General features: G+C 43.9%; 10 protein-coding genes across 22 annotated transcripts; 4 read left to right on the top strand and 6 right to left on the bottom strand.

Annotated features, from left to right (window-relative positions):
* Positions 1 to 2187: 2187 nt before the first annotated feature.
* rau (RA domain-containing protein rau) lies at positions 2188 to 36570 on the bottom strand. Of its 2 annotated transcripts, none has more exons than XM_011148811.3 (6): positions 36081 to 36570; positions 34494 to 34713; positions 5390 to 5646; positions 4782 to 4845; positions 3980 to 4228; positions 2188 to 3551 (listed from the first exon to the last, which is right to left on the bottom strand). In XM_011148811.3, the coding sequence occupies exons 2-6, from the start codon at positions 34695 to 34697 to the stop codon at positions 3132 to 3134; spliced, it is 1194 nt and encodes a 397-aa protein (XP_011147113.2). In that variant the 5' UTR covers positions 34698 to 34713; positions 36081 to 36570; the 3' UTR covers positions 2188 to 3131. The 2 variants fall into 2 exon arrangements, with proteins under 2 accessions (XP_011147113.2, XP_025161484.1); XM_025305699.1 differs by lacking the exon at positions 36081 to 36570 and adding an exon at positions 34776 to 34924 and having other exon boundaries at positions 3132 to 3551.
* Positions 36571 to 57356: 20786 nt separating this feature from the next.
* jub (LIM domain-containing protein jub) lies at positions 57357 to 65102 on the top strand. Its single transcript, XM_011148810.3, has 6 exons — positions 57357 to 59819; positions 61075 to 61165; positions 63372 to 63541; positions 63621 to 63683; positions 63760 to 63942; positions 64019 to 65102. Exons 1-6 carry the CDS (start codon positions 57882 to 57884, stop codon positions 64238 to 64240), a joined length of 2667 nt encoding a protein of 888 aa, XP_011147112.1. The 5' UTR covers positions 57357 to 57881; the 3' UTR covers positions 64241 to 65102.
* An 803-nt stretch (positions 65103 to 65905) lies between these two features.
* Positions 65906 to 67567, bottom strand: LOC105187795 (protein FAM210A). Of its 3 annotated transcripts, XM_011148807.3 has the most exons (5): positions 66816 to 67565; positions 66591 to 66736; positions 66424 to 66503; positions 66291 to 66309; positions 65906 to 66129 (listed from the first exon to the last, which is right to left on the bottom strand). In XM_011148807.3, exons 1-5 carry the CDS (start codon positions 67298 to 67300, stop codon positions 66071 to 66073), a joined length of 789 nt encoding a protein of 262 aa, XP_011147109.1. In that variant the 5' UTR covers positions 67301 to 67565; the 3' UTR covers positions 65906 to 66070. The 3 variants fall into 3 exon arrangements, with proteins under 3 accessions (XP_011147109.1, XP_011147108.1, XP_019699019.1); XM_011148806.3 differs by lacking the exon at positions 66291 to 66309; XM_019843460.2 differs by having other exon boundaries at positions 66032 to 66309; positions 66816 to 67567.
* A 10014-nt stretch (positions 67568 to 77581) lies between these two features.
* Positions 77582 to 81198, bottom strand: LOC105187836 (angiotensin-converting enzyme). Of its 4 annotated transcripts, XM_011148888.3 has the most exons (14): positions 81127 to 81198; positions 80779 to 81011; positions 80530 to 80667; positions 80277 to 80435; positions 80078 to 80177; positions 79862 to 80005; positions 79443 to 79746; positions 79194 to 79346; positions 78939 to 79063; positions 78702 to 78877; positions 78427 to 78587; positions 78221 to 78343; positions 77924 to 78108; positions 77582 to 77848 (listed from the first exon to the last, which is right to left on the bottom strand). In XM_011148888.3, exons 2-14 carry the CDS (start codon positions 80878 to 80880, stop codon positions 77727 to 77729), a joined length of 1992 nt encoding a protein of 663 aa, XP_011147190.1. In that variant the 5' UTR covers positions 80881 to 81011; positions 81127 to 81198; the 3' UTR covers positions 77582 to 77726. The 4 variants fall into 4 exon arrangements, with proteins under 4 accessions (XP_011147190.1, XP_011147189.1, XP_011147193.1 ...); XM_011148887.3 differs by having other exon boundaries at positions 80779 to 81198; XM_011148891.3 differs by having other exon boundaries at positions 77582 to 77824; positions 80779 to 81198.
* Positions 81199 to 84540: 3342 nt separating this feature from the next.
* LOC105187835 (fas apoptotic inhibitory molecule 1) lies at positions 84541 to 86278 on the bottom strand. The gene is given in 6 exon segments (XM_011148886.3): positions 84541 to 84935; positions 85073 to 85122; positions 85207 to 85332; positions 85402 to 85634; positions 86168 to 86188; positions 86190 to 86278. Coding segments are annotated over 6 exon segments (681 nt in total). The 3' UTR covers positions 84541 to 84773.
* Positions 86279 to 86650: 372 nt separating this feature from the next.
* Faa (fumarylacetoacetate hydrolase) lies at positions 86651 to 89317 on the bottom strand. 2 transcript variants are annotated; one of them, XM_011148883.3, is made up of 8 exons: positions 89134 to 89317; positions 88169 to 88398; positions 87944 to 88084; positions 87608 to 87861; positions 87307 to 87513; positions 87076 to 87224; positions 86818 to 86935; positions 86651 to 86735 (listed from the first exon to the last, which is right to left on the bottom strand). In XM_011148883.3, exons 1-8 carry the CDS (start codon positions 89215 to 89217, stop codon positions 86659 to 86661), a joined length of 1260 nt encoding a protein of 419 aa, XP_011147185.1. In that variant the 5' UTR covers positions 89218 to 89317; the 3' UTR covers positions 86651 to 86658. The 2 variants fall into 2 exon arrangements, with proteins under 2 accessions (XP_011147185.1, XP_011147186.1); XM_011148884.3 differs by having other exon boundaries at positions 87076 to 87221.
* Positions 89318 to 92902: 3585 nt separating this feature from the next.
* On the bottom strand, positions 92903 to 112495 carry Gad1 (glutamate decarboxylase). 2 transcript variants are annotated; one of them, XM_011148881.2, is made up of 11 exons: positions 112253 to 112495; positions 110220 to 110308; positions 109738 to 109828; positions 106633 to 106869; positions 101123 to 101439; positions 100781 to 101032; positions 100160 to 100227; positions 96362 to 96440; positions 94879 to 95028; positions 94525 to 94719; positions 92903 to 94333 (listed from the first exon to the last, which is right to left on the bottom strand). In XM_011148881.2, the coding sequence occupies exons 2-11, from the start codon at positions 110274 to 110276 to the stop codon at positions 94160 to 94162; spliced, it is 1620 nt and encodes a 539-aa protein (XP_011147183.1). In that variant the 5' UTR covers positions 110277 to 110308; positions 112253 to 112495; the 3' UTR covers positions 92903 to 94159. The 2 variants fall into 2 exon arrangements, with proteins under 2 accessions (XP_011147183.1, XP_011147184.1); XM_011148882.2 differs by lacking the exon at positions 110220 to 110308.
* A 3860-nt stretch (positions 112496 to 116355) lies between these two features.
* LOC105187831 (uncharacterized) lies at positions 116356 to 120077 on the top strand. Its single transcript, XM_011148880.3, has 2 exons — positions 116356 to 116503; positions 117294 to 120077. The coding sequence occupies exon 2, from the start codon at positions 117294 to 117296 to the stop codon at positions 117999 to 118001; it is 708 nt and encodes a 235-aa protein (XP_011147182.1). The 5' UTR covers positions 116356 to 116503; the 3' UTR covers positions 118002 to 120077.
* Positions 120078 to 121376: 1299 nt separating this feature from the next.
* Positions 121377 to 122932, top strand: SIFa (neuropeptide SIFamide). Of its 2 annotated transcripts, none has more exons than XM_011148878.2 (3): positions 121377 to 121414; positions 122039 to 122192; positions 122665 to 122932. In XM_011148878.2, exons 2-3 carry the CDS (start codon positions 122063 to 122065, stop codon positions 122754 to 122756), a joined length of 222 nt encoding a protein of 73 aa, XP_011147180.1. In that variant the 5' UTR covers positions 121377 to 121414; positions 122039 to 122062; the 3' UTR covers positions 122757 to 122932. The 2 variants fall into 2 exon arrangements, with proteins under 2 accessions (XP_011147180.1, XP_011147181.1); XM_011148879.2 differs by lacking the exon at positions 121377 to 121414 and adding an exon at positions 121776 to 121847.
* Positions 122933 to 123886: 954 nt separating this feature from the next.
* Eth (ecdysis triggering hormone) lies at positions 123887 to 126468 on the top strand. Of its 4 annotated transcripts, none has more exons than XM_011148875.2 (6): positions 123887 to 123898; positions 124965 to 125035; positions 125383 to 125567; positions 125641 to 125722; positions 125795 to 125897; positions 126060 to 126465. In XM_011148875.2, the coding sequence occupies exons 2-6, from the start codon at positions 124984 to 124986 to the stop codon at positions 126127 to 126129; spliced, it is 492 nt and encodes a 163-aa protein (XP_011147177.1). In that variant the 5' UTR covers positions 123887 to 123898; positions 124965 to 124983; the 3' UTR covers positions 126130 to 126465. The 4 variants fall into 4 exon arrangements, with proteins under 4 accessions (XP_011147177.1, XP_025161455.1, XP_025161454.1 ...); XM_025305670.1 differs by lacking the exon at positions 123887 to 123898 and adding an exon at positions 124662 to 124889 and having other exon boundaries at positions 125422 to 125567; positions 126060 to 126468; XM_025305669.1 differs by lacking the exon at positions 123887 to 123898 and adding an exon at positions 124665 to 124889 and having other exon boundaries at positions 125798 to 125897; positions 126060 to 126467.
* Positions 126469 to 142885: the final 16417 nt, after the last annotated feature.

Below are 142885 nucleotides of genomic sequence, written 5' to 3'. Positions count from 1 at the left end.
GTGTACGCGCGCGAGCGTCCTCGATCATTTCCTTTCGTGGCTGGTTCGTCGGATCAAAGATTTTCTCTGTATATTGTCTATATTCCTGTGTCGCGAACGCGCGCGATCGGTGTCGCCCACTGATAAGCACGCAGAAAATAATTTAGCACGTGACAAGGCGCGCCACGTGATCTGTCCGCGACCCATTCGTTTCCCTCGAGAAGAGAACTTATTATTATTTCACTGTTGATGCACCATTAACGGAAGATGCAACAAAGAGCGAGAGAGAGAGAGAGAGAGAGAGAAAGAGAGAGAGAGAGAGAATGAACGAGAAAAAGCATATTTGTGAGCTATTGAGGTTGATTGTGTCAGTCCCACTGCTACTATTCGATTATCTAATTGTTATGATCACGTAAAACAAAGCGAGGTGGATTGAGGGGGAAAAGAAAAGAGTGCGAGAGAGAGAGAGAGAGAGAGAGAGAGAGAGAGAGAGAGAGTATACGTGTGTGCGTGAGCGAGCGAACGAGCGAGTGAAAGAGGCCGATTATAGAGGAACACAGTTTGCGTATAATGCGTGCAGTTGTTCGAAGACGGAATTGAGACGTCTAATTAATGAGATGTTGTAAATTGTTCTATAGCAAACGAAAAGTGCTACGGCCGTTGCAGCGCGGCCCTCCAAAGCCGGCGAGCAACAAGCCAGCGAGGACCTCTCGCTCCCCGCTTCTTAGATCGAGTCGGGCTCGGTGGCTTTCGCGGGGCGCGATGCACTGATCGTTTCGATGTTGATATGTCAATGCTGTGATGTTATCCTTTTGAAACTTAAACAAAAAAAAGAAGTATATTCCCAGTCCCCCCCGACACACGTCCCACCACCCGCCTCTCCCCCGGAAAAAATCCTGCGACAGGAACCTCCCCCCTCTCGAGAAACCAAATATTTCTATTACTGTAATTCCGCATAGCCCTTAAAATAGCTAAACTTTAATCGTATTTAATGTAAAGATTATGATTGTTACATCTCAGTGATTCTCTCCTTCGCCAGTGATGTCTCGGAGAGATAAGAGCGGGAAGTAAGAGAGAGAGGAGAGTGCGAGGGGGATCTCGATTACTTTGTCGCGGCGGACGACGGTCGATCGGTCGATCGGCCGGTCGTGTCGATTCTCTCCCGCATGTCACTGGTGCCCGAATTCCTACATTTATCGCATTTGTAAATAAAATTTTTATCACATCACATGAGACACCGGCGTTGTGTTGTTCCTCGCGGCAGACTGTCCCCGCGATCGACCAGAAAGAAAAGATTCACCACGCAACACACAATCACACAGCGCGAAGGGATTCCATCGCGGAAATCAAGGTGGAGCAATTATCGATACTTCACGCGCGGGCAAAATAAACAAACACGAGAGGCGCGATATGTTCAGGACACGTAAATCATTATTCGATATTTTTCCTCTTATAAAATATGAACGGAGATAATACAAAAATGGTATTTACACTCTACGTAGGTACATTAACTCGAGACAGAAGTGCGACATGAAGCCACGTCCCATCGACGCGCGTCGCCATTGACGAGACACGCATGCGGACATGTTCGCAGGTAAATGCACATTCGGCTGCCGAAATAATCGACGCGCGTGATCACTCGACGTATACTTTTACATACGTATCGTACCGACTCTTTGGCAAAGGAAAGCAATGTAAAAAACACTCGCTGGCGAGAAGACACGGCTGAACTTCGTTCATTTCCATCGTGCGGAGATGACGAAGTCAAATGACGCCATTACCGCGTAGTAACTCTCAAAGTCTTTCGCGCAATCTCGAATATCGCGTTGTCACTCGCACGATCGATCAGCTTAACGCGACGCGACAAAACTGCTTGTTCCCACGACGGCGAAAGAAGTTGAACCGCAGTCGGCAAACGTGAGGCTAGGAAGTTTAACGTTTTGCAAATCGTTTTTTTCCATAATCACACATGCGATTAGAAGGAACGATATGTATATACATACACTGTCGACAGCGATTATTCCCCGGGAGCGAGAGCTCCGATCAACGTCCGACAACGGCGAGTGTTGCCCAGACACTTGCTTCACCCTTGTTGATTGATATTTACACGGTGCGGGAGATGTCCGGGATGACCCCCTGTCGGGTCGGATTGCACGAAATTTCGGGCAGAAGGGGGAGCGTTAGCAATAACTTAAATCGCTTCCGAACTTTACGAGCTTAACTAGACGCTTTACCTTTTACATAAATAAATAACAATACATCCTTTCCCCACATTGTGCACACACTTTAGATAAGTCGCTCCGCTCGAGCGAGTCTTACTTTTGAATTATGCGCTTATATTTTCGCCGTTGAAGTTACCTAGGACTTGACAGTTTATATATAGTAGAAGACGCACAAGACGATTTATTTTTTCGACGAAGTCGATCTACCGCGCGACCGACGTTCCGTCGGATATACATCAGACGAGAAGACAAAAGGCGAGTTTATAAAAAATTATAGAAATTTTAAATCAGGCTTCATACAAGCGCCGCGTAATCGAAAATGCGGCGTATACTTCATATATGTATATATATGTGTGTGTGTGTGTGTGTGTGTGTGTATATATATATATATATATATAATATATATATATATTACGTACGTCTACCTTTGGTACAATTTCCCTCATTACTAACTAATATCGTAAATTCTCTTTGTTCGGTGTTATCGGCACTGCATTGCGGCCGAGACGCAGGAGGCAAGTGAGCGTTTCAATACATTCAGCGGATCGTGCCTCGACTCATCGAGTTGCCTTTAAAATACCACACTATTGCGACGGATACGACGAGATTTTACGCGTTTCACGCGTTCGTTGAATTGTTAATCAAATATCTCGACATATTCGATCGAGCATTGTTCCTCTTCGACGTGAGAATCGGGGAAATCTTAACAAGCGCGTTTCGTCGAGTTTCCTCGATCGCGAACGAGGCGAGGATTACATGAAACCGGCATCAAACCGACCGACTTTTCTGTCATCCGTCTGGAGGATCCGCGGTGCGAATCGCAAAACACGCGTTGCATCGCCGACGAGTCTCTGGTAACTCTGACCGTCTTGCGCGAGGTGAACCTCCGCGATCGATTTCGTTCCCACCTTCGGCCGAGAGAGGCTGTCCCTATATAAAGAGATAATTCTCGTAGTCGGCGTAGGAGGAGACAGTCACGTGCTTCGACGAGAGCGGCGTCGACGGGACGCTCTGCGGCAGTTGCTGCACCCGCGGCACTTGCACCTGCGGGTGTTCGCCCGCGTGGGGCAGGACGATTCGCGGCGCCTGATTGATGGAGCCTAGCGACAGGTGATGCTGATCTCGATGGATGATGATGTTGTTGTTGTTGTTGTTGTTGTTGTTGCTGCTGCTACTGTTATTGTTATTATTGTTGTTCTTGCTTATAGCGGTGACGCTGACTTTGCCGGCGAGGTGATGCAGACTCAGGTGATTGTTATTGTCGAGCCTCGGGTTGTAGCCGGCGAGACCATCGTGGAGATCCAGTCTCGACATCGCCATGGTGATGCTCGAATCCGACGCCCACATGCTCTGAAACGACGCCAGGTTGTGTAACGGATTTGACTTTCTATCAAGCCCTTATGAATAATTCCGATGGCAGCGTAATTATACGGAATGGACTCGATGATTACGTTCTCTTTGTTTGGATGCGCTTCGCGCATCCTCTCTCTCTCTCTCTCTCTCTCTCTCTCTCTCTCTCGCCGAAAGATCAATGGCGGAAGAAACGTCGCGGATGAGTCACTCACAGTGGGACAGACGCTTCTTTATAAACCAAATGTCACAATTTATGCAAATTACGAATTTGTTCGCACGTGTGCTTCGATAAATCTCGAATTTCATTTATTAAATTGTAAGGTTGAGAGACGTTTCTCTGTAAATGCATGAAGTTCGTAACAGAGAAATAGGCTCGCGATTGAAACGGATTTGTTAATTACAAGTACAGCGAGTACGCGCAATACCTTCCGCCTGTGTGGATTGTAATCTGGATTGCGTCTGATACGAAGGTGCCGGTCTACACTGGTCCACCGTTGCGTAACCTTGAGCGGCGAGTCATCGGGGTGCAATTTCCTTTGGTACTCTTCGCCTTCGCAGACCTCGTAGAGAGAGAACTGCTCCACCGGCTCCTTGGAGCTGTAGCAGCTCAGCAGCATCTGGATCAACTCGTCTACGGTGGTCTGCTCCGAGACCAGAAGGCTCTTGTACTTGGACTGCGGACCATAAGAAATTGCGTTTGCTCTCAATTACTGCGGTAAAGGGTGAAGACTCTCGGAAGAAGAATTTTATTATCGCGGAAGAAGAATTTTATTATGCGCTTGGTGTAATCGTCAATCTTGGCCGGCGCAATCAGTATGAAATACGCGAGGATGGGGGAGATAAATTTTTTAGCTTCATCATCATTTGCGCGGTGTGTGTTTCATTAAGAAAAAAAAAAAAAGAAAAAAAAAGAAAGAAAAAAGAAAAGTTACATCGTGCAAAGTCATTTACGATTTAATATAATTTAATATAAATACGAGAATTGTGCGCGCATGTTCACATGCATATATCTTATATATATTGTTTATTTTTACGTCTTTTTACCCTAATTTCTATATTCTTATATTTTACATTCATATTACATGTATGTTTAGTCGGTTTGTATTACACAAGTATAATACTTTGTATTTGCATGTAATTTAATCTTCTTTCTTAACGTATCAAGAGCGTCGGCGTTACAGCACAGTCCACGGCTGTGAGTTTACACAAGAGCGAAAATTTACTTACCCCGGACATAAGTGCGCTGTCGTATATTTTGACGAGTCCGCCGCGGCGCGTCTGCAACGAGAACCTGCGAACGAGAGGAGACATATGTAAGCACACAAGTTTATGCGCCGAGGGATTCTGCGACGCGCTGGCAGGAGAGCCGGTGAGTTCAAAGCACAGCAACGAGCCTTATTCCAGTGTAAAAGAGTAAAAGTTGCCGGGAGACTAACGTTCTCATCCTGTGCGCGCGTGTAGCCGCGCCGGAAGTTTCGACCTACCGAGGAAACATCGCGCGCGCGCGTTACAATTCCTTCGCGGACGAACCGTCTCCTCGACCATCAACGTCGCGCGATTCTTTTCATAAAACGGTGCGTATTGCAGGCTCTACTACGATCGCGGCATTCCGCTCGGTTCCTTCGCGAGCCGTGAGGTAAAAATCGCGGGGACCCACGCGACCGCTCTTGTGGCCGAGGATTATATCGGTGAGCGACGTTCGCCATTGTTGGCTCGTGCTCGGCGATCCGCGGGACGTGCTTACGGTCGCGAGCCCTGAAATTACGTCACGAAGCCGACCGAAACCGGCAGGAAGGGAGACGGCCGGTCATCAAGTACAAAGGCAGCAAACGTACTTGGAATCGCCGCGAGGGTGGCAGGATTGCAGGACGGCCGGCCGTGCGTCCTCGTCGAGCGGCAGGATAGTGCGCACATTGGCCCTTCTCACGGTCACCTCCATCGTTAGGTAAAACAATCGAGGGTCGCGGTGCCTCATGCGGTATTTGTTCAGAAGATTTTGCACCACTTCGCGACAGGTCGTCTCGTAGGTGATGGACAAGGTCTTGTACTCGATGTCCGGCCGCAAGCAGTTGGCGTAGACCTTGATGGTGGTCTGCAATGAAAATTCAAAGTCTTCTGTGATCTTCTTGTCATTTCTCATCCTCATTATAATTCATTTAAAATATCGTGCATCCCCTTTTCGCCCAAAACGAGCACATTAATAACGCAACGCTGATTGCTTGTCTGAACGTAAGGCATTTCTTTATTTTCAATACTGTGATATAGAGAAGTCGTCTGAAGGTTGCACGACGTTACAGAGGAGCAGGAGATGATCCTGCTCGGGTTAAGTTAGGCTCGGTAGCGACAGGAAGGAAGACGGGGCGGTAAAAAAGCCCAACGAGATGCGAGTCTTGACAATTAGTCCATAATTAACTCGGAGACAGTTGGCCACGCGCGCGGCATAAAACGCTATCAACCCTTCAGATGCAGATCCGGTTATGGAGGGATGCGGGCACCGAAAATAAACCAGACGCCAGATCACCCCGTTCGCAGATGCCGCTGCACGCATACGCCAACAATCACAATGATACATCCGCTTTCTGCTGGCACCGTCTTCGGGGTATGATAGAGAAGTGAAAAATTTAAATAATAGATTCGTGCAAATGAAATTTATCAGCGACTGTGGCTGAAAGAATAAAAGGACATTTTGTTTTGCTAATAAATTTACGTTTCCTTGAGAAACCCAGAGAAGCTGTTGCACTCGTGCGATAATTTCACGATAACGCTCTTATGAAAAAAATCACACATATGTTCGCACTTGTACGTTACACTGGAATCATTCTGCAGTTCACACCGGCTCCCTCGGCCACAAAATATGTCAGTGTTTAGGCACCAGAGCTACAAATCAGTCGAGTGTCAGTTCCGATACCGCGGACATGTGTTTGCGACGTGTTTACACACAAAGAATCTTCGAATCTTGACTTTTCGTCGGCGAGGTTTTACGAGCCGATCGCGCGCTTTTATCGCCCTGTCGAAAGCCCTTCAACACGCAGCGCGTCTTTCGCGATCATACACTCACACACACACACACACGCACACACGCCATCCGGACGTGCCTGTACATTCGCCCGGGAGAGATATTGCCAAAGCGCGCGAGAAACCGGAACCTGGATTACGAAATTCAGCTGGCTCCGTCCGGATCCGGTTAAGCCTCCGCTGTGTGAAATAAACACGTTTCGACGCGACAGTCGTGGGATTATGCTTTCAATGCGCTTATTGCAACGTCGACAATAGCGTTCATCGCGCGCTGACATTAAATTGAACACGAGTCGAGGTTACATTTCGCCTTATTGTGCAACACCGCGGTGGGTCTTGGAGAATGAAAAGATTCACCCAAACGTAGACTTCAATTATTATTTCTTTTCTCCACACGCTTCTGCGTCGCCAGACGAAGTTTACGCGCGAGAGAATTATGGGTCTCGGAATTTCGTCAAACCGCCGCGCGAAATTCCCGCTAGAGTTTTACGGCCACTCGGAATCGAGGAAGGAGCTTGGAACCGCGCGTATCAAGTGGCACTTTAGCGGAGCCGAGAAAGTACGCAGTATCAGCGTAAATATACAACGAGAGCCGGCGGCTGCGAGAGAAGATTGTCATCCCGCGCGGCGGTTTGCCTTCGCGGAAATCCCGCGTGCGCAAACACGCGGTGAAATTTCTGATTCAGCGGCTCGAATTCCAACGCGCTTACGTTAATACCGTTTACGCGGAACGCATGTGCACCGATCTTCGAGCGGATTTCTTTCTCAAGTGTGTCGCGAAGCCGGACCGAGGTGCAAAGAACGTTATGAATCACCGACCGACCGCACTCGCTCGCGGTGAGGCGATTTTTTTCGCTTATCGCTTAACTGCATGGCATTTAAAACCGCCGACGACGGAAGAAAGGCGCTCTTATCCGGAACTGCGAGAGAAATTATTTATTACAGATCGGAGATCTCGCGGGAGATCGACGCTCGACGCTCGAGAGATATCCGCGATCTTTCGATTATTTCAACGTCATAATGTTGGGCAAACCACCCCGCTAAAAATCACGCCGAGGACCACCCCGTGAAAGCGGTCGATCGAGCGCGCCCTCACCCCAACAGCGGCGGCTAATGAAAGGGAAAATAATGCGGGGCCGAGAGGCATGCGGGTGTCAAAGCAGCGCCCGCGTCTCGTCAAGATACGAAAAGAAGGGACGACAGCCCGTTACGAAGCTCCAATATCTCGCAGCCGGTTGCGCGGAGCGGACAGAAATATGTCTCGGGGTATTTCGGTGCGGCCGTCCTCCTCGAGTTGGCGCGCGCGCGGGGGGGGGGTATCTCGTTCGGCTCGTGCGAGCGCGATTGACACTGCCGTTAAAAGCGCCGCCTTAATGACTTTATCGTCGTAAGTATGATGAAGCGAGCGTTGAACACCAACACCGGCGGAGCAACTGGAGCAGCCAGTAGTCGGTAATCCCACATTTCTCGGGCTGTTTTATTATGCCCCGCTCGCCGCTCGTAGCGAGCGACTTCTTCTGCGAAGGGTATTTATATCCCCGATAATTATCGCCGCACAATTCACCTGACACCGGCGTGATATCACCGTCGCTATTCATAAAGACGCGCACGAAGGGGTTTCTAATCGCGCGCGGATTGCCTCTCGCGCCCTTGATCTTGCGTTACAGCCAGCAACACAATAATACGCTCGCCGAGTCCTTTGCCGAGTCGAGCGATGAGCCGCCTGTTGCTGCGTTGCTCTACGCTGAAATAAGCAACGATGAGAAGTAACGAAAAGAGGAGTTTCAACGATTTTCACCAACGACTCAAACATCTCCTCGTGTGCATTTTAACACCGTGGGGCACAATGCGCAAGGTGTACCGTATCGCGATAACCGTCGTGGCCATATAAATATACTTCTCGGAAGAAATTGCTAACTACACTACAGGTGAGAAGCTCACACGCGAGAGAGTTGAGGTAGAACAAAATAGCTCGTCAAGGGTAAGGCTGTTGATTCGCGACTTACGGCAATCCAATATCGATGTCATTTTCAAAGACCGTACGGTCGACGCGTGTAGAGAACATGAGAGGTGCAATTGGAGGAAGATGAAGCGTTCTTTTCTGATGACATTTTTCGAAGATCCGGCGGTCAGATTATTTATGATTATTGATTATGACTGACCGTTTGGCAAAGATAATAATTACACATCGCGGACGGAAAAAGTCGCCCGGCCACTTCGCTCTTTGAGCGAACCTCTTTGTTGCACAAGTCCCGGCGGAATCCCCACGAGGAAAATGGCTGCGCTTCTGCGTCGCACCCAATAAAGTCGTTCGGTAAGTTCGAGGCTCTAATGGGGAAACCACGAGGCGAGGAGGGAATTCGAAGAAGCGCAGGAAGTTCCGAAATCTTGCCGTTAATACAGCATATCGAGCACACGGCGTGACAAAAAGCGGGCCGCAAAAAGGAGGAAACTGTGGGCGCCATATGTCACGGGATGCTCCCGTAATGAGGGGGTCCAATTTAGCTGGAATCCATAAAAATCCCGAATGCCTCCGGCTCTTCGCGAGGCGGGAATGCGCGCGCGCGCGCGCACGGTTTCCTAACTGCACCTTCTCAACTAGTAAATTAGCCATCGCTCTTTTTTATTTATGCGTCCCACCGTCGCGCGCCTGCTCGTTCCGTCCGGCCGACCATATTGCCGTTCTAAATATAGCGCTCTTTATCACGTGCTTATCCTTATCGGCGACTCGGTTCGCAATGGTCGCTCGGAAACGTCACCGAGCATACGTCTGCCAGTTTCAGAGCAAGGTAAACGACACCTTTCAACGGAAACGCTCTTTTAAACGAGTTAGCCATTTTTGCGATTGGTAAACAGTTCCATTCCTGCGCAGTGAGTTCACGCGCAGTTGAGACACTTATACTTTTGAGAATGTTGTGAGAGAAAAAGGGAGTAAACCTGAACGTTTCTTGATGAGTGCACAACGAAGCTACTTGATGAGAACAAATAAGGCACCGATAAGAGAGCCGCTAAGTCGAAAGTAAATATCGGCGGAGCCGATTCACATCACATATCTTATCGAGCAAGTACAAGTTCGAGGCAAGTAGATGTGTGTTGTTTGAGACACGCGCGAAAAAGTGGCGCTCGAGTCGATTCGTTCGATCTTATTGTCCGGCATGGCGCCGTCTATTTTTACTTGGCTCTCTCTCTCTCTCTCTCTGCCTGATAAGATGGCCATCGTCGACATGACATTCCGACCAAGTGTGACAATGGAATTAAACGACGAGATAGAACCTCCGCTCGAAGATAGCGGATTCGTCGTTGAGCGAAACAGTGTCGAGGAATTGATCGATGAGTTACAGAGGGTGGACGTCGCGCCAACTGAATCGCCAACGATAATCCCCGCCGACGATGGCCCAGAGTAATCTGAGGTCGCGCTCAATTGCTCGAGTTACGATAGCGTCGAGGAAAAAGCAAATTACGCGGCTGCTCGCCTTCGCGCGGAACAATGCAGAAATCCATGCGACCCTCTGGCAATCCCACCTTAATTATTAAGCCTCGCTGAAATTCGCACAGGCCACCTCGTTCCATTTCCGGGCTCCTAATGAGACAACTTGCACGCTACCGCAGGAATTTTGGAATTACTGTTATATCGTGACTATTCATGAGCGCGACTTCACATACTTCGAGAGTACATTTCAAGAGCGTGCAAACGGCTTTATAAACTGTACTCTTGAGGGAACTTCCTTCGCCGAAATCTCATGCTGTTCCGCGCAACTGCACGGAGCACAGGAACGGTGGGTCAACAGACGCTCATTAGGGCGCAACGAAAAATTTGTCAATAGTTTGTTAGTTCGGACGAGTATGAAAATATCACGAGCACCCTGTAGACTCGGCGTATTCAAGATGGGATGATGCCCGTTCATTTCCATGCGACCCCACGTAACCTGTGAACAGCGATTTCAATGGCTACTACCTTGTATTGGTGTATCCCAGGCACGACCCCCCTGCATAATAAATTTCTTATCCCGCCACTCTATAGAATCCTGCGTCTCTTCTTTCATGCGTGGCACGTGCTTTTCGGCCCTCAGCTGCCATTTTTCCTCGCGGAGCCTTCGGGTACTCGTCGTCACTACGACGAGCACGTGTCCCTCTCATTTCCTCCTCCGCGCGGTTTCCGACCGGAGGACTCTGAGTTTAAGACAAAAGCTCACTCCTCTGAACGAAAAGAAAGAGGAAGAGAGAGGCAGGAGAGAGAAGGAGTTTTTCCTGTGCCTCCTTTAAAGGGTCCCTCAATGCCGCGGGTATGACTACTCGCAGGAGCTGATCCAGTAAGCATCACGTTGCCGTTTCAGAGCGTGAAGCCATCGCTTGAAATCACCGAGACGTTTCATTATTTTATTGTGACATTGTTATCCCGCAAAGTCGCATGGAGATGAACTGAACATCATGAATCATCCCGTCTTGAAGATGCCGAATCTACGAGGTGTGCTCGTGATGTTTTCATATTCATCACGGCCTTCTAGAATGTTTTATAATTATATCTTGTTATTCTGAATGACACGAACGATTTAACGGAACTTGACGTAAGAGCGCGCAATAAAGAGGACGTTGCTGGTATCCAACTATGATATTCTTCCTTGTTTTCTTCTTATCGCAATGTACTTAGTCGGCGTTATCGTTGACATCAATTTAATTTTTCGAGGTAATAAGTATGTTTGTAGGGCTTAAAAAATTACATCTAATAATTCGTGTCGGCGCATAGTTGGAATGTCCACCCATCGGAGACTTATCAGCTTATCAGCCAACCAAGCGGATATTCCGCTGCACCTGCGGCACGTGACAACAAAGACTTCGCTGATCGTGTGTAATTCGACCGGCGAATCACGCGGTATCGTCGATGGCCACCCTGAACGCTGTCAGCAGATAATATAGAATTTCAAGTGTCATCACAGCAGCGTTAATTAATTCGCCGATCACACCAGCCGTCACATCATCGTGACAGAAGGCGGCTGATATTATTCGCATGTAACGCCGGAGGGGTTATCAACGACGCTTTTCCGGGAGTCGACGTCCCCTCCTCCATTGTGAGCGAACTACGAGCGAAATTACTGCCTCGTGGATAATTGTCGCCGCGTATTCAATTAAGCGACCGACTGCACTCAAGCCCCGCGCGATCTCTGTGTAATTTCTCGCAATTACAGCGTCCCGACAACCTGCTCGTCACATTCGTTAATGTCTCGCGCGGAGCCGTTAGATCCAGGACCTCGTCGGATCGAGCCGCGCACAATCGCCACTCTCTCCGTTTCCTCCGTAATAAACCGTCCCACGTAAATCGTCCTTTCAGGATCACCCGCTGATCCGGCGATCCGATCTATCGCATACCGCGAGTCCGCTGAGAAAGCTCTCTCGCGGCGCGGATGTATCTCCCGCGGGTTCTTACTTTCGCTCCCACTTTCCCGCCGCGAGACAATGCTCGCCACGAAAGAGCCATGGGAGACTTAATTGTTACCGAGCGAAACACTCTTCGCACGTTCGGTGGAAGAAAAGCATGTGACTGGCAACCACCGCGGGGCGAGGACGCGCCGCCGACGGCGGCTGGCAGGACGTCGATCGTGCGACTCCTTCGTCTCCCGTGCGACGCGCAATGCGCGTCGCACGACCCGGTTTACATAACACCGATCTATAACACGAATAACTGTCATGGATTGAGTAACGAGCTCGTTTCTGCGAATATGCGGATGTTCTGCCTGGGAAGTCGCGACGTCTCGCTGGAAGGAGCTCGCTTGGAGGATTGCGGAAAATCATTTCTGTCATGGCTGGCTGTCACCGTCGTCGGGTAAGAGGCTTTTAAAGCGATTACGTCTGCCTGAACGAGAAAGCGTTAAATTAGCGCACTTGGAAAGATAATTGCCCCGCAGTGACGTAGTATCGTCGTTGCAGACGATCCGTTCAAGGTGGCAGAGGTTGTGTCCGTCTTACACTGAGAGAAAAGTATATGATATTTGGAACTGTAATGATATAGTAACTAAATTATCGTCCGAAATATCATATTTACAGCAAGTATTACCGTAATATCGGTAATGATGATGACGATATAGGCATAGTATGACCAACCATATAATATTTTTACCAAGAATTATAGTAGGTTAAACTAAAATTATTGTACGGATGCGGATATAAAATGGCAGGTTAAGTAACTCTTTTATATAGTCAATATTACCAGAATATTTGCTGAATGATGACAAATGTAACTATACGAATATTAAATCTCACTATATTTGTGAATGAGAAATTACCATATATGTGGCAAAAGTAACTAGACAATTATTTAAGACAATCATTGACTATATATTTGTGTTTATTCTGCTATATCTTGCAGATTTCCACGAACTATAAAAATATGATTGACGCCAAAATGAACTGTAAAATATAGCAGCATATGAGATTATAGTTGATTCAACTATATTCTTCTATCGGTGTATATCGCACAGAACGCGAGATCCTCTACATTTATTCGGAGGATTATCTGTACGTTTTTTATTGAGGATTTATATTCGGTTCCATCGTCGAGCGATCCGCGCGCCCGCGGGATGATGAGATTAATTAAAAATGATATTTCTTCCTGCACTGCGCCGTGATCTCAATTGGTGCACACAATTTAAGCTTCGCGCATAACGAACCGCTATTTTTTGTGCCGAAAGCCCCCTATCTGCTGATAGCGTGAAGGCGCCGGTTTTCACGGTCCCTCACGGTCGGGAAGAGAGCGATGTTAAATCGAGCGTGCCGCGAGTTCAGCCACGGAGTCTCTGAACCCGACACCCCGGGGTCAGGAATTCCACGAGAGGGTCAATCACTGTGTCGCTTACACCGGCCGAGTGAAACATTTCGAATAGGCCGGTCGCGCGACACCGCTTCGCCGTTAATTGCCGTCCGCCGCGTTTTCCGCGGCTGGCTTTCTTCAGCGCCAGCCGAGGCGCGCAGCAGTGTTCCGTGAAAACTGAAAGATCTCTCATTAAAGGCAGGAACTTATTGCCTCGGTTTACAGCCCGACATCCTCCGTTCGGCCGAGACGGAACCGGCAAGACCGGGATATTGCTGCAACATTGTGCGCGCATTTATGTTCTATTTCCACGGAACAGTAAACCTAAACGTTGCATTTGGGTCGTAAAATCGAGGATGCCACATCGCATGCAGTTGATGGCGGTAATCATGGTGACGAGGCAGTGCCATGCAGTGTGGGTCAAGATTATCCTTGCGGATTACCGTTGTAACGGCAGACTCGTTCACTTCCATTTGATCGACAATGCTTTCACCGTTTCATCGATCTGGATCAAAGGGTATTGTCAAAGCGAGTCGTGCGCAGAGACCATATGACGACTGACTGTTTCCACGCAAGTGTCATGTTCCCATTAATTGGCCCGTGGCAGATGCGCGATGATGCGTCCAACAATGTTGACATTAACTAACGAACGACGTAATGAACGCAATATGTACAGACACGTTGCATTGCACGCTGCGTAGCAAGCTTTTCTTCAACAATTCTCTAGCTGAACCATCTTTACCATATCTGAAGAGATATGGAAAAGAGCAACTTTTCTCGACAATTCTCTACTTGAACCATCTTGTCCATATCTGAAACGAGACTCGCGCAATGTTCCCCCGGTATCGTGTATTCGCAACCGAAATAGACGCCGAGGATGATTCGATCTTGGCGTACTTGGCCGTGAATCATAGCGCTGAGAGAGCAAACGCCACGAGTCCGAAGCGCAACGAGTGCAAAGTCGCAGACGCAGAAGTCGTCGGTCTCGAATAACCAGCTAAGACACGCTCGCGGATAGGGAGCCGTCAGTCGATAGCGTGTTTACGCACACCCGACGACACGCACCGCGTCTTCTAACGCTGCGCTCGCACGTTCCGATAAGAAGCCGCTCGCGAAGGACCACACACGCGGGAACGTGCCGTTCGTCTCGAATTCATCCGGAGGACCGTGTCCGGCCGGGGATGTTCGAGTAGCTGACAATCGACACCCGTTTCCGGTCCTCCTGGCGAGCACAAAGGCGACGTCCGATGTCGTGAAGGAGAAAGAGGGGCACGTGCCCTCATCGCGTGCCCCGCTTTTACAGGGCCCCGGGCCCGTGTTCGTCGCAATGTGTTCTCGGTATACAGAACATAATACGGTCATGCTGGGGAGCTTCCTTCCTGCGAACGCGTCGTCGCTCGTAAGCTTCTTCTGGAGCCATATGGCATCGGGGCTTCTTCCTCTTCGCGCGCGAGATGAAAGCGAAACCGCACGTTACTCGTTGCACGGCCGAGTGCGCGCGCGTGCCGTCACGAGGATGCAGTTCGCGTGATAGACGTGTCAGGAATAAACAGCCGACGCGACGTAGCCGGAAGCGCTCCGGCGCGCTCGCACTTTTCGCCGATCGGTCTCGTCGCCACCCGGCCCGAGGTGTCCTCGCATCCTGGCTACTTCAGTTTCACCTCTTTCCCCTGTAACTACCCGAGACGCGAGACACTTTTTCGCCAATTGATCGTGTGACTAGCCAAAAGCGCCTTCGAATTCTCTGTCCTAGCTGTACTTCTTTCTTCTGATCTTGACCTCCTTCTCCCTCATCGTTTCAACATGCAAATTCGATCGATACGTTTTGCGCACTTCTGACGCACTTCTCTCGACACATTACTCAACATAATAATAATAGATGAAAGAAAATTTTTTTCCCTCTTCCTCTATTTTTTTTTCTTTCCTTTTCCTTTCTTTCTTTCCTGCTTCTTTTTTCTTTTTCTTACTCTCTTCTCCCTTCTTATTGCAGAGAATTTTCTCTACAATCTCCCTTTTATTGTTGAGAATTTTCTTACTCGTTATACTATTGTATCAATCTCTGTGTGCACCAAAGGGGTCAGACCCGTATATTATTAATAAATTATAATAAATAAACGCATCCCATCCGCATAAACGCCAAAAAATAAGTTGACGAGTAAGAAGAAAGCTTAATCGGACTTTTCGAGCACAACACGTCCATTTTCGTAATGACGCGCTCATTGTCTCCATCGAGTCGGTGACGCAATGGCGCAGTGTGCGCTCTGCATTATGCAGCGGATAAATCGGATAAGTGCGTTATGTCATAAATTACACGGAAGTACGAGCAGCGGTCGAATTGACTGCGAAGATTACCGCGCGCTGTTTCTCAAAGTGTGTGGGAAATTACCGGCCGCAGTTACCGGCTCATTGTGTCTCATTTTTGCTGATCCCGCCTTCGTTGAATGTTCGCGATAATCTTCCCAACGTGCGAAAAGATATTGATGGAGGGTGTCGATCGAATGACGCTTGTCGCAAATTATTGAGAACCATCCGGCACTGCCGAACTCATCCATGGCCGATGGAACTGCCAGATAATTTTACTTCCACCATTTTTTGTAGCGGGCCGACGAAGCACGGGTCGTTTTCGAGTTTACATCCTGCCGCTCCTTCAAAGGCGGGATGAACGGCCTCTTGCGCTCTTAACCCTTTCACTGCTGAATTAACTTCGCTTGAGAAAATTATTAAAATATTTGGTAATCCTACGTTGGTTCTTTGGGTCGTTGATTACGAATCTAAAGTCAGATTTGCAAAATTCAAAATGGCGATCATGATGTACAAAATTCATGAAAGTTCCAATTATTATTGATGGTGTATGGGTTTTTCGGATCGCTGATTACGAATCTGAAGTCAGATTTACCGAATTCAAAATGGCGGAATTTATATGGGAAAATGTTCAATACTGCATATTTATGTTTACTAGAGATTAAATATTCATTTTTGAGTAGAATAATATTGATAATATGGATAAGATGGAGATACAGAATGAAAAAACTAGGAAAATGGAGCTAAAAAGTAATAAAAAAAAATCAAATCTCGGCCGTTTTTGTAGAAATATTTGTTTATAAAAAAAATCTAACCTGCAAAAACATACTGAAAAAAATATATGTTTTTGTACAACATCAGAAAAATATTTGGTGAAAATTTCAGACCTCTACGTTCAATATACATTCTCCGAGGAATCGATTTTTCCCTAAATAAAGCATTTTTTTTCAACTTTGATTTGTTATAAATAATCACAAGTGAATAATTGGGTATAAAAACCTATTGGAGTATGTTGAACAGCTATTCAGTTATCTGGAAAACTCAAATCCCCGATTAGTTCTTCAAAATTACGTGATTTACAACGCATAATTGAATCAAGAAAAGGTATACTTCCCACTAACAATGAAAGGGACAGACAGCTGACAAAGTTACGATGAACGCGACAATGTAAAATTTGCTCGCGAGTCACGAAGAGATCGTAACAATAGAAAACACCGTGAGGCACTGACGAGAAACGCGCACCGCGAAGAATTCTGCGACTTTGGGCAATCTGTATTTTATCGTGCGCGAATTTCAGCGCCATCGTGTTCTCGATCTCCGATTCATTTACCCGGCAATGAAAACTACGATCACACGTGCGTGGCGGAATAATTTCTTTTCGCAGGATGCGCGAAAGCGACGCTTCTCCCCAGAGAAACGCCGCATCGCCAGCGGCGAGCAATTATGCTGATGTGTAATGTTGCTTTGTATACGCTCAATGTGGCAATTTAGCAACTTTCATAGAACGAACGTCGGGCGAGTTTATGACGCGCTTATCCACGACGCGGGACTTCGTTCGCGCGATTGACGAGAGAGACAGATGAGGAAGATCATTTACGGTACACGTGTTGTTTATGCAAATCAGCCGCTATAATCATCGTCATTGTAGATGCCAATCGCAGGAAGATCGCGGCTCTTTTAAAATAAAACAAAGACTCGGGCGCGGGGAATGTGGAGCAAACTTCCTACTGTTTCCACGCTTCTCGCTGCGGAAGCGAAGCGACACAACGTCGCGCCGTCGGCATCTTTGCTCGATTTTCAATCTCACGCATCCCGAGAATGCGGATTAACGGATTATTTACATGCGCGCGCGCGCGCGCGCTGTTTTGATTCCCCGTGCTTGGCATTTTGACCTGGTGCGGTACGCCGAGGCAACAGGAGGTCGCTGACAGACGGTCGCAGGTCCGTATAATTGGTCCTTCCTCTCCTGCTGATTGTTTTAAACGAGAACAACTCGAGCAACTTTAAGTCCCCTGTTACCACCAACACGCGCGCGATTATTAGCGACACACTGCCGCCATGCGTGCTGGAACGCTCGCATCCGGTTCGTAGAGTGTGGAAGAGAGCGACAAAAGCGCCTCTCCTATGCCGGCCCGGCCGTAGATACGCGGCTCTAATCTCATCGAGCGTGTCACGCTAGCGATCTCTCGAAATAGGAAAACACAAGCATAGTTGCTCGCGTCTCCTCGGAACATCCGCCTCTCAAGCGGAAGGCAAATTAAAGCGTAATTGCGATCTCGTTTCATGCGTCTGTACCGTTTTTTCTACCGCGCTTGACCTCTGACCGAACCAACCGCACGCGGCAGATATGCTCATGAGGAGGGAAGACACGGTGATGTTGCATTGTAAAACCCTACTTTGCAATAATATAATTAGGTTGGTGCAAAAATAATTGCGGTTTTTATAGTTTTAAGTTTGGCGCCGATTTTTCCACACTGAGAAAGAATTGTATCGAAATTAAATAAATATTTGTTCGAATACGACTGTGAATACACTTATTCAAGTTACTACGACTAATTTTTAAAATGAAATACAGAGATTCTCGGAATGTAAACTTTTTTCTTGAATTTCAGAAAATAATTGCTTAATTTAAATAAATGTATTCACAGTCGTGTTCGAATAAATATTTGTTTAATTTTAATACAATTTTTTCTCAGTGCAGTTACCGTTATCTTTTCCAGAATTCTAGTAGGAACAAACAAACTTGCTTCCCGTTGAGAAAAATGTGTGTAGGCCAATGGTCTTTATTCTGATTAATATAATATTATTATTATTTGATTAATATAATATTATAATTATCTTGATTAATATATTATTTTGATAAATATAATTTTCAACTGATATATGCGTCTTTATACTCGATATGTATAAACCGCAATTATTTTTGCACCGACCTAATATATTTTAAGACGCACGATCGCGGATTTCTCGTTACGTCGAGGTCGCGAATTCTCCTTGAGAAAACAAACCCGTTTGTAATTAGAAGGAAAGAAAAGGTGATAATAGGATTATCATCGTCGGTAATGTGTGCCTTTCAGTCCAATAAGAATGTCGGTCACCGGCCATAACTCGGCGGTGTAAATGCTAGCGTCGTTTGAATTGAATGATACTCGCGCGCTTACACGCATCAATTCAGTGACTTAAATTTAGATTCGTGATTAGTCATGGTTTATAAGCGGAAGTATTAAATTCGAGTTCAATTAAATGCGTCTCTGCTCGAAGCGCCCGTCGGCGGAGCGCCGACGTAAATATCGAGACTCGCGATTGTGCAAGCGCGTTTTTAATCGTCGTCGCTGATCCCAGGCGACTTTTTCTCGCGCGAATCAATCGCTTCGAAACGTCCGGCCCTCTCGGCAACAGCTGATCGACCGATGAGAGAGCCGACGCTCGGAAGTGATCTGCATGACTCGTGTCGCGAGATCGCGTCGCGTGATTTATCCACGTAAAGGCTGTTATTTATAAATTCCGCCTGGATGGGATGTTGTTCTTTCCTCCTCCATCTAGCTTATCTGGCGCCGGCGACTAAGTGATAATATATCTGCCACTTCTAAAGTGTTTAATGTAGTGCAATAACGTGCAGGCCGGCGCGGCGGCAGCGGTCGCAGCCGGACAGTGCGCGTTCTTCATGTACGCGACACGCGTGCCGAAACATCCATTAAAGCCATTCGCCTGCTCTCAAGTGTCGGAGACACGGAGTGGTAGCGGTTAGTTTATGCCCGACGTGGACAACCTTCCGTGATTTATTGCTGCGCGCGCTACGCCCTACCGAATATCGCGGTCCGACGTAACGTGTAAATGTCCCTCGTAATCTCATTTAACGTTATCTCCCCGGCGGTCGCGTTTTCCCCGTGAAAATCATCGTCGGGGAAAAGGGCGACTTCAGTCTCACGTAGGTGGGTCCGCCGCTTGAAATCCGGTGAAAGTCTTCATGGCATTTTTTTTCTTCTTCGCCGCGCAAATCGACGCGCTTATTTTCTTATTCCTCGCGGTGATATCCCGGCCTCGCGGGATAATTCGCGGGAGTCACGAAAGGGCTGACGAAGGGAACGCGGTCGTGCATCCGCGCTCACAATCACGGCCGCCGCTTTTCTTTGTCCTGTTCCTTTCGTCCAATCACGTCGCCACGCTCCGTATCTTGGCGGCCAACTCGCCCTTGTTTCCAGTCAATGCACCGACCGAGTCTTCCGCTGGACGCACACACCTGACTGCGGCCGGCATGACCGCGACGATAACGCCGGGAAGGGCGGGTTATCTCGAGACCCCAAGTCTCCATGAATAATGCAAAGTCGAGCGCGCCGGAGGAGCCGCACGCCATGAGATTTGCACAGAGAAGGGTCAGGCTCATCGATTTCCCGACAGTAATAAATCGCCCGCCTTGATTTCTCCACGTAACGTAATATTTCGCGCGCGCAGTATGCAACATGTCCGGCGTACTTGCAGAGAGAGAGAGACTGAAGCCGTATCTGAAGCGTCGCGTTATCCTCGGATCACGGATCGCAGATACGGATTCCTCCGCGCGAAAAGCCGTTGTGATTCGAGATTATTGTCCGCGAGTCGAAGCGAGGCAAGCGAGACGAGACGCGATGACGTTCCGTTTCATTTAACCCGTCCTCTTGACTTCACTTGACCAAGTGTCAATAAGTCGTGCGCCACCGCGGGAGACTGAAATCCGCCGCAAGAAATTTAACCTTGAGTCGTAATTTCCAGCCGGTGAATTCCGAATAAGCAGAAGAAAAGGAAAAAGAATGCATACGTGCCTCCGCGGTGTTTAGCGCGACTGCGGATTCACTTTCGCGGACGAGGCGAGGCACGTATCGGACGCAGCGAAAGCGTTATTTCTCGATAAGCCGCTTATCCGCCGATCGCCGGGGGTTCGGGAAACGCAGGTGCAACGTGCACCTGCACTCGACCTGCTCCTTTTTGTGCAGTCGTAACCGCGCGCTTATATATAGGCCGTCGAACGCCGCGAGAGACGCTCGGATGAAGTATATCTTGCTTAACTATTTCCAGAGGTTCGCAGTAAAACTAATATTGGTGTCGTAACAGGCCGCGAGGGTGTTCGACGGGTTCGTTGCACCGGAAGTGTCGTGTTCGTGCTTTAACTCTTTCGTCGCGGTCGTGAGGAACTTCGGAATTGAGGCAGTTTGTCTGTCGACGATCAAAAAGCCGCGCGCGCGCGTTACGCTCGTGAGGGAGTCGTTTACCCGAATGCGATAGTTATCGCCGGTATCGCGCGTCCAGTCATGAATGACAAGGAGAAGCTTTCTCGAGAAGGAGAAGGCGTAAGAAATCCTCCGTGTCACGCTGCACGCTGCGAGCGATAAAAGCGCTTGAGAGATGACGCGCCGAAAACTTGCTTGGAACGGAGACTCGCGCTTCACTCTTCGTCTATTCTGTTGTGAACTCTCTCTCTCTCTCTCTCTCTCTCTCTCTCTCTGCATACAATTCAGTGAAATATAACATATTTTTCGCGTCACACCCGTTACACACCGTATCGAAGAGATACCCGATATCGCTGGCGCCACATAAGTCATTACGTTATTTAAGCGACCGTTGATCGCGATGCTCAACGAATGCACTTCCCATTCATCCGTATAACTCCCTGAGATTGCACTAATTAATTCCGAGCGTCCTTTTCGCAGCTATTAAAAGGAACGGCCGCGATACTGACCGGCCACGCACATAACTGGAATATCAATTTACGCCCCGCCGTTCGTCGCGCTCGTATCGATTCCGTTTGCACTTCGACCGTACGCCGGCGCGTCTTGAGGATGAAATCAACAAAACCGGGTAACGGGACGAGAGGAAGCGAGAGACGCAAGCAGCTCCCGGTCGAACGTAATTTCAGAAAAGTATCACCACCGCGAGGTAATTAGTAAGAGCCTTATCGGATAGGGAGGCGCAGGATGTTCCCCTTGACACCCGATACATGGACTGCAGACGCAGATACGTCGCGTTGCTGGCGCCGCGGCTATCATTACGTTGTTTAACTCATAATACGGCGTAACATGTACGCTACTGCGCCATGTATTACAGCCGTTTACGCGTTTCAACGACCCGACGCACACGTGTGCGTGCACAAAGCCACACGCGCACGAGACATGGCGCGCTCACGTCGACGTTCCGTGTGCGTTACGCACTTGTGGCGCTCGCTCGCTCGCTCGCTCCGATTGTTCCGAGCGGCGGAACATGAGCGCCGAGAGTGCTCCAATTGCCTCGCGAGATCCGATCGAAGGTTACTTCCTCTCAATTAAATTTTCGGCAGTCTATCTTTCTCTCTCTCTCTCTCTCTCTCGCTCTTGTCCATTAATACTTCTTCCAGTCATTTTCTTCGCGCGGTTCCGAGCAGTCAAAGAAAGCACCCAAAAAAAGGGTATTCTATTTGTAACGTGATTTTTGCCATATTTTTAAACGAAGCCTTTTACAGAAAAAGAATTGCTCCTTCCGCAAAGCGATTAAACTGAGCCATTCGTTTAAAATTTACTAGATATTATTCCAACTGTTTTCCTCTTACTTCAAGAGGATTTCCTCTTATATCAATTAATTTTCCTCTTATATGAGGAAGAATATGTTGACTTGAATGTCGGCTTCTTTTGTTCAGTCATGCTCTACCTGCAGACATAAACGAAAAAATATGCTCATGGGTCAGAATATTTGGAACGCTTTTTAAAAAAGATATACGTGTTGCTGTAACATATAACGAAGATGATTGCCATAGATTTGGTCAAACACAGTTTATAATATATTGCAAGAAGTTGAATAATATATTCTTTCTTTCAACTATGTTTCATACAATTGATTATAATGAACATCTCTGTAACTATAAAGTCCATGACAAAACTGATTGGAAATTTATTCGTTATGATGATCTTATTTCATTTATGCCTACTTATTGTAGAACTGAAGCCAGAAGTACATCCATATATATATATATATATATATATTACTTTTCGCTATATATAATACATTATAATAATATTTTTTAAATTAACTACACAGTTAAAAACATTTCGTACTTTTGTTAAAATTATTTGTGTGTAGAAAGTTTTGTGTCAAATTTTTTACACAGTCATGTGTTAATTTAACATATCGTTGTGTTACCTAGACTTTCTTGTGTTAAATTAAGATTATCTATTTTCAAGTGTTAAATTACATTTCCAAATATTAAAATAACACAATTTATATGTAAATGCATTCTGCATGAATTCTTGCTATGACATTTTTTATATGTTGAAGTCAACAATTAAAATGTGTTCCTTTCCTCATTATAATAGTTATCATTAGTTCCTCATTATAATAGTTATGTGTTAAATGTATAATGTTAACATTTCTGGTATGTGAAGATTGGATTTTTAACACATAGATTATGTCAATCTAACATTTTCATTTCATTAAATCATAGGTCATTACTTTTCCTAAATGTTGAAGTAACATTCATTGTATGTCAATTTAACACAAACTGTGATTCTCGACGGTATTCAAATGTTAAATTTTTGTGTTAATATTTTACATATTATGTGTGTTATTTTTTAACATATTTGCTGTATGTTAAATTAACACATAAATGAGAATGGATGATTTGAGACACATGAAATATATTAAATTTAACACATCATTTCTTACAGTGTAGTATAACCAGTAAGAATAAATAATAATCCTCTTGAAAAAAGATTAAATAATCTGTGTAAGGAAATTTATACTAAAATCAATAAGATTTGCATTATACAATAATATATAATCCCTTTAACTTTAAGAATAATATATTTATAATATTTTCCTCTTAATCTTAGAGAAATCTTCTTGAGGCCATATATAAGAATAAAATCTTCTAAAATTAAAATGATTCTGCTTGTCCTGAAATTACTTTTTTTTTACGTATCAATATGAATCGATCCATCCTGGTTGGATTTGGCAGTCCAAACTCGTAGGTATTACCTTGCTGTCGCTACCTGAGTACACCCGGCCGTCTGAACTCGCGGGTGTCTAACATCACCTGGAATTTTCACCAGTACTCTCCTTCATCATCGAATAATCACTGTTCTGCTGGTCAAACCGAGTCACGTTTCATTTAACTTCAGTCTGGTCGATCAACTTTGAAAGGATGTACACCTTATTGCATATAATCCTGCTCAAGCTTGTAAGTTCCTATTCCGCCTACGTGTGTGCCGTTAGGCGCGCAACATACCTTTTCCGTTTTCCCGAAGGCGATTGAGACATTTTGTAATTATATTATTATAATTATACATTTTGTAATCTTACATTATTTGTCTCTTTTGCGTTATCGCTCATAACATCGACACCACCTGGCCGCGAGGTAGAAATTTTTCTCTTTGTCGCGGCTGTTCCCGCGGCTCAAGGCTCCTGCTGCTGTCCTCGTTCTGCCCAAGCTCCTCCGCCATCCGTTGTCCTCAAGAGAGGACTCCGTCGCAGCTCGGAACTTTTCTTCATCGCCGCGGAATAAACGGCGCCCACGCTCTTTACGATTCCCTCCGGATTCGTGGAAGTCTCGCGGCGATAAGCCGGCCGGGGGCCTTATAAAACGCCATGGATTGCCAAAGGTCAGTCGTGTGACAGTTATCGTCGCGACGACTCGCCCTGCGCCATGCGCGATCGTGGATCTTTATTATACAATAATGGGATCGAGCGAGATACGCGCGACCGCAGAGGGCGGCGCGACGCCGCGCCGCGCCGCGCCGCGCCGCGACGAGCCATCTGGCGCACAGTGCTCCCATTCACTCTTTCTTTCGACGCTCGCCGTACCCCTGCCGCTCTTCTCTCCGCCGTTGTAGTAAGTTTCTTCATTCGACTTCCCCTTTCTCGTCCGCCGACGCGCCGCGTCGCGCTTCGGCCCGAGCGCGTATATCAGCGCGCGATATCAACGCTCACGGAGCCGCCGCGATAACTGTGTTTGCGCTCGCTCGCTCGCTCGCACTGAATTACCGCGGCCAGACAAACATCGTATTCCTGTATTCCACGGTGGACTTTGTCGCGCGCGCGAGCCGCAGAAGGTGCCGGGGTCGCAGGCAGGGACGAGAGATCGTGTATCCGCTCGCGCTTCCGTTTGTCCGAGATTAGCGACGAAACGCCGCGCCGGTTAATTCTCGATACGCATTGCTTAGGTAGAAGTGTGGGCAGAGAGGGCGCGCCGTATTAGCGAGGGGAAAAGGTCTCCCGCGGCACCTGGCTTCCTCCTCGATCGCACGTGCGGGAACCGCGCAGCGGAGAACAAAGGATCGCCGATATATACCGTGTACGTACGTGAACGGGTAGGGAACGAAAACGTCTCGCGCTTGAGCCAACGCGTCGCGAATCAGCGGTGTTGTGTTTTGTCGGCGGTGCGGAGCGACGATAACGGGAAGGCGATTTTTTTAACGTGAACGTGGTAAGTCGCGGGACCAAGTAAACGAGACGACGTCGGTGACGGTGGTGTCTCTCTCTCTCTCTCTCTCTCTCTTTCGAGACCGGAGGTCCTCTCAGCCCAGAATTCAACACCTTTGCCGATTGTCATCGGCTCCGATCAATGGCGACCCTTCACGCGTTCCCGCCGGCCGCACAATTCGGCATTCACAATTGGTACAATGGCTCGCTTTCACTGCGACATTATCCGCGCGTATCGTCCGCAGAGAAAGGACGGTGCGCCTCTGCGGTTTCGCGCCGCGGCCAAGATGCACGCGCGCGCGCGCGCGCGCGCACGTCCGCCGGTCCCGAGCGTTAAACTTCCCAGAGTCGCGACGAGGAGCGGCGAGTGGAACCTGTTCGCACATCATTATGCTTTTGGCCGAAGCGGCAGAGGATCCGATCCCGGGATCTCGCGTTACTTCCTCGACCGCAGGAATTAATCATCTCGTCTTGCAACTCGTCGCCGGCGTCGCGTCATTTTTCTGTCGCCGATGTGCTGCCCGCGGTTGCGAGTTTACATCCTCGCCGCGAGGAAAGACGTACCGTTACGAAAGCGGACTCTTAAAAGGCCCACTTTTTCGCCGTAAACGGAGTGAACGCGATTCGATCCTTGGGATACCTGAAGAGGAAACGACGACGTCTCGGGAATTTGTCTCAGAGAAGTGATCAAGCGCTTCCTCTCTTCAGCATCGCGAACGCAACGCGCTGATTGCGCTAGTTGCGACAATGGCGGCGATAAAATAATCGAACGCTCAACACCTCGCGTGCGCAGCGCTGCTCGAAGGGGGAGAGAGGCGTTTGAGATGTGAAAAGTAAAACTTGAACGGCTTTTAACTCCTTCGAGATCACCTCGGGATCTCTGCGCCACCCTTTTCCGCCCATGCAGCATTGCGGCGCGATGTTGGGCCATTATTATGCGACGTTCATAAAGGCCGGCGGGGCCATAAGCGAGGAATGTTAAATGTAACAATCATCATTGTTCGGCCCGTCGTACGAACGAGAAGCGCGACGACCATCTGTACCGGAGGCCCGAACCGCAATTGTCGATCGGCCAGATGTTGAATGTACGTTGAACAGGAGACGCGGCCGAGAAAGGATTCTTAATAGTCGTAGAAACAAAGACCCCGACACGATTGTGACTCACGGCTCGTTGCATAATGCGCGTTGCGAAGGGACCACCTGTTTGGGAGACGATTCCGATCTTATCGGTGGAAACACGGCGAAAGGGAGATAAGAGCGAACGAAATTACAAGCTTCAATTAATGATACTAATGACATTGGCAACGTGATGATTGGCAAATGAAATATCTGCACAAGTAATGAAGCGCATTAATGTGTACCAGTGACCGGACAGTTGAAATAGATTATGGCCCATGTTCGGATATATTTTTCCCAGTGTCTGACGGCAATTAGAAAATTAGTATGTGCTAATGGGAAATAATAAAAATATAGATGCTGTCTCTTGATGAATTTATTAACGATTGACCGTTATTTTGCCAAACCATAGGTGCATACTTATTTAATTAATTTTTATTTTAACACAAAAGTATCAAGTTGGGCATGTTTGTTTCCAACTAATTGCTAAATATTGGAGTTTTTTTGTTACAATAATTATTACTTTCATTCATTATTGTTAAAATAAATAATAAATATTTTCTTTTTTTTAAGTGGTCGGATACTGGGACGTGTCCGGCCATTGGAACGTTTACCTTACTCGGATATTTTCGGGGAAATTTGTCGAGAGTTTGGGAAATGGCGAGAATATTTTCGCACAACTGCACGGGACGACATCGCCAGGTGCGCAAAGATTCGCCGAGGTGTGCGACGAGTTCCGATACTTTCTCGCAATGAGCATCAGGAATCAAGGACATTCAAGCGGATTCCCAGAATGCAATTTCTCGTCCCACACGGTGACACAATCGAATACTTCGTGGACTTGTGATGACATAAGGTGTCTTTTGACGCCCGGCAAGTAACCAACACATATATTGCAAACGCATTAGCACGCGCTCGCATGCAATCGTATGCGAGACTAGAAACGCCAACGTTACGCGCGTTTAAACGCTCCTCGAAGAATTTTCTCCCGTCTGTATCCGCCTCCGACTGCGGTTGTCGTATTGCAACAGCTGATTCCAGAAACTGACGAACCCGCCGGTACAGAAGCCTCTTAGCGTGAACCGATGAATACGATTACGAATGTTAATTATCGTTGATTAGAGCCGAGCCTGATCGACAGAGCAGGAAGAATAAAAAGAAGAGAAGAGAAATCGACGCCGAAGATTCGAGCCAGACCGAAGAAGACTGGATTTCACGTAAAGATTTTCTCACGGGGTTTTAATTTTCGGTCACACAAGTCGAAACACTTTTATACGCTGCGTCTCTTTTACGTAATTTATGACCGTGATTTACATGTCTCGCCAGCGCTTGCTTCGTCCTTGCGTATTACCGAAGCTTCGTAAGATCGTTCATTTTATGAGCGTGTAAAGCATCGACTCCAACGGCTCGCTTGGACCGCGTTTTCGGATCGTCCAAGTTTAACTGGCCAATAATTCCCGCTGGCATGAGTACACTCGCGAAGGAACAACACTTTCGAGTACGGTGAGCGGCCGACTACGCGGGTGCTTTCACCGGTAGCCCAAGACCGGACCTCGGCGACATTCACAGCTGAGGAATTCTCACGATAAACCTCATGAATGAAATCCGCTCGCCGTTCGATTCGCGAGCTCGCCTCGGAATTTTCTCCTTGAGAAGCCGGCCAGAAGATCAAGCTTCGTCGCAGCATTTGGATGACAATGGGAAAATCAGAGTTTTCATTTAAACGCGACATCAATATTCCTCTTTTGTCCCTCCTTCTCTTCTTGCACGCGCCAGGACGTTTTCCTGCATGACGATGACTTCACCCGCAAATGATCGCACGGTGAATCACCGGGCGCCGATTTGCGAAATCGATCGCGATTAGCATTTTCATATTTTCACTTCTCGATCTCCACGGTTTTTACCATGACTGTGCAGGATTGCGTACACAAGCCGATCGTGCAAAACGCCGCGCGATCGGCGAAACGCACTTGGGCGGCGAGTAGACGTCATATTACGTAATACGCCGATTATCATGGCCGTTAAGCAACGGATTCCGGTTCACCGCCGAGGCTCGAGTGTTAAATCGCGGATGTAGCAGCGCGCCATTCCCGCGTGATAATGGTCAAGCATTTCAATTAGGAATTATCATCCGGTGACATTGAGCAGAACGAGAATGCTCAATCGGGTGAGCCGGATTAGTTTCGCCGGGCGGAAGAAAAGTGCTTGCTTTTATCAATCAGCTATCAAGCTATCAGTTATCTTGCTGTGACGCGATAGCGCGTAAAAATAGTCGTCTGTCATCTTCCTCTCTGCGCCGTTTCCGGTTCTAAACGATAAACAAGATTTTTCGCTCGGCGCAATGAAGCGTCACATTATTGTGTACACATTTATGTTCTCATAATGCTTCGCTGTTTTCCCTTTATCTATTTTATTTTATTTAATTGTCTCCTCGTGAAAAAGACGCTCAGGCAGCTGCCTTAATCTCGTTAAACCGTTTGTTTTCCAGGCCGCTGCTTCCGGTCGTGCGACGAGCGTGTACATTCGGAAATTGTTTTTGGTCTTCCGACGAGATTCTTTCTCCGTGGTCATCAATTAGCCCGTAGAATTTGTAGAAGTCCGACTTCCGCCACTATTAAGCCGGACACATCGATCTTGCCTCTATCTATAAATAAAATCGTAAAACGTCCTCTTCTTCTTTTCGTTTATCTACTTCGCCAGCATCCGACCCCATCGAGACGCTTTTCTTCGCTCTTATCTGTGCCGTTTACCCGTTTTTCCGCGAACCGCCTTCGTATCCGTAAAGAAATAAAAGCAACGACTGGCGTCCCTCATAAGAATAGAACGCGAGACTCACGTGTCGGTGCAGATAACGGCGCGGGCTTCGTGCGATCTCTCTCCCATTCACAGATATTCGCCGCGAAACATGAATGAAACGATTGATGAACTCGCGCGGAATATAAAATCGCCATCGCTAATTCCAGAAAATGGAAGAGCGCTGTTATTTACCCTACGATAGACGCGATTATTCAGACTTCTTTATGGACGATCGCGACGGCAAACAAAACCTCCACGTACCTTCTCTCGATACACTCTGCTGGCACATACAATATGCAACACACCATTATTTTAATAAACAATATATTTATGAGCACATCTCTCTTCATCAAATTACGATATTCTATGCATCCCTTCGGTGCAATTGCATAAATAGACAGGAAGAACAAAAGAAATCTTATCGAAATCTCTTCGTGCGATACTCGAACGAACGTCACAGTTGTAGCCCGAACGAAAATACACGCCGCGATAATCTCCAAGTATCGAAAGTCGAAAGATAAAAAGTAACGAGTCAAATTTTACTCTAGCCGTTCAAGCTGTTATAGCCGAGCCGTCTCGAGTTCGCGTCGACTGGTCTCATCGTGATTAGTCTTATCGTACGCGTCACTACTGCAGCTAAGCTGTTGTTTCCACCCGTTAATGTGCCACGCTTCCGCTCGTAATCTTGAACTTAACACGCGCGGCTATCCACAGCTTCGCCCGGCGTGTGCGATAAAAAATCGCGATAGCAACCTGCATACACGCGTATAGGTATACGTAATATTCTTTGCGGAACCAAGGGACTTGCGCTCTTCAACAATGACGCATCCGCAACCTCTCTTCCGCGAGAGTCCCCCCGCGTATCTCTCGCCGTCGTTCACAGTCGCCTCGGCGATGCGCGTTTTTCCGCGTGTAAACTAGGCTGGTCTCGACCCGGCGAGATTAAGGAACACCGTCGCCTCCGGGTGTACGTCGGCGATGAGGAATTCCACGCCGCCAACGATGAAAAACGGGGTGGCTGCAGTTCCTACTTTTTACCGCGACCGAAGTGTTTTCGTACGGCGGCGGTGTGTTTGCTTAAGATCGTCCATTCGGTGAAGCTTGCCGGCAACATCGGACTCGTCCCAGCGAAGGAGTTCATCCCGTTCCTCCCGAAACGTACAAGCGGATAATAATCTATAATTATCTCCGCGGCATAAGAGAGGCAAGAGGAAGAGAAGGAACGTCGCGTTCGATACTTCCGTAACAGTCGTTTAATATGGCGTGCTGGAACCGGATTGACGAGTCGACGTGCGAGTGCCTCGATGCGCAATCGATGAGGTCCGTCGATATTTTTTCGAGAGATTCTCATTTTCTATTCGGACGGGCAACCCCGTCCTCGACTATTCCGCCTCTACTATCGTGCAATCTGTTTCGCGTTATGATCAAAGATATCCTTGGATCTGGACGAAGACCTCAGCTCGGGTCGCGTCCTGATCATACGCCATTGTGATCGGCCGTTCGTCATCATACGGGGCCTCCAGCAGGGTGAAGAGCCTTCACGAGGATAGCGCTTCGTTGCCCGCTCTTTTTCCATCTCTCTTCCCTGCGCGTTTTTTTTCTCCTCTTGGCCTCCTCCACTCGTTCCCCCTCTCGTCGTGGTGTCGCCGTCATGCGGGCCGAAGCGGCACGTAATAATTAAAGCGATACACAATTTATCGCGCGTTCTTCGTCTCGTCTCGTCTGGTTTCATCTCGTCTGCCGCGAACGGTGGAATCGGAGCAGGAAAAGAAAAGGCAGGGGGTTTGTCGTGGATACACGCTCTCGTGGAAACGTGTGTCGAATGGATCTCCTGATCCCCACACGTGCGAGCATGCGGCTGTGCGAGTGGTGTTAACTTGACCGTGAGCTGCGGGGTAATGGCCAATGATTCCTGAGTAAATATCTGTGTAATTGCCAGTTTACGGGGGAAGGAGAGAGATCCTCCCTTTTAACCTCGGGGTGGTGCAATGTTAATCAGAGTGTACCATCGTATCGTCAGAAAAAATTATTGCAGATCGTATACATATAATGCCGATTTTATGATAAAAGATTGCAAGATATTCTGTATTCCTAAGCGGAAAAGTGAAGAAGAAGAAACCGAAGTTTTCCAAGATGTTGATTTGTTCCTTTGTTTAACAGAGAGAGAGATATTTATCGCATGAGATATTTATATATATGAATATATGATGTTACAAATGGAGAATAAAAAGTGCACAGTAAACATAGGCCGAAAAATCAAAACCCTTTTTGAGTTAGGAATTTTTCGATTTTGATACCGTAAATTATTTACATGCTTTCATTGTTCTCCTACGCACGGTGGGTGAACGAACGAGTATTTTACTATATTATTATTAATTATTGCTTTGTTAGTAATAATAAGCGTTGCGCGTGTTCTCCTGCCGTTTCCACGCTTAACATCTTCGAATTGCAAAATTGCAAACTCTCTCGGAAAAATTGGCTTCAGTTTCTTCTTCCGTTTAGAGACAATCTCACGATTCTTTTGTCGTCAGCCAGTACCAACGTAAGTCTACTACAAAAAGCAGCACGAAGCGATGCCGATGACACGCAGCGATCTCGCAGTAATGTGACCTTGGATTACGAACATCTCGACAGTAGTGAGAGAAATCCGCTGCGTCGTAAATTCGACCTTCCTCGAGTCACCGATGCGAGGAATGCCTCCGCTCCGAGGGAACCGCAGGACAATGAACGTTTTCGAAATGTACGCACGATTACGATTTCGTCACTTCCGATTATCGTCCTCGTAGCGACTCACCTGCCGAAGAAACTCGATCGAGCGATAAAGCGTGCAAGGATTTTTTCAGCTCGCTCCTGAGCACCGCGATTCTCATCATCGTAGCGATGAACAACAACAGCCGACTGCTGGCGGATCCGCGATCTGAACCGCGATGGTGCGGTACAGTTCATCAAGAGTCACACAGTCCACAGCGGAATCGACTCGACGGAGAGCGCTGTGGAACCGCGAGGCAACCGGAAACACGGCCTGCCGCGTCGAGTATTGCAAGGGCCAGGACAAGTCCGGGACCAGAGGCGTGACGAAGCGTGCAAGTCGATTTCGCGTGCGCGAAATAGCCAATTGGATGCAAGATCCAGTCGCTTCATTAACGCACGGCGATACTTATTGATGCTGGGGAAAAGCGGGAGGAAGGAGGCTGAGGAGAGAGAACGAGAGAGATCGGGCATCGGGCGAGGGCGTCAAACGACGCCGCGTCTCCCACGTGTCTGATATTTCAGCGTTAATTGCGCAAAATGTACCATTCGCGCGCGAATTAGCGCGCACCGGCAATTGTTCCAAGGTTCCTCTGAAAACGCGCTGCCTAATCGCGAGCGAGCGAGCGAGCGAGCGAGCGAGCGGCAAAAAGTCAACGCAGACCGGCAGCGAGCGCGATTAAATGGCTCTCCGCCATGCTCACACCATCGCTCGCACTCGCTTTTTCACTGCTCATTGTGAACTCTGCTGCAATGTGTGACATCTCGGTATGCGGGGTTCTCACAGAGAATCCAGGACCCAGTCGGCAAAAAGTGCGGAGCACACGTCTCTTGCGCCTTCGGAAACGGGAGCCCGTCCCTGCTCTCTCTCTCTCTCTCTCTCTCTCTCTCTCTCTCTCTCTCTCTCTCTCTCTCTTACAGCCCCATAATAAAAAGACGGGACTTCTTGTCGCGATGCTTTCAGAGTTTCAGGGCCGAAACGCGGCACGAAAATCTCTCGTGCCTCTCTCTCTCTCTCTCTCTCTCTTTCACTCTCTTTCTTAAAGTTCATCCCGCGCGCGCGCGCGCGCGCGACACGATCGCGCGCAACGGGATTCGTCGCAGACGGGAGGAGGTCATCGTTCGATATAGGAAAATTCAAGACAGATCGAGAAGCCCGATTAGACCGTTTAGGAGTCGTTACGTTATCGCGCGTGAGATCGAGTTACAGTTGCGGGACGGATTGGCCGGTGTTAATTGAACATTCGCGTCGCCTACAGTCTTCATTATGGAAATACTTATCACGTGTGATACGCGCGCGGCCAGTATCCCGGACGAGCTAACGGAAGGCGCTCGCGCGTTTTGCGACAATCTTTGCAACCGCGTGCGAAACGGGTCAGACGAGAGCGCGGACGCACAATGAAAGGTCTCCGCAGCGTGCGCATCGAGGAGAATCGCACGCGCGAGTAATATCTGGAGCTCGGGTGGAAACGGGGATAGTGACGTTTGCGTTTTAGCGCGGCTACATTTTTTTTAATGCGCCGACCCTGATCGTAATCGGCCGTGCGAAATTGCAGGAACACTTAGAAGCCGCTCTAAGAAACGCTCGTCGCTTACAATCGGCTGTTATTATTCCAACGGCGACGCCGAAGGTATATAATACGTGTGGACTTATCATCGAACTTGAAGTTGAACTTGAAGATCGTTATTTTCGGGTGATCATTCGATCGAGCTGCTCCTGCGGAGAAGACGAAATCTCAAATAGCGGCCAACATGTGTCCCCTTCCTCCCCTACCCCGCTGTCTGCGCAGATGGCGAAGAAAAATATGCCCTGGCTGAACGTCTTCCTGGGACGAAGCCCTCTGAAGAGAGAGAGAGAGAGAGAGAGAGAGAGAGAGAAAGAGGGGGAGAGAGAGAGAGAGAGAGAGAGCCGTGTCTATGTATCTGTTCGCGCAAAAAAGGACGCGTAACCGCACGATATGCGGTCGCGCTGCAGAAGAAGGCTCTAGAAGCTGTGAGAGGAATTATGCGACCTGCGCTGAAAATTGCTGCCGATCAAAAGACATTTTAAATATTCGGCCCTCCCCACGTATGCGGCTCCCGCTTTGTGATACAAATTTTCTTCGCAAAATCCTGTGATGAATTTTAATTTAGAAAAAATTGCTAGAGTACTCCGCGGCTGCAAGATCGAAAGGATCTCGTTGCCGTCACCGTCGACTCGTCGCTCTGCGTGACGCTCGCTCCACGATTGTGTTTCAAGGGAAGACGCGAATTAAGAGTAATCGCGGATTAGACGACGTAAATAAATGTGGATTAAGCCGCGCTACTGGCTGACGAATTCATCAACGTACGACCGTCACATGCCTGGTCCAGCTGTTAATAAGCGTACGGGAATTGTGTCGCTCCCGTTTGCGCCAAACCGCTCTACGTCACACGCGCGCTCAAACGACCGCTTGTGCTGTTCGTTTGCTCTGTCAGACGCAGCGTCGTGCTTTTTGCACCCTCCCGCGTTGTTCTTGACCGTCTCCCGCAAATGTCCTCGCGCGTCGCCTAGCTCGTTCTCACTCGTGTCGCGTTTATCGGGGTGGCGTGTTGATTTACCACCTAACGCGAAGGATACTTGAAGATCAATCAGACATCATCATCGGATAAATTTGCCGCTCGTTCAGAGCGTCCACGAGCGCGTTGAGAATCGAGGAGCAACCTTTCGCGATTCGAACGTCAAGATGTTCCAACGTGTGAGAAAATCATCGCGGAATACTCACCTGTTGGGGTGCGGTGTCGGCCGGCGAGAAGCTCGACAGGGCGGTTAGGGGTGCCAGGGAAGCGCATGAGGACGCTCTCGAGGGCGGTGGTGTGTGACCGGGGGTAGGACTTCCGCTTCCGCAGCTACTCGCACCGCCGCTCGAGGAGAGACTCACGCTGTCCGACCGCCCTCTCCACGGCGAGACCGACACGTGCTTCAACATTCCTCCTGGTTCTTATCTGCAATCAGGATCCACGGGTCGTTTAACGTTAAATCGCGAGTATTCGGCTAGTGAGCGAACCTGATGGGTCGTCCGCTTCAATGAATCGAGCACGACGATGATAAGTGACTTTCGATTCTACCTCGCGGGCATGCACGCTTTGCTTCCATCTACGGTTCTACCGTGAAGCGGTCGATTTGCACTGAGAGATGAGTCAGAGACGCGCTTCTGGCGCGTGATAAATGATGGAGATCGACGCGGGCAATGAGTCGCGGAAATTCGCGGCGGCGGCGGCGGCGGCGGCAGCGAGTAATTTCGCGACCCACCGCGTGGGCGACGAGTGTAAGAACACCACGAGTACTTTCGATTGCCGCTCTCGTCGCGAGGAATACGACGTGAAATGGTCACGTCGAGTTTCACTCATTGTGAATTTCCGCAGGAGTATCCTGCCGACAGGAGCGGCCGGCGCAGCGCGACTTGCGTTTCAATTAATCTCCTGGTGCGTTTCCTCTCGCAAGGTCGACGAAAAACCGTAATTACCCCGGCGGCCTTCCGATATACGTAGTGTCCAGCGACTTGTGTGGTTGCTAGCTTCCACAAACGTGGAAAGTGGCGGGAAACCTGCTCGCGGAAAAACCGGACGCGTGCAACGGTACACTTTAAGCGCGGCTGTGTAATTTGACGTCGGAGTGAAACCAGACCGGTGTGCTGCACATCTCGAACGCACGCACGCACGCACGCAGGCAGGCACGCACGCAGGCAGGCACGCAGGCACGCACGCACGTCTACCCTGTGGAAAGCGGGAAAGAGACCGTCCTCTCGCGCTCTCTGAAATATTAGGGTCCGGCCATCGGTCACGCACGTGCGAAAAACATATTTTCCACGAGCCGCACGAGCCGCATGAGACAATGAGAGGAACTCGAGGAAAAACGACTTCTATCCTTGCGTCATACGCAAAAAGTTCTCTCTTATATACACCTCTTCAGGGATTCTCAACATCTCAAGAAGCGAAGCAACTCCGGATCTCTCCGTGAGAAATCTTCCGGCACGGACAACCTCGAGAGATGAGGAGACTCCCGAAGCGGACATTACGTTTTAGTTCTGAGCCGTGCAATTTCGCCATCACGCATACGATAAGGCCACCATGTGAAACCGCACACGTCAACAGCACATCTCGCGTGTGTTATCAGCGGACCGACGCAGCGCGAGCTGCGGGCACGTGCACCCGGAGGATGCGCCGATATGATATCAGGAGCAACCTCGCGAGAGGAGAACGCAAGGAGACGCAAGCGAGCTTCCGGGCTACTTCGAGGAAAAAGTAACTAGACTTCGCCGTTGAAAGTCGAACAGACGAGTCAACGAGACGCTCGAACGTTGCATACTCACTTTTACTGATTCGCAGTCGAGCAGCCCGCGGTGATCGCAACAGCGCACACGTCAGCGCGCGGGAATCATGTTCGCGTCAAGTTAACGCACAAGTGGCATCGAAAGGATCCAAGTTCACTGTCTGAGACCGAGGAGGCACCTGGCAGGCTTAGCCGTCGCTTGATCGATTCACCCGATGGCCACAACACACCAACGGACTCACCACCTCACCGCGACTTTGAGGGGACTTCCGGCGCGCATTTCGTGAACGAGACGTCCCCCGCGCGATCGGCCCGCGAGAACACGAAAGGACCTCGGAGGAGTATCCAAGGAATCACTGAGACCGGCCGGAGGAGCGACAGAGCTGCGAGCCTCGCAGAAGAGCAGTCGAGCGGAAGGCGACTCGAGCTGTCTGAGTTTGAAACGCGCGCCGATGGATACGCCACGGTGTGCGCTCCGCGAGCGCTCCGTTACAACTGGCGAGAACGCGCGAGTAAGCCAACATAGTAAGCCCCGCGCCGGCGGGCAGGCCGGGCGGAGGAAAGAGAACGACCTTCCTGTGTGATACACGCAGCCGAGCGTGTGTCGGTGTGCACGCACGCACGCACGCCAGCGAGCTGCGGGGGCGACATTGCTCGGCCTGCTCGGAGCTGCCGAGCTCGCGAAAGGCGTAAGTCCGCGGAACCAGCCGCGAATAGGGAGACGGGTCCTACCCTTGATGCAGGAGCCCTCCTTGTCGCGACGATGAGAATGTGAAATGTCTGCGGGCACACGGAGAAAGGCGGACGGCTGTTGTACCTGTTGTTGGGTACTCGCTCGCGGAATAGAGAGATCGCGGTTTTTAAATATCAACCATTGTGTCGGCTGTCGGTGTGTTTGTAGCACGTGTGTGTGTGTGTGTGTGTGTGTGTGTGTGTGTGTACGTGTGCGTCTGTGCGTGCGTTCTTAGAGTTCTGGAGATCGTTGGTGTCGCCGTGGCTATCTCGCTGATTCCATCGACATTGATGTTCTTCGATTGGGTCTTTTTCTAACATCTGAAAATCTAAAATCTTTTTCTAAAAAAAAGTGTTTTCAATTATGTTATGCGTCGTACGATAGAGGAAAAAAAAGGCGACTGTTTTCGTGCTTATAATCGATGGCATTTTGCGCGTAAGGCGGCATTTATTACGGTGACGAGTAACCGTTGAAGTCGGCTGAGCTGGAGGAAGCGAGCGCAGGCTCGCGTTATCGGAGGGGAATAAATTTCACGGCGCACGAATAAAATACGAAGATTCAGGTATTACACGCGCGGTGCTCGCTCAGGTTCCGCGTTGTATTGTTGGAGGAGAGCTGTGCTACACGCAAACACACATATGTTGCACATATCACGACTCGGTCTCGCACCGTGGGGAAAAAGTCCGACAGGCCCCGCAGTCGTTACGGACAAGCACGTCCGGCAATTTTATTTTCTATTAGTTATTCCGCACGCGGGATTCTCCTCGGGCTGGAAGCCCGAGGTAAGCGACGTGTATAAGAAGATATTACGTGATGGCGGTGAACGCGGTGCGCTCGTTATGGTGATCATCACCAGAGGACCCGAAGTGTGTGCATCGCGACTTGTGGTAACTCAACAATGCATCCCCGGCATATGAATCGCTAATGTGAGTCTCTCAAGAAGATCAATGTTCGAGCGTAGCCTCGCGATAAGTTGGCAACCTGCTTGTCCGTAATCGCGAGAAAAACTCGAGAAGCGAGCGTGAATGACGAAACGACAAAATCCGGCTTGCCGTTCGGTATTTCGACATTTTCCGACATTTATTAATTTTTAATTATTATTATTATTGATTATTAATCTCTCTGACTGGACGATCGGAGATATTTCGCTCCGTTTCAAGCCGGTGATGCAGTCGGCGAGAGGCAAGGGGGTTTGCGCGCACTCGTATAATTTCTTATCGGCATGAAAGTTCATCGAGATCCCGTGACAAGGACGACCAGCTGATATCCGATCGGACCATTCATGGGTCTACGGACCGCGCTTATCTAATTCGCGCCCGGCCAACAAATCTCCCCGTTCCTTCCTCCTCGCGGCGATATTTTACATACGCGCCTGTACCTGCCACATTCGACAAAAAGAAGATGAAAAAAGTGAGACGCGAGAGAGGCGCGTCCTACGTGATCGTTCGGCTGCATGGGCGTCGTCGCGGAGAGAAGGGCCTCGCGTCTCCGCGAGGGAAAATGCGAGAGATGCACGTGGGAGTCGGCACGATTCGCTCAATGACGTTGCGCGCGCGCGCGAACGCACGCGTTTCTCCTTCCGATTCCTTTAATAAACTCGTTAGAGCGCGTTAGATACGCAGCCGCCGGGATAAACAATTACAGCTCTCCGCCGCTGAGAAATCCGCAGATACGTGGAAAGCGCGCGCTACGTTTCTAGCGCGTGCGATACGGCCGCCATTATGGCCCGCAGATCCAGATCGACCCGTGTATATTTGCACTTGCGTTCGTGTAGATGCAATCTCGTGCCTATTCGCGTCCCGGAAGCGCGAATGAGTCCCTGCCCCCTCGCTCCCCTTCCGGTATGCGATGACTGTTCGAGGCTGAATTTTCCGATCGATCGTTGCAACTGCGTCGTCGCGCTTTCCAGTAGTTGCGTTGAAGCGATTCTGCAATGGAGTCGCTCGAAAGAAGCACTACGGGTCGGTCCTCAGGTATTCGGGAAGGTGTAGGTTTCAGGTGTAGGGCAGCGGAGAGCGGCGGAGGGAAGAACGATTAGATACTTGGGTGGCATTTCACGGTGCCGCCAAGTGCAACGCGGGGTGGTCGCGCGCGTGTAATTCGAGGCCAATCTCGGACGTATAGGCGTGTCGAAAATGAGGGTTATCTTCGGCAAAGATGCTTCGGCGCATCATAACCTGCCTTCGAGAGAATCGAGCGCAGGTCATAACAAAATATCCATCGCGGACAAGTGGAGTTTCCTGTTCTATGATGGTCTATCGTAAACTCGCGGATACCGAAACGAAAACATTATCTTAGCAAATACTCTTCCTTTTCCCGTCTTTTCAGAGAGGTGGGAAAATTGGTCATTCGTCGTACAATTTATTATTTTGATGAAGAATTCTGGAAGAAGCGAGATATGTCGATTGTGGCCTATCGCGGATTTGGCATTCACGGATGCCAGAATTATTTGCGCGAATAACTGTTGATTTTTTCTTCCTCTTTGCAGAGATAAGGGAGATTATTCTTTGCCGTACAATCCGCCAAAGTTACTTCGACAATTGAAGATCCTTTGAGGCACGTATTTTTCAGAAAATCCGAATCACATGAAAATTTATGTACGGGGATTTCTGAGGTCGCTGATGACGAATCCGTCATCAGATTTTCGAAATTCAAGATGGCGGATCCGAGATGGCGGACGCAAAAATGAAAGTCGCGATAATTTCGGTGACAGTGGGTATTGTGGGGTTTTTGAAGTCGTTGATTACGAATCCGTTATCAGATTTTCGAAATTCAAGATGGCGGATTCAATATGACGGTCATAAATATGAAAAATTAACTACCCGGAAGGCAATGTCAGGTAAATATAGTAGAATTCCATGATCCGCCAACTCGAATCTGCAATCTTGAACAATGAGTTTTGGACCTCGGATTCGTAATCAGCGAGCTCAAAAACTAACTAGAGTACAATTTTAGCGAATTTTATGTACATTCTGTGATCCGCCATCTTGGAAAATTAATTTTGAAATTTGCACCTCAGATTCAGCGACCTAAACAACTCTCAAATCTTGATTTTGAACAAAAACTTCACTCATAATTCGTGGAAAACGATTTCTTTCTGTAAAAATATGTATTTTTCACACTTTGTTTATTTATATAAGTGGACAACTTATGCAAAACACTTCTCAACCTTTCATGTATGTTCCCATACCATATAAGAGGCTAAAAACGCAAAAAACCCGACAAGAATCCCTCAAATATGAAATATTTCATGAAAATGTGAGAATAAATAGGTGGTAAGTATACTTACCACTATATGCCTCAAAGGGTTAAGAAGATCACTCAGCGTTCGGTCGAAGGCTGCGTACCGCGTGCTCAGTGTCCCCAATATTTTCCACCGATCCCGGGGCGGGGTCGAGAACCGCCAGTCATGGCAAAACGTCGCTGATCTAACGGCGGCATGCCCGTAAGAAGAGCGCGGGCGACTTTGCCTCCCGAGTCTGCACGAGATTGCGGCGCGCGAGAGTGCCGTGCAGCCGCGCGTACTATCGCAGAGTTTCGCCGCGCAACACGCGCGCCTTTTGTCGCGGGCACAAGGGGCTTCACTGTGAAAGGTCCTTCTTCTTCCATCGGCTCCGGCTGCGCCCACGGGGATCCCGGGGAGAAAATTCAATTAGCTCCGCGAGACTAGATCACCGTCCACGCCGCGGCTTGCAGCTGCAATCGGCAGATAAGCTTCGCGAATGCCCGCCGCCTGCCTGTGCGCGTAACGACGGCCGACAGTGCGAAATGTGCGTGCACGTACGCGCATTCAAGTCTCGTGAAGCAGCACCGGCTTATCTCCGACGCGCACAGGTACGAGCCGGCCCTACGCGAGAGAGTCCATCTGTTGCGCGACGGACGTTTTCGTGCGAGATTGTTCGAAGGCGATAGCCTCCTGTTTACGACAGCAGAGATCGAAGATTTACGTCATGTTGTGGGGTATAATGCCGGGAATCACCGGCTGTCTGTTCGACGGAGAAAAATCCGTAACAGTAGATGGGGTGTGAAGATCGTCTGGCGATGGCGGAGTCTCCTCTGACAGGCGGATCTAAGGACACTCTCGGGTGTCGCATTTAGGATCTGGACCGAGAATCTGGAAAGCGTCGCGTCGATTGTACTTGCGTCTTCGATCGCTGATTCCTTCTCGGAATCGGAATTTTTCGGAACTTTCTTTCCCTCAGCCTTTCACATCCGTTCACATCCGCGTGAACTCAAGTTCAAAAACGAGGTTCAAACGATACTGTCGCGGGGCAACGTTGAAACGTTGAGCAATCGTATTTTTCATCATTTTCAACTTAAGCGACGTAACAGACTCGAATGAATTGCATAGCATTACCGCCAAGTGCCTGGTAGTTTAGCAGTTTAGCCTGTGGAACCTGCTGAGGTGTACTCGCCGATAATACCATGTCATTTGGCTGCGTTACGTCACTTAAAGTGAAAATGATCGAAAACACCATCGCTCTGTCGGTGAGGATTATTCGCATTTCCGCGATTTCCTACGTCTAAGCCATCCTCCGCAGCGTCCCGCGTAATTACCGTCCGACGAATTTCAATCTACGGAATTATGCTAGCGTCGAGGGAGATGGAGAGATGAAGATATCGGTACACTTGTCCTCGCGCGAATTCCTCCGCGCCAAGTCGATTGACCACTTGAGAACCGCTCGAGCCGACGACGGGAGGAAGTGCGGGGAAGGGGGTGAGGGGAGGGGGGGCGACGGGAGGGACGGGGAAATCGGAACCATGGTGGTCAGTTACTTCAGCCGTGTACGACGAGCACGACGAGGCGTGGTATGCGCAGGATACTATGGGACTTTGGCAGAGCAGCGGTCCAGCCCGGTGGGTCCCATGGTGTAGCGTTACTTTCCCACAGGCGAGGTTCCTCCTCCGTGCGATTCTCGCCGGGCGTGCATCTATCATGCACCTGCACACGCCGATCCGTTCGTGTATGCGTACACGAGATGGGAGGTGAGGGGGGAGGGGGGTGCGACGAAAGGGGCATGTATCTCGCTTTGCAAGGCGAACCTGTTGTTCGTCAGCGCCGAAACCGAAGATCGACGTAACCGAGTGTTATCGTCCGCAAGTAAAATCATTTTCACCGTGGCAGCCGCCAATTTCGTACGAACTTGCAGCGGCGTGTCTCACGGAGGAAAATGCACATCCCGGAAGAGAAGAGAACGAAATTTGCGAGAACTGCATATTTCTTTTTCTTTTTTTTTTCCCGATGAACGCGGCGACGGTGGAATTCACACATTGCCATCCGTTTCGGTCAACTTTCAACATTGCGCTCCAAATTCAGGCAACGGGAAAATTATTCGCGCAGGACAGAAAGACAATCAAAATGGATCCATTCGGACGGCTTAAGAAACAAGATTCGTAATATCTGACAGTTTGATTGTTATCGGTGTTGCTTGTCGAAATAATGATCACCTTGATATTTTGGAAGGAAACCTCATTACTAAATTAATTAAATTATTACTGGCGTCAGAAATCCAAGAAATATTTGTTGTAGCAAATGTAAACGCCCCTTTGCGCGAATACTATTATCTGAAACACGTGTACCGCCTCAGCCGGACGTAAACAACGCACCCGTAGGAAATGGTGGTCAGAGTCGTCAATGACCATAGAGGGGAGAGATAGAATACCCGTGGGGTTCCCTCCGAATGCATGGGGCATGGAACCGTCCCGGAAATGAGGCTTGTCACGCAGAGCGGAAGCTGGATCTTGCCGCATCATGGAATGGCTGTTAAAGTACGTCGATCGCGGTCAGTGTGTCCTCGATTCCTGAAGGAAGAAAGAACAGCTGTCCTGTACAAATAGCGCATCTCATTTACCTGCCACCTCCGGTGTAATTTTCTTCCTCTGGACTTTACTAGGACACACAAAGTCCTTTTGTGCGCGGATAGTTTGCGTGTCGTACTACGCTACACACTTTTAACGCCGAAACCAGCATATACCGCGTTTTCAAGATAGCATCATCATGAGGAGAAAACGTGCACTATATTCTGTATCTGTAAGATTATTGGGAATAAAGTGTTCATATAACGCAATAATATAACATAACATTATATTTTGATCTCGTATATTTTACTCATAAACCATTTTTCCCACTTGCGTATTTTCTTAAAGAGAGATCCGGAAGGAAGAGCGAAGTTATTCATCATGAGTCAGGTGTGCGTTATTAGCATCATCTTCATCTTGTATCTGGCACGTAGAAGTGATTAAGACAGGAAACTTCCGCATCTGGGATAAAAATAGCGCAGTCATCTTTCAAATTATGATACCTTTTATTAATCATAGATATCCGACGGTGCAACTTTTTTTTATCTCGGAGAAAATACAAAGCGCAAGTATATAAAATACGTGGAGATATGCCGCGGTAATAGTCGATAATTATATCACATGTTCTCCCAGAAGAAACTCACGCGAGGCTGTCGATGCTAGCAACTGCTTAGCAGCAGTCTCACGCGATTAGCCTGCAATCGATTCTGCATTAATTGATTTAACACGTCTCGCAGAGGATGAAAAATTTTCTCGTCATTAGGAAGATTCTGGATTATTATGGTTAATTGGCCATTGTTTTACGCTGAATAATTTCTGGCAGAAATTTTCACCCTGACGTTCTGAAATTATCCCGCGCTAATCTAATTGTTTTCCTATTTTTCCAACAAAAATTCACTTCACGTAACACAATTGTTCGCTCGAAAAAATTTTGTCAAATGTAATATTTCATATTACATATAAATGTAAAATCCGCATAAATACATTAATACATTTTCGTGCACAAAAATTTCTAACCCGATGTTAAATCTTAAAATAATAATATTCAGCCGTGATGCCTTTCTTTCCCTGTACAATTGATTAATTATTTCCTATCTCGCATAGGCTCGTATGTAGGGGTCAACTCCTGTAATTTCCAAGATAATTAACTTACATTATACGCTCCGTGAACTTTCGGATTTCTTAGGGCGATTGACGGAGGGCAAGAAGGGAGAAACTAACGAGCAGATGACGCGCTCGTCTTCAGCGGAGCAGAAAAATTTGAGCCCGAGAAAAAACGACAGGCGCGATTTGAGCCTTAAAAACGACCTCCTATTAGCGAGACAAAATTTTATACATCTTGTCGTTGTTAATCGGAGCTTGCTAAATTGCAGTTCTTAGCCATAATCAAACGGTTATGGCTGTGCAGTTCATGTTAGTATTGCGTGTTACGCAACCGCAAATAACACACATCGCGACCGCGTCCAGCAATAACGAGGAATTATAAAAATGCGCAAAGGTGATAAAATCATTTCGCGTGGAAACGCAGGGCGTTCGTGACGAATGACAAGTAAGTTATGACTAGCGGCGCGAACTCATACTGTAAACAGTCTAGAGCGCCTGCCGAGAAGTGTTCTCAGACAATGGACGCTGCGGAACATAAATCGTCTTCGTGTAGACGTCTATCACGGCCAAGAGTCGTATATCACAGCGCCGCTTATAAATTTCGCAACATACATATTTTATCACGGCATTATCGACCTGGACTATTCTGCTCGCTTCATGCGACACCGTAATGTGAGCGCGTGATAAAATAAAGCGCGATAAAAAGAACTTAATACCGAACGACCCACCCATTAAATTTCCCCGAATAAAGGAATGAACAAAGTGGACGCATCACGTGTTTCGTATCGTTGTTAGCGTAAGCAGATTTGTATTAATTTCGCCTTTATGAGCCTTTATGATTAGGGGTGGATGATTAGAGGAAACCGGGCGTTTCAGGAGCTCCAAAACTGATGAAGCGGGCTTTCGGTAAATGAGGGATCCCACTGTCGGAATATTTTCGCTCGGCGGTTATTAAGGAAATGACTTAAATTAAATAGCTCCGCCGTGCGCTGTCACGGGGATGAAGAATAAGGGGATACGTACTACATGTGCGCTCGACGTGTAGCAAACACCGCACCCTCGAAAGCCGCGCCCTTATCCGGGCGCGGCCGCGCGAGCATTGCACTTTCTACCCTTAAAAAGGACGCGTGCAGACACGAACCATTAGCTCATGTTTTCACGTGATAAAGCACTTCGATATGATTATAGCAGAGCGGGCCGCGATGAAAGACGAAACGATGTATTGATAGTCACGTTCGTGGAAAAAAGTTCGTGAGGCAGGGGGAGCTTAATGGCGGAATCGCATTACGGTATTATGGAAGCCGCGTGCGGAGTCATAGTGGCGTGTCGTACTTCTCTCTGGCATAATCAACCGTAAAGTTAATTATACATTACGCTGTATTACTGTTTATGTCGTCTCTGACGCGCATTACGGCAAGAACGGTGAATGGGATTGGAATTCAGCTTGGACCTTCGCTTGAAACTCGTTCGCTGACACGCTCCCGTTTATTTCAAGTCATATCGATTAGACATCCTGGTTATATCAAGATCCGGTTATTTTCCTGTGACCAGGAAGAAGATGTCTTGTGCATATATTTTGAAGACGTTCTTGCGACTCTTCAAGCCGAGACTTTCGCCTCGTCTCAAGTTTATCCACTTGTCGTTACTGCAGAGTTACAAATTTTATTTTTTCGCACTTGTGACTAATACACGCCTTTGCCTTCTGCTGCACTTATTATTGTTCAGTTGTGCGGCTAATTAGTTCCTGGGGGAAGAAAATCTGGTATCAAATGTAGAATAGATGAAACGACCGGGCTGGAACCCAATTAGCGTCTTAATTTTAATCAATGATTTCGCGAAGTTACTTTCTACCTCGTTAAGACTGGATCCTCCTTGCCAAACATTTTCACTTGTTTCCGGAAACGAGTCGGTATTTCCGGGACAACGCGGTCGCGATTTCGTGGCGAACAATGGCAGCCTGATCTGTTTCACGTGGTCTTTCCGTGCATTTCCGGCATGACGGTGCTTAATTCACTTCCACTTCCGGCGGAACCACACCTATCAAAGCATAACGAAATAAATGGCAATTCGCTATTTTCTCAAACTACTTCGATCTAGTTTCGTAGCGTGCAATTACGTAGCCCACATCGTCGTGTACTTACATCTCTTTCAAGTCAGCTCGTGTTATTCAAATAATTCAATCATTAGGAAGCGAGAGAGAGAGAGAGGAATAATATACACATTTTGAATAATCTCATATAACACCTCAAGAGAATATTCTTATGAGCATATCCTTATTTTTGAAATATTATTTTCTAATTTTATTTTCAAATTTTTATTATTTTTAATTTTATTATCTCACTTACACTGAGAGAAAAGTATATGATATTTGGAACTATAATGATATAGTAACTAAATTACATCATCATATTTACAGTAAGTATTACCATAATATCGGTAATAATTACGATATAGGCATAGTATAACCAACTATATAATATTTTTACTAAGAAGAAATATAGTAAGTTAAACTAAAATTATTGTACGGATGCAAATATAAAATGGTAGGTAAAGTAACTCTTTTATATAGTCAATATTACCAGAATATTTGTTAAATGATGACAGATGTAACTATATGAACATTAAATCTCACTATATTTGTGAATGAGAAATTACCATATATGTGGTAAAAGTAACTAAACAATTATTTAAGACAATCATTGATTATATATTTGTGTTTATTCCGCTATATTTTGCAGGTTTCCACGAACTATAAAAATATGGTTGACGCCAAAATGAACTATAAAATATAGTGAGGTTATAGTTGATTCAACTATATTTTTCTATCAGTGTAATATATATATATATATATATCATTTTACTTTTTCACCATTGCTATTTTGTTCTTTTATTTAATATAATTGGATGTTACATTCTCTGCTATGAATATATTTAATTATATTTTAAAAGATGTACTACTTATTATTGTATATTATTATTATAATTATGAATATCTTATGTAATTATTATTATGTAACATATTCCATCATTTGTGATAGTGTAAACAATTTATCGCGCCGCAATGAAGTTAAAATATTTACGATGTTTAATATTCCTCGAAAACATCTTCCGCATCCTCCCGAAGCAGTTTCCCCGCACTCGCTAGTTAGATGCTCGAAGGCGCAAATCTCAGTACCTCGCCCAAAGTTGGCGCAACTTCCTACTGTCGTTTCGTACCCCGCATCGGGAAACTGTGCTAGCGACTGTCGGCCTGAGTTGCGTCTACGCACTTGCGTACCCACGCGCGGTCGTAGAAGCCCGCATTAAACGACACGGCTGCGTCGAGATAGGTACGAAATATTATGCAACGACGAGGCGAGGCAAGGCGAGACGAGGCGGGACGGGGCGAGGCCGTCGTGAGCCGAGGAACGGGAGCGGAATTTCCGCCGAACGGAAAGGAAAGAGAGAGAGAGAGAGACAGAGAGAGACAGAGAGAGACAGAGAGAGACAGAGAGAGACAGAGAGAGAGACAGAGAGAGACAGAGAGAGACAGAGAGAGACAGAGAGAGAGAGAGAGAGAGAGAGAGAGAGAGAGAGAGAGAGAGAGAGAGAGACAGAGAGAGACAGAGAGAGACAGAGAGAGAGAGAAGGATTTTAGCGAACGGCAGCAGACGGCCGGCAGAATAAACGATGAGCCGCCGTATCGCTTTCGAAGATAACGGTATGATATAATGAGAGGAGAAACATGAGCCGATGCGTATGAATTAATGCGCGCGATGCCCTTCTCGTGCGAGCGCATCTCGCGGATTTCCATTACCATGCGCAAACAGCACGAGTAATTTGCGCCGGGGCAGAGCGGTGAGAGCAGTGTTCTGATTGAGCCGATGGCGCAATTTTTGCTCTCCGCTTTCCGATCTTGCGCGAATCCGCCGCGGTCGTTTCCACCGATTCGTCTCTAATTAACGAAATGCCGAAATTTCATTCCGGCGTCTCGTCAAGTGCACGAAGCTGCGCCATCATGGATAAGCGCAACGGAAGTAATTATCGACGCAACTATGCGCCTGCCGCCGAATGACGAATGCAAATGTAATTGCAGCGGCCAGGACACTGGCAGCTGGTTGCTATAACGCGCATCGCTCCTTGCTGATGATCTGCTCTTGACGCAAGGCGCACCAACGACGCGTAGAAACGCGCCGAAACAATGTAACGTCTCGTTGTCGGGCGGGAACCCACAATTTCGGCCTAATTTAATCTAACGGTGGGAAAATCTCACCGCGGCGATATAATTGCGGAGAGAAAGTCGCAGGAACGAAAGAGACCGGTATGCTAATTAAAACGACTTATCGTCTCGCGTTCGTAATCGCTTTACGCGCCATGCTCCTCTTATTTTTCGGCGGCGGCGGCGAAGGCTCACGTGAGAATGAATTGTAGTCCGCGAGAGCGCGAGAGCTGCGCTGTGTGTGAATAAAATATTCAAGCGAGCGCAAGTCGCCCGCGGCTGCGATTGATCGCCGGACATTTACGCGCGGCTCGTAAAAGATAATGGAAAGCAAATATCGGCGGTCCATTAACGGGGCTGGATTTACGAACGCGCGCGTGTTGACATTCGCGACGTCGTCGTTCGGTGTCAAGTTGCACGGCTGCGTTTTGTCACGTTCAGGGACAATTCTGGTTATTGTTCGCACATGGTCTAATCGTATTACCATGGACAATAGAGCCGCACGTCAATGGGCAATAAATCACGGGCTAGTCACTAATCTCCCGTTTAAATCACCGTTCAAGATCCGCTCGAGCCATTGTCCCGCAAAGTGGCTAAAGTCCACGTAAGTGAAATACGCGAGTAAAGTGCGTGCAAATTGATCCGGCGATTGCGCAACATTGTTGCAACCATGTGTTTTCGCCATCTTCTTTCGTTGTCCCGAGTGATTAATAGGGATTAATATTGATTCCGTTCGTAAGTGAGGTGCTAGAAGATGTTCAACGTCGGACGGACGTTCCTTCATGTAAATTTAGACGCACGATACATCGCACGCGACAAATTCTGAGATTTTCCCGATGCGTCATCGTGTTATCCTGTGCCGGCGATATCGATCTTTTTTTATTACCGATCTTATCGATGATTTATTGCTTAATCACAAGCATAATATCCCCATCTTGGGTAAAGCGTGCTTCTTTGTGATTTCTAACGACTCAGCGCGCTGAAATTTCGTCTTTTCGTGCTGTTGAGTAAATTTCCTTTCGCGATTTCTTCCTCACACGTATGCACGCAACAGGAATAAATACATATCATTACGTATATAAATATTGTAAGATATACGGCATCTCCAAACCTAACGTCCGCTTGTGTAACGTAAAAAGTTGCAAATCGAGCTGCAAGTTAATAAACAGGAAGATAATTTTGCATTTGCACTCTGTATACTTTGTTGACATGTTTTGTTTCCACTTTTATTTAGTTAGTTTCTCTGAATATTGTACGACAATCGAAAGAACTTTAGGCCTGCGTGTTGCGATGCACTCCAAAGGCTATGCAAGTGATACTTAAAAAGGATGAACGCACCAGTTATTTTTAATTATATCTACGGATGGGACAGCGGAATGACAGTTAATAGTGATAAGTTTCAGATAGCGCTATCTCGTCCATTTGACTTGTAATATGTAATAATTACCAGTTATCAGCCAGCTTCCCGGAAAGTTGTAATCAACAATGACAATCTTACCTTCGAAGCTGTTCCCCCTTCCGTGTGACGAGTCAGAAGCACAGGAAATTGTTGCTAGGATGAGTCAAACATTTCTCAGGTTAGTCTCGATTGAACCGATCGCGTGTAACGTCACTCGAATGATTCGCTCGACCCCGTGAAGCAAGTTCCGTTCGATATCGCCGAGTGGACAAACCAATCCGGCGATCCTTCCCAACGGCGAGAAATTCCGCACAAATAAGTTTTACTCCATAAATATCGTATGCGCCGCACAGCATTGAAAAATATTTTACTCACTGCGTCATTTGGTAACGAAGTAACGAATATCGGTAATCTCTGTTTCGTACGAAGAGAGCATTGACATTTAATTATGACACGACACTCAATAATAAGTAAAATAAATGATCGGCATCGCGTAACGTCGAGCGCAACGTCAGGGCGGTTCTGAAACGTGTTCCCCGCATTCGCTGTGGGAAAACGTTAATTGCTGCTGCTTAATTCCAGGATACCACCGCGGAGTTACGATCAAGTTTTCACTGCGGCGGCGGTTACGCAGTTCCGGCGGAGGCCGGCTTTCTGAAAATATCGAGCTCGCATTTTGTACGAATTTAATATTTCCGTTGGGCAGGGCGCTCGCTTTTCCGCGTGCCGTTCCGTGATTTATACGCCCCGGCGAAACGATCGTAGGAAATTGAACGCTTCTGTTAGCTGGCAGTGATAGATAAATGATAAGAGAAAGCAGAACGCCGTGATGCAACATTTGCTCATAACAAACGCGAAATCGTCTGTATTGTTTTCACATAGATATAACCGATTTCTCCGCTTCTTTACGCTTTACGTATATTTCTTTATCATTGGAGTGATTTTTTAGAGTTTTAAATGAGTCCGTTCGCTTCGACAGATCAAGTACGAAAATCGCGAGTAATTCAACACGTCGCATTTGAGACGTGTCTAATTTCTCTGTTTAAACTGTTTATTTCTTCCTTACGTTTCATCACAGACGCGCTGCACCTGGAAATCCGAATCTCTATCGACGACCGAATACCGTTGAACTGGTGGCGCGTGACCGTCTCGTATGGCCTCAACGAACCGCGACTGGTCCTCATCGACTCTCGATCCCCCGACACTCAATGACTTCTAACGACAACGAGACGACAAAAACACGGATCCGCGATCAAAATCGACAACTCGCAATTGCCCGCGCCTCGAACACGGGACTTTAGCGCATACCGTATTCGGGCTACGGTATCGCAAAAATTCGCCGATACATAGCTGCTAAGTCCGCCCAATGTTAACGACCTCGTGGAATATCTGTCGGGGGAACTTAGCACACACACGCAACACAATTTGTACTCCCTGATAAAATTGCGAGCCGGCCGTATGTACGCGACGCGGCGATTTGGCCGTATTTACGTTCGTACGAAATAAACAGACGGTAGCGCACACATCTGCCGCGACGTAACGTGGGAAGCGTCCTTCGCGTATAACGGCCTGTTTGAGTCGCGTGAGAGAGCCAAATTAAATCTCCGGCGCGTATATGCGTCGCCTTGCTGAAAGCGCCGAGCTCCTCCTTATTTTCCGCGTTCTCAAATAACTCGCGCCTGATCCTGACGACTCGAGTCGGATATTTATTCGACTTTCTCGGTAGAGCGAGCCTTTTTCCAAACGTTAAATAAAAAAAAATCATCAAGCCATGTATATATTGAGTGCAAATTTTATATCCCGTAAAATTTGTTTATCCAAGATAATAATTATTCATCAAGTTATTCAAAGAGTATGATTCACGTGACAAACACGATCGAAGGATCCAGATAGTACAGCGCTCGCTTTTTCTCGTTCTTCCTTCATTTCACCGCAGGTTGCTCTTGCTTGTAAGATCGCGATGATCGAAAGCCAAGCAGCCGGTCGTGGCTCTAGCTTGTGCAGAACTCTGAGAAAGGAAAGCGGCCTCTTCTCTTTGTCAGGAGAGCCTATTGTCCTCCGGGGATGGATGGGAACGGCGGTCGCGGATACTGGATGTGTCTCAGGATTATTTCTTCGGGCACTTGCGACGGAGGATTCATCAATAAAGATGTAGTCAGGATACGTGAATCCGATCCTCTCTACCGTTGCAACGTCTATTTGCATCGAAATGAGCAACTAATTCTGCGCATTGTCCATCACGCGAAGTATATTAATTCGCGTAAAACTCTCTCAATTAGCAGAAATAGATGCGGATCGCATTTCTGCAATTCTTCCATGTTACTACGGTATACGCTCACTTCTTTATTATCCACCATTATGTGGCAATTTGATTAGATTCGCAAAAAGTTCAAGCGTATATCCTTTGGCGTTTGGATGTGCGTTTAATGAGTGGCGAGGAATTCCTCGCGGGGATATTAGATAATGAGCCAACACACAGCAGTGTGGATCACATATAATTTAATTTAACAATTTAATTGGAATTGGCAACAGCGAAATTTCACACTTTTATCTCTGTACGTGTATAAACGTCCTTTATCGCACAGTTTCCTCTCTTCTTTATTCACTGTGACAAGGAAGACCGTTTTAAACTGTAAGTCACGACAGGTATTCTCTACTCGAGAAAGGAAACGCGGACTTCGCCACATTATCATTCAATCGTTATATTTATTAAGCATCATTTCATCATTTCCTTCCTCTCAGAAGCCACCCTGATTGCGGCGGTTTTTTCCTCTCGATCAATCGGAAGTGCCAGCTCTCAGTATCGTAATCCAATTACCAAACTGCCGGAGCGACAGAGGTGCTTAAGTCTCGAGTGAAGTCAATCGTATTCGCTGTGCTAAAAAATCCGGCGCAAGTCCCGAGCGGAAGCGCAAGGAGATCGCGAGAGGAGGGACATGTTTCACAAGCGTGAACCGGTTTCGGGCCAAATTCTTGTCAAGGTAGCGAGCAAGAAGTGAGGTACCTATCGACACACGCGTGCGTGTCAACCGACATGAGCGTAGACGTCGTGTGTGTGTGTGTGTGTGTGTGTGTGTGTATGTGTGTGAAAGGAAGCGTGCGACCGCATGAGCTCGTGTGCATGCACTATTGGAACGCAGAAGCCGTCGAGAGCTTCCATCGCTCGGGGCAACCTGGTAGGTGCAAGAATTCGATTCGATGGCATAAAAAAGCGGTGACGGAGGAATGCTGCAACGTCGCTGCAAATGGAGAATAGATCGTCGTCGCGGAATACCTTCGAAACGCACGCGAACCGCGGAGTGCACTTATTTCATAATTCGCGCTTTACGACCACATGTTCTGCGTGCACACGTTTCCATTTTTCGTTACACTCTGTTTCCCCATACGAACGACTCGGGTTGCAATATCGCTTTACGCAATTTGCGCTCTCGCGCGACTTTTACCGCGATAATTGTGATCTGGCAATGAACACAGCGAGCTCGTCGCGAGAGACTCGCGATTAACGGTGAGAGGGAGAATTTACATTCTCAGCACCAACCACCGTCGCCGAGAACTTTTCACTAACCTCATTTTACAATAGCGGAGAAGATCCCTAGACTCTCAATTGGAAGATAAATGTCATTTTCATTAAATTCATTTCTACGCTAACGATCACGCAACGGACAGAGCGAGAAGAAGAATTTACATTTCCAGCAGCAACTACCTTCGCCTGGAGAACTTTTCACTAACCTCAATGCGTGAAAACTTGTAGATTCCCGGCTGTAAAATTAATGTCGTTTTCAACCAATTTCATTTCTGCGCTGTTGATCGCAAATATTCAGGGAAAACGCCAGACTTTCGACACACTCGGTACGTATCCTCCGCATCCTGGAGTTGCAAGATATCATCAAGCGATGAACATCAAGCGACTCAATTTTTAAATTAGTCTAACTACACAATGCTCCTCGCAGAACGTGCAATTACGTGTCGCTGGCTAATTCGAAGATTTCCACGCCGGGATATCCATCTTATGTATTCCTTCTTCACACAGAAGATCTTTCTGGCCTAGTCAGTATCGGGAGACAAATCGCTGCTGATACATCTACTTACACCGTGTAAGCAGATGAACGATTATACTCTCTGCACCGACACACCGAAGCCGAAATATACATATACACTCGCAACGCGCAAGTTCCACCGCGCGATGTGTGCCAATAAATATTTCGCGGCCGTGTGTGATTTGTTAGATTTGCGAGTCACTCACCCGTGGTATCCGTATTCTTACACACTGGGGCACGTACTTCCCGCCTAAATCGTCTCGTTAGTGCTTGGTTCGCCGAGCCGAGCCGAGCCGGGCACGTACGTGTTCGTATAAATGCGGCCGCCTCGTTTATTGTCGTATCGATGTGACACGTGCATCAGCCTTATGTCACACAAGGCTTCGTGCGACGGGGACGTGCTGTCGTGACGCGTCGTGCGTGTTGGTCACTGCACTTCCGCCCGGGACGCAATACGTCTTGCACAGTGTGCACTTTACGTCTGGCTCACGCGATATCGCCGGCTGGTATCTGCAACGATAAGAAATTTCACTGCGGGGGGCGGGCATAATTCCGCCGACTTTTCGTCTATCGTCGTCTTATCGAACGACGAAAATGCGACTTTGTGAGAACGTTGTATATTACCTGTGTGTCATATACATATGCAGTGTCGGGCAACAATACCATGTACAAATGTACGTGTAGATTAGATCGAACTTGAAAAAAGGTACTCTGTTATTTTGCAAGCAAGCGTGTAAGATTTTGAGTCGTCGATTGGAAAATATTTGTGAATAATATTGCATACGATTATACACATCAATCTCCTTTAATTAGCAATTTCACGTTTTTTGTTTTTCCGCAAAATAGTAGAGGAATTTTTTGTTCAGCTTGACCCAATCTACAAGTACAAGAAAGCTTTAAATATATCGTATAGGACACCTTATATTTTATTTATATTTTATATACATACATAGAGCGCCCGAGATCTTTCGGAAACGAAAAATTGTGAAGATTAATCAAATCAAACTGAGAAGAAAAGTCAAGTATCATTTCGCAAAAATAGTTATTAAGTTATTAATGATTGAAAATTATCACATCCAGAGGCTCTTTTAATTGATAACTTGAACATTTGCCCACTTGTTTGCAAAATGGTACTTGACTTTTCTTTTCAGTTTGATCTGATTAATCTTCACAATTTTTCGTTTTCAACTGATCCCGGACACCCCGTATAATCGTAATCGTAAGATCACGACTGCGCGGAAAAATCATCACCAAGTCGTAAAATGAGAACATCTCGCTTATCTCGCCAGTCCTCTTATCAATCGCTGTTCGGTGTCCTACCACTGAAATCAAGAGCGTCTGTGGCTCGTGCTGAAACCTTCGTAGAACTCTATGAACGCTCATGAACATAACCGGAAGGGAACATATGGACAGCGATGGATGCCTCTACGCGCGCGATTCACGGATTAACGAAAAATCGAACGCTCGTATACGCGCGAGATTGCGTCACGAGCTGGTATCGATCGATCGATCAACCGGTATTGGCCAACGTGGTCGGCTAGTCCGCGCAGGTGCCTGGCGGAACGTGGGTGCCCACTGTCTCGTGGGTGGCACGAGAGGGCTTGAAATCCGTGTTTTTTACTCACCTTTCGGAAATATAAGGTTTTCGTTGAGCGAGGTCACGACGCCCACGCTATCGCGCGCATGGCGAACAGCTGCGATATACGACGAGTGAAAAGTCGTCGGTTCCTTTCCCGCGTAGGACGACAGCGAGACGCGGTTACAGCAAGTAACGCCGCGGCGCGACGTTGTAACGATCAGATTAGATGTGCGGAGACTTTTTAATCGACGACCGCGCGCGATCGTTAACTGTTCAATCGCCAGCTTGGCGCGATTAGACGATGACTTATGCTCGGAGGAGTACTATTGTAGTGGACTTTGCGTCTCGGTATAATCCTGGTGTTCGGTTTGTTAGAAATTTAGTGAGACGGGTGTGAGTGACTTCGAGATCGGTAGAGGTTAATTGAAGCAAAATAATACATCGCGCGTTTGACAAATGGCCAAAAGTCGCGGTAATTGTTTCCAGCGTTGCCTACACACATGTTGTGGTCCACATCTGTTTATTTCGCATCAGAACACACATTGTTACGCTTTTTCGCAATTAAGTCCCAGGAAGTGGTGTATTCTACGTGCAATCCGAGGTTGAATGTTATAAATGGACCGCGCGCGCGAGATACAAATGAGCCATTCATCCGCGGATGCTACAGTTTAATGCAAAGAGAATGAGGAAACGAGGATTAAAATATATTACGCGCAATTACAGTTTCATCGCCGACCCGTTTCTCAGAATTCATCGATTCGCGAGATGGGTCGCGCGATTGCGCACAAGCTCTCGATTATCCCGAATCTCTCGGATCCCTCTGCAATTGCGCTGGAAATCGTTATCTCTGTAGGCTGCGCGTGAAAGCTTATTAGACTTAATTGGAAGGAAAGTAGATTTAAGTACCGACGACGATTAATCTCGCGGATTGAGATGTCAGATGTGTATCAAACGCGAGCATCAGCGGGGAACAGAGACGGCAGAGTCTACGCTGGAGATCCACGGTCGATCCACGAAATTGACTGATTTTGCAGTGATACTTCCCAGTTAGAACCACAACGTTGATTCAAGGTTGATTCGACCGTCGTTTCAACGTCGAATCAACGTTACGATTCTGACTGGGTCGTTAATACTTAACACAAAGATGCATACCTCGTATTTGTTACATTTTGCTGTCGATGCAAAATGTTGAGATGCACCTATCCTCGGTTTGTTCGCACAGTAGTCGCACACCAAGCTGAGCATGGAGTGGATAAGACGTAGCGGAATTACATAGCAGCATTATTATTCCGTGCACAGTAGCCACAACTGCATGAAGACGCGCGAGGCCAGACACCGTGTCTTCGTCGGCTCATTCTGACCTTAGGCGGGCTTTAAGAAACCTGTTTCGAACGTCGCCCATTACATTTGCATTTTAGCTATCTGATATCGCTGAAAAAGGAAAGGACCTAGCGCCTGCGACTCGTACCTGCGACTAAAATCTTCCGACTGGAGACAACTCAATCTACTCGAAAGCGAGATCTAGAGAAACCACAATCCCCCTCTGAGAAACTCCGCCAAGAAACAGCGACGAGTACACGTTTGTGTACGAGACAATGAAAGAAAATGTTTCTTGCCATGAAATATGTTTTGCTTTTCAATATAATCTCCTGAAATATCAATATATTTATTCCAACGTTTTTCCAATAATTTTCAATACCATCATTAAAGTGTGATTCCGGAAGGTTCTTTTCGCTCTGGTGGTGGGTATAGTGGTGTATCCAAGTTTCATCAACAGTTATGAAACGAAACTTGAGATCCGTTTTATTTTGCTTAAAACGATCCAAACACGCTTGAGAAATACGCATTCGAATGCGTTTTTGGTCAATTACCAGCAAATGCGGCACCCATCTTGCGCAAAGCTTTTTCAACTGGTGCTTCTACTCGAATGATTTGACAAATCGAATGAAATTTTACATGGGTTTATATCAGGGATGCCACTTTCCAATACAATTATAGTTTGACAGTTTCTAATGCCATGTATGTGTCAGGTCGAGAACTTTTCAGACTGCCTACGTACATACGAAAGATCTCGTTTACGCTAATTTCAATTCAACGTCAATACCACTGTAGTCGAATAACGCCAACATCAATGAGAGAACGTTTCAATTGTCATTATCGCATTGTTTTGCGCAGATGTATTCGCTCTTAAGCAAATTCTGGTTAGATTCCTGGCCAGAGGTAGCTGAGAGGTTCACGTTATCCCACAACGGTTCACAGGGAACCTGATTTACCTCCCTGCTTCAGCGCAGCACCGTCGATGGCGCCATCGACTACTGTTAGCGGCCTGCGCGAGGATACTCGAAGTTCCCGTTCTTGTTGAGTAGCGACACTATATCTTGAGTTCTGTCACGACATGACAGAAGTGCCAATAGTTACCGTCAGAAGTATCACGGCGCTGTCACTTGTCGCAGGTCCCTGTCTTGACAGTAGGCGGTTCTTAGTCACTTGTACGTGTGGTTCGCGTGCATGTGCGTCGTCGCATGAATTTTCGCAGGTGGTGATTTTTCGGTGCCGCGACGACAGGGGCCCGAGGTGTGCGCCGGTCGGCGTGTCGGCACTCGAGGAGCACCAACGTGAGTCCCGAGGCGCCTTGATCGAAGGGCGTAGCCCGAAATCAAGGGAGAAAAAAGAGGTCTCGAGATCGCCTGTGTACGTAAGGCGTAACCTCGCGTTCGGTTTCGTGTCCATCCCGTGAGAAAATTACGAGAACACGCACGTACGGAGAAGTGAAGGAGGAAGAGAAGAAGAGGAAGAGGAGGAGGAGGAGAAGGAGGAGGAGGAGAGAGAGGAGAAGGTTTGACAAGCGGACCATCGGACTGGCGTAGTACGACATTACACAATGTCGAGGCGATTCTCGTTGTCGGTGGCGTAGTTCTCAAGTTGGATCAGGGTGCGCGAGGGGGACTGTACGATTTATCAGTGATCAACGCTCCAACGGAAATTCTTGCCAATGTGTAATTCGGCGGACACTTCGTACGTACAAAAGTTGGGTTATCTGCACCTTGATGATGAAACCGCGGACACTGGTGGTGCGACAGTTGCGGGCAGAGTTTCAGGCTCCAGACCTGAAGCCCAAGTGCCTGTATCTAGGAGCATAGCCAACAGAAATGATGCCAGGGCGTCTGGCAGGCCGGTCGGTGCTATCGAGAGCTTCATCGAAGGCAATGCTTCAGATATTTCCAGACAAACGGCTTCTGCCGACTACAAGCTATACGAACGCGAAAATATAATAGCTGCTTCGAGATTTGCCACACCGAAGCCAGTAGAGCAGATCAGTGCGCAACAACAACAGCAAAATCAAACTCGCGGAAGTCACCAACAGGTTCCTGTTTATGAGAATATAGATTATTATCAGCAACAGAGTCAGTCGCATCCTCCTTATTATCATCCAGTAGAGTCTAGGAAAAGTCCTAAGAGTAGTCCTAGAGGTTCTTTAGCTAGTGATTCCTATGAGGGAAATTTTAGGAAGGCTCAACCGCAAGTACCGACTGGTAATCGCTATCAAAGCACATCTCCTGCAAAAGAATTACCGCCGTATGAGGCACCACCGGTATATGAGAACATACAGGAAGTACATTTTTCTGATAATATACAAAATAAGCCAGGACCTCAGGTTCCACCTAATTATTATCATCCAGCAAATATCAATGGTGGTGACTATGTTGTTATGACTGGAAAAGTAAATCAATCTCAGAATCAGCGAGGAATGACCCAAAGTTTGTCATATACGCAACAAAGAGGTGGAAGTACTCGTGGCCAGAGTTATGATGCTTCAAGTTTACAGCGGTCAATCGATTCGTCTGCATCTAGGTACTTACAGGGCTCATCCTCTGCCTCTTCAGATCATCAAGCTGGGAGGAGCGCTTATGTTCCTCCTTCTGAACTACAACCGCCAAACAGAAACTTTAGTTATAGCTCTGATCAACAACAGCAACAGCAGCAATCCCCTAGATCTGGTTTGCCATATCACAGTGAGTCTCCTCCAATACGTTTGCCGCCTGAACCTCATCATTATCGCGGTGCATTAGACAATACTATAAGTGGACAACAAGGATTTCGTGCTACAAATCAGATTGACAGCCAAGCCTCCCAGTTTCGACAGGATAATGCTCAGAATTACAAGCAGTATATTGAACCGTCCTCAAGAACTTCAAACACAAATTTCCCAGGGGACTCGCAAACGAGAAATTCTCCAGTGTATGGAATTCGCCCAGGAGAGCAGACGATATGTCGTAATTCTCCATGTTACTCTCCAAATCGTGGAGCGCCTCAGAATGAGAGAAATTATCATCAAGAGAACCGAGGAGATTTTCCTACGAGAAATTCTCCCGTTTACTCTTCAAACCGTTCCGTCGAACATCTGAGATTAGGCACACTACAGCAAAATGACAGGAACTACGCGTCAGATGTATCAGATCCTCCCCCTACAAGGAGTTCACCTCTCTACTCTCCAAATCGAAATGATCCTACTAGAGCTATCATTGGCAACAACAATACGACGAGAGGATCGCCAAAAGCAAGCCCAACGCATAGTCAAATAACACCAGACATTAATTCACAGAGCATAATCAATTCACCGAGACATGGGCCACTTTCTGCGTCCAACAATGCCATTGGGAGTCCTATACGTGGGCAAGTGCAAGCTCCTGTTACTAGCGCTTCAACCACGACCAGTGAAGCCGACACTAACATTGGTCCTAGGATAACTAGTCTTCCCCCTGGCGTCACTAGCGGAGTAGCAGGGCCTGTATTTTTAAATGCCGGTGTGCCTGTGCTACAAAGGCCCTCCGATCCGGAAGCAGAAGAGATAAAGTCTGTTAGTCCGCCAGTGAAACCTGCATCAGGCAAAGGATTGCTTCCCTATAATGTCATTCCACCCAGACCTTCGGTAAATTTATCGTTAATGCTTGCAGCATGTTGGTTCGCAGATCCTGTGCTTATCAAAATCCTGTACCTGCATAACAAATATTTTGATCCTGTGTGTGATATCTTTTATCCTAGATTCTGCACATCTGACACTGACTCTACTCGTTTGTCGCCTTGTTGCATGCTTCTTAAAAAAAAAAAAAAAACAACTAATGGAAATTGCATACAGGTAAATTATACTGCACGAGTTATAATGTTAAAGTTATACTTCTCATTAAGGTTTAATGACGGGGATTATATATTTTAAAATTCATATGTAAAAATATTCTCTCTATCTATTAATATCTACTAATCTACTGCACAAAATTTAACACTTAAAATAAACCTGAAGGAGAGAGAGGACAATCTAAAATAAAATAATATAAAATGCTTCGTATAACTATGCAAAAATAATCATACATGCGTGTGTAAAACTTGTACAGAGAATATGCCTGTTAACACTGCCAAAAGCGAATTACAAATACGTACGAGGATGACCTAGATTTACTTAAGATGATCCCAAGGACGTTTCGTCGTATTTGCGAATACAATTTACTTAGATTAACATTTATTAACGACGCCCATCCGAAACGCGTATTCCCTAAAAATCGTGAGTAACTTCCAAGGCATGCCCCTATTGCGTTTTACGAGCGATGATCTCATTAACGCCGACGACTCAATCATTCGCATTTTACATAACGCTTGACCCATGCAACGATAAGCTTAACGCGCAGTTAAGCTGAAATTCTATTTTTGACCGTTGGGTTTGTTTGCTTGCGTACTCCGTCACTGTTGGCCTGTACAAGATAACACTAACAAATAAAGTCTCGTGTTTGCATACTATTTTACCATCTTCCGTCCTCGTTCTTGCTTCATTTTGATCGCCCCCAAGCTATTTCTTTGTTGAATATTAAACTCAATGTGATATTAATAACGCGTGGAAACACAATAATTCTTCGCGATAATTATACAAGCAGAGCAACACTTTACGTCAAGTGTCTTGAGCGTAAACGATAGCCCAAGTGTAAAACGTCGAAGTACCCTCTACAAGTTAACATAAACAGGACGAGTAAACGAATAGAGGCGACTGCTTTTTACGCGTAACTTTTTATCCACTAGTGGACCCCGTGCGAAAAATTAAGATATTCCACGAATTGATTGCATAGTACGCGCCAATTACGCTTGACACTCGTGCATCTGCTATGGGTAAGCCACCACGTGCAAACTACTTTTCGCAGGGACCGACGGAAGCGGAGAGGAAGATAGAGGAACTGACGAGACAGTTGGAGGAGGAAATGGAGAAGCAGGAGGAGGAAGGAGAGTACTTCGGTAAGAAACGATTACTCACACGACGCTTGCTCGGTCGTCTCGCGAAAACGAGCTTATCGACACTTCGTGTTCCATGCTTTTGCGCGGCAACGTCAACCATAAACATAACCGGCCGTTACGCGTACACGACCATTTCTTTCCTTCGATACTTTGACGTTATCTATATCTGTTGTTTTTTTTCTTTTTTTGCGTTCCTCATATCTTCGTGCAGTGAGGGAAGCAAGGAGGGGGGGGGGTGAGGTCGCACGTTTCACACGATGCAACTCGACATTCGCGAACGAATCTATAATTCCAGATATTTCTCGGAAGAGATAAACGTCGCAGAACGACGACACGCTGTGCCAATTCCCACGGCGCGAATTCCGCGGTGGAGACCGGTTTTGGAAAACTGGAGTCGAGAGTTTCGGTGGGGCACGGGTAACTTTTTAGCGCGACACTTCGTTGACATTCACTCTCTCGCGCGCGCGCGCCACGTTAGCTTCCACCCACGTATCTTCGCGTCTCTTCCACGTGAAGGGCCGAGGGTGAGTGTGTGCCACGCACGTGTGTGTGACGCATAGGTGCGTGCATAAGCGTGTAGACCACGTCTTAGTCTTACAGCTCTTTAAAAGCTTTAAAGTAGCATTCATATTAGCATTGATGGAAGGGACAATGCGTCGATGTTGCATCGATGATCGCGAACATGATGATCGTTTCTTTGGCTTCGTCGTATCGAGCCCCACAACATTGATTGCGCAATGCACGAGATTACAGCTGACGTGGAATGAGGAAATTCGATCGTTTATACAATCTCTCCGTTATATCTAATTATATCAATCCAGTTAACTGCTTAATTGGAAGAATTTAGGTAACGCATTTGAAGTGCGTCATGAGAGAAGGGATGATGTAACATTTCATAGCGGTTGTTATAGAATCTGATAACTGTGCATATGGAATAATTATATTCTTTCTTCGTGAATGTTTTATTCCTTGAATAAATGGGCGAACAATTGTCGAAAGAGAAGACGCGCGGTCAATTGACAACGATGAAAAAAGTAAGACCAGTTCGAGCAAAAGGGGCAAGAGGGGTAACGCGGGAGGAAGTGTTATGGCGATAAAATTAGATTGACTTGCTCATTCCGCATACTGTGTTATCATCGGATGAACTCTATCGTTAATAAGATCGAACTTCACCCGATACCTCGCCTGGCTGAGACGAAGGTAACTGGTCTCAGTTGAAAAAAAGGGTCAGAAGGGTGATGCATGAGAATCGACGAGGGGGAGGATGTATGTACGTTCCAATTTATAGCGATCGCTGTTGGACAATACATATATATATATATATATTTACGTATATATATATATATATTGTTACGTATATATATATATATATATATATATATATATATATATATATATATGTGAACGCTGCCTAATGCGCGCAACAAGGAACCGCGGGCATGAGCGGACAGGAACCCCGCTCGAGCGAAGCAATGTCAGTCGAGAAGTGGCAAGCGTTTAGACGAACGTAATGTCCCCCCTAGTCGCCTTCGTGCTCGCGCGAATAGGCTGTACTCTTCGTGTAACGTCCTGTACGCCAGTCGCACTGTCGCGCGGCTACGTCGGCCGGTAACTAATCGCGTTATAGATAGACCAGTCCGACTCGTTGGCCAGATTCTAGTCCGGCCAGGACTGGTCTAGCAAAACCGAGTCGCAAAATCGAAACGGCCAGTGCCAGCGCGGGTGCATGCGAACGACGAGAACTTATCCGCTAAGGGGATGGCAGGATCGCGATTACCCATCGAGAGCTGTGAGTTCGCTTATTCGACTCGGTTCACTCGCGGACGGACACTTGGTGGTCTTTGACAGCGATCGACGACCCGACGAGCACGGCGCATTGTTCCGTCCGCGGACGCCGTGTGTATTTTTAACCCCCGACGAGTGCACCTCGATTCTCCGGCTCCGTGTTCTTCGGCTCCGCGCGTTATTGCGTCGGCAATTTCCAATCATGCCCGCACGCGAATTTTCAAATCGCATTCCGGAGCAGTTGTACTTACAGTTGCATCATTGGCCGGCTTCAAACTTCGCTTGAACTTAAACTATCAAACTTAAACTATCAACTGTCCGCTGGGAATCGACAAGGGTGATTGACGTTACGCGTTGAATATCCGGCGATACACAAGCACAAATGGCGCGTAAATTTCCCATTGACATTTTTTGCTGATAGGTATTTGCCACACGTGCGGTGAGAAAGTGACCGGCGCCGGACAAGCCTGTCAAGCGATGGGCAACCTCTATCATACCAATTGCTTCATATGCTGTTCCTGCGGAAGGGCGCTCCGCGGCAAAGCGTTTTACAACGTTCACGGGAGGGTTTACTGCGAGGAAGACTATCTGGTACGTAAGCCGTTTGAGGGTGCTGGCTCGATATTGCAATAATTATCTATTTAGCTCATAAACGTCGTTGCATCCGCAGTATTCCGGTTTCCAACAGACGGCCGAGAAGTGCGCGATTTGCGGTCACCTCATCATGGAGATGGTAAGCGGCTAGACCAGATCGTTGACATCCGCTAAATCCTTGTGGGAGCTTTAACATCTTTCCTTGTGTTCCGTAGATACTGCAAGCAATGGGCAAGTCGTATCACCCGGGTTGCTTCAGGTGTTGCGTGTGCAACGAGTGTCTCGATGGAGTCCCATTCACGGTCGACGTGGACAATAAGATCTATTGCGTGAACGATTACCACAGAATGTTCGCGCCCAAATGCGCGTCCTGCGGGAAGGGGATCACGCCGGTTGAGGTATGCTCAATCCCGTAAAATTAAGTCGCTTGCGCTGTGTCAACGGCGTGTTTCTCATCGAGAAAGGTTCTTTCAGGGGACCGAGGAGACGGTCAGGGTAGTCTCCATGGACAAAGACTTTCATGTGGATTGCTACGTTTGCGAAGACTGTGGCATGCAGCTGACCGACGAGCCGGATAAACGGTGCTACCCACTCGACGGCAGGCTCATGTGTCGTGCGTGCCACATTCAACGCATATCCCACACGCAACCGAGGGCACCGCAGCCGGTATCGGCGAGCTATCAGTTTATGGGCTAAGTTGCACCAGGCGGTCGTGCTTGAGACTCTGTCAGATGGAACTGCGCACGTAATGATGAATTATCCGTGGAAATTAACCGACATCGAATGTTCGACGATGTGAACACTCGAGGCATTAGGAATTACGCATAAATGTAGGTCTAACGGGCCTAAGAACGAACCAATTTTTCTGTTGAACGGTTCTCAAAAATAGTTCTGTAGATGAAAATATTCTTAAAACCATCGAGAGCTCGGCAAATTGTTGAACAGAAAATTTTACACAACTTCTTCTGGTCCACGCAACGTGGCCATAGTTTTTCGAACATTTTAAAAATTTTACTCCCGATCACCCATAATTTTTAGAATTTTTATTATTTGACCGTAAAGGACATTTTAACATTTTTTTACACGACTGTACTTGTAAATGGAGTGATATAATATTTTTAACAGATGAAGTTCTTCGTGTGTGCAGCACATACGACATTCACGTTCTACACGATTGCTATGCAAAGTAAAAAAAAAATGTGTCGGCTGTAACAGTGGTCGTTGTTAATCTATTATGGTACAATATACCATAATATGCTCATATATTATTATAATCTTATAAAACACAAGATATCGAATAAATTAATATATCATCGATAATAACGGCTGAGAGAGATAAGAGACATAACACCAGAGATGATAACGACTGCCGATTATCTTCTATGCGCTAGGTTTGTCTCAAGTCTCAAATATCAAAAACAGAATGTAATTTTAACTGTGTCAATTTTATGTAAAACGCTACTTTAATTGTATAAGACTGCATATTAGAAAACTTGAATCACTTTGGAATTACTTTAATCGATGAAGACAAATAGATGGTATAGATAAGTACGTCTAATATATACAATCCTTATTTATTTATCCAAAATACTTTCTTTTGCGAATGCAGTGGTCTCATTACGATGAACGAGTTGCGCAGGCAACTGTGATATAATAGCATAATAGTTATTCGTCGTTATAAGCAAGAATTCCGTACTTCTTAGCACATGTATATATCTGCCACATTTTGATCACATGTTTATCATAACTCAGATTACTACGACGGAAACTCAGGAACATTCCTGCAAATTCCCTCCGTCGATCAATTATCATCGTACTTCATGTATCATTCACACACATCGACAGTATTTATTAGAATAAATATATCTTGAACTCGCGCAATATCGCGAAGTTTAGTCGGTATGCAACGGAGTATAATATATGGTATACTTCGAAGGTTAATAGAGGCGCATTTCCGCGGCACAAAGGAAAAAATGGAGGCTGATTAAATATGTTTGGAATGTAAACACGTGTAGAGAAACGGTATCAACAAGTGACAATATTATAACATTGAAAGACGCACAACTTGAGCTGCCAAAAAACTGTTGTTACTATTCAAGGTTAATAAACATAATTACTACATTTAAGTAGCTTTATGTATAAGTTGTAGATAAAAGTATAATCTTATTTAAATACGTATACAGTATGTATAAAATAGAGCAATCCTTCAATAAAGACAAATACACCTGAAAAGAAACGAGTTAAGAGTTCTTTTGGGAAACTACAAAGTACACTGACACCTATACTGTTACCATAGTACATACGTATGATGCATTTATTCACGGAAACGCGATTGGGTAAATAAGTAAATAAATCAAGAAATGATGTAAGACAAGAGAACATTTATCGGAACATAATTTACAATGAAAAATGTACATCAATATCGTCATACAATTGAATCCCGAGCTACGTCGAGTCCAACGAGTAGATACGATATAGCATGGGCAATAAAATTATGGTTTTGGCGGTTCTGTATGTTGATCCGTTTTACACTCTGCCTTGAATTTTGTCTTGTGTCCCACTGCACATGTGTTTGACTGTATTGGCTACAACACGATTAAAAGAAATTATGAAGAAAACACACCGTCGTGAGACGGAATGAGAGATGCTACTACATATTAATCACGCGATAACAACACTTCACAAAGTATAAAAGTGGCAGAGATCAGTATGATGTATTTAAAATGAATTGTAGTCGGCAACCTACTCATGATTTCGCGCGCAGGCTGTGCCATGTGTGCGTGTAAAAGGAAAACAGACAAGAGAGTTGTTTCAGATAAGGACACAGTTTATTTTTTTAATCTCAGTAGCTGACATTGCATTTTAATAACATTACTCACCTCTGCTGGCTGACGTTTAAACGATAGTGCCTTTACATAGCCTAGTTTACTTAGACGTCTAATAGCCATTGTCGTCCCTCCTATATTTTTATATTAGTTTTTTAAGTAGTGCACATATGGTAGAGAACATGAAGTCATGTGTTATATAAAATATCAAAGCTACATACCAACAGTAACAGTATATCTAAGTGGAGTAAATATTTTATAAAGTGCATAAGTTATAGCCCAATTGCCAGCGCCAGAATTACGTACTAAATCTACATATTTCTCGCCAAAATTCATATACTCCAACAACTGTACTATATCCACACCACTGAAAATATAGTTTCACATATAATCAATCACCAAACTCAAATCATACACAATACATATTAGTTATAATTTATACTTACTTCCTAACAGCAGTATAAAATATAGCTACCCATCCTATGGAAGTGACAACGTGCACAGGAATTAATATGTGCCAATAATCTTTGGTCATTTGCTTCATCTTTTGAAATATTGACACTTTCTGTTCTACTTGAGGCTTTTGACAATCGCCTTCGGATTTCTGCTTAATATCCGAGTAGTGTGCCAAGGAGATTCCATTTTTGTTAACATTTCCCTTCAATGACCTTTGACACGCCAGTATGTGATTGACAAGTCCTAAAGAATTACGTGATGCAATCCTGTGAAGAGGATGCCTCTCTGCAAGCGAAATAAGCTTGATAGTGCGCACAGTGTTGGTTGACGTTTGGAATATTCGCGTCGTTCTCCAACGTATCGTCTCGAAGCGACATGTGCAACACGCCGACAATGGGAAATATTTTGTGAGCAATGTCGGGACACTGCGTAAATCGGAACTAAACCTTAACCCGCGTATCAGGATTGCATCCATATTTAAAAATCGCCGCTACTTTTCCTAACCAGCAATTACGGTGCTTTGAGTAGAGCGATGAATTGTCACACGCGTGAGAGAAAATGAAGAAGTTGCGTATTGAGACTGTACGAGGCAGTTTCTCAATCACTGGTGCTTCAATTTGCACCTTCCATCACCGAATTCATGTACATAAATATTCACAAACTCACGATCTCGTAACACGTAACACTAGGCTCTACTTCGCATTGATCCCAGTCACAAAACCGGACGATATAACATAACTACCGCGAGCAATGACATCTATAGATCGTAACACCAATGAGATTCGTGATCTTTATTCCGCACATGTTAAGTCAGAACTGTCGGTTCAGCGTCGCTGTGCGCAGGACCATACAATAGTTGCTCAGCAACAGATATTGAACATCAGATATCGACAGTATCAGTTACCGACAAGTATGTGCACGATGTTGCGAGACTACATGACACCTGTCTGAGATGGATGGATATCTGCCTGAAGTCTCTTTCTCTCTCTCTCTCTCTCTGTCTATCCTTGTGCGTCAGTTACCCATGTGCTTGAGTGAGATAGATAGACAAGTGGAGTAAGATAGCATGAGTGTAAGATAACCACTGCTTTATCACATTGAAGGCGATAAACAGCCTCGCCAATGTATACGGAATGTGTATATTTCAAGATATGATATGTGATACTACTGTTAAAAATTATTAAAACTGATAGAAATCGCGTAAAACATCGCGTACTTGACAAGCACGGTCTCGCACATTGTTACGCGTTTATAACATGAATTAACATGTTAACATGTGCAAAAAAAAAGAATTGACATTTGTGTATGATTAATATCATGAAGATCATACGAAGTGTCCGGTAATTAGCTGCCAACCCGAAGTGTGAGGGTAGATTGGGTTGAGACAAACATAAAAGTCCCATACTATTTTGCGAGATTCGCAATAATTATCGAGTTATTAATAACAGAAATCTGAGGAGTAAAAGCGCGCCGACATAGATGATTCGAAAAGCGTAGCAGCTGCTCGGGCCAGCGATCATGAATCTTTTCCCTAGCGTGAACTAATAAAAAGTGAAAACTTCTGTGTATCAGTGAAAAATGAAAAATTTTATATGAATTTGTGAAAATCGAAACATTTCACACGACAATTGAATCGTTCAACATGGCAGTTGCGCGTTCATAATTCAATGAATACCAAAGAAATCAAAATGATGAAAATAATAATGTCCGTGTAGTCCGAAGGATATTACGTGACACGCAAAATCCGTTTGATATAATATCCAAAGAAAATGTTTCAAAATATGTATGTACAGGTAATATAAACCTTACGCACCGACGAGATATATCTACAAAGACTGATGGCCTTACGGGATTTAGCGTACCAAAGAAATTTCCCTGGTGAGGCATCCGGGCGAAAGAGACCGTCTCGCATTTAGCGCAGTAAATTTAATGGAAACTAATACTTTTCAATCCTTTTCTTCGGATCAAAAAGAATCAGAATTCGGACATATTCAAAATGTCAATACTTTTTAATACGTTTCAATTCGACATTTTACACAGGGAAGCAGGACGAAGGGAATGGGATGCGGGCAACGATACATCATGCGTCTCCAGACGTGTCAAATCGTTTATTATAGAGGAGACTTTGATACGGCAACATGTATTCGAATATTTAATCGTCCCATGGACCACTTACATATAATAAAAAAAGAAAATTAACGCGGATAAATGAACAATTCGTATCAATTTTTTCTTTTCTTATAGAGCAATAAAAGAATAAATCAGTATCGAAAATCGAATACCGATTAATACTATAAATCAGTGTCAGAAAATTGTCCAATGACAATTTGTTCTCATTTTTCAGGTAGTTACCGCTGTAATTTACGAAACAAATTAACTCGGTTAAACGAACGATTCGTACAAATTTTTCTTCTCTTATAAAGAAATGAGAGAATAAATCAGTACCGAAAATTGAAAGCCGATCAATATCTAATTTATTCATCAAATTAACGCGGATTAATGGACGATTCGTATTAATTTTCTGTTTTCTTATAGAGAAATGAAAGAGTAAATCAGTACCGGAAATCGAATATCGATTAATACCATAAATCAGTATCCAAAAATTGCACACGTGCAATGACAATTTGTTCTTATTTTTCAGGTACTTACCCTTCTAATTTACTCAACAAATTAATTTGAATAAACGAATGATTCGTATCAATTTTTCTTCTCTTATAAAGAAATGAGAGAATAAATCAGTACCGAAAATTGAAGACCGATCAATATTTAATTGTATATATACTTTATTGATTCCCCTGGCGGGAATCAATAAAGTACAATACAAATTCCAATATAATCTCTCCTCCTTACTTCCTATTACACTCGCCCGCCCCTATCCCCTCGTACACATATACACACATACTCCCATTCCCCGCACCTCCTTAAATCTACTTTACAAATGTCTTACATCTACTCGCTCGCTTATCTCTTATAATTAATTGTTCGTTTATCATATATTCTTATACATATGTATATATCTATATTTCTATGCCGCTGTTACTCCTATAATTCTTATTTCCTACCGCCGATTTTCCCTTTCCTCCATTCATTCCATTCCTTCACATTTTCTCCCTCGCTCTCTTTCTCTCTCATCCTTTTAATCCTCCTCGTCCTCCCTCTCGCCCCCTTCACTCCTCCACATCTCTCATCCCCACTCTCCCTTCCCCTTCTCCTAGCAGTCTTTCTACCACCTATCCCCATCCCTCTCCCTCCGCCCCATCGTGTACGATCAATATCTAATTTATTCATCAAATTAACACGGATAAATGAATTATTCGTATCAATTTTTTCTTTTCCTATAGTACAATGAAAGAGTAAATCAGTATCGAAAATCGAATATCGATTAATACCATAAATCAGTGTCAAAAAATTGCACACGTGCAATGACAATTTGTTCTTATTTTTCAGGTACATACCCCTCTAATCTTATTCAACAAATTAACTCAGGTAAACGACCGATTCGTATCAATTTTTCTTGTCTTATAAAAAATGAGAAAATAAATCAGTACCGAAAATCGAAGACCGTTTAATATGTAATTTATTCATCAAAATAACGCGGATAAATGAACGATACGTACGAATTTTTATTTCTTATAGAAAAATGGAAGAGTAAATCAGTGCCGAAAATCGAATATCAGTTAATAAATCAGTGTCAGAAAATTGTCCAAGTGCAATGACAATTTGTTCCCATTTCTCAGGTACTTACCCCCTCTAATCTTATTCAACAAATTAACTTGGATAAACGAACGATTTGTATCAATTTTTTTTTGTCTTTTAAAAAAATGAGAAAATAAATCAGTACCGAAAACCGAATATCGATTAATACCATAAATCAGTGTCAGAAAATTGTCCAAGTGCAATGACAATTTGTTCCCATTTCTCAGGTACTTACCCCCTCTAATCTTATTCAACAAATTAACTTGGATAAACGAACGATTTGTATCAATTTTTTTTTGTCTTTTAAAAAAATGAGAAAATAAATCAGTACCGAAAACCGAATATCGATTAATACCATAAATCAGTGTCAGAAAATTGTCCAAGTGCAATGACAATTTGTTCTCATTTTTCAGGTACTTACCCCTCTAATTTATTCAACAAATTAACTGGGTTAAACGAATGATCCGTATCAATTTTCCTTTTCTTATAAAGAAATGACAGAATAAATCAGTACCGAAAACCGAAGACCGATCAATACCCAATTTTTTCATCAAATTAACGCGGATAAATGAACGACTCGTATTAATTTTCTGTTTTCTTATAGAGAAATGAAAGAGTAAATCAGTACCGAAAATTGAATATCGATCAATACCGTAAATCAGTGTCAAAAAATTGTCCAAGTGCAATGACAATTTGTACTCATTTTTCAGGTACTTACCCCTCTAATCTTATTCAACAAATTATCTCGGGTAAACGAACGATTCGTATGAATTTTTTTTGTCTTATAAAAAATGAGAAAATAAATCAGTACCGAAAACCGAAGACTGATCAATACCATAAATTAATGTCAAGAAAATTGTCCAAGTGCAATGACAATTTGTTCTCATTTTTCAGGTACTTACCCCTCTAATTTATTCAACAAATTAAGTCGGATAAAAGAACGATTCGTATCAATTTTTATTCTCTTATAAAGAAATTAGAGAATCAATCAGTACCGAAAATTGAAGACCGATCAATATTTAATTTATTCATCAAATAACGCGGATAAATGAATGATTCGTATGAATTTTTTTTTCTTATAGAGAAATGAAAGAGTAAATCAGTACCGAAAATTGAATATCGATCAATACCGTAAATCAGTGTCAAAAATTGCCCAAGTGCAATGACAATTTGTACTATTTTTCAGGTACTTACCCCTTAATCTTATTCAACAAATTAACTCGGGTAAACGAACGATTCGTATAATTTTTTTGTCTTATAAAAAATGAAAAAATAAATTAGTACCGAAAACCGAAGACTGATCAATACCATAAATCAATGTCAAGAAAATTGTCCAAGTGCAATGACAATTTGTACTCATTTTTCAGGTACTTACCCCTCTAATTTATTCAACAAATTAAGTCGGATAAAAGAACGATTCGTATCAATTTTTATTTTTTATAAAGAAATTAGAAAATCAGTCAGTACCGAAAATTGAAGACCGATCAATATTTAATTTATTCATCAAAATAACGCGGATAAATGAATGATTCGTATGAATTTTTTTTTCTTATAGAGAAATGAAAGAGTAAATCAGTACCGAAAATTGAATATCGATCAATACCGTAAATCAGTGTCAGAAAATTGTCCAAGTGCAATGACAATTTGTACTCATTTTTCAGGTACTTACCCCTTTAATCTTATTCAACAAATTAACTCGGGTAAACGAACGATTCGTATGAATTTTTTTTGTCTTATAAAAAAATGAAAAAAATAAATTAGTACCGAAAACCGAAGACTGATCAATACCATAAATCAATGTCAAGAAAATTGTCCAAGTGCAATGACAATTTGTACTCATTTTTCAGGTACTTACCCCTCTAATTTATTCAACAAATTAAGTCGGATAAAAGAACGATTCGTATCAATTTTTATTTTTTTATAAAGAAATTAGAAAATCAGTCAGTACCGAAAATTGAAGACCGATCAATATTTAATTTATTCATCAAAATAACGCGGATAAATGAATGATTCGTATGAATTTTTTTTTCTTATAGAGAAATGAAAGAGTAAATCAGTACCGAAAATTGAATATCGATCAATACCGTAAATCAGTGTCAGAAAATTGTCCAAGTGCAATGACAATTTGTACTCATTTTTCAGGTACTTACCCCTCTAATTTATTCAACAAATTAAGTCGGATAAAAGAACGATTCGTATCAATTTTTATTTTTTTATAAAGAAATTAGAAAATCAGTCAGTACCGAAAATTGAAGACCGATCAATATTTAATTTATTCATCAAAATAACGCGGATAAATGAATGATTCGTATGAATTTTTTTTTCTTATAGAGAAATGAAAGAGTAAATCAGTACCGAAAATTGAATATCGATCAATACCGTAAATCAGTGTCAGAAAATTGTCCAAGTGCAATGACAATTTGTACTCATTTTTCAGGTACTTACCCCTCTAATCTTATTCAACAAATTAACTCGGGTAAACGAACGATTCGTATGAATTTTTTTTGTCTTATAAAAAAATGAAAAAAATAAATTAGTACCGAAAACCGAAGACTGATCAATACCATAAATCAATGTCAAGAAAATTGTCCAAGTGCAATGACAATTTGTACTCATTTTTCAGGTACTTACCCCTCTAATTTATTCAACAAATTAAGTCGGATAAAAGAACGATTCGTATCAATTTTTATTTTGTTATAAAGAAATTAGAAAATCAGTCAGTACCGAAAATTGAAGACCGATCAATATTTAATTTATTCATCAAAATAACGCGGATAAATGAATGATTCGTATGAATTTTTTTTTCTTATAGAGAAATGAAAGAGTAAATCAGTACCGAAAATTGAATATCGATCAATACCGTAAATCAGTGTCAAAAAATTGTCCAAGTGCAATGACAATTTGTACTCATTTTTCAGGTACTTACCCCTCTAATCTTATTCAACAAATTATCTCGGGTAAACGAACGATTCGTATGAATTTTTTTTGTCTTATAAAAGAATGAAAAAAATAAATTAGTGCCGAAAACCGAAGACTGATCAATACCATAAATTAATGTCAAGAAAATTGTCTAAGTGCAATGACAAGTTGTTTTCATCTTGCAGGTACTTACCCTACTAATTTACTCAACAAATTAAGTCGGATAAAAGAACGATTCGTATCAATTTTTATTCTCTTATAAAGAAATTAGAGAATCAATCAGTACCGAAAATTGAAGACCGATCAATATTTAATTTATTCATCAAATTAACGCGGATAAATGAACGATTCGTATGAATTTTTTTTCTTATAGAGAAATAAAAGAGTAAATCAGTACCGAAAATCGAATATCGATCAATACCGTAAATCAGTGTCAGAAAATTGTCCAAGTACAATGACAATTTGTTCTCATTTTTCAGGTATTTATCCCTCTAATTTTCTCAACAAATTAACTCGAATAAGCGAATGTTTCGTATCAATTTTTCTTGTCTTATAAAGAAATGGGAGAATAAATCAGTACCGAAAATTGAAGACCGATCAATATTTAATTTATTCATCAAATTAACGCGGATAAATGAACGAGTCGTATCAATTTTTTTTCTTGTAGAGAAATGAAAGAGTAAATCAGTACCGAAAATCGAATATCGATCAATACCAGAAATCTGTGTCAGAAGATTGTCCAAGTGCAATGACAATTCGTTCTCATTTTTCAGGTACTTACTTTTCTAATTTATTCAACAAATTAACTCGGATATATAAACGAACGATTCGTATTAATTTTTTCTTCTCTTATAGAGAAATGAAGAAGTAAATCAGTTCCGGAAATCGAATATCGATTAATATCGTAAATCAAAATTTATATTGCTGTTTGGTTCCATCGTCAAAAGACGTTTTCTCTATCCTAGTCCTAACTTGTAGAAAATTTGGTACTCATCTCTATTTGACAAAAGTACGTCGGACTTTCTGTACTAACTAATATAAAAATTTTTTTTTCATTCTTATTTTTTCTACGTCTAATATTTCAATACCGAATCTGTCGAAATAAACCGGTCTACAAAAATCCTGGAAAGACATTTCTCTCTCTTTCTCGCTCTCCTCTCTCTTCGTCTCTGAATCGCCGCTAACGATCGAAAACCGCAAGCGGAAAATAACGAAAATTTATTCATCCAACTAAAATGTTCTCCGTGTTATTTTTTAAGCATTGGATAAATACCGATCCGGCGTTTTGTCAAATATCTAACAAAAGTACCTCCGTTTTTTTCTTGCCGACATTCAAATTGATAGTTTTCTACAAGTTAAGATTTGATAAAAAAAAGTCTTTCCCGAGTCGAAATATTAATTCTACATTGATCCTGCAAATTGCATCCAATTTGAAAAATCAATGCAGAATATCTAGATGCGCAATAGTGAACAAGCTTTGTCCTACCTGAACGTTACATCTGGTTACTCTCGCAGTCTCGGCCATGATGAGTCTTCAACAGCGACGTATTCCGCAGTTATTTAATACTCGTTTATCGCGATAATGTATATGTACTTAATCCTTATATTCTTAATTTAAATGAGCAATTTTTGTTGATGTTGATTATATATTTGCTTAACAGCGCAAGAAAGAGAACAAAGATAAAAACGTAAATAGAACTGCCTTTGTTAGAACTGCGCGTGAGATAAATATATAAGGATTAAATAATCATATAAGAATTAGAGGAAATGGGAGATGAAAAACACTTTTAATTCTCATCATTCTTAAAGTTTTTTTTTTCCTTTTTTCTTCTCTTTCTTTTTTTTTCTTTTTTCTAATGAGAATGATGAGAATTGTAGCTCTCAAAAGAGCTGAAGCTGCAAAAAGACAACGGTTATGTCTAATAATGCTATTTCACTAATAGAGATTTTAATTCAGATTCGGTACAATAAGAAAGATAAACGAGAATGAGAAACGGATATTCTAGAAGATTCTAAACGAAAACTGCAATCTGAGCATTATTAGACGAATAAAAATCAACACTTGTAAAATTTATATCAGATTCTAAGATCATTATTCATAGTTTTCTAAATTATGTGCAATTTTTCATTGAGAACATAATTACAAATTTGTATTCATAAACCTTAGCTTGCCTCAGCAACCTTGCTTGAATAGACATTCATATTTTATGAGAAAAGAAAAGTAGAACTCATGTTACGTGAAATTAAGTTAACGAATAATCAAATCTCAAGCTATTTTATCATTTTTCAGATGATAAACTATGAATGCTGATCTAATTTCGACTCGGGTATGTCCTTACTTCGAGTAAGGTCCGTTAAAATCAGAAAAATCCTGCGTAATAATAATGACTCGAGGTACCTCGAAGCATACCATACATGATGTATCGCTGTCCACGTCTCTCGGCGCGCTCCAAGTCCTCTCTCCATCCTGACTTCTCGATCCGACGTCCTCCTTCTGGTTACTCCGTCGCAGCATCCCCGGATACTCCATCGTAGCACTGGCGACGACACTGACTCTAGCTCTAACACTCGCGCAAGTAAGATTCGGGGACAAAGAAACGCGTATTAACCGATACGACTACCGACATACTCTGCGTCGCGGTATGCGCGTCGTTCGTCGGCCCGAGGCGCAATATCCTTTCCGCAATCACGGAGTCATATATAAGCGTACAAAAACAAACAATCGGGAAGGCACGGTTACCTCCCACCTTGCCGATCAGTGTTGATGCTTGCGTCGTCCGTTAGCTGAAAATGAAAACAACTCGTGTTTTCAAAGCATGCCTGTGAGAGACTCGCTTCAAACTTCACAATACTTATTTACATCTGTTCCAAGAATCATATTACGCCGAATTCAAACTGTCTCTATTGACATGACATACACGAGATCTGCGATCGCATCATTGATCTTTCTTTGGACAAGAAAATCCTGAGAGGAACGCTGTTCGAGAATATCACATTTTATGTTTCAGGTGCCTTGCAGATTATCGAATCCGACGTAACAGATCAGGGAAAGTATGAATGCGTCGCTATGAATAACACGCGTGAGCATGGAGTATTCCAAGTCAATCACGTTATACGTGAAACGTACGTATATTTAATATTATATAAAACTTACCTTTTTAAACAAAAAGGTAAAAAAAAGGCGCCAAGTACAAGCGCAACACGTATTGTGTTATTTTTAGAAGTATCAAACTCAAATTATTTTTTTTATTGTATATATGTGTACATAAGTTTTTGCAAGTAAAACTTATAACTATAATAAAACTCTGCAACACTTGTCTACTGTACAAAAGAAGTGATATATTAGAACAGTAGCGCCAACTGAGAAACCTAACAGATATATATATGATTATTGTATGCTTAACTTAATATTTTTAGAAATCTAAAATTCAAAATATTTTCTTTTTTAAGATATATATTATGTACATAACATAAGTTTTTATAATATATGTACATTTAATATATGTACAAACTTTTCAAAATAAAAATTATATCGTGTTATAAAAATTTAACACGTTTGTTAATAGTGTCCAATATTTAAAAGAAATATCTTTTCAAAATAATATGTACTCGTCTTTGCACATGTTAACATGTTAATTCATGTTATAAACGCGTAACAATGTGCGAGACCGTGCTTGTCAAGTACGCTGTTATGGTTGTAGCACGGACATAAACCGCCTAAAAATGGATGTAACACGGACTGCCACCACATACAGGTTTTACCACCAAGACCTAAAAGTGGATGTAGCATCGTAATTCTCCTCTCAAAATGGATGCAGAAGGCGCCCATTTCCAGTGAGAAAAATCGGTGTCGCCGAAAACGCCGTGTTGTCCGCTCTCAGCTTCCTCTCTGATCGTAGACAAATGTTGACGCTGATCTACAGACACAAAAAGTTAGACTGCGCACTCGCGTATAGCACGACTAATGATGAAATTGGATAATGGGGATATGCTGAGTTGGGGTAATTTCGCTGTAATGCTACAGTAGGGAGTTGAAGAGGAAACAGGAGAGAGAGAGTGAAATATAGCGAAAAGAAAACAAAACACGTTAATATGATGCACACACACAATTATATAGACAAGAATAATATTTATTTCTCCATCAGCCTGTCTTTTGCTCTAATGATTTTATTTTTATCATATCATATGTATAATAATTAAACTTAAAAATTAATATTTCTCTTATCATGATACGTAAGAAGATTTATACACGTATAAATATATTGCGTCACCTCATATATTAATTATTAATAAATAAAAACTTTGCCAACTACAAACAGCAGAGAAAATAGACTGCACAATTCTAGTCGCTGCGCACCATTTTGGTACCATTGAGATAACAGTGCTGAAACAAAATGAAAGATTCCTACTACTCACAAGGTACATCTTGCACTCTTACAAGATCACGTGTGATGTTGTCAGATAATATTATTTTAAAATCAACCTCTATCGTCGTGACTTGCAATCCAACCGATCACAGGCTGCATCTCATTCTGTCGTTTTAACCACGCATTCAAAGGCTCAAAATATTTGAGCATGGCACCAGCATCTATCCTATTCGTCCTACCTCTCGTCATCTGCCTGACAACATCCTGCCATGGTCTCGAAGCTCCCATCGACAGAACGTCCCTATAAATATGAAGACATTGTTTTGTTGGTATGCTTATTACTAATAATCGTCATTTAAATGAGAATTTTATAAATTTTTCTACCCACATATTATAGAGCTCTTTATACGTACGATAATAATCGACCTGCTTCTCGTGACCTGTAAAGATCGCAAGTGTGCAACTCGCCAATGTGACCAGAGATTTCGCACAATGACTGGAACAGTTGGAACTGTAGAGCAACGCCTACAAAATACCTAAAAATTGACGAGTGCATGAAGGTAACACGAATTCCACATGAATTCCATTCAAGATGATAAGTCGATATCTATGTCCTTACTTAGCATAAGGACTGTCCGCTGGGATATGATACTTTGCAGCTGGATCGAAATTTCTTTCGGATCTAGGCACTGGTGGAACAATACCCTGATACTGCAGTCTCAATTCCCACCAGTGTGCTGTCATATCTTCCACACCATCGCTAAAGACACGCCACCTCCACTTGGAAAAAAATAAACATGTACATTTGACGACTATTCAACTATATATTCTAACTTAACGGTTTTTCATCTTGAAAAAATCATTTTGCGCATAAAAAATTTTGTATAACTTTACCTGGTCAACTATGTAAGCAAACGGCATATAAGCTACCTTACGGAGAGCCATTAACATTAGAAAATTTATGTTACTGTCATAATCATTCGTTAAATTACTGTGAAACCCGATTTTGTGTAAATGTTGAGGAGTAAAAATGGATAAACCAATTGCATCGCTAACAGCTTCGCGGAAACCTGATGAAAAATGATTGTTGACAGAAGAACAAGTTGTGTCAAGTGGATAAAAAAGACGTACCAGGGATCGCTTCATTTCGAAATAGTAACGGATGGTCTTTGTATTGCAAATAATATTGCAAGTGTGCCATTTCGTAATGCGTCGACAGTAGATCTTCTAATGTAGCTCGGGTACATTGCTTTATCCTATAATTATATGAAAAAGGTACGATTTCTCAGGGAATTGTACAGTTGTAACACAATATAATGTCGCGCGCACTCGTATATATGAACGAGAAAAAAGCGCAGCTTTAAAAAGAACAATAAAGCAACTGGCCTGTAATCGATTTTATTGCAAAAGTCCCACGCGCTGGGACTACATTTAACGTCCCTATCAATAGGTTTCTCGAACATGGAGAATTTCCAGAATTCTGGCGGCATTGGCTTCATTCCGAGTGAAGTGAAGAACTCCTCGGCTATTTGAAACATCCTATTCATCGCAAAAGAACATTTTTTTCGTAACGTTATTCATATCGTGTAAATGTTTATAAAAGTAAACTATCCCCCTCTCCCATCTGAGACATACCTCAGTGGAGTGATGCCCTGGATCATCATTTCCAAGGTCACATCGAGCTTCCTGCTTGCAGGGAAAGGTTGCACCAACTCGAACAGGTTTTCCCAATTTTGGGCCCACATATTTCCCAAAATATGCGCTGGTAAAGGCCCATCCTCGCGTATTTTGTCACCGTATCTCTCGATCAGTTTCGATCGCACGTAAGTAAAGAGATTCTTATAGAGCGGTGTTATGGCTGACATCACCTTCGCTATGTTTTGCTGAAAATACTCATCTTCGAATAATTCCTTCATCTGATCCCCAGCGTCAGCGAAACCTTTCACAAGGAAACATGTTGCGTATCTTGTACGTTTTCAAAACCCATTATTCTAAGGATACTTGTATGATGAGTTAAAATATTGTTTCTATCGTAACTGAAGCTTCGCACATACCATTTAATTGCGCTGCTCGATTGGCCAGTTGAACGTATCTCAGATATTTATTTTTAAGTTTCGGCCCGACCGCTTCATGCCAAGCATGCCAATAATACAATAATTCGTCGTAGTTTGTTGACTGCGCCATCAGCTTATTGATATCTGAAAACAATTTGCATACATAGGAAAATGTATACTACACATTGTAACGCGTATGTTATTTCTGCAACCAACCGTGATCTAGACTCAAATTGCAGTTAGAATCAACATATTTGTATGGACATATTTTGGCTTTAATATAGATTTCCTTCATCTCGGTCATTAAGCGATGTATCTGAAAATTAAATAAATAAATTAAGACAATTTTTACCTGAAATTAGAGTAAGAAAATAGTTTGTATCTTCTAATACTTAATAATGACAATTCTAATTACCTCGTTAAATTTATCGTCAGTCAAGGAACTTCGACCCTTCGTGGCAATCATTTTAAGTTCCCTTCTTGCTAAAGGATCTGGTATTCGACTCCAGGCAAAAGTAACTGCCTTCCGCCAAGAAGCTCTCTCGAACTTTAATTTCAATGTTTGCTCATCCACCTGAAAACCGGACAAACAGTTGTAAACAGATCTAATGACCTATAGATTGTAATTATTTCGTCAATTTCTTTCAGTTACAAAATATATGTTTCACCATTTTCTGATGGTTCGCGTCAGTAATATTTGTCGCGAAATTCCACTGGGCCGTCATTACCCTCGTGCACATTAACGAAGCTGCGCTGTCATATTCTCTGAGGAATAAAAGGGCATCTCCTAAATTCACGTTGAGACCCTTCGAGTGAAACGTAGTGGAAAAAAAAAACATTTAGAAAATGTTGATTAAAATTTCCAATTTGCGATTAACTGTAGTTTCCACAAATTGTGAATCAACTCGCGACCTCACCTCTAAATATTTCCCATGTGCTTCTCCTTGCAACAGAATAATGAAGAAAACGATGAAGACACAAATTCCCACTGCCTTCATTCTCCGTCGCTGCAGATTCATCGCTGCACCAGCAATTGATATAACAAGCTTCGTCGCGCACGTTTTAAAATGTTTCTCATTCTCAAGGAGAATCTTGGCCTGCCGCAGTGCACAGGAATGAGCACAACTTAAATTGAAAGTCTAATCCGTCCCTAGCAGAGATCAAACATGACCCAAACGAAATGTGATTAATGTCGCACGTCCAAAGTTTCAGCGAAGATGAATTGTCGAGAACGACATCGTACAGACGCGCGCAATATTCCTTACATTTGTAGACTTTAGGACGATCGATCGCACGCTGCTGTCTCGACAACCGTTTGAAGAGTCAGCGGTTCGATGTTGTCGCGGCAAAACTGAATCGTGGCAGAAAGAGAGACGGGCCTTTCCGGGACGGATATTCCACGGGCGAAAAGAGGAAGGGACAGGCACTATCGGTGCGTGAAGCGTAACCACCCAACATCGCATCGTGGCACACGCCAAAATTTTCTTCTAGTGCTTTAACTTCGCAATTGTTCGATTAAATGTGCCGTAGGAGTTAATCCGTGAAGATTTCCGACGTCTCTGTGGTCTGGTATTTTTAAATTATAAAAGTGTGATTTATGGTACTTTTGCATTTCCCTCTCGCTCCGCAAGTGGGCTATATGGTTGAAAAAATATTTTGGAACGACATAATGTGCTTTTTTTCTTTATTAAATGTGCTTTAATGAAGAAACGTGCACTACGAAGCTGTTCAGTGACAAAAACGCGCCTTGCACAAAGCGGTACATAAATGAGCTAGCTTCATCCTGTAAGAAGACACCGTAACTTTAATTACTTGGTAGCTCAATCAGTGACGGCATGACCGTGCGATAATTGGTGTGCAGAACTGTCCCTTGTGTTTTATGATTAATCTCACAAGTCTGATGTTATCCTCGATTATCAGTGCTGCAAGTAACAGAATTTAAATCTTCTTGGTGCTTTAATATAAATTTTATTCGCATGTTTTTTATTATAAATATTTTTTTCATAAAAACAAACGTAATTTTTTAAGTTTATTTGTAGATATAGTAAAGTATAACACGTAGAACAAGATCTCAGGTGAAGATCATTGCTGGGATATATTGTATTTACAAGGCAATTTTAACTATTAGATGAGATCGGGAGCAAGATTGCGATCTCTTAAACTCAGGTCCGCAAAAGGAGTTATGACTCGCTGCTCATAAGCATCTGTCCAGAACATTTCCGACAACGGTAAATCCATTTTCTACGCCTGCAAAGGTAGAGGCACATTGTATTTCCGTGCGATTACACGCGACTGTACCTATTGTTATATATGATTTGAATTTTCAGTCAAATCGTGGATAGATTTTTCGACCCTCCTGAAAGCAGAAGATTCAAGGATCAGAGATGTATGTTCATCTAATAAAATATTCGATTGACTTTCAATCGTATCCTCAACAACGACTTAATATCGCTACGCAGATGACACACTTCGTACGGTTATTACCTGCTGGATTTGAAGGTTGTTTGCTGAAGCTTCCTTTGCCTGTGCAATTGTTTGTGCACTTTTTGTAATTTCTGCAGTTCTGTGTGTATCTTGATGCAATCCAGAACTTCCGGGACCTAAATTCATAATCGCGACTGCTTTTGTAAGAATAATCAAGCAACGGATATTCTTTTGTACAAATTCATTTTTTTCAAATTTTTCGTCATCTGTTCGCGCGAAGAATGTGTTGTTGCAAAATTGCGTATAAGGATATAAGGAATGTTACGCTAAAGTTGTCCATCAGCTCCGTCAACGACTTGACGTGCGCTTGTGTTTTCTCTATTTCGACGTTCACGTCGGCTCGTTCCGTTTGCAGTTTCGCCATCTCTTTCTTTCGAAGAGCAATCTCAGCTCTCACTGCATTCACAGTGGACACCAAGCTGCTCAATTTTTCCTTGTGTCTGGTCAGTGCGATGCTGCGAGAACCTGAGTACAAAACGAAAAGATTCACGTACTGCGATGTTCACGACGTAATTATTAGTTACCCGCGATCTTCTTCATTTCGAGCATATGCTGAGTCTTCTCGTCGATTTTTCGTATGCAATCTTGATTTTCTATGTTCAATTGTTCAAAGTCTACAGCGCGTAGAGCCTCGCCGAGTTCTTGTCTATGCTTCAGCTGCTGCTTGGCTTTCCTTTTCTGGATCTTTGTGGTCATTGTCTTCATCCTGATTCGCTCCATTATAGTATCGGCTGCTTTCAAGCATTCTTCTACGAACCTACGAGTGAAACTCATATCTATCCTTCTTCATCAATTCTGCACATCCACATGTATTTAGTTCACCGAGAAACTTCTTCGAATTTGTCGACAAGATTGAACGGAGAGAATCCGAAGCAGTTTTCTCATCAACCCAATAATAATCAATACTACTAATGCGTAATTATAAGATAATTATTACGACACCTGACAAACTTCTCGGCCGGTATTTTCCCCGTAATACTATCTACGCCTTTTTCTACCACATCTTTCTCGAATCTCTCCCTCATCTCGGAAGTTTCGCGAATGCTAATCTCATTCTCTTTTATTTGCGCTTGCAGGTACATTTTGCGTTTCACCGCTTTCCGTTCAACCTCCGTTAATTCTTTTAATAGCTGTTGGATTTCAGTGTTCACCATCTCGATGCGATGTGCATATGGGATTCTATGGTTCGACGTAATTGGAGGAAACATTTGATGATCGAAGACGAAGTGCGTGATAACGAATCTAGTGGCTATTTGATAAACTAACTTTGCTCCTGCCTTTCCTATTCTAGATGCTAAAATACTCGGCGTGGCGTATCGGCTTCCGGATTGTATGCTGACGAGGCTTGTTGCATCCTTATCCTGTATAGTCATAACACTTCCGTCCATAACAGGTGACAGAGGAACGTGCTGAGGCACGATTTTTTGCACGCGTTTAGCGGTTTCCAAGATTTGCGTTATTGCTGGACGAAGTATATTAAAGATTCAAGTTAACTTTCTTGCATCTTAAATTAAAGTTGGTAGACTTAACTGTGTTAATGTGAAAGCTGACTTAAATGCGACTTAAATTCGATAGAAAGAAACCAAAAAGTGAATGTAAGTTACTTTGAAGACTTTCAGGATTTTGACGTAAAAGATGTCGTTCGAAAACGTCATTTTCTAGCTTCAATAACAAGTTCGACTGAGCGATATTTTCGAGCGTCTGTCGTAATTCTGAGTCCGTCATATCTGCAGAACATTAAAGCTTTCTGTCATACTTTAATTTCATGATTACAACTCTAAGGATACTCTTACCTTCGTAATAAGATTCGTCTAGTTTAAAGGTTAAACCTAAAGAGCCCAGATTGAAAATACTACTTTGTCGTCGCGACATTTTTATTTTTTAATCCTAATCTTTAGCGGTTAGTAAACATTTTACGATATTAAAAGAATATCGCATGTGTGATATATAACATAGAAAATTCCTTCTGTTCTTATTTAGCTGCACGGAGAAGGCGATCGAGATGGCGCGTGATGGGCGATTAGATCCTAGACGTCACTCTCTCTCTTTCTTTCTCCAGCTTTCTCTATCTCATTTTCCAAAGTCGTTTGATTGTCGTACATTTCACAATTTCTTTCAATATGTATCACTTGAATACAGAGAAATAACTTTCAATTGCTTTCACGTATCGGTTTTTACCAAATAATTTCAGGAGATTCGAAACTAGCAGATTTTTGATGATTTTATTACATTTTAGTGTACAAGACATACGTGGTACATTATCATTGATTAAATCTAAACATTTTGTGACAAAATAGCATTTCTGAAAAATATATTTCACTCTTGTGCAATCACATTCAATGACATGTATAATTTATAATTTACAATATTGCGTTGTTATTTAATGTGTAGGTATAAAAATCTAGATAGACAAATTGACATGTTTCAGCTAGGATTCCGCCAACAGAGCTTCTTGCTCTATTTCCATATCATTTACATATAAAACGTATGCTATACCGATTTCCTTTTGTTCTGAACTGTAGGATCTAATTGCGGCCGGTAAGTCGCTAATGGAGAAGAGAATTTCCGCACCGCCATCCATAAATTCGTTCTGTATGAAGTTAAAAAATATATTAAATTTCTCGTATATAAAAAGTATTGAAAGATAGAAATAAGTATTGAAACAATAGTCACTATGAATATGAATGACAGAATTGCATATTTAATACATTTTATTTCTAGTCTCACCTCAACTTCCACCTCTTGTCCGTTCACCCAAACACTATGTGCTTGTTTGTCTGCAAATGTTATGAAGATGAAAAGAGATTTACAAAGTGTTTGAAAAAATAATTATAATATAATTTTGTATCTCTGTTAATTACCCAGTACAATTCTATATTCGTCATTTCCAACTTTAGCCAACCAGGTCTCCAGTATTTTGGATTGCGACTGGATAAACTGCTTGTAACTCTTCCCGTTCACCCATAACGAGTAGGAATATTTCAGACCTATTGAATTATCATATAATGGAGTAACAAAATATTCATCATCGCAAGTACGGACGGACGATGATCTACCTGGCATTGGATCGACTCTGATTACGAACTTAGTGTTGTTGAACATGAAGACTTCGTCACCGACGAGACGAAACATCCAATCCCGGTGAACAATTTCTTTGCCATCAACCTTCACAACACGCTTGCCTGTCGCTGTCCCATGCTCAAACTCCACCACATGATTTCCATGGTTCATAGGGACGGTCCATTTGGCAGTAGGTTCGTTCATTGATGTTTCCAAGTTGTGGAGACTTCTAGAAACATATAGAGAAGCACAAAAATATATATTAAATAGTATTAAAATAACTATAAATAATATAAGAAGAGGATGAAGTGAAGAAATATTCTCTTTTACGTAAAACTATACGAATATACAACAAAGCCATTACTAAATAAACCAAAGGGTCCACACAGCGATCGATATCGATTTGTTACATTTGAAATTTCTGACAACGATACAAAAAGCTACAGGATTAACGATACAGTTTGCGATGAAAAATTCTGCGTTTAAGTGTAATAAATGACGTAGATAAATTTGAATAAAACGTTTTAAGCGAGGAAAACAATCGTTGTCGTGTTATGTGTTGCTATAGCGGGGATTCTTGCTGTTTCACCGCTCACAGAAGTACACGTGTACTACGGAAGCTTGATCTTACGTAGATAGTGTATATAAATTTGAGACAGTAAGACTATTTATAATTATGAGAATTAACAGCGATGATTTGTGCACTAAATAATACCGTAAGAGTAAGCAATCTTTTTATTTAAAACTATGTCTTTTACTCACCGAAGTAAAGCGCCTGCCATGTCTCCCAGCTGCACCTGTACTGGCCTCGTTATTGATCGCCCTTACCGTAACTATCCTCCCGCAATCAATAATCATTTTATCGTACGACATACGTAGTATTACTTCTTTACACAATGTTGCAGGGAAATAAGATTTCCTAACTGTCTAGTTATTTTGATGCTAAGATATAGTTATCGCGGCAATACGCAAGACAATACAAATAATTAAAATGGGATACAACAAAAGAATTTTTACTTATAACATCGATAAAAATTTGTCATTTGATTGGTATGTACATGTGTACGTAATGTTATACAATCTCAATTAAGTATCACTCTTATATGCGAGATATATTGTTGATAAAGGATCGAAATGATTAAATACGTAAGTATCGTGAAATTTATTATAATGCAAATATGTGGTGCATATAAAAACAATGGATATACGTAATAACAATATACGTAGTAACTTTCTCATTTGATGTATCGACTTCAGTTAGTGTGGGCAGGTAGCAATTTACCTGAACACGAACCAAATCCAATTCTGTAACCATCGCCGACACAGTAACCTGGAAAGCGAGTAAATCGCTAGTAAGTCGCTATGTAATTTCGAACATGCTTTATTACATGGTGACTGCTTTATTTGCTTACCGCGAATAATCACTTCATCACCATCTTGAAGGAATTTTCTTGTGGTGCCGTCTTTCAATGGAATATTTTTCGTGCCTTTCCAACATAATTCCAACATAGAACCGAAAGAGTCAGGAGTCTAAAATAAATATTTTATATCGTCATGGTTATATGATCATCATCATACATACAATTTTATAATTGTGAAAATACCGCAATATTTCATGGGGAATTATAATTACCAAATATAATTAATAATAAGCTATTTTTTGGACGTACCTCCCCGCTTATAGTGCCGGAAGCCATTAGGTCACCAGGATTAATGTTGCATCCGGTGACGGTATGATGCGCCAATTGTTGTCGCGGAGTCCAATACATGTGTTTGTAATTGCTACGACATACAGTTGTAGCTATGCCATTGGAAGCTGCTGAAATAAAATTATAATTATCAACAATTAATGAAAAAAAAAAAAGAAAAAGATGGAGAGAAACAGAAATGTATTAATTTACATTTGATATCAACTTCCAACTTAATGTCAAAGTTGCACGACTCGGGATGTTGCAAATACGGGAATGGTACTGGATCTTGAACCATATTCGGTACTTTGAAGGGTTCTAGAGCTTCCATCGTAACTATCCACGGAGAAATCGTAGTTCCCAAATTTTTGGAACCGAATGGACCCAATGGAATGTATTCCCATTTCTGAATATCTCGTGCTGCGAAACAATTGAAAAATGCAGAATTGAAAATAATATAACGCTTGAAACAAAAATAATGAAGACAATTTTTTTTTATTGTAGTATATCGCACCACTCCAATCGTTCATCAAAACTATCCCAAAAATGTGGTCGAAAGCCTTCGAAGCTGGCACAGTATCACCAAGATTTGTAGGTGGTCCGCCGATAAAGAAGGCAACTTCGAGTTCAAAATCCATTAGTCTGCAGGGTCCGAAGACTGGTGCTGCGCCTTCAACAGGGAGTGTTTGACCACGTGGTCGTCTTATGGGTGTGCCAGATATAACAACGGAACTCGCTCTTCCGTGATAGCCGACCGGCAAGTATTTCCTATGTACATAATGGGAGTACTTATTTTTAAGTCTTTAAGTCAACAAACTATCCAAATGTAATAACGCAATAAATATATTACCAATTCGGCATCAGCGCGTTTTCCTTGCTACGAAACATGGTGCCAACATTTGTAGCGTGATTGATAGATGAGTAAAAGTCTGTGTAGTCGCCAATTTTTGCTGGCACGTGCATCGTAGCATCTTTCTGTGCGACTAAAACTCTACAAAAGAAAAATACGTTAAGAGAAAAATTATAATTCCAATAATTCATATTTATTATTAATCTTCATTTATTGCTTCCTCACTTTGAGCGAATTTCTGCACTTTGCAAGGTAGGGTTGCCTGTAGACAGCAATTCTTGAAGTTTTGATCTTGCTTCCAGCCATGCTGGTCTTCCAAGAGACATAAAATCGTTGAGATAATCACAACGGAATACATCCTGTTTATCCTTCAATAGCGGTCCATCGAAATAATTTGCGATGGCACTCAAATCCAAAATTTCGTCACCAATTGCTACGCCTATTCTTTTCTCTGACTGAAATATTTATAATATGTAATATTGAGTATAAATATGTAATATTTATAATATATAATATTGAGATACTTTCTATATCATATCAATAAAAAACGAAATCACCAAAAATAAATTACAATAAAAATTTTTATTAATATATAGGGAACCTATTAAATTGTCAGTGTGCATGTATGTACTTTAGTATATCATTAAAAAATGTTTGTTTTTATAAAATTTTAATACCAGGATATAGTATTTGAATTTATCAAACGATAGTAATATACCAACTGATGGTATTACATAAAATTCCTTGTTACTAACTGGCGCTGGATATTACAACCCAGGTTGCGTTCAGCAGAATGAAGCAAATGGCGTATGCTTAGTAAATCTAATTGGTGTTTACTGTTGAATAGAGTCTAGATTCCAAAGTATACACCAATCAGACTCTTGAATCACTAGTTACTTATCAAGCATCTCGTTCTGTGTCGAATGCAACATAAAAAATATATTGCTCTCTTTATATGTAAGAATGTATGTGAGAATAAGGAATATCATTTATATCCCATATTTTATTTCACACATTATAATATCCCTGGGACATTTCTTTGAAATATATACGTAATATATACGCACATTTTCAACACGATATAACCTATAATTTCACGATGAAGATTGGAGAGAGATGCTTGTATCCATATAACTGCTGAATCATACGACGGAAATAAGCTACGATTAAATATGACGTATCTTACTCACTTTATTCTTTGTAGAGAAGACTCCGTACGGTAAATTCTCGATCGAGAAGTCGCAATCTGGCGAATAATTGATGAAAGACTTCATGGTTACAGCAACTGCAAAGGTCTGTCGTCGAAACCGACTTCTCTCACGCGAGTATTACGACTGTAAGACAGATAATCAGCATACGGTGGCTCGCTGAGGTCGACCGGGGCAGATAATTTATACACCTGTTTACGATCGTCGTTTTCGACAAGCCTCCGGTCTGACTGGTTTCTTGTATCAAGGCGATGAGAACCGCTTTATCAGTTATTTTTCTTCTTTTTCCAATTATTATTTCTCTACCGTAGAATGTTAGTCGGTTAAGAACGGTAGATGCAATGGCGATAAAGTAATTATAGTTATACCGTATCGCATAATATGTTATTGGTATCTTCTTTGATTTATAATTTTTTTCAAATTGGAACAGATTTATGTCTCTCAACACAAAGTTACACATTGATTACTTTTAAATTTTAATAACGATTTTTGTGAAGTAGTAAAAATAAAAATAAGAAGTTTTACGGATTATCTATAAGTAACTCGGGATAACAGCAGTTTATTAGACATTGATATACAGTGGATAATAAGGGCAATTAGGTGAGTAGGTGGTATTCGAACAACATTACGACGTGCCAGCAAACAATCATCGCAACATACTCTCTCAACTTTCGTTTCTCGTTTACGTATCAACGGAGTTTTGCGCACACGCATGTGAACATATATATATATTTTTTTATCTATGTATATATAAATGTATTTCTTTCTCTTCCTCTTTCTCTCTTTCTTTACGTACAGTATACAAGGATAGCTTTCTCCTCGATGATGTTTCGAGGCTTTCGCGCTAAACGCTAATCGTTACTCTCATCGTTTGGAAGACTTTGGGACTTTGTTGTTGCTTGCCTTGCTCCGTTATCAACCTAGACTAATAATAATGAGGTCAAGGACTTCCAAGAACGGCGCGATAAACCGCCGGTGAAGGAACTCAATCGTATGAATGACGTTACTGCGACTTCCTACCTCGTTAACGCAATTTAAGTGAGAGATCTGTTTGTTTACACACACATGTATTTCTCGTCGATGTAGACTGTCGAGAAAAGCCGAAATATATCGGTAAATGCTACGTCTAATATCGTGTGCAGTGCATTGCAATGCTGTAAACATTACGAGAACTCAAATATGGTGCATGGTGTATGGTACGGACGTGCGAATTATCCAGTGCTTTGGAAATGTGCATGTTACTTGAAAATGTGCACTGCATACATCTCCAAGAATTACTCTAGGAAGACTCTAAGAATTAAACGTGTGAAGCGTATATTTTTCTCGAAACAACATTTTAATTATTTAATTCTATCGTCCCAACAATCTGCGAGATACTCAATAAAAGCGGCTTCTTATGTACACACGTCTTTCTTCCCTTTCTTCTTTATCATTCGTCTTGTGAATTTTGTTATGTTGGGCTGCTCAGGATAAATTGTTATTATACGTATGGTTTTGATAAATATAATTTCCGTAATATCCACAGTAACACCTGTCGTTGCAGCTTGCAATTATATAAACAATATATTTTCTAATGAGAGTTAGAATGCTTTAATATATCACTACATTAATACTATCACTGATATCTATCGACAATCGATAGTATCGATTTCCTAAATGTGTTTACGTTTCGGCGCGATACGCAAAGTTCAACGTGCTAATTGACCGACTACATGCAAATTAAATAATTGGTAGTCTACAAGGACGAGTATACTTTCTGTACAAATATATCACTCTTTTTCCTTAAAGAGAAGGTCATTTACACGGGAACCAGTAAGATGCGTGTATTACGAGAGTCATTCGTTTCTGATTAGCATTGATCGCTATTGTCGGCTATTGTATGCCAACGACTATGACTAAAAAAACTCGCAACGCCGATAGAATTATGAATAATAATTAACAATGTCTCGATAGAGCCTCTTTGCAGGTATCGGTTTGCTGGTCAGATGAATCTCACTTAATTCATTTTCCTTTCGAAAAATACATTTTGTCCCCCCTCCCTTCCCCTTTGGCGTATAGTCATTATAGATGAATCGTGTGTGAACTCTGGATCAATAAATAGATCACGTTTATCTTCGAAAACAGTTCTACGAGATTCGTTTACGATAGGAATTGTAAAAAGTATTTCAAAAGATTTCAAAAGTATTCTATCAAAAATTTTTGGTACTCTTTGTGTGTGACTTTATATAACAAGATACGAGCCGTTTTGACAGACAAAAATTGAAATACGTTACGTAAAAACGTAAGTTCTATCGCACCCCTTCATATGAAATACGAAAGTGGAAGATTTACCTCAGAAAGAAGAAAGAATGATTGTATTTTCTCCCCGATGAATTGTACCTTTATTCGTGACCTCTAACTTCATTTGCCTCATTGATGCAGAGTTCAACAGTAACGCACTTTACATTTTATATATTATTTAAGTTTTTGTTTTTATAGAATTGACATCGCTCGCTATAATCCGTCAGCCAAGCGCCGTCATTCAAGTACATACGATTAACATCTTTGGCATTAAGTTACATGTAACAGGACATATCGATTATTTTCTACTTCGATAATCACGCATTAGTTCAATCCCAATAACTAATTGCGGCTCCCCATTTCTAACGTGTCTGGCTAAGTGTGACTTAAGCTAATTGCCACGATGGCACGATAATCGTCGACGGAAAAAGAAATGCGTTGAATCGCCAAAAAATGTACATAAATACACTCAATTTCCCGTTACAGTTACACCTAGATATTTTATGTTACTTACGCGTTAAATACCTTTTTCTCTCTGTTACTCCGTAGTGGCGAGTAAGTCGAAATCTATATAGAGTCGTTCGGTTGTAAGTGTCGTCGAACAGATCGAAACGCGTGTCGTCGTTCGTAAATTCACCGTGTTCGTAAGAACTCACGATATAGAATTATTCTCGTGACGTAAAATACTAATGAAACGCCAAGGAAAAATGTGACGTGTCGGTAGATATAATGGAGGTAAGAAAAAAAAAACACAGGATTACACTTCTCTCATAAAGAAACGATGTGAAATCTATGATGTTGCGTGTGGAAATAACTAGTGCATCAGATCGTATTGCTACGATGCAATCTCTATTTCCAACTGCACGTTTAATGGTGTACCCGAATGAAAAACGATAGACAGATCTCTAACAAAATCGACGAACCAAGTAACAACCGTTCGCACGAATACTTGAAAAAGCATGTACTTTCATGGGTTTGTGTTTTGTATTCTTAAAATCTCAACACTAAATATATATATATATGTATATAATATGTTTTGATATTTATATATTTATATACTTTGTATATATATATATATCTATATATATATATATATTAAATAGTACTCTCCGTTCGATTAAAACTGTTCAACAGTAAATTATAATATACATATATTTGTATATAATGGGTGCAGTCCATTTCATAACGTTCATTTTTCGCAAACAATCAATACATTATAAACACTGTCAATACTCCAACAAAAATACTGCTCAGCATTAAATCTACTTTCTGTGACGAAACGTAATATCTATTTATAATTTCACGTCGATAAAAATGTTTATTCCGTAACTATTGGCTGACGATTCGTTGTAACTCGTACAACGAGGACAGAACAATGCTTAAGCTCAGAGAGATTAGCCATAGTTTACAATTTATGTCCTAGATAAACCTCTACATCATTCGATCTGCTCCGCCATTCCCTTGTGTTGTACGTAAATTATAAGTTTTGATTAAATCTCAAATAAATCTTCCTATTCGAGTGTGCATCTCGTTAATAACTTTTAAATAATTTTAAGCAATATTAAACACTCATATAGTTATTTAACTGTAATAAAACACGCTTTAACATACTCATGAGTATCAACAGAAATATTGTCAGGTTCAAGAAATTGCTTACGCAACTTGATATTGCTAAATATTCGAAAACAGATTTCATATATATATTATTCGAGGTGGCACATTTGTGTTAAAATTAATTTGTTAAGCGTAATAAATATTTTGAACACTCTTACTCCTTCTTCTGTGTGATCCACGTTTTGAAATAAAATATTTTACTCGAATGTCTCATTTTGAAGGCAGATCTACATCTAGTATTGCTCTTCGGTTTATACGAAATAGTAGCTTTATCGCTCATGAGGATACGCATCGAGCAGCAAAAAATAAGAAATCTGCATAACTTACGGCCGGAAGCATCTCTAACTTTGTAACTTGACTCTTCGTTTTGTCGGATATGCCGTGTATTTCGTTTAAATCTAAAAAACTTATGTACTATAAATATCTTTCAACATTTAAGTTGCTCCTGCAAGCCGGTCGCAAGATGAGGAAGCATTTAGCTAGACATTGACTCTTCACCACAAAACCAACACTCTCCTTCTCCTTTCAATGAGATGAGATTGTGCGAAATTAAATTTTTTCTGCTGTCCTAGGCAACAGTTATACTCTATCAATTAATTTAGACTCGGTGAATCCTGTTATGGAGCGATGAATATACATTTACAACTAGATTTATAATACTTCGAGAAAAATGCAACAAGAAATTATTTTGCTAACCAACTCGATTAAAATTTAAGTACCAGGACAACGTCGAAGCAATGTTGTCGTATTATTTATCATCAGCATTTATAGGACAATATTAGTCACATTTAATCAAAGAGAACTTTAACTGAGTGAAATGATCCGCGTCGCTGATGAAAGATTAATATTACTCCTCGAAAAGTCAGATCAAGCACTGAGTCGGAAGCTGTTATAATAATGAGACCGCACATATTTTCGCGTGTCTTATATTCATATCGTTGATTCTAAATTTGGATCTGAGCCTCGAATCTTTTGTACCCATCATTTAAGAGCGCGTCGCGAAACCCTCGACGTGCCTAGCTGAATAGTTACGTGACAGCGGTGCGGTTTGGCCAACGGTATGTGTCAGTCGTCTAATCGCATATTGTACGATTAATGTTTATGGACAGGTTTCTTACAAATCATGACCCAGTCGATCCATCTCGGCCAGGAGGAAGTCGACGTCGGCTTCCGTCACGGCGGCACTGGAGATGATATTCCTGAAGAAGTTGGGCCGTCGGTCGTCCGGCTGGTAGCCAACCATTAATGTACCAGCTTGCATCATACGTCCCTTCAGAATTGGGCAAATCTGAAAGCACGAACACACGGTTCTCTTGTTTCCACAAGTCCCCACAAGAGATTCACAAGAGGTTATCCTTGTCACACTGTTGTTATTATCGTGTCAGGTCAAATGTTGTCACTAGATCTGCTTAGGCGTTAGGTTTGTTCAATGTTCCTCGTGTCTCTATAGAATATCTCTCGCACTTATCAAGCGCTCACCTCGCCTAAGATTTTTATCCTCTCCGTGGTATGTGGCATGTTTCGCACGCGCGTAGGCAGGTACCAAAAGCAGACGTTGACCAATTCAGGCTCGAGGATTAAGTAATACTTGTCGGGCATTTGCTTAATCCTCTTGACCATGTACTCCGTCAGCTCCATCAATCGGTCCATGTGCTTCTCGAAACCGTCTGTGCCCTAACAACGAAAAATGACGAGCCACATGGAATAGCGAAGGCACAAATCTCCGTAGGCGATGTGCGCATACGTTGCTCGGGAGAATGGAAAATCGACATGTAACATGGGGGTGCGCGCACAGGGAGACAGGTTTTTGCAGCGGGGAGATGGGTTTTGTACCTTGGCGCGCCATTGCAGCCAAAGCTTGAAAATGTCATTGTGACGTCCACATTGAATGACCTTATCGCCAGTGTCGTACCTCACGTCGTATAGCTTGTCCGTCATAAACAGGTACTCCGCGGACATTTGGTTACAGCTGATCAGTAGGCCCTGCAAAATGGAAACAGCTCTCGCTTTCAACGCCGACCGACGGCAGACGTGCGTACGTTTTTCCGATAATGGAGCATTTCCAGAATTGTTTCGCGTGATTTCCGATTGACAGGCGCAGGAGGAGGATAAGGACGAGGAGGGCGAGTCCGTCCGGGTCGATACGGCGCTTCAACACATGCGCATAGCGAGAGGAACTCAAGATATTGAATTTACAAAATGGCGAACGTATACTAGACCGATGCTGCACTGCTGAACACCATTGCCTGGGATTGTCAAGCTTTCATTGTCAGCACGTTTTTCTAAAATTTGACGTTAGAGAATTTCTCTACGCGTGCTTTTGAAAACGCTCATGTCTCATCGGAAGTCAAAAAGAGGAAGTCAAAAAGAACTCTTTCTGTGGCTAAATTTTTATTACCACAATCTTTCCACCTTTATTCTGACCATTAGAAAGAAGGAATACCCGACCACGCGCGTCATCTAGAGACGTCGGGCAAAAATGAGAAATTCCAGGCGTTGCAGCGAGATAAGACGCTCGTGTATCACGCGCTTAGTCATTTGTGTATCCGCGCGGAGCGTAACAATGCGATTGTCAATGTTAACGAAGCACGTTCCTTGCCACGCCGCGCTTCAGCGTCAACAACAGCGCAGTCCGACAAAAGCACGGCGCGCGTTCTCCCCCGGATATCTCGCGGCAACCGGTGCACGGAATTTTAATATCCGAAGGGGAAGTTCGGAGTTAGCAATAACTGAGTCGCGGGGGGGATAAACCCTCCCCGGTGGCGAGCTGTAGGCGGACGGCAACATATGTTATCTCTTAGTTTAATTAAATTCCTGTAGTGCCGAGCGCTCCGGCACGCAGGTCTACCCCTCGGAATGCAGCTAGTGTTGTGTCGTTGCCCTCGCACGGCGCAGGAATTTCAGCACGCCCGAGCGCAGACAGAGGAATTCTCAAAAGTGCAACGTCTTGAATATGTAGCGCGAATGCAATGCTGATATGCATTTGCACGTGCTTACTTGATATTCTGTTTGTTCAAACGCGGGACCCCCTTCATTCCTTTCTTATTTACTTCCGCGTTACTTATTTACTTCTACTTTTCAACGATGAGACGTCAGAGGAGGAGAGTTCGGTGGAACTTAGAACTTAGAAGTGGAGTTTAGAATACAAACGCGCACGCTTCGTAAAGGAGGAATCTCCATCTCAGTTGTGGTAAGATATTTCTGCTCAAGCTTCATCCTCGATATGACAATTATTTTCACGAATTGTAACTTTTTTTATATTAGCGGGAATATCGCCCGGTTAATCACACAATAATCACATAATAATATAACTTACGTCTTCCTTAAAGTGAATAGAGGAACATTGAAGCAGAGCTCCCATAAGTTTGTGGGGGTTCCATGTCACCGAATCAGCCCTGTGAAAAATCACACTGTTGTTGCAATTTCATGATGAGCTGAATCTCATTTTCTCTCACGCACAGTTTGTACACACTTTCGGTCGAATAATGAGGATCGCACGAGAGTCGTATTAAAGTATATTTTTCAGCGCCTTGAATGTCAATCAATGCCCGAAAACTTTCCCCTTAATCTTCTTTGCATGCACATAAAATGCATGCACTCGTGGCCGCAAAGCATGTAGGTCGAGCGTTTTTCGAAGAGGAGGTCATTCTTCCTCTCGCCTTATCAGCAACCTGTCGAAGCGAGCCGCTCCAAGCTGGCTAAAAAAGCTCAGCCTACCTCAGCTAGCCGTCAAACTCTTATCCACTCCCGCGGGAACCAATAGGGGATAAAATATGAGTTATCTGCCCGCCGCGCCGCGCCACAGAAGAGGTCTATCAATTTGAGAGCAGAGCTATTAATATAGCCACGGGACCGGATTTAACCCCCTCCCCCTCTCCGAACCCTAGGGACCCACTACGACGGTAAAAACCTCTGACCCTTCTTAATCCTCGAAGAAGTATTGTCAGATATGAGAATCCACCTTCGCACACCTTTCTCCACGAACGTGTGCAGTAACACTTGAGGTAACTTTAGATGACTTGGCGCGATATATCACGAGTGAAGTCACCAGGTTCGTTCAAAGTTGGAAACGCTCTTCCGCGACACGTACGATGTTTTTCCTACTAGGAAACTTGACTATTTAAATACGCACGTCGCGCACGCTGCGGATATGATAGATGTTTGATACTTGGCAAATGACATGTTTATCGCGACACTGCTTCCCGCACGTGAGTTGAGTGTTCTGTGAATGATGCGAGGGTACTCGAAGCACCCTCGAAGCACGACTCGCGTCGCCAGCAGACATTCTACATTATTCACTCGTGTGCATCCTCCCCGATGTTGCAGATCAGCATACTTCTACTCATCGGCTCCCGTAAGATTTTACATTGTGTTTCCTTTCCTCTTTGGTTACATTCAATTTCTGTTTCCATTAATTTATCAATTCTCCCTTAAATTACGTTAAATTAATTCTCCCGCTTATCTTTATTCTCCGTTATATGTACCAAAAAATATGCTATTAGAAACATTTGTGTCTACTTAATTTGTCAGTATATGATGTACGAGCCAAGTAAAAATAAATATGAGTCCCGTTAAACATTTCCATGTATATGCAATAACATGTTAGAGAAAAGTCTGCATGAATCTATTGTATTAAATCTCGTGGTGTGTCACCTTTTATAGTTCACTAGCAACAAGATAAAGATTATAGCTCGAAAATCTCGTGCTACGTGTACTCCTTTCGCGTGGGTGTGATTGTTACGGAGCGATTTTGCGGCAAATTTACGAGTAATAATTTAATAAGCAGCTAGGGAATGTTTTTATATTCAGGTCATACTTAAGAGGCATGTATAAAGCTCGAGTGATTAATGCGATTCACAGCTGGAGCTGTGTTGCGCGTGCGGCACCCTTCCATTCGCTTTTAAATTCGCTCGAGGTGCCAACCCCAAAAGCCGCGCAATATATATTACAGGGGATGCTAATTACCCGCACCCTCGAGCGCGATGTGCGCAGACTACGTGCGGAAGTTTCCTGTTCGATAGTGCGAACGTCACGCGTCCGATTCGGTAATGATCAAAGCAGAATGTTGACAGAAGTTAATTCTGATTGGGTTACACAGCCTTCGCAAAACACACCAAAAATGCGAAACAGTAATAACGAACAAATAAATCACGACGTGAATTAACAAATTTATTATCTTATATATAAATTATATAAATATTATTATTATCTTGCAGCATAGATACGATAAAATAATAAGAAATATGTAAAAACAAATAACATCGTCTTTAACATTTTAATTTGGGATTCTTCGTCGGAGCGTGAGATCCACAAAAAGTACTCGTGTGTCAACGAGGCCAAAATTCCAGTTTGTTCTCCTAGAGATTAATTACGCTGCAGAGACTTCTGACACTCCAACACATCGTCGTGTTGGAGTCAAATTCGCGAAATTGTCCAAGCTAAGCGAACGGTCTGATTTTTATCCTCGAGCTTTAAAACGTACGTCCCGAGCTTCGAGCTGTCCGTAGCCGACACCCCTGCCCAGTTTGCCCTTTCTAGCGCGATCTTTTCGAGCGAGAAGGTGAAATCACAGAGTTCTCTTTCTCGATCCTGTGCAATCCGGAGCGCAGATAGTCGGGAGCGGCGGGGGGAGGGAGGATGGGGAGACAGAGAGGAAAGAGGACCGGCCAGAGAATGAGGGAGGCAGTTCCCTTTGTACGAGTTTAATCCAGCATTGTCAAGGCACCGACTTTTATTTCAGCCTCGCCGAGGAAGGCACAGTGGCACGCGGCGCGTCGATATAAGAGGAGAGTTCTGTTCTGCAAATGTGCTCCAGGGAACTGATCCAGCTGTTGCTTGTGCGTCGGATCTTTCTCCGCGCGTCGCTCGTTTGCCATTTTAATCAAGACTTCCAGGAAGGAAGTTCCCGTCGCGGTACAGTCCACGTAGAAAAATCACGAGCGCGATTCGCGCGTGCCGATCCGTAAATCGGCTTCGTGAGAAAAGTAAAAATCGTGTTGGCCAACCGTGGCGACCAACTTTCTCCTTAGACTTTACGTATTTGCGACCAAGTTCGCGTTCGGCAGCAATCTTGCGGATCACGCGGAAGTGGCATGCGCTTCGTATGTTCCAACGAGAAGCTGCAGCAATCAAAGGATTTCATTCGCCACGAAAGCTATTATTTCCGGCCTTGAGAGACCCGTCGCGCTTACAAAAATTCCGTGTGGAATGCTATCCGTTCTCTTTTTGTGCACAAATCATCCCCGAGAGACTCCGCTTCTCAGATCAGGGACTGTCTGTCATCAAAACGGGGGAGCAGATGCGCCTGGATGCAAATCGCGGATTAATCTCGCCAACCCCATGTGTGCCCGTGCGTACCCCTGACCCCTATCACAGTCTGGAAGACTCCGACGGGCTCGCATCAATGGAATGTTATGTTCTCTCGCCATTTTCAGCATCACGCGAAGTCTGTTTATAAAAATCCGCGTCGGGGATATTTTTATTTAACGTGCGATGTAGCGAAAGAGAGAGAGAGAGAGAGAGAGAGAGAGAGAGAAGTACCTACGACGTAATTTTCATCGTCTCTCTCTCTCTCTCTCTCTCTCTCTCTCTCTCTCTCTCTCTCTCTCCAAAGTCGCGAAAATTTTTCGCACCGGAGAATTTATTGCCAATGCGAGAGATCATTCCGGGACAATCTGGCGCCAGCCCCTCGTAGAATTCTAATCGCGATTTACGCGAGCAATACATTACGGGATGACGGGCCTTCGACTATTCTCATGTAAAATCATTTTCGGCTCCCGACGTTCGGACTGCAGTTAACCCGAGAGCGGCGTATCGATTTTACCCGCGACGACGCGCATTGGGTCAGAAGCGTTTTTTCAAGTGAGTCCATCATAACTAAGCCCGACTAAGTCCCAATAAACTATAAAATACGTGGATTCAGTCGCCCCTGCGTCGAACATATGCGCGCTACGCTCGGAGATCGATGAAACTGCGTGCAACGAGCGAGCGGTGGCGTACATAAAAAGCATACACGAAAACAGCTTGATTCAATGGCGAGGAGAGATCGCGCGAGGCGATTCGATCTCGGCACGGAAGATTAAACGAAAGGTTCATCGTGCAAATTAACACTCACCGTTCGACGCCGGTCATTCTCGGATGCCTGTACTTTCTCGACAGAAGCAGTCCACCACCCCAAGCCGCCTGGGACAAAAATAAGGGCGTAACGTAAGGTTCAGCAGAAAAATCTCGATCACGTGGTGGAAAACGAACGCGAGAGATCGACTCGAGATACACGTGGGCGAGCAAAGTGCCGGGCGCTCCGTTAAGCGCTTCTTAATCTTTGACTTATAGATCCGGCGTTTTCCGAGTTTCCCGGCAGTTCTCGCCCACGAGTGGCTCGCATTCTCCGACGAAACTCCTGCTGCTTCTCACATTTATTATTTACGTTAAGGCTCTTACGCGTTTGGCATTTACAGGCTGAAATTGCGTTGGGACGAGTCTGATTGCATAAGCGCATCTGACTTGATCACTCACTCAAGTTATACTACTCGCTCTCCCTCTCGATTAGAATTAACGCACAGCGCACTGCGGATACATGACATCCACATCTGTCTGTCACTATTGCTCTTATTTTGTCATGATTAAGCTACTATCGAGCAAAACTGTGTCCGACACTTTTCACTCGTCAGAATGACGTGCGAGGTAAATGTGCATTCCCAAGTCCCTTTCAAGAGAGGAAAGAAGCGTTACTCACGTCGACATGCAACCAGAGCCTGTACTTTTGGCAGATATCGGCAATCTCCGGGATCGGATCGAACGCACCAATAACTGTCGTCCCCGCCGTGGCGTTCACGAAGAACGGTATGTGACCTCTGGCCTTGCGCTCCAGAATCAATTCTTCCAGCTTCGATGGAATGATGCGACCGCGCTCGTCGCTAGGCACCATCACGCAGTTGTCCGTGCCGAGGCCGCAAACGGAAGCGCATGATTTCACGGAGTAATGGCACTGTGGGCGTCAAAAACCCACATTGATCGAGAGCTGAACCTGACCGGTTGAAAAACACGCTTGACCGACGAGAAGCTCCTTGCTCTTTACCTGGTCGGATGTAAACATCACGAGCTGTCCACCGATCGCGGAGAGCCCCTTCTCTTTGTACGTCGGGAACATCTTGTGTCTGGCAGCGAGGAAAGCATAAAGATTGCTGATGGATCCCCCAGGAGCAAGGATGGAATCACCGCCGCTCCAGCCTATGAGCTCGCGCATTTTTTGCAGGACGACGTGCTCCATCAGGATAAACACGGGAGCGATCTCGTAGGTGAACATGTTCGTGTTCGCCGTCGCGGTTAGCCACTCGCCGGCCATGGACACCAAGTCGAGGCCGCAGGATAGTTGATTGAAAAAATGGGGGTGTCCTGGGAACATTAGAGGGAAAGGGTTTCCTTAAAAATCGCTGACTCGCTAAAAGTGGAGGTCCCTCTTGCTGCGCAAACTAAGGCAACCAAATATTAATTACCATCCCGCTGATAAATCAGCCCGCGAGCCGCGCCGCTGAGAATTAATGCACTGATTGTTGACGAGTGGCTCTCTTAACGGCAAAAGTAATTAATAACGCTGACGTGGCACGTGTCTCAGTATTATCGCGCTATGCGCGATCCCGTCTGGCGTGCGAGCACGCTGAAGGAAAGGCGGCGAGAGAGCTTTAAGCTCTTCACGAGTATGTTGTCATCCGCTCGGCTGAACATCGCGCGAGGATCAAACCTAATGCTTCTGTTCGATGGGAGCCTGGCCTTCTGATGCAGCTAGGGGAGCGAATATTTTACTTTCTCGCTCTCTTTCTCTCACGTAAATGCGTAGCTATGTCAGTCTTTCGCTCCTCTGCTCCTGTACGTCGGGAAAGGCGTCGTTGGAAAATTTAACTGGAGTAAAGTAAGCACACGGCGTGTAGTTTCATCAGTTTGCTAACAAAAGAACGTTTACGAGCAGAATTCGGGAAGGCCTGTCGAATGTAAAGTAAGAGAAATGGCTACCGGAAGATTCGCGGGATTATTTTTCCATGCATCCACCCGGAAACAATCAATGAGACAGACATCGCACAGGCGATCCCTGCTGGCACTATCAATTTTAGGATATCGCAGATCCCTTGATCCTTGGAATATGATGGATTTACTCTATTGAATATCCGCTCGTCGAAAAGACTTTGACCCTTGCGTGCTCGATAATCTCACGCTCTCTCGCACACAATGATATATCGTTGATGTGTCGAAAGAGATTCCATCGAGATAGAGCAGACCGAGACACTTCGGAAAGTATTTTGAAATTATTCTGGGTATATTGAATGGAGTACATTGAAATGGATAATAGAGAATATTTTGTCATTAGCAGTATTATTTCCGGTCCAACGCTATGGAGCCGTGTCAGGCGAAACATGCCATGTGCGCACTCGATGGTGGATGCGTTTTAATCTTCTGGTATTACGTAGTGATTGACACATAGCAGCGATCTCCGCAAGGTACGGACATCCCCTTCACTGACGCTTACCCCGAGCCTGGGATTTAGCGCGTGGCAAAGTCGAACCGACGTTAAAGGCCTGGAAGGATAATCTCCGATTTTAGTCGGAGGACTCACGGACCACGTGTTTCCATTAAAGGGATTCCATTAATGGAAAACAATCGATACAGTCGAGCGAAGCGGCAGCGACATATTCTCCGACGAGAGTTCTCCTCAACATCGCCGCGAATAATAATCGCACGACACGATATTCATCTCCGATATTCCTGTTCAACGAACACTCTTTATTCCTCGTCTCTTGAACTCTCTCATCGACAATTCCGACAATTATATTCCCAACGGTAGCTCAATATTCCTCCGTTGCGAGAGACTCCTTTTGCATCTGCTGCGAAGGCATCGCTAGAGCTTCCATTTGTTAACTAACCTTCGCCAAGGCTACCCGGCTATGTCACTGGTATTCCAGAATAGCTACATGAATCATCTTGTAAGCGCGAATATCAATGGTCCGACGCGAAAACCACCCCAGACGCGATATCAGACGGTGGCATTTGAGCCGTTTGTCGTACTGTTATTCGCAATTATCTCGGTCCGTGGGTCGTGGCACGCGTCCGGTTTAGGGGTGCGCAAGAAGACGATTTTCTCTCCTCTTCCAACCTGACCCAGGCGACGGGGCCACGTTCCGACTAAGAGCGGAGAGAGAGAGAGAGAGAGAGAGAGAGAGAGAGAGAGCGGGGCTCGATGGTCCGAAGCGCCCGCATTTTGCGCGTCACACGCGTCGCTGCTCGACTAGATTGTTTGCAGAGGCTCTCAAACGCTGCACGCGCGCATCATCCAGGAAAAACAAACATATGCGGCCAACTGGTGCGAGATAAGCTGCTTTACATTATGCAGATTCGTGTCGCGAGTTTACAATCACGTGAGCATTCTTGACACTCTCGCGTGGAGGTGGCGCACCCAGCTTATTATTTTCATCTTGTGTTGTTATCTTGTATTTTCCTTCTATTTCTATTTCTCGCTTAAGATTTCCATTTTATGTGCAGTTTTTGCAGCGGATGTGTGAATATGCGGTGGACAAGCCTGAGTCGCAAATGCTACGTTTAAGAATATGCAACAGATAAAAATAAAAATGAACTCAGTTCCAGCTTGGAATCAGTCGGTTGGCAATGCGGATTTAGAAGGAAGTTGATTTTAAAGAGAGCTTTCGAAAATCTTTAAACATCCTTTTAATAACAATACTTTTAACAACAATACTCGATAAAAAAATATAAGAAATATGGCCGAAATGTTGAGAGAGATAAGTAGAACACATATGAAGGGTATAATATTTATATGTATTATACAAATAATAATACACTTTGCAAAATGACACTTTTGCACACATCTAGACGCTGTTCCTATATTTAACCGCGATGCAACAAATGATCTGTCTCAATCGCCTAGACGTTCTTCATGGTGATTACGCTATCCAGAGAATCATTTTCCGACTAATTTGCTCCTTCCCCCGCAAGGTCGGCAGAAAGAGAAAACGCGAAGAGAACCTGTTTCGAGCAGGCCGCGGTGATATATTATGGGGCGCGGGATTTGTATGGAGCGAAGTGTGTAACTCAGGCTTAACATTAATGCGAAGCGATCAATCATACCGTTCATAAGGAAGGCAACATTGTGCTTGGCATTGCTGTTATATTGCTTCTATAAGGAATCTTTAAAAACGTCGTGTAATAATGTACGGTTTCTGCATGCGATGTTTCTTAAAAAAATATATCGCGAAATTTCGCTGATAAAATATAAAAATATTGATTTTAAATAACAGGAGACACGACGACAGGATTCCTTTTCATTAATCAGTATTGTTTATCCGCGACGAATCCGCAGGAGAGAATCGTTTGTTACATCGAACATTCGCCATGGCGAACGGAATCGAGTGTGATTTTTATCTCGACGAGCAAACGAATATGTTGCACGTCCCTGGTGTGTGGTATGCTCGATTCTTTTTAACAAAAACTATCATTGCCCGAATACCAACCACGTGATATAGCGGCGGTGTTTTTCGCACTCCGTGACGAGCCAATTTATCGCATGTGCACGTGCATTCCTACTACGACAAACTATCGATAGCAATTTAAATTCCTTCAATGCTGCATCCCTATACCGCCACGCCAGGGCATCGCAACGCGCTGCAGCCCTTATTTCGCGCAGCGCACCACCCTCTGTAACCGGGTTTTGCTCCCTATTTACTGTTTCCCCTCGACCCTACCGAGGAAAAATCGTGTAGAAATGGCTCTTAATTACACCGATCCTATTGAATCCGCCACTCCGCGCAGCCCGCGTACCACGTGCAATAACGCCCCGCTATTTTCCTTCTTTCTCTTCCTTTTGTTACCGTAGTCACCACATCTACACGCATGCAGGGTGTGACTTGAATTTAGGATTTTTTCACATTATAATGAAAAAAAATCTACTGTTATTTGGATAATCAACGATTGCTATATTGCTGAACAAAAGTTGGCTATGCGGAGGATATTCCGATCTTTGTTGTTTTCATCATTCCTTAATATTGTCGATGTTCACCAATGCATTTTTTTTCTCGCCTCCGTCCTCGCCACCGTTAACAATATATCTCTCACACGCGTCTGATAACACCCTGCGGAGAGCAACGTTCGATACGTATCGCCTGATATTCTTCAAGAACAGGACAGCTTCCTGCAGCCAAGGGTACCATACCAAAGCCTGATATCCGAAGGGCTGGCGAATCTTGCGGCATATAATCTAATAACGAGTTTTTGTCAGCACGTATCGTGCACGCGCCCTTCGATACCGAGGGGATGATCACCCCCGCCCCTCGCTTCCTTTTACATGGACTGTAGACAGGCCTGGATTCCTGGCCTAAGTTTGGGTAGGTCTCCTCCATTGTGCATTACCATCTATTCAGCCTGGTAATCGAATCCTACCGAGATAGCGAACTTTCGCGCGTCGAGGGAGATTTGCGGTTGACTTTCGCTATTTTGCAGAGCCTCTACGTCACAGCGCAGTCATTTCGGCGGATCGAAGCTCACCCCGTTGCAACGACCGTATTCGCCTCGCTTCTCACGCTTTATCAACGTGAAATTCGCGTCGAAAGAGCGCGAGGGGGATCTATCGGACTCTTCTTGGTGACCTGTAAGATTTATCACGAGGGATTTACAGATTCAACTGAAAGATTGGAACAGTAGAAGTGGAAGAATTTGAAAAACAATGAGAATTACTTCTTATTCAAGACCCGTTTCTCTAATGTGCCGCACGGTCCCTTTGAAATTTAATTGAGACGTCGCGGTCGGGGGGATTCGCACGATCGGCAATTAAGTGTAAAATCCCATCTTACGTATCGCCGCAGTTTTCAAAATGAGCAGCGGGGATGTGAGGGTAACGAACGAGAAATAGCTTCCAGCTTCCAGCTGGGGTGGGAACGATCCACCGCTACCGCGCTGCGTAACATAAAAACGTGGCGCGGAGATATCTTGGTTTTTTTAGCCGCTGTCTATCTTCGCCTATTTATTGCGAGCGCAACGCAGGGTGGGGTGTTTATTTCGAACGCTAACCGACGACCGAGCGACGGCCGTCGGACCTCGTAGCCAGTGTCTGTCGTTGCCTTATCTTCACCCCTGCGAGCGCGTATGCTAAATTGAATATGAAATTATGTGGCTTATCACCCTCGTGGGTAGGGACGTGAGATAACGCGGTGTTAAAACGCTCCTCCCGGCAGGGGTGCCTGCACTTCTGCAGTATTTTTTGATCTATTATCTCCGCCAGCGCAGCGCGATCCAAGCGAGCCTTGAAATAATCTCAACTCAATTTTCATGCTAAAAAATTATCCTCGGAAGGTAAACGCTTTCCGACTTTGAGGTAAACACTCAAATCGCTCAAAGCGGCGGAAGTTTATTCGCCCTTCCTCTCCGAAACTTTTGCCGCCGACATCGCCGTTAATTGTGACGCTCTCCTGAATTGTCCTGATTTGAGTTTCATAAGTTTGTTGAGATTTAATCGCAAGTATCGCTATAATCGAATACTAATTGAGAGGTACTCGGGAGAGAGAGAGAAACGGGATGGATCTGTGCACTCACCGGTTTTCACTTGATACTTCAGAGTCATCGAACAATCCAGCAGAAGCTGCTGAAGAGTCAACCCGGTGTCGGGGATCTCCAGATCTAAAAGCCGCATCATGTCGGCGGGATGGTGAAAGTCGAGGATCTTCGCATTCCTATCGTTTGTCGATTTGACGAAGTCCAACAGGATATCCACCACCTTCATGAGGAACTCTCTGGTCGCAGGGTAGCCTTCTACATTGTGTGGCAGGATGTCTGCGAACAGAATGAAACATTACAAGTGCGAATCCTCGCGCGTCCGCATTGATCTGCTGGACAACGCAGTGATGTGCGACTGTGGAATTATCACTGTGGAAAGCACTTGCTGCTGTCGCACGACTACTAAAGTTCGAAAACAAGCTGCCTCAGAGAGACAGAGAGTGGCGGAAACACCGAAAGTGCAAATATCGATACTATCCTCACAACATCAAACTCGTATCTCTCTAATACCTGAGAAAACGAGCAGCGCGCACACGCGATAATACATGCGCGGTATGATGCAACAGCACAAGAGAACTCTCTAATTGTTGGAATCAAGTGAAATCTCTTCTACCACAGTGATATCGATCGGCACCGTGTTGAGATAAGATTCCTTACGACAGCTGTCGTATCCCGTCGCTCGACCTACCGTCGTGACTCTGACGCCGTCCTCGGAGGTAACGTGCAATTAGAATGATTTCACCTCATCAAACAATTGAAAGTATAGACCTATATTGACACACTCTCACTTGTTTGGTGGGATGACACCATCTTATCCGTGTCGTTCCTTTCTCTTCCACTGCCAGTCGGTTCTTCGTCGTATTCGCCGCTTCTTCTGCTCGACGTTGCAGCGTGACAGCGTTGACAATCCGTTGCTTTACGAAAATCATGCATCATGCAACTATTCGACCAATTGCCAACGTGTCAACTTGAATCTCATATTTGACGTTTGGTACTCGAGGATGCGCATTTTACGACACGCAAGAAGAAGATACGATAAAGATCGGAATTAACTTCACGTCCGAAATTTACTAGACTCGTAGGGAATAACATGGAAATGGCACTCGTGTGACCTCTGCGCGCGTAGTTCGCATGTTATTCACGTGAATTCGTCTCGAGGATGTTGTGCGTCTAACGTTGAGCCTCCCCCTAATAATACATCAGTAGAATTATGGAGTCATACAAACGCGAAGCAATGAAGACGAAACGAAGTAGCTGCAGCAGGATATTTCAATGTCCTCGCGGGTAAATCCTCGGCAAATTGAACTGTCCTTCCGTTGCGGGGCAACCATAAAGTATCCCATGGAGTAAACCACCCCCAGTCGTTCCCCATTGCATTAAGGTGATCCCATGGATAAACAGCCCAGCCACTATGAGACTTTGCTTTCAAATTATTATTTAGCATTTTAAGACGGCGACACGCGACACGGAGCGCATTCTTTAAGGAGATGTAACATTTTCTGTCTCTCATTTCTCTGTTAATATTGCAAACGCGCAACACTTATTGCCTCCATACATCGATGGCGCTGAGAAGAAGAAAAATCGTCGTCAATTCAGTCATACAAATCTGTAAGATCTGTTACATCCGCCTGTCGTCACAATTCGTTACTTTGTTATCACAACCTAAGTGATAATCAAAGTGTATCAAAGTGTATACACACACACACACACACAGTTACAGTTAAGGGCTACAATTTTTAAGTGTAATTCGCCTAACGAGACGTCCCTCCTAAAGCGGATCCTCTCCCTTTCCAACGACGTAGGAGTATTTTTTTCAATAATCAGCAGAGTGCTGAATAAGAGCCGCGCAGAGAAAGAGGGGAGTCCGCAAACTTATGGTGAATCGCCTTGAGCCTATGGTTAGACAAGGGAAATCCCAGGCTTCCAGCGGTCGGATCCAGCTAATCCCGCTCCATCAATCTAATGTCCGAGGATCTCTCCGCTTTTTTCTTTCTCGTGGTTTATGGTACTTCTCGAGGTACAAACAAGTCCGGAGCTCCGTGTCCTTCAAGATTTTATTAACGCTGGAATAAGCCTCGTCTAATTAGCGTTCGTTTTATGCGTTAGTGTTACTCTTTCCACGACGACCATTGCTCGCGCCAAATATTTTCACGCGAATATTTAAGCGCGACGTCCGCCAATAATGGCCACTCGAGCTGCGAAACTTACTGTCCCGCGGATTTTCATAAGTACATCGCCGGACCGCGCTCGGACTCGATACGTCCTGTACCGTCTCTATAGTCACTTGGCACCAGATGCGTCTGGACCCTCGCGCTTCGACTTTAATCAAAGCGCCTTCTGGGCCGCTTGTTACACGCGGCACTTAGTCACGCCGATTTATAACGACGGATTACGACGTTAATTCACGGCGAAGCGGCGGATTTTACGTTAGCGCGACGCGTTCCCCAAGTGAAAGTCCCGTAAGCGTTGGCGTAAGCGCGATTCACGAGATCGACCGAGATGTCTCGTGCAAAAATCACTGATCGGGACAAGGATACTTCCGGCGGCGAAATATCCAGAATTCCACGCGCGGCACGCGCGTGTCGTTATCGGCCGCTAACACTTGCCGAAGGACGAAGACGACAAACCCTTCCGCATCCCTGCGGCGTGTAATCTGTCCTCAACCACTCGGCGCCCGCCAGGCCTCTTTGGAACAATTCTAAATCCTCTATTATTATGCACCCTTCCGAGTCGCAGTCCTCGTGAAATCAGGACAATATTGTGACTCTTGGATCCCGCTCTTGAAAAGTCAACCCTGCGCGCAATCGCGCAGCGCCAGAGTCACCGACGACGAAGTCTGCCCTTCTTGCACTTGACCAATGCCGAATAGCAACGAGATGGTGCGAAAATCGATAATATCGTTATCTTATCTGCTTATGCGGGTTGCAAGCAATTCGGAAAGAAACGAAGCGCTATTCATGCGACGCTTGTTCGTTAGGCGTGTCTTTGCGCAATTTTCTCATCTGCACTTTTCAGGTTCATGCGATATTCTAAAAAAAAAAAAAAGAAAAAAAGAATAAAAAAAGAAAACTGGCCAGACACTTTTTCGCGTAAGAAGGGAAAAAGAAGGAAAGAAAAGAGAAAACGTTCTGTACGATCACTCACCCGAATACTTCAGGTTGCAATGCTCCTTGGAGAGCGAGTAGTTGTTTTCGGAGCTCATTAGTCTGGTGGGTGAGTGCGTTCGTGCGAAATTCTGAAATCCAAAGCAAGAGGACCCCATCTCTTCAAGCTGCACTTTGCACTTGCGTAAGGTTTACATTAAGATTTACATTAGTTGGATAACCGACCCTTGCAGCGGTAATAGTAACAAGCCCTTGCAATATCATAAACGGGATAAAAGTGATTTTTGCTACGACATCTGTGCGAGTCACAAATGTACACACGGATCAGTCGGTTTCACCTGCGTATCAAGCTAGCCGTATCAATCGTCATAGTAAATATCGATTGTATCGCTTATGCCGCGGGAGACAGGGAGAGCTTGAGGGAAGAGGGGAGGGAAGGGAGTATCAAGAAACTAACTGCGTCGGCCTAAGGATCACTAAATGAACAGACGTGATGAATGACGTGCAATGCGGATGCCTTACATATAAGTATTCCTTGATTGCTGTTATTTTAGTGCCGATCATTTGCACATTGTCCATGTCTCTGCTTGTGTCCCTCGCCTCAACAGTCCCTACAACAGTCAACAACAGGTTCCGCTTCAGTCACGACGTACTGCGGTGCCGATCCTCGGCGAGTTACGGCGGGATCGTGAAATTCTTAAGCGATAATGTGCCGCCGTGGCAGCACGATAGGCCGAGCGACCGAAGAAACATGGACAGAGAGCAGTTGGTTGTTTTGTCTTTCTTTTCCGTAATTCCTCAAACACGGAGGCTTTAACACTCTCGCGACTACGTCGTGCGGTATGCCGCACGCAAGTCCCAAAAGAGAGAGTCGCATGATCGCAATTACTTTGTCTCTCTCTCTCTCTCTCTCTCTCTCTCTCTCTTACTCTCTCAAGAAAACATCTTGATCGAAGATGAGACTTGTAACTTTGGCGTCCAGATAGCGTTCTTTTGAATCAAGTCAAGAGATCAGATCGTTTTGCTCTCTGAGCCAATCGAGCGGTTCTGGGAGCACAAGAAGTAAACCGGAGTAAATTCCAAGACATTCACGGATCTTTTTACACAGCGTTAGAACGTGCAAATAGGAGGCGTAGGAGAAAATGTGGAAGAGAGTTTAGAATGTCTGTGAAACACGTGCACGTTTAATGAATGCACTCGGAGAAAAAGTTTTGTTCTCCGAGCCAATGCACGGCTCTTCACCTCGAGGTAGAGCGCAGTTTACAATTTATGTTGGGACTTGGGAGAATTCGACAGGAACGTGGGAGTTGGCGAATCCTTTTTGTCGTCAAATAGAGTTCTGATCTCAAAGGTGCGAAGTTACTGACAGTAGCATTTTATTCTGCGTTTTCACCTTTCTCCAGCCGGTATTTCGGTATGGCAGAATTCACCAGTCGAAAAGCGCTTTCACTGGTCCGACGTGGCAAGACGTTCAGTGGCTAATACGCGCGAGAAGGAATCTCCCCGCATTTTTTAAGGACTCGTTCTCGTCTGTGGTTACTTTTCGGATTCAACAAAAACAATCTGGCAGCAGGTGACTACAGTCACCCTTCAGATCAACAAGCGTTTCGCAGCGCTAGGTGACTACGCCACTCTACGAACTACAGCGAGCGCTTAGCGACGGGTGACCACAATCATTCTTTGTACCGAAAAAGTTGAACGTTTACGGATAACACGGTTCTCGTATCAAATTGTACTCGACATTCTTTCTTTTTTTTTCCTTTAAAATTCCGAAACCGATTCAATCTTCACTTCTCTTGATTTTGCGGGGATTCTTACGACGATCAATGAAAAATTCCACCCGGTCACCGTTGTGCAGACGAAGGATGACGATTGCCGCATTTGGAAGGAGAAAACGGATTTTACTGCGCCGTGAAGTATGTCAAGTAGATGAGTCTTGAGGGTTTGAAAAATATATAACTTAAACTCAGGCAGAGAAAAGAGAGAGAGAGAGAGAGAGAGAGAGAGAGAGAAAGAGAGAGAGAGAGAGATCGCGATGTCGTAGGTTGCTAATATGACAAGTATAGTGGAACTAGGCTAAGGTTCTAGACTATTTCTACAAAGATAAACAGCTTCAGGCTAATCATCATGCTAGAACAAAATGAAAATCACGAGGTCGGCCTTAAACATGGAGAATTCCAATTCTTTGATCGTTTCGCCCCAATAAGAATCATACAATAAAACGATATTCAACTGCGCACGACTTAGCGTCTTGAGTTCAAAACTTTGTGGTTTCCGTTCGCTCGTATCGTCAAATGGATTGTTACGGGAGTTTTGAATCACAGCGTATACACCCCCGATTTTATTACCAATTGATGCGAACCGCCTTGACCCCAATAATCCCTTTAAAAGGACATGTACTCTTTAACTGCTTCCCAATCTACCCAACAGCAAGTTTCAATTCGCCGAGATGCGTCACGAGTTTTATTGAGAGACACAGAAAGAAGACATATCATCGTGTTTTCAACAGAAAAGGAATAACCTCTGCCTACTGATGCGAATTTCACCGTACTCACTTAATCCCGTCTACTGCTTCTTTAGGCTTTCCTTCGCGGCCGAGTGCTTCGACTTCACGATTTCAACGGGTGTTGTGCTCTCGCTTTGGCGTGAGCGTGGACTTTTAAGGGTAGAATGTCGACCAAGTGGCGAAACGACGACGGGCTTCGGGGTGGTTTCCAAGGGACTGCTTCGTGCCGAAAACGCCTGGACGACTCTCGAGTCTCGGCCTGACTCGACCTGCCTCGAATCTGCCTGACCCAGTTTCGTCTTCCACAACCTACGCAGCCACCCTCTCCAACCAGGGGTGCTTTCGCGTAGGCGTGGTCGTGTCTGGTCGCGACTGGTAGGAGTCGAAGGGTGAAACGTAGTGGTGGATAGCAGGGCGTGTCGTTGCGCCACCAATCCCGCTGCGAACGTCACTTTTGACGTCAGAGGGAAAAAGAGGGTGGAAGAGAGCGAGCATGCCAATTTCTCTTCTTGTTTGTTTTTTGTTTCCGGGGCTTCTTTTTGTTTATCCGAGCCGCGTGCGGTTTCCGCGACGGATGTATTCGCCGCCGACACCTTTGTGCGTTTATATTTCGTTTGCTACCTCAGACGACGGCCGTGATGGGAAGTCTCATAGTAGTCGGGAGACGAGAATCTCCTGCTCTCTCAGCGTCAGTGATGCGCGGAAATGCGGAGAGAGATTGAAGTTTCGAGACGGTTCTGAGGAATGGGACGGCGCTGTTCATAAATTTCAGAACGTGCTCCAACAGACGTATGACAGTTATGACAGTTATGCTACACACGCGCCTCTTTAAGATTTTGCAGGTACCTGCAGGGGGTGAGTCTACATTATATAATTACCAACCTCACACTGAATTGATATTTCAGTTCAAGAGTTGATGATCTTCGAGAATAAACAAGCATATGGACGGTTATTGTTATGGTTGTACATAAAGTAATATGACTATTTAAACGTTTTGAAGAAGAATGTGTCGGCATAAAACTAGGGTTTTGTTATAATATTATTTCAGGTTCTCCGGTAGAAGATAAATTTAATAGTAGAGTAAACTTAAAGTAGATGCGGAATAATTGTCACGTCATTGATTTAACAATCGATGAACATTATTGAAATGCCAAACTTGCAGCTCGCACATTCAGAACAAGAACCGGCTACTCATTAGAGTGCGCAACGAGCCACGAGCCGTGGAAAAATGTAATTGCTGATTGTCCGATTTCTTCCTTGGAAAATGTCGCGACGCCTGCGTCGTCTTTCTCTGGCTAAGGTGGGTCGGGGGCGAAGAACGCGAACAGGTAGGTAAACAGGGATGGTGATACTGGAAGAGGAAGAAACGGTGGTTACATGGACCAAGGGGATGGGAAGGACAAAATGGACGGCGACCAATAGGGTGCCGGGACAAAATGGCCGTCGGTGAATTTAATCAATACCTTCCTCCGTCCTTCGTTGTGGGTGGAGGACAGGGCAAGACCCAGAAAGGGTCAGGAACGTAACTAGAGGTACATCGAAATGTACGCACGTACTCGTCTCATTGAGGTCGATATATCTTGCGTCTTGTTTAAGAGCGTAAATCCTTCACGTGGCTACATTCGATACAATGTACGAGAACTGTTTTCGTCCTTGTTCGCTACGCTAATACTAAGTACGTGAAAACTTAGGAAGAACATTTCTGACTGAAGTCAGGCACCTTTACCGAAATGAATTGTCGTAATCTCCCCATCATATGAAATATAAAATATATGGTGAGTTTTATAAGATTATATACCGACACAGCTTTATCTCGGAACTATGACTGGTTCTTGAAGAATGTCGTGTGTACTTAGTGCTGTATTTCTATGAATTCGGTTTCCGGGTGCTCAAACTAACGTACTGTACACACACACACACACACACACACACACTGTTCAGTTATCCGAATATTACCTGAGATATTCGAAATGACATCATTCATTTAAACTCGTGGTAACCGAAAAGCTCCGAATGCCCGATTGTGTTGAAGATTTCTGGATATTCGGAATCGACATCATTAATCTAAACTCAAAGATATCCTTCTTCAAGTGATATATTTGTGTTCTCTTACCTGAATAAATCATGATCTTGAAACACATGTTACTGCTTCAAATTGCTTATGGAATGATCGTGCTGGTAACATCAGACATGTAACAAGGATTTATATTCCTATCATTTTATACACGTTACCGATGAAATTTCACTCGTCCTTGCAGATATGAGCTTCTCATAATTTATTATTTGCTTATTTGAAAGCAATTCCCTGATTTTCTCTGACTTTATAATGCGAATCCGCTACAACAAGATGGCATGTAACATAACAATTTACGATCTATGTTATTTATCACACGAATTCTACCAGACTGAAGAATAGAGTTACATTTTCTCCCGTGCTGGAAGGAAACGGATCGTTTGAGATTCGCACGTGGGTAGCGACATTATCAAGGAGGCATTATCGTCGAAGAGCTTTGGCACTAAATTTTCACGAAACTACTAGCTCAAAGTGACTGTTTTAAGAGGGGATCCAAGTTATTTCACCGTGGCTGGCAGAGAGAGGGTTAGGTCGATTTAATGGAACCACAGTCAGATAGCATCGATCTCGCATCTACTTCTTGTCCTTCGAGAACGGGTAGCCTCGTCACGAAGAAACTGACAAACTTCCCGTTCTTCATCGTGAATGTTTCGGGAAACTTTAAATTGAACCGACGTCTCCCGTGTAACGTTTGGAAGCGGATTTGCTATTTAAATAAATAAATAAATAAATATATATATATATATGGCGTCGTTATACAAACGCAGCATATTTAATTTCTCGTTGCTGTCGTTAATCTCTTTCTTTCCTTTCAAACTGTGATACACCATCTTGCCAGAAGCAGGAAAACGAATAAGTTCCGATAAAGCTTTTTTATCGAGTTTTGGAAAACACGTTCCAGAGTACTTATTCGGTGATTAATCACCGGCTACTTCTTCAAGTATTAGGCTTTACTTAGCGTCAAAGATCAAGTATTTATATTGCGACTAATTATCATGGACTTCTTTTAATCATTTTTACTTTTCCTCGATTATTTTCCGACCGCACATCTCTAAATATTAATATTATCCGAATCACGTCGTTTGCGGATAACTTTTTGCAATATTTTGGATTAAAAATTCGTCTGTATAGTTACTCAATGTTTTCGTTTGCGTTCAGCATATCAGATTTGCGAATGCAAATATCATCCCTTTTCCAATGATTTATATCTACATTATATCCGAATTTATGTTGATATCGACACTCCATTGATCCAATAAGTAATGAATAAATCCTCCACGACATTGCGTCGCCACATCTTATCAATAATCCAATGTATACTTTGCCTATGCTATTGAATGAGTATCTTTTATCACTTCCATTGTGTGAAGAATTTCCGCACTATTTTAGAAAATATTTATGCTCTTGTCTGTAATAAATAACCAAATTCTATTTGGCTAAATATTATCCTGAAAGCAGCATTACTCGTGGAAAAAAATCGAAAATTTCTTAAATAAAAGACGATGATTCAGCAGTCAGATATGAAGTTTCAACTAAGTTCATGGATCAGTAATACATTAAATTTTGTCTTAAATTTTTCTTTCTAATCAGTTTATATGTTTATCTATCAAATTGTAATCTATTTTATCTAATCTTTTCTCGAAATTTAATGCTTCCTAAACGATCGATCGCACTATGAACTTTACAGTGAAGACGTTGAAATGCTAATTATTTTATTTAATTGTATTAAATATATTTTATTTTAGATATTGTATAATTAATGCTACTGTTAAAAAATTTTAAATAAAGAGATATTTTCTCTTTAATATGCAACGTCAGATGTTTTAATAAAAAATTATTTAAATTATTAATTAAAAATTATTTAAAACTTTAAGATTATTTTAAAGATATATTACAGATGATAAAATAAATATAACGCACAGAAAACCGATATCTTCACAGACATGCTATTGAGTCTTGATTTTCTATAGATTACCAGAGATATAGATTACCAGAGATATAAGTTGTTTGGAAATGTTATCATCATAATCTCAAGATGTGGTTTATAACATGTAACTCGACTGTAGTGATTGATAGAGCTTCAATATGATACGAGTTACTGGTGATGAAGCAGTCTAGTGAATAGCACGCATCGTACAAGTCTCCCGCTTTATTTCGCGATTAAATCAAAGTGAATTGGTGCGTGTTATTGGTGTAAATTTTCTATTTAAAATCAAACAAATAAAGGTGAGTTCATTTTTTTCATCCGTGCTATTTTCCTTGATATTCGCGATAGAAAGTGAAGAAAGTGACAAAAATTCATTGCTTAACAGTGCAACGTGAGGAATTAATTTTTAATTCTGAGGAATGCATACAAAGTGACTATTGAAATGTTTCGGATCATATTTTCATATAGAACTTGATTTGCACAGCACAGTTGTGAAACGTTTACGTATATATATACAGTTTACTATGCGCGCTCCAACTATCCTTAGTAACGATTCGTATGAGTAATTCATATCACCATCGTAATTTTCAATCGAAATAATTCTCAATCGCCTTGATTATTGCTGAGTCAATGTAGCTTCGGTTCTTGTTAGCGACACAAGTCGTCCGTTGTGCAACAAGACTGCACAAATCTTCGCAGCCATCATTTCCTACAAATGACAGAGAAATGTTCCATAACTTCAAGACATACTTATTCACGCTTCGACCGAACATATGTATCTCATTTTCGAGATCAGCAGGAAAGCCACGAGACAATTCGACTAAAATCCAATGTTCATTAATACGCGTGACGTCCATCGGCGAGCGTTCATTACATCATCTAGAATCCCACAACGAGACTGTCCTACATGACTCCATCCTCCTTCATCTCTCACAGTGGCCACAAAATCCCGTCTCCCTAACATATACTCGGGAGCGGTCAGACTCCAGGAATTCCTCCTTGGCCGTACGCGCGCTCCTCTCGACGTGGCTGGCATCGGAACGTGAAGTTCCACATCCACTTCAGGTATTGATTAGCCATCACTTTCAGATGACGCCTCCGCTCCGGTGGGTGTTCCTGTTGGCATTGGTGGGTTGCGCCGCGAGCGTCCCTTCGCCTCCCGTCGATGACGCATGCGTCTTGCTTTGCCACCCCAGGGCGAGATCGTCTCCCGAGGGAGTCTGCGAGCTCCGGGCAGCCCAGTCCGGCTCCGTCCTGGACCAGGCGCGGATTATCGTCAGCCGCTGTCTGAAGCTATGCGACCACCGGCTGCCGTCCTCCGTGCGAGTTAGCTGTTCCACTCTGAGATCGTTCCTCGGTGCATTCCGAGGATGCCGTTGCTCGTCGAGCCGCGTAATGCGCAGCAACGCGAGGGTCTCTTCGCTGGTGGACGAGCTGGCGGAGGAAATTGTCTCGTCTTCGCCCCTCGGGGAAATCGTGATATTCGTTCTCCACGCGGCGCTGTCCCGTGAAGACGCCGGTGCTGAGGGGAACGGCCCGATTGTCGATGATTACGAAGCTGCAAGCCGGCCGATACGCGATGCAGAGGACGAGAAACCGAGGCGATACGATGCCGAGCAGCCTGCGGTGGACGTCGACCGTCACGACGGCGGCACCGTACGCCTGCAGGCTGATCAAACACAGGACACCAACGCAGCGTCCAGCTCCTCCGAGGACGACGATAGCGTTGACTGGGGTACATGGACTGCGTACTGGACTGCGGTGCAAGCAGCAGTGCAACAAAGCTCGTGGCGATAACGCGTGCAGATGTGACATCACACCGTGATCCGCACCTCACACTGTGAGGGGATACGTCGAGGAAGAGGTAATGGGGAGGAGTTCGCATGGGAGGGCATGAATTTACATATCTTGTAGGTTAATCGGCCCGATCCGGGCTCGTTAGACTAAGCGACTTTCGGCATAATCAGGGAAAATTGTAAGAGAAAGAGGGAGGGAGCAAGAGAGAGAGAGAGAGAGAGAGAGAGATAGAGAGAGAGATAGAGAGAGAGAGAGAGAGAGAGAGAGAGAGAGAGCTGTGTATGACACTTTTTCGACTTTAATCATTTGAACCGTCACGACTTTCCTCTCCCGACAGTTCATCGTCTTAACATGTGGTAGTGATCCTCCTATAAGCGAAATAATTTAATATTACACAGAAAATAGATTATTATTCGGCAGTCTTAACTCTATATGTATCTTACAATTACTTCTTACAATCGATAACTCTGTACAGAGACAAGAAAGCAGTCGAGTTGCGAGCTAAATTGATTTTTCCGTTTTGGAAAGGAGGGACTATTTGTACTTTTCTAGTTTTTATATGTGTCTTTGTACTGTTCGTTGCATACAGTTAATTTCGGATAAATCTGGAATAGAATGTATTCACTCTACAATATGAGAATATAAAATATATGAGGTAAAACACGTTTACGAAAGTTCCAAAGAGTTTTTCGCCGACGTCCGACGTGTTAGAACGCAATCGTGGGACGTTGAGTTATAATGATTGTAATAGAAGTCATAAGAAATTTCGCCTAGTACGTGTAACATTGGTGTAACTGCTTTAGGCTTAAGAATTTTACACAAGGTCCGGTCCACACGACTCGTCTTATACTTTGCCTCGATCAAGGAAACGTTTATCTAGCAGCAACTGAGATGTCTGTCGCTATGTCAACTCTGACAAAGCTTAGGTATCTCAGATAACGCGTATTTCTCCAGAAACGCGACCGTACAACGAAACGTAATCATAATCTATGTGCAATAAAACATATTGTTTTTTGTATCTTTCAACGATAATAATCACATCGCACTGAGCACGAGTCGAGTCATTAACGCAGCGAAATATCACATCTTTGTCGCATTTCTTTGTGTATCTTACATTTTGCATATATTTTTCTCTCTTCTAAAAACTGCGCGCTTTAAGATAAATTATTACATTGAGTAATGAAGTATTGCACAGTAAAAAGTTATACCGCGCAAATTTTCTGATATTGTACGCACAATTGTGTCTTCTTATTGAAGCGGACTGATTGCTTTGCCTATATATTGATTGCACAAAAAGCCCCGGCCAAAGAAATTGCGACGTGTGGACAGGACATCGATGTGTGATATGTGTATTATGCAATAAATTCTATTTGTATGCGCGCGCATGATATGCAATGTGCATTCATGCGCTGATTATAATTCACCTAGCGATCGATAGATAGCTTTTACATGACGATAGGGATGTTAAATAAATAAGCGACAAGACAAAATCCACGTCTTCCATTTTGTAGTCGGTTTGTTACTTTGGCGGTAGTAACCGCTTTACATGACATTACGTAAGCGATAAATAGAGCGATAAAGCACAGATAGTTACTTGTTGTTTAATGCGATAAGTCTTGGGCATGGAGTCCGGCCAGCACGTCATCGATCGTCATTGATTGCTACCGATCGAAGAGCTGTCGAGCACGGTATCGAAGCGGTCTCTCGATCGTACGACAAATAGTCGGCGCGTTCATTATCGCCGATTAAAAAGAAAAAAAGTTGTGACGCGACAATAAGACGTAGATCTAGAATGCCTATGCGATGCATTTTCGATCTTATCGCGCTCTCGGCTATCGTTCTTGCAGACGTACCCGCCTTCTCACCTTAGTTCGTTATCTGCAAACTTTTTAACACAACAGTGATTGAACAAAGAGTTACTTGTTGAGTGCCTGAGAAAAATGTTGCAACTATAATATATTTAATATGTAATAGATTCAGTGTCGCAAATGGAAGAAGAAAGCAGACACGCAATAATACACGTAACAAATATCTCGGATCTGCCGATTGTCGAGAGCATGATGAAGAATCGGTTATAATAATCCATTATCCAGGCAGTAGATGTAATTGCAATATAATCTGTAAATACTCACTGTGCATTCTCTAAAGTGATACGTAAGAAAAAGCTGAGACCCGAAATTCCAATTTTTTCACATTTATGTATCTATTAAATAAATACGCACGATTTCCAAGAGTTATTCATATGCAATGTAATAACGTAAATGAGATTTTATTATCCTCTCTACAAGTTTGACAAAAGTGAAAAATAATCAAAGTTACTTACTTAACTAGTTCTTCGATATATCCATTCATGTAAGCCTAGTTTAGCCACATTAATCTTCTAATTATATTTGTACTGTGTGCTGTGATTGTAAATTATGTATATATAATGCTAAGGTTTAATGTACACTTATGCTTTGTCATACGGTAATACAAACGATGATTGTTGGAATAAAAATGCTGAAGAGATTCTAATCATATTTCTTCCTATTTTCTATTACTGCAAAATATCTTCTCCACTATGTTAATGTAAAAATAAGTATTTTGTAGACAATAATGACAAAACTATACTGTACTTAATGCTAGAAGCTACTGGTTTCTATGGATGATAATATCAGCAATGCTACACTATTTATCCTGAAATAAAATATTGAAATATCACAGAAGATGTACCATTTGCTAAGAGTGCAGTGGTGCCTTTTATCAACTGATGATAATGTAGATCTAAAATATATATATACCAACTGTAGGTAACTGTTATTCGTACAATTTATTTTGTTGAACGATTGAAAATTAATAAACAATTATTTATCTTCCTGCAAAAATCAATATTTATTTGTCGTATCGTATCTTGCCATTGAGCACAAAAGATCAGTTTACAAGTAATCATGCATCTTTATATTTTTCATATAAAATCATGTTTCTTGATAAATATTTCTGTATACGACTATTTGCAATTTGTAAAATAATATTGTTGTGTTGCAGTGGACAGATTACTTAACAATCAATTCTTTTTCGTATATTTTACTTTCATGACAACATAATAAAATTTGAATCAACTTCGATTTTCTTAACGTAATTTAGAAGAAAATAATTTTAAACAAACGTCAAGTGGTAATTGGTTTTATCTAAATTATACAGCGCAACCAATTCTATTACGGTTTACGATGTATGGTCTATTTGACGCGATCGAACTAGTTTTTATTTCCCTGAGGTAAAAGGCAATCAGGAAGCCCCAATTTCATTACACTCTTTGATAGCTTGCCTTTTTTCTACATTCTATAGCTCAAACATCCCTCTATAAAAGCGGATCCAACGTCGGACAGGCATCAGTCAAGTTCCAACCATCTCTCGGATACAGCTCACTCCTTCAGGTAAAAGCACATCATGTATACTCTGTTTATAATCGCTGTAATTCGTGGTATTACAAACTTTTATAAAAGAATATATATAGAGGAACGTAAATTATATTTTTTGTTGCTAAATTCCGCTTCGATGCAACGTAAGAATTATTTTCGATTCTAGTAACTTCACAATTCCATGAAACTTATTGCGGGATTTTTGCAAGCAAGTCGGTCACCGTCGGATATTATGAATTTTGATGTTTCGCAACGAATCAATATCTCGTCGGGCAAACTCATTGATGAGTTCACTTGCAAATAATGTAGGTCGACTGCGTTTGATAGAGACATTTGTCTTCTGACCGCACCCGCTAGTATAAAAGCTCGCAGCTTTTGCTCCGTTTGTAACATTCGGTGGCCGACGATCATCTAAGAATCAGCCAGTGTTCCGCCCGTTCGTTCGCACGTAAGCTTTTTCGTTTGGCGCAAAAATGTATTTTCGTCGTGATTCTTTTTATAATTTGTCCGCGTTATTCCCAATAGAGTGTACTCTATGTACATTAATAAAGATTTATTCCTTCACGATGAACAAAGTGTGATCTCAAGTTTGCAAACGATTGGAATTATTAACTGCTAACAAGTAATTTATTGTTTCAGTCGAAGACAAGTCAAACCACCAATATGGTATCTGTTCGTCTCGCCCTCGTCCTTGCCGTTGTCATGGTAATCCTCGCCCTCAGCGTAGATGCTGCCTTTAGAAAACCACCCTTCAACGGTAGCATATTCGGCAAACGATCCAGCACTGTCACTGGTAAGCACAAATTATCGCAGAACGTCTTTTCAAGCTTGAATTTTACAATGTGTGTTAATTTTTTAATCTATCGTTGCTTACAATTGTATCCGATTGTAAAATAAACTCCATCTGTCGGATATTATACTTGAATAAAAATATCGACTGAGCATTTGTATATTTGCAACTATATAACATGTAACTATATTTAATGAAAAGTTAAATTGGATTTATACCTTGTCTTTAATTCTTCATTTGATTTCATATTTTATATAATTTTTGCAGAGATATTCATATTTTATAATTTTTTCAGAGATATTAAAAAGTAATAGTTATCTCAAATGTTTTGGGATAATTTTCCTTTATTTAAAAATTATTAATATTCGTAAAATCGTTCGAAATAAGCCAATTTTTCATTGTCCGTCTTTATCGCTCAGTTTTCATTGTTTTTTAGAAAATAAAACATATTAATTATTTCACTTAATATTTTCAGATTACGATGTTACCAGTCGCTCTCTGTCAACCATTTGCGAAGTTGCCAGCGAAACGTGCACTGCTTGGCTCCTTCGACAAGAATCCAACTGAAGATAAAAACGCAGATCCAGATGTTTCACGACTTCACCGACCGATCAACTCATGAAACAATGTAATCAACCGAGCTCCTGTAAAAACTCCTAATCGTGCGCTTGAAAGTTCGTCACATTGTCTCTTGCCAGTATTTATTGTATACGTCATATAAAAATATATATTTACTGAAACGATGTTGTGTAATTGCGATGGTTTAAGCTTCCTTAATTAGGTGCGTTTATTATAAATGTCACAAATAAACTATCATGATTTAAGGAGCTAATTAGTAGTGTTTATCTCATTTTTCGCCGTTTAATCTCTCTCCTCCGTCTTATTTTAATTAAACATGTGTTTACAACGAACGCTGTCCAATATAATTTTATGTTCGCGCATTAAAAAATAAAATCACGTATATTTCTTAATAATGGCCGGTCAAAGTCAGATATTAGAGAAAACAGAATACGCGCGCGCTTATTTCCTACTAACTCAAGCGGATGCTAAATTTGACGTAATTTATCAATCTTACGAGTTCATTGGGGCTCTGTGAAACGTCGACATCCTGAAATGTAGATCGAGGACCATTTAATATGAAAAGCACGTTCTCTCTCCATTTACCGGGATAAGGGTTACAACCTATTGTTTCAGATCGAGAAAAATGTTCACATGTAGATCAACTGTAAAAGTATTGACGCATATTTGATTCGCCTAACTTGTATGCAACTGTAAAATGTTTGACATTTATATCATAATATTTTACTTACGAAAATTTAACTATGATGAAATTTGCATTTACTACAAAAAAGCTTTTCGCGCCAAAAGGTTAATAAATTTTCTTCCAAACATAGTAGTGACATTTATATTTAATTAAATGATCGAATGAATTTTGCAAACTTTTCAGAAACGCACGACGTGTGAAAAATGCAAAATCAAGTTCTTTTTTATACATGATAATAAGAGATTGTCAGACACTCGGACAAACGAAAGACAATATTTCTCCCGCTGATAAAATCGACCGAATCGAATTTATTCTCCCTACTATACGGGAGTTCGTGTTAATCCACAAGCGGCACATGAGCTAAATATTTAATTGCTCTTTAATCCGATATAAATGTAGGATGCCTGATTACAGGAAACTCAGTACATCGAAGTTTATTTCAGAGGTAAGCGATATTATCCATTTAATACACTAATCAGACTTTATTCATTTTCTCTTGACACTTAAAAAAATGTACGCTTCTCAATGGAGTTCCTCTCATGTGTCTACGACATCAAATTAGAATAACCAATATTTTCTTTTGAGGAGCGATTTTGAGGGAGAAAAGTAAATGTCACTCCCTCTCTCGTGTCTGAATGGAACATACGCTTTCTACGATATTCCAAAGGAAATAGTGACCGCGTTTGAAAAATGAGCATTTCCATCCGCGATTTGCAACTAATGCAACCGAAATCATATATTGCAATCATAACTTGCATAAAAATAATTTTATTTATTGTATACTTACTTTTTCCGAACGATGCTCCCAGAAACACAAAACACAGATCTGAAGTGTAGAATATTAAGTGGAAAATCACAAAAATCGCAGAAAAAAACCTCAAATGTTAATTCTAACAATAAGATTGAATCCCTATCTACGCGGAAATCCCGATTTGTCGCGCCAAAGACGTTGTCGACCGCGCGTTGGTTATTTCGGAATTTTATTTACCTTTATTTACCTTTATCCGCGCCGTGGCCGAATACATAGCAATGCAACATCCCCTTTACATCCTACGACGAATCCATTCTGTAGAATGCATTTTATTCGTACGCGAGTTGCTCGGTTGAATATTCCTGCGCGTGTCCCGCGCACGGGGGAGAATACAAACAACCGGCAGAATTCAAATGCGATGAGGTTTCCCGAGGTGCAAACTCCTTGTCGACTCTCCTTCGCCCACAATCCTCGCAGCACTCTTCGTCCGCTCTTCGCGGTAATGGAAGAAGCCGTACGCGAAAAATCGCTCAGTGCTCACCGAACACCCGCGAGACGCGCATCCTTCCCGCGGGAGCTGACAGGATCTTCAGCAATCACTCACGGATCGGCCACGGATCGAGGATGCTACGTCGCGATCGGCAGTTTCTTATACGCCGCATTAATTGTTACGCTCGTGTTTGAGGCGCGTAATCGACGATGTGCTCTCCGGAGAAGAAGGATTATCCTCGAAGACTCAACTGCGTTTCATTCATTGCAGGTATTACGATTTGCTCGAGATGATGCTGCAAAGGAGTCACACTGCGGAGATGGGAGGTGTATTCTTTAATGGTGAGCTAATTATGTCGATGTTTTTTTTTTCTTTTGTGTCTTATATAATAAGTTTATCGAGAGGACGTGTGCTTGTGTTCACTCAAGTGCTAATTAAAAGATTGACCTCTCTGCACGTTGCCTATCGCAAACTTCACCTGACTTTGTTGATTTTGTAATAACGAAGCTCTTGAAAGATTTTTGGGGTATTGTGAGAATTATAGATCGAATTACAATGTATAATTCCGTTGTTAGATAGATGGGAGCATTCAAAAAGTGCCAGTTAAATCTCTTCAACGCAAGAAATTAATTCGTCCTCTATTCAATTTTTAAGAGATTTAACGTTATACTTGGTGCAATGTATTTAGCTCTTTTCGCTGGAGTGATTACATTGTTGATCTACCAAGATATCGCAAGGGCGGAAGAGGTGCCTGCCTTTTTTCTGAAGATCGCCAAGGTGCCAAATGTACCACGAGTGGGACGAAGCGGCAAGTTTGAAGATTTCTTCTACAAAGCCGAGAAGCACATACCACGAATTGGGAGAAACAGTCAGGTATTTGACGTATTTATTCAGCTTTCACTGAAAGATTGTCGCGCTACATAATGTTTGATTCACGCGTTTCAAGTTGAACGATCCTCTACCGCTGCAAAACGAGCAGGAGACTTATTCCGATTTGACGAAAAGGCGAATCGATTACACCGCCAAAGGTTAGATCTGTTTGTATATTCCTTCGAGTACGTCTGACCAGGTGATCCGTCAACCGATATTATTTTTATTAGTAGCTCAAGACGCATGGTCTTGGCAGAACTTCCCTCTTGCGATTGAAGGTCCGAAAGAATTGTGGCGGACATTAGCTTTATACGCCAGGGACGACAGTGATGAGTGAGTTTTGCAAAACCATATATCCTATATACGTCGGATATCCAACATATTTTTTAATCTCCGAATAAAACTTTGAGAGTATCGCGATCTTTTGAGACATAAAAATAAAATGTATCTTCGCACGTGCATACATGTACTGAATAATTGTTTAATTGGTTGAAGCATCGATAACGAAGTGTGGCACAGGAAGAAGAGAACTGGAAATAGACCGGTGCCCGCGCAAACTAATTAGCGCGAACGCAAGTATCCCTCGCGACTTTGGAAACGCTAAATGCGGAGCTTTAACCATTGCTGCTACGGTGACGGGTTTTAATTAAGAATAATAAATACGTAACTACGAAGAGCGGCTTCACCTTCATCCTTCTTCGGCTTCTCCACGTTGAATCTGTAATCCTTACCAGCACAGATGATTAGTCTTCTAAACTAAGTCGTAATTTATTGCTATTGGAAATATTCTACAAGATATTTGCGAAAAGTTCACGTTCGACGGAGAAATAAATTAACAATTTAGAATATAGAGATTCTTAATGTACATCATGTTCCAATAATGTTATTGACTGTCTTCGTAAATAGAGAAATGTTTACCTGATGACAATAAAATTTCGACAAATCGTACCAATTCTTTCCTCTCCTATCGCTCTTAACTTTTAACCCTTGATCGACCTTTCATTATTGAGATGGTTAATCCCATAAAACACACAGTTGCTTAGTTCACTCCACTTCGTCACGGACAAAGAGACATTATCCCAAATGAGATTGACGTCTTCGAGTTTATTCACATTTCGGATATTCATCGGAGAGAAGATCAGAGAGAAGATCAGAGAGAATGCTACGCCATCCACAAATTTCCGGGCGTGTTATCGATCCACATTCTTCAACGCGACAAAATCCTCAGCTATTCACCACTGACACTCTCGCATTGTTACGTCGCAGAAAGAGCCAACTCAAGGACAGAAGACTAGAAGAAAGCAGTGAAATAGGGCGAATGTTTGCTGCGAAAGAGCGAGAAAAGGTGGAAGAAAAAGTTGCACATGACAGTGACACAATAATACGTACTCATATCGCCCCCAGACGTCGAAATTGCGGACTGAGATGGCAGCAGGCTGCAACAATTGCGGGGAAAATAATTTTCTGCCGACCGCTGTATGTTTTGTCTAATTAATCTGATATTATGTTTGCACGGGGCACCTGTAATTTGCGCAACTTACGGAAGATCGCTCGTGCAATCGAACCGATACTTACACGAGGGACTAGCTTCTCGCTGGAAGGCGCCTCGCGCGCGGCAGTTGTTCGTTGAAATTGCCGATGCGGGGCATGCCCTCTTCTGCGCGCCAGCCGTCATGTGACAAATAACACTTCGCAATGGCATTACCGAAAACGTGCGTGCAACAAGCGGGGATCGATGTAATCGGCAATTATCAGCCACGCGTAACAATCGCGGCGAGTCACGAGAGCAGACTGCTGCGAGATGGACGTTGATACCGTCCGAAGTTGAAGACTCCGGGTGGCGGAGCTACTCTTATCGCTCGCGCGAGCGAGCGATATTTGCATGAAACCTGCTCGCATTTTTTCAAATGCGTGTAGCTTTCTAAAGACGACGAGAACTCCACGTGCATGTGCACGATCTCTCAACTGATAAGGATCTTTGACATATTTAAATGTGTACGGATATAAAAGTTTCCACCCTGCAGTTTTATGTGTTCCCTCTCTCTTCGCGGTATTCCTATTTTTTGATCGCAGCGCGATTACACGAGTACTCGAGTACCACCTGAAGCAATAATCAAGCGTTCGGCTACTTGGAGTCAGAAAATACGGGGCAATACCCATTTTGCGAGTACTCGTGTGATGAACAAAGCGAGCGAGTACCCGGGAAGTACCATAAATATTGGAGTAGCCCAGCACCCGGACACTGACACCACTGATATATAACGCTCGGTAAAGGAAAGCGAGAAGATCGTCAGTTGCATACACAAGACGTGAACGTGTAATTCCGCATCGACCGATAAACGGCGCCGTCCGAGACACGCAGCACCGCGAGGCGTTGTTTAATGTATACGAGATGCTGACGAGCGACGTAACGACAGGCATAGATAAATAGGAAAGTGGAAAGCGAGCGAGCGAGCAATGGCGTAGTGATTTCGCATGAAAACGAACGCGTGGCCCCCTCCGGTCGTCACGATTACGAATACCGCTCCTTATTAGAGGCAGCTTAGGCTTCGTATGAGGTGGAAGCGGTTATGATAATGAGGAGGCAGAACCTTCGCGGGCCACGTGATCATTTCCAGCACGTGACGATACGAACGTGGGTGGACTGGATCCGAATGAGGAGGAGTCGTCCTGATGTCGGCTCGCGCGAGGTAAACGCTCCCTCGCATCTGCCGTCGATAAATTTCCTTGCGATTCTTGATACCATAAGAAGTATCACACCTTCGGGGTTGATCAAGGATTGCGATCAGGTTGAAAATCTTCAGTATGATTATCATGTGATTATTATCGTATTATTATCATTACATGTCCTCAAAAAATTATCTTCTACTCCACTGTATATATTTTATTTTATTGTTAGTACAGTAACAGAGAGTTTTTAAATTTTAAATATCTATTTTTATCATTCATTGTTTAAACATATATCTATTTCTTAAATATCTAATATTCTTCATTAAAGTCTGAAAAATTATTAATCTTTTTAATTGTTATCTCAACGACGAATTTGCGTCATAATAATTTCAGTCGAGATATGAATGAAACCAAGTAGAAACAATTATTTATGATACTAAAATATCTTTTCATATTTTATTAGAGAGCATAAATATTAACCTTAGGAAAAACTTGAAGATAACTGCAGCTTAGAGTATCTCCTGCTGGGACCCAAGATGTCGCCAGCTAAAGCATACGATGTACACATTTTAAAGAGTTATCGTTAGATAGCGCCATTGATCCGTGAGGTGTAAGCCATTCTGCGCCATTGGCTGCTCCCTGTAACAATAAATTGTTGTAATTACAATAATTCTTGCCTTTAGAGGAACGCTTTGTGTTTAAGTCGTGCCGCCGCAACCGGTAATTTTAATTCATTATGCGGTAACCACGAGGCGATTCACTCTCTTGCCACGGTGACCCAAATCCCCGCAAGATTATCGGGAAGCGGAATCTCTCTCTCTCTCTCTCTCTCTCTCTCTCTCTCTCTCTCTCTCTCTCTCTCTCTCTCTCTCTCTCTCTCTCTCTCTCTCTCTCTCTCTCTCTCTCTCTCTCTCTCTCTCTCTCTGTCTCTTTCGTCCGCCATATCTTCAGCACAAGACGTTTCTGCGGTGTATCTTCAACTGTAAAATCTCCTCGAATGTCCTCATGATTTTATTTGTGCATTTTACCAATCAATCAAGCGAAATCGAAAATATAGACGAACCGATTGAGGAGCTTTAAATGATGGCGGTATAAACCGCCATCTCTTATAGCTTCAGCCTTTTAACTAAATATAGCTACACGTATAGGTCTGTTTATGTTTTAAGATAAGTATAGCTCTTAACTTCAACTGTTTGCGACTCGATACAAGTATAGACTCGATTATTTGCAGACGGTAGTTGCTCGCTCGTGAAAAGATGCGGATTATCTCCCGGAATAACTTCACTTTTCCGTTCTGCAGAGACAGATCACCTACACGCTCAACTTCATCCTTCGCGAAAGTTAAGAGGCTATGGTGATGATGAAGAAAACTCGGGGGAAAGTATCAGACCCTAAGTGCGCCTAAGTACGTGGTGATCCTCACATTGACTATTACGCCCTTCGCTGCGTAATTGTTCAATCGCAACGATTACCCCGTCACTTGCATGTCTAAACCCCGAAGCAATCCCTCCGTTGGACTGCAATTAAAATCCGCGCGCGTCGATATCCCTTAAATCCGCCGGCGCACGCACGAACGAACGTACACCTGCACACCCACCACCCATCGGCGAGAACTTTCCAAATAATTGCCCCGCGTATTATTTAATTTAGCTAATTACCGTTGCTCTCCCCGAACATACACGTTTACCGTGATCCGGCACGATCCCTTCGGCGGCGGAACATCCTCGCGCATCTCCGATTTTTCTCCCGCATTTTTTCGCACGGTAATCACGCCCGATGCATAATTCGCACGTGCACGAAACGTCGTTTTCTCCGCCGCTTTCCTCGTTCGCCACGTGCGGTTTTCGTGCGGCGATTTTTCCGCGCTCGCTTTCCCCCGCGGCGCGGCGCGGCGCGGCGCACTAGCTCGTGCGAGGGGGCGCCCTTTGCGCGCGCGAAATGCGTCGTGAGGATACCTCCGACCCTGCCGCTACGTCGACGGGTATGTACGTCGAGCGCGACGCGGGACGGTCGGGTTCGCACATAGCAATTTACGGAAACCGCACGTAACGCGCGCGCCGAGCCGAGCCGAGTCGAGCCGACACGAGCGTTTCCACGGAGTGTTACGTAACGGATCGACGTTAGATCGACGGTCGGAGTAACTGTATTTTCGAAGAAGCGACCGCCGAGGCAAAATCACAGAGCAAAACCTGGCCTACGGCCAGCCACCACGATGCTGGTGATGGTGGTGGAACGAAATATTGCTCATTTTTATGGAGCTGCTGCGGTTTCTGCAAGTCTATTTTGCTGCATCACGCAGCCCAATGATGTTCAGATCAATGCTTTCGGTCGCGATAACACAAGTATCGTGCTTCTCATCCCCGAGTTCCCGTCCGGCCTCCATTTTATTACACGAATCGAGGTTATCTTCCGTGTAAAACAAGTTCTCGGTTCGCGTAAGGGAATAGGGACCGGACGAAAAAAGGAAATACTTGCTGACGAGAAAAGATATCTGTTGCAGCGAAAGCATTCGCTTGAATACTCAGCTCGATTGGGATAACTGAAAATACTTGACTTAACAGGAATCTCCCTTTGACAACCGGGTTTTCGTCCCCAGATAACAGAAGTTGCACGAACTGAGGTTTTTGTGTATTATCCGAATATCAAAGATTTTGACGGAAAATAAATCTTAATCTGTGTCACACGATAGAGGACAGGCGAAGGACCTCGATGGCGAGGAGTATCTCCGTTATCGCGGTTTAAGATATTCGTCCAAGGGCATTCGATTGTTTTAAGAAAACTCAGTTGAGATAATTGAGGAATGTCCGGCATAACCGAGTACCTGAGTGACACCGGCACGCCTGAGTAACGACTGGATACCCATACAGCATTGCAGATAAAATTACCTAGTTTATACCGACAGCAATAATAAGTATTAATTAGGAAAATGAAAGATATGCGTTTCAACTGTTTCATCCGATGCGATCGAATGCATCGAGCTGCCCCCCCGCGAGCAAACTACGCGCCTCACATTCGAGATTATGATACAGTTGCAATACAGTCGTGTCATTAACGTGTTCGTTGTTTATCACACTCTTTGGTGAACTTAATATATGCCACGTGGCAGCTCTACATGCCGAGTCATCGTCGACTTTGACCAGATCGGTAGTCCGCACAATGTTGCGTGAGGAGCTATATATTTTCCCAGTCGTATTTAGTAATCTATTCAAATGACCGATTATTACATTTCGGCCTTGATGTTTTGCACCATTCGGGATTGAAAATGATACGTTAGAAGCACGGCCTTTAAAGGTGGCGAATGAACGTTGCAGCCACTCTCTCATTCTGTCGCATAATTGTATTTATGAGAGCATCATCTACACCTTCGAAGCATAAAACGTACCTTAATAAACATAGGCTCTTTATTCGTCAGCAAAACCCACGGCCATTACAATCGATGTATCTCCATCAGATTGTAAGAATCATACGTTATCCATTACGCTTTCCTCGCACAACTCATGGTTTTCCCTTTTATCTCTATTTTATCCACGCGATAATATATCATAACGAGACGAATGACGAATTAGGTTGACACCCATACCATAAGCCAAACACGATCCCGCGACTGGCATAGAGTAGCAGCGCATCGCGGTGCGTGTAGAGAAAATGGTGCTCGCCGGAGATACGAGAGCGCAGGCGGAAAAACAGTCCGCGGTAAGGGACGAGGCTGGCAGAAAGGTCTTCGAGGCGGAAGTTGCATGGCTAGCGCGAACAATGCGTGTGTCCCGCGAGCGGTCGTTTAATAACCCTGATTTGCCGTTTATACGGGAGGTCATAGAGGAGGTGGAGATGGGCCGCGGAGGCACGGCGGAGAGGAGAAGCGGAGGGTGCTGATGATGGGACGAGAGGGTGAGCATCGGGATCGCGCGCAACAACCGTACATAATCACGTAATGCGGTTATCATGCCAATTGCGTAAATATTTGAGCCAATTTGTGGCATGCAACGGACTCACTCTCCTCGACCAGTGGCTGCACGAGAGAGAAAGAGAGGAGGAGGAGGAGGAGGAGGAGGAGGAGGAGGAGGAGGAGGAGGAGGAGGAGGAGGGGAGAGAGAGAGAGAGAGAGAGAACACCGCCCGATCGGCACGACCTATTACGGCCAACTTGTTGGCGCGCTTGCCGCTTGCCACCGCTCCTTCTTTCTTCCTCTATCTTCCTCTATTTTCCCTTATTCTTTATTTCCTTCCCGTTCCTTCTCCTCCCGCTTGCCATCCGGATGTCAACGGCGCGGCGGGACAAAGAGGGAACTGGCTGCCACGCGCAGAACCGCGGCGCGGCTTCCTCTTGGTCGCAGCGGAAACGTTCCGCTTGCAGAGTAGCCTTTGATCGTAGCACTTTCAGTAACCGTTCGCGCTGCATGCACCAAGCCGAATCGATGTCGGTTTGATATTGTGCAATTTCGCTCGAACGGCCGAGGTGAGAAGTCGCGGCCCAAGAGGGCCGCGACGAGTTCCCCGAAAGGAAAAGTGTTTCGGCAAATAGCAGGGCGTCAAAGTCTACCCATATGTCTGTCGTTAGACTATGACGTGCCATGAACGGTGCGTCCGAGATCTCCGCCGAGCCCAAGCTCGTTTGGCTTTTTCTGAATGAGAGCGAGAGAGGGATTTTATTTCCAATGAAATTCTCAAGAGCACGAGAAAAAAAGGGATGCGAGAGGAATTGGCGCCTCCGCCAGAACACGTAGTCGTCTACGTGGTTGTGTGTTGCCAGCCAGCCAGCCAGCCAGCCAGCCAGCCAGCCAGCCAGGACCCAGTTCCTGGTACTTGATTTCGGCCGTAGACTTGGGCTTCCACTCCTGCGTGTATCCGTTTGTCCGCTCGTCTCTCCGTCCGTGTGCCGCCCTCTCATCCACGCAGGTAGAACAGGCGGGCAGCCGTGGATCAATTAGGCGAATGCACAAGTGTGGACCTCGTAAACCTGCAGGACCCATCGGGATAGACTTATAGCACTTGCGTAAAAGTCGCAGGCTGAGCCGAGTGTACGATGCCATCCTCTTTGGTAATCGATGTGCAGCAGAATTCTCGTTGTCTATGTGCTGCCTCGTGCGACAACTTGATACTCTACCGTAATCTGGAAGCAGCGTCCTCCAAAGTGCACCGGAATATCCCGATATCCCGTTCCCGCAACTTCAAATTCGATTCACTCTTCAGCCCAGGCTTCTTCGCGCGCCAGCAATTTTAGTATTAAATCAAAGGCGCGAAGGCCGGACGTATGTATAACGCGCCGACATTCCGAGAGATTCATACAGATGTATCATCATCCGAGTCCTGGATCCTCTTGACTCCTGCCGGTTCATCGATTGACTCCAACAATGAAGACGTGTAAAGAAGGTCGGAAGGTCGCCGTTCCGTATACAAAGCGTCATCGGCGACGATCATTATGCACCTCGGCTGTTGTCTTCCCATCGGCGTAACGCGTCCAGGAGCGTGTGAAGGGATGGCACGAGAATGGGGAGCAGAAAAAGTGGCGAGAAGTTGAGGAGTAGGAACAGAGACGCCTTGTCATGCCGTGTAATGACGGCAGAGATGCGCGACGCCCTGTCGGCAGAGAGAGAGAAAGAGAAAGAGAGAGAGAGAGAGAGAGAGAGAGAGAGAGGCAGAAACCCGATGAGAGAACGGGAAAAAGGAAAAGAAGTAATCACAGTCCTTTATCTCCTCGCTGAGATAGAGCCTCCTCAGTTAGTTGCAACAGAGTCGAAAGGTATCCCTGCTACTGTCTGTGCGTGTTCAGTCTTGCTCTCTCTCTCTCTCTCTCTCTCTCTCTCTCTCTCTCTCTCTCTCTCTCTCTCGCTCTCTCTCTCTCTCTCTCTCTCTCTCTCGCTCTCATTGGCAATACTTGCGGCGTTCACTTATGGACACGTAAATTCAGCTCTTTTCCCTTCGTCATCGGTATCTTAGGGAATATATTGATAGGTACTGGAATATTACGCCTGTTCTAATTTAAACTCTTTATATCTTGTCCAAATTTACCGTCACGTAGCCAAGCTACCGCATAATTCGTGTGAGACTTTCATAAAGAATTTCAACGAAACAAAGACGATGTTGTGCCTTATCACTGTAGATATTTTTACGGCTACCTTTATCTATAAGCATGGCGTACGCCATGTCTTGCTCAGGGAAAGTCGTCCCCGAGTCCTATTCCGTTCCTTCTTCTTTCTCTACAACTTTTCCGTAGGTTCTTCTCAATTTTGAGAGTAAGGGTCAGAAGGATGCTACTGTACCGATATGATCAAGCGCTGCCAATTAATCGTCCCGTGAAAAACACGAATGGAAGAAAGCAACGCGGGCCGTGACTCGGCGCATTAGTCGTCGACAGGAAACGGCTCCGAAGATGACGTTTCCTTCGAGGGGTAAAAAAGAGGATAGAATTCTCGAAAGTCGGCGCCCTTTCTCGAGAGTGATTATTTCGAGGAGGGGAGTGGTAATTTAGCATTGGTACCCTCTTAAAGTCTGCTGTTGGAAATTGTGGCGTTAGTCTCGAATTTTTAGTGCGGAAGCTCGCCTCCCCTTAACTCTAAAACCCAACTTTTCAAATTTCTATTCGTTAATTTTTTTTTTTTTAAACAATTGTGTCCACTTTCTCCTGAAATTGTAATGAAATAATTACATCATTCCATACTCGTCGTAAATTTTCTTCCCTTTCGGCACGAGACTTTCAACCCCTTTTAGCTTCTTTATAATGAATGTAAGTCACCCCAATTTAAGAGGAAATCGTAAATTGTCAAGAAATCTGTATTTTGTAAACACAAGCCATTATCGTTAAGATAATCGCGCAGTCTATTGATACATAAATTCCTGCGAGAAGAAAGCGGGAGCCGAACTAATCTCTTAATATCTACGAAACTTTGAGGACCCATGTCGTAATTTTCGATCGGAACGCATCAGAGAACGAGAGAGAGGGAGAGAGAGAGAGAAAGAGAGAAAGAAAGAAAGAGAGAGAGAGAGAGCGAGAGAGAGAGAGGGGGTGTCAGATCACACGTTTATGTGATGTCTCTTAAAAAAATACACCCTTTCGCGGAATTTATGCCCAACCCAAATCGATAAAAGTAGACATTAACGAGGCCATCGAATTGGTTTTTCATTGCCGTGGCGAAAGGAACTATCGACTGCACCCCAGCTCGTGAGAAGTGGCACTAAGTCTCCGCAAGAGGCCCGCCCAAAAAGAAATGAAGAGATTGTAGACCTTTGCGGTACTATTCTCATGTCGACTGACGTACTTCTGAGACAATGAAAATGTATGAGAAGTAAAATTTGTCATAGCGTGAACAAGCTATCTTTAGCTATCTTTAGCACAATACAAGATTGTCATGCAATTAATTGTGTCGCAGAATTAATTTCTTTTATTGCGTTATTTGCTAAATGTCGGAATAATTTTACAAATATCCACAACCACGTATTTTACAAACATCCAAATCCACGAAGAAAAAGTGTCGTAGTAAAGAAAATGTCACACCCGCATGTGGGTCGTTGATCGGAATGTAGGATATAGGTAGATCTCGGTGGGAGGAAGCTAGCTGGGCCCACACAGGCCCACAACGCGCGCAACACTCGACAAACAGCCCCCCGTGGCGAGTGTACGGGATATAGGCACAGGCGTTAAATGAAATTAGTGCGGCGTTTAGTTAAGTTAGTCGGTCCGTTTAGCTGATCCTTCGGGTTATAAATTATTCCGGAATGACTTGCACCAAAGTGGATAGAGGTGAGGAAGAAAGAAGTAGGAGAAGAGGCTCGGCCTCAGTCTGAAGCGGGAGAGAGAAAGGCGAGGTACGGGGCGAAGACAGTAAAGTAACGCGGGATTATATATTAAGAAGCATAATTTGTTTCATCCGCGCGATATTTTTATTAACATTGTGTTCGACCGATCGTGTCGATTTAACTCTGTATATATTTCAGCCAACATACTTGAGTCAATATTAAACACTTTCCATTCTGTAAAGAGAGAGAGAGAGAGAGAGAGAGAGAGAGAGAGAGAGAGAGAGAAAGAGAGAGAGAGAGAGAGAGAAAGAGAGAGAAGTATATACATTAAAAAAAATACATATTCGCTAAAATAGGACAACGATAAACATAAAAAAATAGAAATTATAAAAAATTTAATCTTATAAAATATTCACATATTTTAATAGCAAAGATGTTACACTTGAGAAAGTGCTTGTTGGTGTCCTGTGAAAACACAATTATATTCAGAAAACCGTAAAATTTTACATAAATATAATTTTTAAATAAATATTTCTGGGAGAGATGGTCTGGCGAAGTGAATAGACATGAAAAGCATCCAGAATGCAAAACATAAACTACGACTTAGGAGACGAAAGAGGATTATCGGCGGGCGTTAAAGAGGCGTGAAACGTTGGCGCCAGGCGCTCGAAACGGAAAAAAAGAGTTCGATGTTTCATAATGTGGAAGGCAAGGCTAAGAATACATGTCGGTAATTTCACTGCTTTTGAAAGAAACTAGTTACAATCACAAGAAACCTGTCATTTCTATCGTGGAAAATTCGACGATGTCCCTGTTTTCTGTTTCTGTGCAGACATTTCATTATAAATAAAATAGGTAGCAACCGAAATCATCGCGTTTCAAGCGTCCATTTGTCATCGGAATGTGTTCTGCTACAATTACAGATTAGACATTTACTTTGTTAGATATTCGTCTCAAAAAAAAAAAGCCCCAAGAGTATTGCCGTTTTGTTGCTGCGGTTATTCTAGCGGCTGCTGTTGTTACAAAATACAAAATCATATTCTTGCAAGAATCATTATTAGAAAAACCAACTGGACACAACATTTCGACGCACTTTGTGCCACTGGCACTTTGCTTCAATGTCTTGCCCGATAACTCTGCAGTACGTCCCCTAGGGAGCATCGATTCATCTTTGCCGAACAAGCGTAACGAAGCGGCGCAGACAGCGGCATTGGAACAGTCTCGAAGCCGGGATATCACCGGGCCAGAAACCTCGGAAGCAATTATAACCGAGTCCCTAAATACCCATCGCCGAGCCACGGGGTCTTTGTCTCGTGTACCTGTAAGCCGGCTTGTTTCACAAACGAGGTGAGGTCGGACTACAAAGGTCGGCCGCCGCGAAGAATCGGAGGCCGGTTGATCCGCGCTCGGTCCCGCCGAAGGTGGCCCGGCCGAGGCCCCGCAGGAAGACACGTTTTTTGCATCAAATATTTACACATTTTTATTGGGTGCTAAAGCCATTCGGGGCCATTCGTGGCACCCGCGATCCTATCTTGAGGACCGCGGTTACTCGCTCGTTAAGGGATTTGCTCGTCTCGTTATCCGCCGTACGCTGATTTTCTTCACAGTAGTTTATGACAACTTTTGACCGCCCTCGTGCAGCTACCTGTGTACCGAGAGCTGAATCAGACATCCGAGTAGACGTGCTGGAAGACGTGCTGAGTGGTGTGTTCACATGGGGACAGTTTGAGACTCTTCGAGTCTACAAAAGGTCACTAAATTTTACAAATCACTTTCTTCTGACCGTTCCATAATCGATCTCTATCAATTTTATATCAAGGCTGCGTTCATGATGAAGACAAGATGAAAAAGTGCCAAGCGCAAATTGATCGATGTATCCTTCTTATATTGTTATATAATGTATGTGTTCGTTTCTCCTCGGCCTGCGGTGGCGGCAACAAGTTTCCCTGATCTATGTTCTGCGAAGGTGGATCAGCTTGGGACTTGAGCGCAAAAGCAGATCCGCGAGCCGATGTTTCCGTGCCGGCCGGTTTTGTGCCGGAGGGTTCGCGTGATCCTGGACGTATCCTAGCCTGACTAGCCAACCCCCCGAAGGAGCGTTCTTTCGAGGAGATCGAGAATGCTCGAGGATGCACACGGGCCCCATCCTGAAATCCGGGACACGCGAGCCTCGCGGGAAATTCTTGGCTCTATACCCTACCAGACTCCCTACTTCTCGGTAAAGCGATTCGTAGCCGCAGGCGCCGTATCCTTCTCTCGCGTCTCGTGTTCGTGTGCTCGTGTTCTCTCTTCCATCGACGGATCGCTGAATTCTCCTCGACTACGTTTAGGCTCGTTAATTTCCGTGTCGAAGGATTTTATCGTAAACAACTGCGAAATGCAAGTCAGATGGAAGCGCTGGAACGAAGAGATCCCAATTGATCGATTCAGAGTGATTCGCGCTCGAGTGCCTCTACAGCACGCGACCAGAGTCATTCGAGTGTCCTGCCGTTGAATATATATATATAAGGGTTAAAATATTTCATTACATAAATAACGTGCGCACACACGACGGTTACAAGATAAAGGGTGTCCCAAAATTCACGCAAGAAGTAATTTTGATAGAAAACACAGGTTTATAATTAAAAACTGTAAATTTTTTATTGATTCATAAAGTATACAGTATAGGGTTATGTGTGGAGTAGCATATCGGGTAAACGGCCACAGCGAAGAGAGTTCGTTAAATGGATTATGGAACAACAACAAGTGGATGGTGATTATTCGAACAAAATCATCTTCAGCGATGAGGCTGATTTTCATCTTGATGGCTTGGTTAATCGACAAAATTGTCGCATTTGGGGTTACGAAAATCCACGAGTGATTGTTGAGAAACAAATGCATCCACAATGTGTCAGTTTGGTGCGGATTTTGGGCTGAAGGCATCATCGGACCATTCTTCTTCGAAAATGCGGCTGGTCAGGCAATAACAGTTAATGGTGCTCGCTATCGCTATCGCGACATGATAAACCAGTTTTTGTGCCTAAATTGCAAGATATAGATGTGGACGACATGTGGTTTCAACAAGACGGTGCCACATGCCGTACAGCCCGAGAAACAATTCAATTACTGCATGAGTCATTTCCTGGTCCTGTAATTTCCCGTTTTGGTGATCAGATCAGGCCGCCCAGATCATGCGATTTAACGCCGTTGGACCTTTTTCTTTGGGGTTTTTTTTAAGTCTAAGGTTTATGCCAACAAGCCCACGACCACCCACGCCTTGAAGGAGGAAATTGAGCGCTGTATCAATGAAATTCAGCCACATTTATGCAAAACGGTCATGGAAAATTTCAACGGAAGAGTGCACATGTGCCAGCAAAACCGTGGAGGCCATTTACCCGATATGCTGTTCCATACAGAACCCTATACTGTATACTTTATGAACCAATAAAAAAGTTACGATTTTTAATTATAAACCTGTGTTTTCTATCAAAATTACTTCTTGCGTGAATTTTGGGACATCCTTTAAGAGAGCGGCTCGGAATGATAAAACCGGCGATACCGAGTTCTTCGATCGAGTGACCTTTGCGGAGTCGCATGGAAATGAGACAGGAGAGCTAAATTTTCCACGTTCTATGAGCTATAATCAATCATATCGTGGGAAGTCGGCGCACCGTCTGATTATATGATACACGCGAATCGCTCGCGAGAGTGTACTCGCAATTAAGTACATTGATTACCACGTAGCAATTAAGTACCTAATTAAGATTACACATAGGCCAGACGTTTAAACAAGATAGAAGATAAATTGAGTAATTATATCACACATGCGCAGCTATGTCCACATCAAACTGGTACACGTTCGATTAACATAGTCCACACATACATACACACACACACACATACACACACAGTCTCGAACATAGTTTTCAAATTTGTCTTCGGATTACCCTATCGCGCTATTAATACGCGCGGACAAGTGCTGAGGCGTACAACAACGTTTAATTCGCACGCGAACAAAGTCAATCTGCATGCGACGCCGCGATGTCGAAGGCCTCCCTTTGGCACAACACGCGACACGAGTAGCACCTCGCGCACGCACCGTCCGGACCAAGTCCCGAATTCGAATTCGGCAAGACCATCTGAGAAAACGGACACTCACGATGAATAATCCGACCAGGATGTCCAGCGCGACTACCAGGCTGAATGATCCAAGGCGGGACAATCTTCGCGAGCAGCGAGCTTGGCGAGTGTGATGATAACACGTCTGACGACGCCACCACTGCAACTTTACCCATCTACAATGCGCGAAAGGGCATGATCACACCGCTAAGGTACAAAGATAGGGTACATAGAGCATGGGGCGCGCGTAGGGAAGCAACCCCTCGAGGGAACACCGTCGCCACTGCCGCCGCCGCCGCCGCCGCCGCCGTCGCCGCCGCGCGCGCGGCGGCAGTGATGTGTGACGTGGCCTGACGCGATGTCAGATCCCGGTGGTCGTGTGGGTACGTCGCGGTCGTACATGATGTATATGGTGCGCGGGAATAGGGGCGGAGCGGAGACAGATGGGCGTGCAGAGGATCCCTTTGAGGCTGCCGCGCGCGGCGCCAGTGCCTCTGTGCCCTGGAAGTTCTTCTTCTCTACCTCACCTCGTCTCCCTCCCCCTCCCGCCCCTACGCCCCACACCTTCGGGAAGCCAAGGACCGGGCTTCACTCCTACGGCTACGCAATCAGGCCCAGAAGAGCGCCCTCAATCCTTCCCCTGGCGCCACTCTTCAGCACCGTCTAAATCGTCCTACTGTCATGGAACAAAAAATTTCCCTCGGTGGCTTGAGAGAGAGAGAGAGAGAGAAAGGGAGAGAGAAAGAAAGAGAGAGAGAGAGAGGGACGGAGAGAAAGTGGACTCGCGATATTCGTAAGTTGCTGCACGCAGCTCGTGAGCATTCGGCCGCCGTTCATCCCCTTCGCATGCCAAACTGCCGCTGTTGGAGTAAACCGGGGTCCTGCAGCCGGATACCCGGCCATTTGCCCGGTACTTGAGTCCATCAGTACTATATCAGATTCTCGAATATCAAAACAGCCAAATAAGCAAATAAAGTAAATGACCGACTATTCGAAAATCCAAGTATCGCCAGCAATCGGCAATGATGATGACAATAATAAACTCATTTGCCGTATGAGTTATTGATTTTCGTAGCGGCTGACATCTCATCAGCTGATTTCGCCTTTGTTTTTCCAAGATACTACCTATATCAGTGCTCATCTCGTGCTAATAAGTTTTTGTGTTAATAATTCATCGTCGGAAGTGAAGCTTTCCCATTTTCATGGCCTTTCCCTTATTTATTGCCAACAGCTACTGGGAGTCGTTTGAACAACACTACGAAAACCAAACCACTGGGGGAAGTGTTCACGCTCTCTTTAGGGAAATGAAGTAAAAGATAGAGGGGAGCGAAGGGTAGAAGGGAGTTGGAGGTAGAAGAGGACAGTGAGAAAATCTAATATTTTTATGAACGAATTCGGAAGTCATTTCGCCCGAAATTCTGTTCGACGCGCGACTCGTTATAATTAATGGATTTTTAAGTGGCCAATTTATCGGTGCCGTCAAACGGGAATGGAAGCTCACCGCGATGAGATAGCGAATTGTGCAAGATCATGTGGCAACGATCGATCGAGTGCATCGTTACGAGGGACGCTCGACTTTCCAGCTCGTCCCTAGGCCTTACAGCTTACTTAGCAGAGTGGGGAAACGACGTTTAGTCTTCTGACTAATGAACCTGCGGGGCCTGAGCACCCGGTAGATTGCTTGAGTTTCGTTTAAACTCCTGTGGAAAGGATCAACCAGAAAGCTGAGGAAGATGAATGCTGGGACATTCGAATTATATTATTCCTGAATTCGAGTACGAGTTACGTGTTCGCGCTTCTTTCTTCTTTTTTCCGACACGATATCGATATTGCTAGTCTCTAAAGCCTCATATAGAAGGAGGAATACAAAGCTTTGTACGGATACGGTGTAATATCGATTGATCCTATATCGAGAAGATAAAAAACATGTTTATATGATTCTTTGATCAACAAGCAGTACAATATCTTTCCATATTGTGCGAGAGAAAAGCTGCCACTTTGACGGCCACAATGTTGGGGAGTCTGGTCTTTGACCCCGTTCGAATCCTTCCCGGAAATTAGGTGAATCGAAACCGATGCCTCTCGTAATTAAGAATCTAATTCTATATATTATACAAAAATTACGATGCTGCGGCGAGTTTATCCCTTTTATCATGAAAAGATATCAAACCCTCCTCCCATCTTTATAAACTAAAGAGTGCTACAAAAATAGGGATAGAGAGAAAGAAAGAGAGAGAAATTACACTGTTTTATGAATGCTGGAAACTTGAAGTAAATTGGAGGAAATGAACACACACGACGTGGTAGCTGTAAATTAGCTAATCGTCCCATACGTTACACACAAGCACTTTCTCGCATTAGGTTTTCCGCTCTTTAAAGGTTTTTCCCTCGCGTGGTTAATGTTGCACAGAAAATCAAAAGAAAGTGACGCGCTCGAAGATGCACTTTCTATAAAGCTGGCGAGGTTGCGAGGAAGTCTCTTCCGTCGGGCGCCTTGATTGATTGGACAGTAACTAATGAGCCGCGGCTAATTGCGCGCGGTAATATTCGCCAGCAAAAACCAGGTAAAGCACACATAGCTGACCCGTGACTTCCCTAAGATTACAGGACTCCCCACGCCGCTTCCTGGCCACGACCTTCCGCCCGACCTTCCTGATTCCTCCCGCTAATTATTTCGGCTACCCTCTCATCGGCTCCGTTTCTGTCTCTTCCGACTGATTCTTCTTTGTTCTCCCGGAGCATCTCTTTCGGCGCCTGGCATTCATCCACAAATCTCTACCGTCTTGGCGTATCGATTATAGTTACGTAAAGTAATGAAAT

Source organism: Harpegnathos saltator, unplaced genomic scaffold, assembly GCF_003227715.2.
Source record: "Harpegnathos saltator strain DR-91 unplaced genomic scaffold, Hsal_v8.6 scaffold708, whole genome shotgun sequence".
In the NCBI taxonomy this organism is placed as follows: Eukaryota; Metazoa; Arthropoda; class Insecta; order Hymenoptera; family Formicidae; genus Harpegnathos; species Harpegnathos saltator.
Note: the sequence above shows the minus strand (reverse complement) of the source record. Positions and strands in the feature narration are given on the sequence as shown.

Coding starts and splice junctions, on each gene's coding strand:
- Gad1 (XM_011148881.2), bottom strand. CDS start 110,276: ATGGACAATGTGCAAATGATCGGCACTAAAATAACAGCAATCAAGGAA. Junction 106,870..109,737: donor TTGCAACCTGAAGTATTCGG/GTGAGTGATCGT, acceptor TTCTGTTCGCAG/ACATCCTGCCACACAATGTA. Junction 101,440..106,632: donor GAAGTATCAAGTGAAAACCG/GTGAGTGCACAG, acceptor TAATGTTCCCAG/GACACCCCCATTTTTTCAAT.
- SIFa (XM_011148878.2), top strand. CDS start 122,063: ATGGTATCTGTTCGTCTCGCCCTCGTCCTTGCCGTTGTCATGGTAATC. Junction 122,193..122,664: donor ACGATCCAGCACTGTCACTG/GTAAGCACAAAT, acceptor TAATATTTTCAG/ATTACGATGTTACCAGTCGC.
- LOC105187831 (XM_011148880.3), top strand. CDS start 117,294: ATGACGCCTCCGCTCCGGTGGGTGTTCCTGTTGGCATTGGTGGGTTGC.
- jub (XM_011148810.3), top strand. CDS start 57,882: ATGTGTAATTCGGCGGACACTTCGTACGTACAAAAGTTGGGTTATCTG. Junction 59,820..61,074: donor TCATTCCACCCAGACCTTCG/GTAAATTTATCG, acceptor TACTTTTCGCAG/GGACCGACGGAAGCGGAGAG. Junction 61,166..63,371: donor GGAGGAAGGAGAGTACTTCG/GTAAGAAACGAT, acceptor TTTTGCTGATAG/GTATTTGCCACACGTGCGGT.
- LOC105187836 (XM_011148887.3), bottom strand. CDS start 80,880: ATGAATCTGCAGCGACGGAGAATGAAGGCAGTGGGAATTTGTGTCTTC. Junction 78,588..78,701: donor TTGCTTACATAGTTGACCAG/GTAAAGTTATAC, acceptor TTTTTTTCCAAG/TGGAGGTGGCGTGTCTTTAG. Junction 77,849..77,923: donor TGCAAGTCACGACGATAGAG/GTTGATTTTAAA, acceptor CCTTGTGAGTAG/TAGGAATCTTTCATTTTGTT.
- Faa (XM_011148883.3), bottom strand. CDS start 89,217: ATGAAGTCTTTCATCAATTATTCGCCAGATTGCGACTTCTCGATCGAG. Junction 88,399..89,133: donor TCTTCTCTACAAAGAATAAA/GTGAGTAAGATA, acceptor TAAATATTTCAG/TCAGAGAAAAGAATAGGCGT. Junction 87,514..87,607: donor TTTGATGAACGATTGGAGTG/GTGCGATATACT, acceptor ATTGTTTCGCAG/CACGAGATATTCAGAAATGG.
- Eth (XM_011148875.2), top strand. CDS start 124,984: ATGATGCTGCAAAGGAGTCACACTGCGGAGATGGGAGGTGTATTCTTT. Junction 125,723..125,794: donor AATCGATTACACCGCCAAAG/GTTAGATCTGTT, acceptor TATTTTTATTAG/TAGCTCAAGACGCATGGTCT. Junction 125,898..126,059: donor GCCAGGGACGACAGTGATGA/GTGAGTTTTGCA, acceptor AATTGGTTGAAG/CATCGATAACGAAGTGTGGC.
- rau (XM_011148811.3), bottom strand. CDS start 34,697: ATGTTGAAGCACGTGTCGGTCTCGCCGTGGAGAGGGCGGTCGGACAGC. Junction 4,846..5,389: donor CACCCTCGCGGCGATTCCAA/GTACGTTTGCTG, acceptor TCTCGTTCGCAG/GTTCTCGTTGCAGACGCGCC. Junction 3,552..3,979: donor ACAATCCACACAGGCGGAAG/GTATTGCGCGTA, acceptor GCGTCGTTTCAG/AGCATGTGGGCGTCGGATTC.
- LOC105187795 (XM_019843460.2), bottom strand. CDS start 67,300: ATGGATGCAATCCTGATACGCGGGTTAAGGTTTAGTTCCGATTTACGC. Junction 66,737..66,815: donor TTTTATACTGCTGTTAGGAA/GTAAGTATAAAT, acceptor CTATATTTTCAG/TGGTGTGGATATAGTACAGT. Junction 66,310..66,423: donor TTAAACGTCAGCCAGCAGAG/GTGAGTAATGTT, acceptor CACATGGCACAG/CCTGCGCGCGAAATCATGAG.